At 42.5% G+C, this 139,920-nt stretch overlaps 1 protein-coding gene, 3 long non-coding RNA genes, 2 other non-coding genes and 1 pseudogene across 12 annotated transcripts, besides 15 other annotated features; 3 read left to right on the forward strand and 4 right to left on the reverse strand.

Annotated features, from left to right (window-relative positions):
* Positions 12,556-12,725: an enhancer, noted in NCBI's record as "experimental_31344 CRE fragment used in MPRA reporter constructs". NCBI's record gives its function as "activates a minimal promoter by MPRAs in K562 erythroleukemia cells, with activity observed for the introgressed 12:98839117 or rs35394561 variant allele {active_cell/tissue: K562}" and the evidence as "EXISTENCE:reporter gene assay evidence [ECO:0000049][PMID:34662402]".
* Position 12,641: a transcriptional cis regulatory region, noted in NCBI's record as "Neanderthal adaptively introgressed variant 12:98839117 (GRCh37/hg19 assembly coordinates) or rs35394561 in the experimental_31344 CRE". NCBI's record gives its function as "modulates activity of the experimental_31344 enhancer by MPRAs in K562 erythroleukemia cells {active_cell/tissue: K562}" and the evidence as "EXISTENCE:reporter gene assay evidence [ECO:0000049][PMID:34662402]".
* Positions 21,142-24,447, reverse strand: SLC9A7P1 (solute carrier family 9 member 7 pseudogene 1; annotated as a pseudogene). The gene has a single exon (NR_033801.1). The product of NR_033801.1 is annotated as a solute carrier family 9 member 7 pseudogene 1 (transcript).
* Positions 24,305-24,514: a silencer, noted in NCBI's record as "silent region_4751". NCBI's record gives its function as "represses an Ori minimal core promoter by ATAC-STARR-seq in GM12878 lymphoblastoid cells {active_cell/tissue: GM12878}" and the evidence as "EXISTENCE:reporter gene assay evidence [ECO:0000049][PMID:35858748]".
* Positions 31,031-31,404: a silencer, noted in NCBI's record as "fragment chr12:98857507-98857880 (GRCh37/hg19 assembly coordinates)". NCBI's record gives its function as "represses an EF-1alpha promoter that drives an FKBP-Casp9 reporter gene in an ReSE screen in both phorbol 12-myristate 13-acetate-treated (for megakaryocytic differentiation) and untreated K562 erythroleukemia cells {active_cell/tissue: K562 | K562(+PMA)}" and the evidence as "EXISTENCE:reporter gene assay evidence [ECO:0000049][PMID:32094911]".
* Positions 36,405-36,774: an enhancer, noted in NCBI's record as "active region_6840". NCBI's record gives its function as "activates an Ori minimal core promoter by ATAC-STARR-seq in GM12878 lymphoblastoid cells {active_cell/tissue: GM12878}" and the evidence as "EXISTENCE:reporter gene assay evidence [ECO:0000049][PMID:35858748]".
* On the reverse strand, positions 41,852-44,297 carry LOC124902994 (uncharacterized). Its single transcript, XR_007063420.1, has 2 exons — positions 44,177-44,297; positions 41,852-42,101 (listed from the first exon to the last, which is right to left on the reverse strand). It is a non-coding gene; the product is annotated as an uncharacterized LOC124902994 (long non-coding RNA).
* An 8,548-nt stretch (positions 44,298-52,845) lies between these two features.
* LINC02453 (long intergenic non-protein coding RNA 2453) lies at positions 52,846-71,157 on the reverse strand. Its single transcript, NR_038383.1, has 4 exons — positions 71,062-71,157; positions 69,885-69,914; positions 60,733-60,786; positions 52,846-54,490 (listed from the first exon to the last, which is right to left on the reverse strand). It is a non-coding gene; the product is annotated as a long intergenic non-protein coding RNA 2453 (long non-coding RNA).
* Positions 57,833-58,127: a silencer, noted in NCBI's record as "tiled region #8350; K562 Repressive non-DNase unmatched - State 7:EnhWF". NCBI's record gives its function as "represses a minimal TATA promoter and a strong SV40 promoter by Sharpr-MPRA in K562 cells {active_cell/tissue: K562}" and the evidence as "EXISTENCE:reporter gene assay evidence [ECO:0000049][PMID:27701403]".
* On the forward strand, positions 70,805-70,876 carry TRD-GTC1-1 (tRNA-Asp (anticodon GTC) 1-1). The gene has a single exon. It is a non-coding gene; the product is annotated as a tRNA-Asp (tRNA).
* Positions 70,895-71,204: an enhancer, noted in NCBI's record as "active region_6841". NCBI's record gives its function as "activates an Ori minimal core promoter by ATAC-STARR-seq in GM12878 lymphoblastoid cells {active_cell/tissue: GM12878}" and the evidence as "EXISTENCE:reporter gene assay evidence [ECO:0000049][PMID:35858748]".
* Positions 71,215-71,514: an enhancer, noted in NCBI's record as "active region_6842". NCBI's record gives its function as "activates an Ori minimal core promoter by ATAC-STARR-seq in GM12878 lymphoblastoid cells {active_cell/tissue: GM12878}" and the evidence as "EXISTENCE:reporter gene assay evidence [ECO:0000049][PMID:35858748]".
* TRW-CCA4-1 (tRNA-Trp (anticodon CCA) 4-1) lies at positions 71,554-71,625 on the forward strand. The gene has a single exon. It is a non-coding gene; the product is annotated as a tRNA-Trp (tRNA).
* Positions 75,671-76,214: an enhancer, noted in NCBI's record as "H3K27ac hESC enhancer chr12:98902147-98902690 (GRCh37/hg19 assembly coordinates)". NCBI's record gives its function as "activates a minimal SCP1, AML or CMV promoter by ChIP-STARR-seq in naive H9 embryonic stem cells {active_cell/tissue: H9 hESC(naive)}" and the evidence as "EXISTENCE:reporter gene assay evidence [ECO:0000049][PMID:30033119]".
* Positions 78,860-79,360: an enhancer, noted in NCBI's record as "H3K27ac hESC enhancer chr12:98905336-98905836 (GRCh37/hg19 assembly coordinates)". NCBI's record gives its function as "activates a minimal SCP1, AML or CMV promoter by ChIP-STARR-seq in primed H9 embryonic stem cells {active_cell/tissue: H9 hESC(primed)}" and the evidence as "EXISTENCE:reporter gene assay evidence [ECO:0000049][PMID:30033119]".
* TMPO-AS1 (TMPO antisense RNA 1) lies at positions 80,275-83,528 on the reverse strand. Its single transcript, NR_027157.1, has 2 exons — positions 83,293-83,528; positions 80,275-83,199 (listed from the first exon to the last, which is right to left on the reverse strand). It is a non-coding gene; the product is annotated as a TMPO antisense RNA 1 (long non-coding RNA).
* Positions 82,512-82,591: an enhancer, noted in NCBI's record as "active region_6843". NCBI's record gives its function as "activates an Ori minimal core promoter by ATAC-STARR-seq in GM12878 lymphoblastoid cells {active_cell/tissue: GM12878}" and the evidence as "EXISTENCE:reporter gene assay evidence [ECO:0000049][PMID:35858748]".
* Positions 82,852-83,041: an enhancer, noted in NCBI's record as "active region_6844". NCBI's record gives its function as "activates an Ori minimal core promoter by ATAC-STARR-seq in GM12878 lymphoblastoid cells {active_cell/tissue: GM12878}" and the evidence as "EXISTENCE:reporter gene assay evidence [ECO:0000049][PMID:35858748]".
* Positions 82,875-117,653, forward strand: TMPO (thymopoietin). Of its 6 annotated transcripts, NM_001032283.3 has the most exons (9): positions 82,892-83,448; positions 95,188-95,314; positions 98,982-99,140; positions 104,777-104,874; positions 111,532-111,651; positions 111,744-111,839; positions 112,253-112,363; positions 113,661-113,749; positions 114,875-117,653. In NM_001032283.3, exons 1-9 carry the CDS (start codon positions 83,170-83,172, stop codon positions 115,158-115,160), a joined length of 1,365 nt encoding a protein of 454 aa, NP_001027454.1. In that variant the 5' UTR covers positions 82,892-83,169; the 3' UTR covers positions 115,161-117,653. The 6 variants fall into 6 exon arrangements, with proteins under 6 accessions (XP_005269189.1, NP_003267.1, NP_001027454.1 ...); NM_001307975.2 differs by lacking the exon at positions 111,532-111,651; XM_005269132.5 differs by lacking the exons at positions 111,532-111,651; positions 111,744-111,839 and having other exon boundaries at positions 82,875-83,448.
* Positions 83,382-83,651: a silencer, noted in NCBI's record as "silent region_4752". NCBI's record gives its function as "represses an Ori minimal core promoter by ATAC-STARR-seq in GM12878 lymphoblastoid cells {active_cell/tissue: GM12878}" and the evidence as "EXISTENCE:reporter gene assay evidence [ECO:0000049][PMID:35858748]".
* Positions 85,705-85,764: a silencer, noted in NCBI's record as "silent region_4753". NCBI's record gives its function as "represses an Ori minimal core promoter by ATAC-STARR-seq in GM12878 lymphoblastoid cells {active_cell/tissue: GM12878}" and the evidence as "EXISTENCE:reporter gene assay evidence [ECO:0000049][PMID:35858748]".
* Positions 95,604-95,770: a silencer, noted in NCBI's record as "fragment chr12:98922080-98922246 (GRCh37/hg19 assembly coordinates)". NCBI's record gives its function as "represses an EF-1alpha promoter that drives an FKBP-Casp9 reporter gene in an ReSE screen in phorbol 12-myristate 13-acetate-treated (for megakaryocytic differentiation) K562 erythroleukemia cells {active_cell/tissue: K562(+PMA)}" and the evidence as "EXISTENCE:reporter gene assay evidence [ECO:0000049][PMID:32094911]".

A 139,920-nucleotide genomic window follows, 5' to 3' on the forward strand; every position in this document is an offset into this window, starting at 1 on the left:
TGAAACAGGTTTTTACTCTGTTGCCCAGGCTGGGGTGCAGTGATGTGATTGCAGCTCACAGTAGCCTCAACCTCCTGGGCTCAAAGTATCCTCCCACTTCAGCCCCCTGAGTAGCTGGGACTATAGATACACGCCACCATGCCCAGCTAATTTCTTAATTTTTTTCTAAAGATGGGGTCTTATTATGTTGCCCAGGCTGGTCTCAAACTTCTGGCCTCAAGCGATCCTCCTGCCTCAGCTTCCCAAAGTGCTAGGATTACAGAAGTGAGCCATCACACCCAGCCAAAAATTATTTTATTTATTTATTTATTTATTGAGATGGAGTCTTGCTCATTGCCCAGGTTAGAGTACAGTGGCATGATCTCAACTCACTGCAACCTCCACCTCCCGGGTTCAAGTGATTCTCCTGCCTCAGCCTCTCGAGTAGAGGGGGGATTACAGGAATGTGCCACCATGTTCAGCTAATTTTTTGTATTTTTAGTAGAGACAAGGTTTCACCATGTTGTCCAGCCTGGTCTCAAACTCCTGACCTCAAGTGATTCGCCCACCTCAGCCTTCCAAAGTGCTGGGATTACAGGCATGAGCTACCATGCCCGGCTTATTATTTGCTAAATCAGCAGAAGAACTAAAGCAATAGATTCTAGATCTGTGCTGTTCAATACAGGAGCCAAATGTAACTACTGAATACAGTTGACCCTTGAACAACACAGGTTTAAACTGTGCAGGTCCATCTATACACGGATTTTTTTCTGCCTCTGCCACCTCTGAGACAGCAAGACCAACCTCTCCTCTTTCTCCTCCTCCTCAGCCTCCTCAACATGAAAAGGATGAGGATGAAGACTTTTATGATGATGTACTTCCACTTATGAAGAATACATATAATCTTCTTTATAATTTTTAATAACATTTTCTTTTCTTCTTTCTCTAGCTTTTTCTATTGTAAGAATTATGGTATATAATACATATAACATACAAAATATGTGTGAATCAACAGTATGTTAACAGTAAGGCTTCTGGTTAACAGCAGGCTACTAGTAGTTAGGTTTGGGATAGTCAAAAGTTATACATGAATATTCAACTATGTGAGGGGTCAGCACCCCAGCCCCATATTGTTCAAGGGTCAACTTGAAATGTGCCTAGTCTCAAATGAGATATGGTTTAGTATGAAACAAAAAAGAAGGTGCTAAATCTCAATAATACTTTAATATTGACAACATTTGGAAATGATAATATTTTAGATATAATGGGGTAAATAAAATATATTATTGAAATTAAAGCCAAACAAGCACACTACAAAAAAAGAAAATTACAGGCCAATATTCCTGATGAACATTGTTGCAAAAATTCTCAACAAAATATTAGCAAACCAAATTTAACAACACATTACAAGAATCATTCACCATGACAAATGGGATTTATCCCTGAGATGCAAGGATGATTAAACATATGCAAATTAACAAATGTGATATTCCATATTAACAAAGTAAAGAATATATAACATATCATTTTAACAGATGCAAAAAAAAAAAGGCATTTGGCAAATTTCAACCTCTTTTATGATAAAAAAAACTCTCAGCCGATTAGATATAGAGAAAATGTACCTCAACTCAATAAAGGCCATATGGGAGAACTCATAGCTAACTAACATCATACTTAGTGGTTAGGAAACTTTTTAAAAAATAAAATAAAATAACAGTGAAAAATTGAAACCTTTTTCCTCCAAGATCAGGGACAAGAAAAGGATGCCCATTTCCACCACTTCTTTTCAACATAGTATTGGAAGTCCTAGCCAGAGCAATTAGGCAAGAAAAAGAAATAAAAGGAATCCTAATAGGAAAGGAAGAAGTGAAATTGTATCTGTTTGCTGGCAACATAATCTTATATATAGAAAATCCTAAAGATGCCATCAAAAAAGCTGTTGGAACAGATAAATGAATTTAATAAAGTTGTAAGATACAAACTCAACACACAAAAATCAGTAGTGTTTCTACACATCAATAACAAACTATCCAAAAATTAAATTAAGAAAATATTCCCATTTACAATAGCAACAGAAAAATAAAATATTTGGGCGTAAATTTAACCAAGGAGGTGGAAGACCTATATGCTGAAAACTACAAAACACTGATGAAAAAGAAATTGAAGAAAACACGAATAAATTGAAAGATACTCCATGTTCACAGATTGGAAGAATTAATATTAAAATGTCTATACTTCCCAAAGCATTCTTTAGATTCAGCGCAATCCTTATCAAAATTCCATTACATTTTCACAGAAATAGAAAAAAAAATCCTTTAAATCCATATAGAATTACAAAAGACTCTGAAAGCCAAAACAATCTTGAACAAAAAGAACCAATCTAGAGGCATCCCACTCCCTGATTTTAAAATATGTTATAAAGTGATTGTAATTAAAACAGCATGGTACTGATGTAAAAAAAGATACCTCAAACAATGGAACAGAATAGAAAGCCCAGAAATAAAACGCACACTTCATAGTCAATTGATTTTTGACAAAGTTGCCAAGAAGACACAATGGGAAAAGGACAGTCTCTTCAAGAAATGGTGTTGGAAAAACTGGATATCCACATGCAGAAGAATACAATTGGAATCTTATCTCACACTAAATACAAAAATCAACTCTAAATGAAATAAAGGCTTATATATAAGACCTGAAACTGTAAAACTACTGGAAGAAAACATAGGTGAAAATCTCCATGATATCAGTCTGGGCAATGATTTTTTTGGATATGATGCCAAAAGCACAGGTAACAAAAGGAAAAATAGACAAATGAGGTTGCACAAAATTAAAAAGCTTCTGCACTGCAAAGGAAACAATTAACAAAGTGAAGAGACAACCCATAGAGTGGGAGAAAATATTTGCAAATCATACATCTGATAAGGGGTTAAAATCCAAAATATAGAAAGAACTCAACTCAATAGCAAAGAAACCAATAATCCAATTTAAAAATGGGCAAAAGACCTGAACAGACATTTCTCAAAAGAAAACTTGAAAACAGCTAAAACGTTCATGAAAAATTGCTCAACATCATTATCATTAGGAAAATGCAAATTAAAAAATGAGATACCACCTTTTAGAGAGGCTATTACCAAAAAGCTGAAAGATAACAAGTCTTGGTGAGAAGAGAGGGAAAGGGAACCCTTGTACACTGCACGCAACCTGTAGCACATTGAACACGTTGGATTTATTACCAGTTGCAGTGGGAGAGAATGCAGGCTGTTGGGAACCATGGGGAATGTCAGCATGAAAATGACAGAAAGGACTTGCTATAGAATCTGGATTTTTGGATTCTCTCTGAATTTGGCAGTGTCAAAAAGCAGGGGCAATCTTACAATTGCATATCTCATGAAGTCTTATTTACAGGGAGGGCAGGCTAGAGCAAGGCTAGAGATTTTCTTCTGCCTGTCATCCCTGAGACAGCAAGACCAACCTCTCCTCTCCTCCTCCTCAGCCTACTCAATGTGAAGATGACAAGAATGAAGACTTTTATGATGATCCACTTCCACTTGATGAATAGTGCATATATTTTCTCTTCCTTATGAGTTTCTTTTACTTTTTTTTTTCTTTTTTGAGACAGAGTCTCGCACTATTGCCCAGCCTGGAGTGCAGTGGTGTGATCTCGGCTCACTGCAATCTCCACCTCTCAGGTTCAAGCAATTCTCCTGTCTCAGCCTCCCAAGCAGCTGGGATTACAGGCATGTGCCACCACACCCGGCTAATTTTTGTATTTTTAGTAGAGATGAGGTTTTGCCATGTTGGCCAGGCTGGTCTTGAACTCTTGACCTCAAATGATCTGCCCACCTCAGCCTCCCAAAGAACTGGGATTACAGGCATGAGCCATCACGCCCAGCCCTTATGAGTTTCTTAATAACATTTTCTTTTCTCTATCTTACTTTATTGTAAGAATGCAGTATGATATATATATATATATATATATACACACACACAAAATATGTGTGATTCAACTGTTTATGTCATCAGTAAGGCTTCTGGTAAACAGTGAGCTATTCGTAGTTAAGTTCTGGGGGAGTCAAAAGTAATTTAAAAATTTTCAATTCTCCAGGGTCAGCAACCCTAACTCCCACATTGTTCAAGGGTCGGCTGTAGACAGACCCACATCTACATCTATGTATACAAACTGGAGCTAGTTCAGGGTACAATGGCCCAGACTAGTTTGAAGCTATTTTAGGGCAAAGCCCGTAGTTTTAAGCAGAAGGACTTAAACCCATAACATATGGGGAACAGTTGATAGAATTAAAGATGCCCATTGTAAAGAAGAAAAGATTTGGTGGCAGGAGTGGAGGGTGGGGTTCCAGTGGGAGTATAAATATAATGGTCTTCATATATTTGAAAGCTATCATATAGAAGGGAAATTGGCCTTGTTCTAAATGGCATATATAAGGTAAGAACCAGAACCAATAGGTGGAAGCTTTAAGAAAGCAAATGTGGACCTTCTAATGGAGGTGGCCCCATTTAGGTCAGACCACCACTGGCAGTGTCTTCGTGCGAATAATGAACAGCAGGGATTTTGATGGAGGGTATTTGAGAATCCACAGGATGATTCATCTAGAAGACCTTTAATGTCCTTCCCAATCTTAAAATTTAATGATGCAAAGAAAGATTTAGGAGGAAACTATGAAAACATGACAACTAAATGTAATGTGGGACCAAAGGTTGGATTCTGACCACAAAAAGAACATTCGTTAGGAAAATTGAGGAACCTCAAAATTTGAATAAGGTCTATAGATTGGTTAATAATATTGTATCAGCCAGGCGCAGTGGCTCATGCCTGTAATCCTAGCACTTTGGGAGGCTGAGGCAGGTGGATCACCTGAGGTCAGGAGTTCGAGACCAGCCAGGCCAACATGGTGAAACCCTGTCTCTACTAAGACTACAAAAATTAGCTGGGAGTGGTGGTAAGAGCGTGTAATCCCAGCTACTAGGGAGGCTGAGGCAGGAGAATTGCTTGAACCCGGGAGGCAGAGGTTGCAGTGAGCTGAGATCAAGCTACTGTACTCCAGCCTGGGCGACAGACGACAGACTCTGTCTCGAAGAGACTGTCTCAAAAAAAAAAAAAGTATCAATGTTACTTACTTTCCTAGTTTTAGTAGTTATATTATGGTTATATAAGAAGTGAACATTAGGAGAAGCTGAAGGAAGAATATATGGGACTCACTGTACTATTTTTGCAACTTTTCTGTAATCATAAAATTATTACAAAATAAAAACTTTTTAAACACTATCTCTGCTATTTATTAGCATCATTGTATTGCACAAGTTGGTTAACTTCTCTGACATACAATTTCCTTATTTTTGTAGAATAAAGATAAAATTCCTGTATTGCAGAATTGTTAGAATTAAATGAAAGAATATTGCAATGCACTTTGTCAGAGTGCCTGCACATAGTGACTGTTCAATAAAGGTGATTATTACTTTAAAAAAATTAAATAACAATATCAAAAACTTTAAAAACAAGTCTATAATACCAAAGTTCTAGACAATAGTGTGTTGCCCACCTATTCCTCAGGACTAGCCTCTCTGGAATTTACCTAAAATTATTGTTTACTTATTAAGTTTATCAAATGAGCTAAGCTCATTAGTGTACAAACAGAAAACAGTTTCATGTTTCTCTGATAACCCCTTCAGAATATGATACATCACAGCATCCTTCCCCAGCTCTGGGCAATATCTTGGGCTTATCTCATAGATTTTGAAATTACTTTCAAGAATGAAAACTCATTAAACATTTCTATTAAAAACTTCAGGCCAGGCACCGTGGCTCATATGTGTATTCCCAGTGCTTTGGCAGGCCAGGGTAGGGGGATTGCTTAAGGCCAGGAGTCCAACACCAGCCTGGGCAACATAGCAAGACCCCATCACTACAAAAAACTTAAAATTAGCTTGGTATGGTGGTGCATTCTTGCAGTCCTAGCCACTCAGGAGGCTGAGGCAGAAGGATCTCTTGAGCCTAGGAGTTTGAGGTTATAGTGAGCTATGATCAGACCACTGCACTCCAGCCTGGGCAATTGAATGAGACCCTGTCCCTGAAAATAAAAGGAAAGAAAAAAAAATACTTCAATCGTGTACTCAGTGCAGTCTCAGCCTGGTGTGGTGACCTACAGCATGGGAAGGAGGAACTGTCTGCTCTTCTTCCAACTCTTTCACATGGCTCCCTCTTGCTCTGCTGTGTCTGGGCTCTCCAGGGTCCAGTCAGGGAGCAGGGGGATTAAGGGAAGAAGGGCAAATATATCTTTGTGGCAGATGCTCTTGTAATACAGTATACCATGGCCTTGCAGTAGGAGGAGCCCAGATGCTGGCTCTCTCCAATGGGAAGCATTTGTGGGGCTTTTGAAGGCTCTCTGTGGGGACCATCTGGCTGAAAAACTCCCTTCAAAGTCAGTGCACTCTCCCACTTCTCCCAGAAGTTTCTTTTTTTTTTTGAGACAGAGTCTCCTTCTGTTGCCCAGGCTGGAGTACAGTGGTGCAATCTCAGCTCACTGCAACCTCCTCCTCCCAGGTTCAAGAGATTCTCCTGCCTCAGCCTCCCGAGTAGCTGGGATTACAGACATGCGCCATCACACCCAGCTAACTTTTGTATTTTTAGTAGAGATAGGGTTTTGTCATGTTGGCCAGGCTGGTTTCAAACTCCTGACCTCAAGTGACCACCCACCTTGGCCTCCCAAAGTGCTGGGATTACAGGCATGAGCCACCATGCCCAGCCTTCTCCCAGAAGTTTCTTGCAAATTTCTCAGCTCCTGCTCAGAAGTACAGCATATAACAGCTCATTGCTGGAGTCCCTTCACCCCATAGGCAGCACTTCTGATTCAAGGCCAGCTGTTTTCCATTGTAGTGCCTCGGAAACGCATGCCCTCACCACTACAAATTCTGGCTGTGTAAACAGGTTCCACTATGACCCTCTCATTTAGGATTCCCTGGTGGTTTCAACCAACACCCACCCCCCCAAATTCCAGACTCACCAGGCAGGAAGCAAACCCTAGTTTCCATTCATTTATGTCCCTAAATGCCGGAAGACACAAACCCACTCCTTCATAATCTCTCCTCCTCCACTCTACTCCAATCCCAGGACACCACAGGAGCCCTGAACTCTCTCAAGAGTTTCCCCAGAGGAAGAGAACAGGAAATGCCATGACACTATCCCTACCCCAAGGCCACTTTCTAATCCCCTTCCTCCTTTTCAGCTGGAGGATATGACTGAGGTTGATAATCACCATACTAGTTTTGCTGTCGCTTCATAATTTCTGCATGGATATGTCTGTGCTAATATCCTATTCAGAAATCTGGGGATAATTATCACCTCTTGCTCTCAACTTTGGGGATTCAGATAAAATTTCAAGACACCATGAAAAGTCCCATTTGATATTCTGTTACACTTAAAACACACCATGACGCTTTCCATATGAGCTCTCCGCCCTCGTCAGGGCTGTCTGCAGATGACACAATGGGAAACAGAGAAGCTGTGACTATTGGCAGAGTACTGCGTCTGGGCTGCTGAGATAAGACTTTTGGAAAGATTCAAACCACAGGCTTTTGCAATAGTTACACAATCACTTCCACCCCACCCTCAAGCTGAATGTCTTCCAGAAAGCAGAACATTCTTTAGGAGGTGATTATATAACTAAAACAGAAAAGGTTGTAACTGATGTGTGGGAATATCATTTAAGGGTTTGAAAATATATCAAATCAGAATGAAACACTTAATTAGGACAGGATAGCTTTTTATAGTTAAAGGTGATGCTGTAGAGAGGGGATTTAAATCATTCTGAATTACCCAAGGACTACCTTATGGAAACTACAGGGAAGCCAGTTTGGGACTCAAAAATATGCATTCATTCATTCACTCATTCATTCACTGAGTTCCTGCAAGGCTTCAGGCTCTGAGTTGGGGCTGATGTTGACGCAATGGTTAAGATTTGTTCCCTGCCCTCAAAAGAACTCAAAGAAAATCTCCATAACAGAATAAGGTGCCACCAGAGAAGAAATCATTATTCGAAAAAGATACTTGCACACGCATGTTTATAGCAGTACAATTTACAACTGCAAAATCGTGGAACCACCCCAAATGCCCATCAATTGATGAGTGGATAAAGAAACTGTGGTATATATATATATATATATATATATATATATATATATATATATATATATATATATATATGATGGAATACTATGCAGCCATAAAAAGGAATGAATTAACAGCATTTGCAGTCACCTGGATGAGACTGGAGACTAATACTTTAAGTGAAGTAACTCGGGAATGGAAAACCAAACATCGTAAGTTCTCACCGATATGTGGGAGCTAAGCTATGAGGATGCAAAGGCATAAGAACGATACAATGGACTTTGACGACTTGTGGGAAGACAGAGAGGGGTGAGGGATAAAAGACTACCACTATGGTGCAGTGTATACTGCTTGGGTGATGGGTGCACCAAAATCACACAAATCACCCCAAAGAATTTACTCATGGCCGGGCGTGGTGGCTCACGCCTGTAACCCCAGCACTTTGGGAGGCCAAGGTAGGCAGATCACCTGGGGTCAGGAGTTTGAGACCAGCCTGGCCAACATGGTGAAACTCCGTCTCTACTAAAAATACAAAAATTAGCCAGGTGTGGTGGCGGATACCTGTAATCCCAGCTACTCAGGAGGCTGAGGCAGAAGAATCACTTGAACCCAGGAGGCAGAGGTTGCGGTGAGCCGAGACCGCACCATTGCACTCTGGCCTGGGCAACAAGAGTGAAATTCCATCTCAAAAAAAATTTAAAAAGAGAACTTAGTCACATAAGCAAATACCACCTGTATTCCAATAACTTATGGAAAATTTTTGAAAATTAAAAAAGAAAAAGAAAAAAATTTTTTTAATCATTAAAAAAACTCATTTACATATTTTTTTAAAAAATAAGTACTGAGATCCCCTAAGGATCTGCCATATATGTATCCTGGAAGACCAATGAAGAGGGAGGATTCAAGTTCAAAGAGCAGGAGAAGAGAAGCAGTGAAACAACTGATCTTTAGGGTGCCTTCTATCCTTGCAAACCTGAGGCTCTGTTTGTGCTCTGGAACGCTCAGACATAAGCCATGATGTCCTGCTGGCTATGTGCTGAAGGAGCTGACTTGGTCCGTTGGATGTTTGCTGCACAGGAGGTTTTTGCAGAGTAGGACTGGCTAGGTTAAAAAAAAAAAAAGAAAGAAAGGAAAAAAAATAGCTCTCAACTTCTAGCTCCTCCTACCTAGCTAATCCCAGAGCATCTAGCAAGTGAGACAAGAGGTAGAGAGTGGGGCTGGGCATGATGGCTCATGCCTGTAATCCCAGCACTTTGAGAGGCTGAGGCGGGTGGATCACCTGAGGTCGGAGTTCACAACCAGCCTGGCCAACATGGTGAAACCCTGTCTCTACTAAAAATACAAAAAAAATGAGCCAGGCATGGTGGTGGGTGCCTGTAATCCCAGCTACTAGGGAGACGAGGCAGGAGAATTGCTTGAACCCGGGAGGCAGAGGTTGCAGTGAGCCAAGATCGCGCCATTGCACTCCAGCCTGGGCAATAAGAGCAAAACTCAGTCTCAAAAACAAACCAACAAACAAAAAAAGGTGGAGAGTGGAAGAAAAAGGCAGATCTTACCTCCTCCTTTCCTACTTCAAGCCTCTGGGAGAACATGGGAGGAGAGGTTTATAATTAGAGATGTGATTAAAGTTTTTATTTTGATTAAATAAAATTAATTTCAGACAGGCAATAGAACCAACAGTGCATAGTCCAACATCAGAGGTGTGTTCACTAAAATGCAGAGGACAATCAGTAACAGGAGTTCCATCAAGCAGACCTCATGCAGGCAGAGGGAATTCAGGTAGCTGGTGAGGAACGGAAATGCTTAAAAATGGTCTACATGTGCTTGCACTGAAACACACAACAAGGGACAAAGATTTGTGAAATGTGTCCAACAATGCTAAATGAGACTTTTCCTGCCTCTACATTGTGACTAAGAGAGTAAGATCTGGACACATCAAGAAATCCACCTCCAGCCTAGAGCCTATATATAAGAAAGAGTGAGGACAACAAAGTTGTCAATCCGTGGTATAAAAAAACATGCTGTTGGCCGGGGGCAGTGGCTCACACCCATAGTCATGATTACAGTCCCAGCACTTTGGGAGGCCAGGCGGGTGGATCACCTCAGGTCAAGAGTTTGAGACTAGCCTAGCCAATATGGTGAAACCCCATCTCTACTAAAAATACAAAAATTAGTTGGCATGGTGGTGCATGACTGTAATCCCAGCTATTCGGGAGGCTGAGGCAGGAGGATCACTTGAACCCGGGAGGCAGAGGTTGCAGTGAGCCAAAATCGCACCACTGCACTCCAGCCTGGGCGACAAGAGTGAGACTCCATCTCAAAAAGAAAAAAAAAAAAAAGAAAAGAAAAAGGAAAACATTCTGCTGCCTTCCCAAACCATGCAGGAGGAGTCGCAAGAGAAGCAATGGTAGAGAATGGAAGCAGACAGTCCCTGCCAAAAAAAGAACACCATCTCACCATCCTCTTACCTGCCTGCTTACTAAAAGGCAGAACTGGTAGACCCAGTGAGAAAATCTGAGAGTACATTAGTTTTCTACTGCTGCCATTAAAAAATTGCCACAAATTTAGTGGCTTAAAACAACACAAATGTATATCTGTAGAACAGAAATCTAGTAGGGATCTCTAAATCTAAATCTCTAGTAGGAATCTAAAATCAAGGTGTCAGCAAACTAAGCGGACTTCTAGAAGCTCTATGGAATAATCTGTCTCCTGATCAGTTAGGTTGTTGGCAAAATTCAATTACTTGCAGTTGTGGGATTGAGATACATGTTTTCTCTTTTTTTTTTTTTTTTTTTTTTTCTCAAGACAGAGTCTCACTCTGTTGCCCAGGCTGGAGTGCAATGGCGCAATCTTGGCTCATTGCAAACTTCACCTCCTGGGTTCAAGCGAGTTTCCTGCCTCAGCCTCCCAAGTAGCTGAGATTACAGGTGCCTGCCACCTCGCCTGGCTAATTTTTGTATTTTTAGTTGAGACAGAGTTTCACTATGTTGGTCAGGCTGGTCTCGAACTCCTGCCCTCAAGGGATCCACCCGCCTTGGCCTCCCAAAGTGCTGGGATTACAGGCATGAGCCACCACACCTGGCCGAGATACATGCTTTCTTGTTGGCTGTAGCTCAGGGCCATTATCAGCTCCTAGAGGCTATTCACTGACTTGGCCTGTGGCTGTCTTCCTCCATCTTCAAGTCAGCAATGGTGGGGAACGTATTTCTCATGTCATATGTCTCTGCCCTTTTTCTGTAGTCACATCTCTCTCCCTGACTATAGCCATCTAAAAAGGTGCCCCACTTTTAAGGACACCTGTGGTGAGTTAATTAGACTGGGGCCACATAGATAATCCAGGATAATCTCCCCCACTCAAGGTCCATAACCTCAATCACATCTGCAAAGCCCCTTTTGCCAGGTAAGGTAACATATTCACAGGTTCCAGAGATCAGGGTGTGGACATCTGTGAGACACAATTATTCTGCCTACCACAGAGGACTGACCTGTGTTCCCTGGAGTTCGGGAAGTGCAGAGACTGGTGCCTGATTCTCCCCTAGAAAAGTCCAAGAGGGAGAGGCTGGCTGGCGCTGTCTATAATGAAGAAGAAAGAGAGAGCATCACACTTTCAGAGCTTAGTGAGGCAAAATGCAGAGCAGATGCTGCAGAGACCCCACCCAAGAAGGCTGCTGACCAGTGTCCAGCCAGAAAGAGGTGACGTACTGTAAACTGCTGAAGTAGGGACGAGGGCATGTCATAAGAGGGCAGCAAGAGAGGACCTCACCATATCAGGAAATTTTGCGCTATCAGAGGTCTCCAACAGAGAGTCTCCAAAGAACCCACAAAACCCCTTATTGAAAAATTATCAGTATTTGGATGTTTGCTACACAGGAGGTTTTTGGAGACTAGGACTGGCTAGGTTAAAAAATATACATATATATAGCTCTTAAATTCTAGCCCTTCCTACCTGGCTAACCCCAGAGCATCTAGCAAGTGAGGCAAGAGGTGGAGAATGGAAGAAAAAGGCAAATCTTACCTCCTCCTTTCCTACTTCAAGCCTCTGGGAGAATAAGGAAAGAAAGCCTTTTAATTAGAGATGTGATTAAAGTTTTTATTCAGATCAGGCTGAAATTTATAATAGCTGAAACTATCCTGATCCCTAATGTCCAGAAAAACAAACGGCTCTGCCTGAGACACCATCCAGGATGTTGGAATGAAGTTTATTTGAGGATTTTATTAGAAGGCAATGGTGACAAAGAATACAATGGTTTCCTGCTGGAATAGCACCTGTGATGGTTAATTTTGTTTTTTCATTGTTTTTGATTGTTTGTTTTTGAGATGGAGTTTTGGTCTTGTAGCCTAGGCTTGAATGCAATGGTGCAATCTCAGCTCACTGCAACCTCTGCCTCTCAGATTCAAGTAATTCTCCTGCCTCAGCCTCCCAAGTAGCTGGGATTACAGGCATGCACCACCACACCCGGCTAATTTTGTATTTTTAGGAGAGATGGGGTTTTATCATGTTGGCCAGGCTGGTCTCAAACTCCTGACCTCAGGTGATCCACCCACCTCATCCTCATAAAATGCTGGGATTACAGGCGTGAGTCACCGCACTCAGCCAATGTGATGGTTAATTTTTGTGTCAACATGACTGGGCCATGGAGTGCCCAGATTAAACATTACTTCTGGTGTGTCTGTGAGGATGTTTCGAGGTGAAAATAACATTTGAATTAGGCCGGGTGCGGTGGCTCACACCTGTAATCCCAGCACTTTGGGAGGCTGAGGCAGGCGGATAACCTGAGGTCAGGAATTTGGTATCAGCCTGGCCAACATGGTGAAACCCCATCTCTACTAAAATTACAAAAATTTTCCTGGCGTGCTGGTGCATGCCTGTAATCCCAGCTACTCAGGAGGGTGAGGCAGGAGAATCGATTGAACCTGGGAGGCAGAAGTTGCAGTGAGCAGAGAGAGATCGTGCCACTGCACTCCAGCCTGGGTGACAGAGCAAGACTCCGTCTCAAAAAAAAAAAAATTAAATTAGTAGGGTAGTAGGGTAGTAAAGCAGATTGCTTTGGGTGGGCTTCATCCAATCTGTTGAAGATCTTAGTAGAATAAAAAGTTGAGAAAAATAATAATAATAATTAGTTCTCTGCCTGTCTTCAAGCTGCAAAGTCAGTCTTCTCCTGCCTTTGGACTTGGACTCAGACTAGAACTTACACTACCAGTGCTCCTGGTTCTCAGGTCTTCAAACTTGGACTGGAAATACATTACCATCTCTCCTGGGTCTCCAGCTTGCTGACTGCAGATCTTGGGACTTCTCTGTCTCCATAATCATGTGAGCTAATTCTTTATAGTAAGTCTCTTGATAGAACTCCTCTTGTTCTGTTTCTCTGGAGAATGCAGACTAACACAGCACCCAAGGCCAGTACATTCAATATACTGATCACATTTGCAGTGGCTCATCTAGGGCCCTTTAAGAACAAAGATCTTCTATTCTCTATGAGCTCTATACTGTGCTTTGTTTCGCTTGATGTCAGACTCCAGCTAAGATTTTACAAGTGAGTTTAGTTCTAATAAGTAAAGAAAGGAGGAAAGCATCCCAGGAGAGAAACTTAGACATAGAAAGGAAGCAAAGCAGATAGGAATGAATAGGGCAGTTGCAGGGAAAAGAGAACAGAGCTACTTGATTGGCACAAAAGGTGGGTGTCCAGGAAGCAGGAGAAAGAAAGTTACCTAAGTAGGACAAATTCTCTAATGCTAGAAAAAAAAAAGTCTGGGCTTGTTGCAATGTATAATAGAGAACTATCAAAATTTCTGTAACTTACAGAGTTTCTGTAAGCATTGGCACATATAAGCGTTTTGTTTTGTTTAAACAAAAATAAATGATAATATCTAATAGATAACATCTTCTAATAGAAGAGAGGAGTCGGGTTGAGAACACCAGCTAGGAATCTGCTACTGAACTTCTATGCCAACTCTACCTTCTGAACAGAACTTGGGAGCTGCAATCTGACAAGTAGGAATGTACATAAGTCAACATAACAGAATATTTGAATTGAGGGCATCCCAGAAAATCTCTAGTTATTGTAAGTACACCAGACATGTGGCAATGAGATGGAATGATTTCTTAACCCTTCCTTCTCTGTCATAACATGTTGTAAGATGAAATCTCCCCCAATCCTTCTGCAATTGGTCCATTTGGAGACAAGCAGGAAATTATTAAGCAGTGGTTGCACCATTGTGAGATTTCATTCTTTCCTGGAGTTGTGTTTTATTTAGACTTCTATTTACAACTAATTTATTTCAAGCAAAACAAAAACAAACATTTTGAACAGGAATAAACTAGTTGGCTTAATTTCCTATAATGCATCACGCTCCCTACTTCATTCTTACTGCACAGTCGGGTCTCCTGGTACCAGCCACACTGAAGGTATTAGTACCTCCCAGGAAAGGCAGTATAATTCCTCTGTGGGAAGATGTTTCTCTCTCTTACACACACACACACACACACACACACACAAAACAATACAACTATTGTATGAGGCAATACAATATTTCTCCCAATTTTCTCAAAGAAATATTCCAAGCTCTTGTCTCCCATCAACCCCCAACTCCTCACCTAAGAAAATCTGAAGTGCCCTCGGGAGCCTGGGGAGAATGACTGAGAGAAAACCCCGACGTGGCTGAGCAGAAAGTAAGCAGCCCATGGGGGCTCCTGTCCCACAGACACCAGGTTTCCTCACTAACCAGTCACATCCTGGCACAGCACGTCCTGCATCCAGAGACCCTCCCCTCTCCCCTGGCTCCAGCCTTTTCTCACTTTTCACTCAGCTAATTTCACCTCCCAGAAGCTCTTCTTTGCACGGACCTGCCTATCTGTATTGCCTCTTCTCCCTTCCCAACCTCTCCCAGCCTCTGGGTGGTTGTCTCATTCCAGAAAATCTTCTGTCAATCATTCTCTTCATGCCTTTTTTTTTTTTTTTTTTTTTTGAGACAGAGTCTCGCTCTGTTGTCCAGGCCAGAGTGCAGCGATGTGATCTCAGCTCACTGCAACCTCTGCCTCTAAGGTTCAAGCGATTCCCCTGCCTCAGCCTCCCGAGTAGCTGGGACTACAGGCATGCGCCACCACACTTAGCTAATTTTTATATTTTTAGTAGAGATGGGGTTTCACCATGTTGGCCAGGCTGGTCTCAAACTCCTGACCTCAAGTGATCTGCCTGCTTCGGCCTCCCAAAGTGCTGGGATTACAGGCATGAGCCACCATGCCCAGCTCCTCATGCCATTTTTGAACTGAGACTAAACTCACTACCTCCAATTAAAAGACCTTAATCCCGACCAATATGCTCAGTAAACAGCAAATGTGGCCATCTCCCTCCTCATTGTCTAAGTGCTTGCTTTTCCTCAAGCATCAACATTCATCTATTTTTACACCCTTTTCTCAGTTTATGTTTCTATTCTTTAAATGTATTCCTTTTGTAAAACTATCATTGGAAATGTTTCTAATTATTTCTAATGACAGTAAAACATTTCTGCTGTATTATGGGCTTCAATGGGCTGGTCTAGGAGTCTTAAACACCATTTTATTGCAGTTTCTACAAGAAAATGTATTTCAAGTTCAAATAGCTGAGTTGTAAACTTTAAAAACACAAACCTTTTAAAATCAGAGAATGCTGATCAATTAGACATTCTGAGACCGTAAGACTTAAGGTAATTGCCTGTTACCAAATAAACAAGATGCATAATTACTTCTTCTTTTAATGGATCTTCTTTCATTCAACGAAGGCCTCCAACTGGTATCTAAACAGGAGTTAGAGCCAGCTGCTGACTTTACCATTGCGAAGAGAAAGCTTTAAAAATACACACAGGGACAAAGAGGAAACAAGACAAGGATGCTAAGGAAAAAGACTGCAAAGAATTTCAAATATAGGAAACAAACAATAACTACGACAGAACACAATGAACAGTGAAAAAATTCTTGAGGATTTTTAATGGAAAGTTAATTGTTATGCAAATATGCATTCACATGTTATTTTGCTTGTTTGTTTGTTTGAGACAGGGTCTTCCTCTGTCGCCCAGGCTGGAGTGCAGTGGCGCAATCTCAGCTCGTTGCCTCCCAGGCTCAAGCGATCCTCCCACTACAGCCTCCTGAGTAGCTGGGACTACAGGCGCCCACCACCACACCCAGCGAATTTTTGTTCTTTGTTTTTTGTTTATTTTAATAGAGACAGCGTTTCGCCATGTTGCCAAGGCTGGTCTCAAACTCCTGAGCTCAAGTGATCCACCCACCTCGGCCTCCCAAAGTGCTGGGATGATAGGCGTGAGCCACCACGCCTGGCAACATTTTATCATTTTTTAATTTTTATTTTTTTGCAGAGAGAGTCTCACTCTGTCGCCCAGGCTGGAGTGCAGTGGCAGGCTCACTGCAGCCTCTGCCTTCCGGGTTCGAGTGATTCTCTTGTCTCAGCCTCCCAAGTAGCTGGGATTACAGGCGTGCGTTACCACGCCCAACTAATTTTTTTCTTTTTTTTTTTGAGACGGAGTCTCGCTCTGTCACCCAGGCTGGAGTGCAGTGGCGCGATCTCGGCTCACCAAAAGCTCCGCCTCCCGGATTCATGCCATTCTCCTGCCTCAGCCTCCCAAGTAGCTGGGACTACAGGCGCCTGCCACCATGCCCTGCTAATTTTTTTGTATTTTTTAGTAGAGATGGGTTTTCACTGTGTTAGCCAGGATGGTCTCAATCTCCTGACCTCGTGATCCGCCCGCCTCGGCCTCCCAAAGTGCTAGGATTACAGGCGTGAGCCAGTGCACCCGGCCAAGCTGGGCTAGTTCTTTTAGCCTATCCTGAGTTGGGTAAGGGCACAGAATCTTTAAGTATGAATATTGTAAATTATGTAAATAAGTATGAATATTGGCAAGATGGATTTATACCTCCACATAGGCCAGTCATTGGATGCAGCTGCCCCTAGGAGGAGGGTAGAACTTTGAGTAAGGTGGTTCTCTTCAGCCACAGGCAGTTCCTGGAAACTGCCAGCTGCTGGAGAGTGTCAGCCAACTATAATCCCAGCAGCTGGAGGGGTAAGTCCTTCAGTCCTGGAGGGAGCATCTGTGTGGTGCAACAATTACCTACAGCTCTCTCCCCAGTAAAAACCTCCGACGATACATAATTTATTTATTCCCTTCTGTGTTTTCAGCAATATGCTAGGCCCTAGAGTCACCTCTCCTCTAATGGTAAGCGTCAGTTAATGAAAAGAAAGAGAGAGAAGCAAATCTAAATATTTGGTCATTTTTAATATTGAAAGTCTCATATTTTTTTTCCTTGCTTTTCTGAGATGGATGGCTCCTGTGATACCTTTTCTTTTAAAAGATATTTTTCTGATGATACAATTAATTCTCCATCCACTTCTAATAAAATAATTTACAATAAACTAGGAAAAGATATTTTCTTTTTCTTTTCTTTTTTTTTTTTAGATAGAGTCTCACTCTGTCACCCAGGCTGGAGTGCAATGGTGTGATTTCAGCTCACTGCAACCTCCACCTTCCGGATGCAAGCAATTCTCCTGCCTCAGCCTCCCAAGTAGCTGGGATTACAGATGCCCACCACCACGCCCAGCTAATTTTTGTATTTTTAATCGAGACAAGGTTTCACTATGTTGGCCAGGCTGGTCTCAAACTCCTGACTTCAGGTGATCTGCCCGCCTCAGCCTCCCAAAGTGCTGGGATTACAGGTGTGAGCCACCACACGCAGCCTGAAAAGGGGTTTCTAACAAAAACCTAAAACAAGTCTTGTTCTTTTTTTAAATTTGACTCTTTGTAGAATTTAACTCTTTTATTATGGAAATTTTCAAACATACACAAGCATAGAGAAAATAGATTAATGGCCGCTATGGACCTGTCACTCATCTTCAACAATAATCAACATTTTGCCAATCTCCAAACATTATTCTGAAGAACAAAACATTAGACCACATCTCCATAGAACTCAGAAACAACACATAATGATGCTTACTTTTATCATCAATAGTAGACATTTTCCTAGAGTTACCAGGCAACGTAAAAATACCAGAAAAAAAAGAAATAAGTATGAATATTGGCAAGGTAGATTTATACCTAGAAAATCCAGTGAATCACATAAATCTATATGGGCTAATAAAAACTTTCAGAAAGGAAACAAGATTAACATATAAAAATCTACAGCTTTTCTAAAATCAGAAAAAATCTATTTAAATATGTAATAGAAAAGAAAGCTATATGCAATTTCAATAGACCTTGGGTTACCTAGGAAAAAAAACTTACAAATATGAAAGCTGTTGCCAGGCATGGTAGCTCATGCCTGTAACCCTAGCACTTTGGGAGGCTGACATGGGCGGATCACCTGAGTCCAGGAGTTCAAGAACAGCCTGGGCAATGTAGCGAAACCCAGTCTCTACAAAAAATCAGCCAGGTGTGGTGGCACATGCCTATAGTCCCAGCTACTTGGGAGGCTGCGGTGGGAGGATCACCTGGGCCTAGGAAGTTGAGTGAGCAGAAATTGTGCCACTCCACTCCAGCCTGGGTGACAGAGTGAGACCCTGTCTCAAAAAAAAAGAAAAGAAAATTCTTGAGGATAACCATATAATTTTAATGAAGGCCATAAAAGATATTTCTAGATGAAAAGACTCAATAATATACAGATATTATGCCCCCAAATTAAATAATAAATGTAATATAATTTTATCAAAATTCCAACAGCATATTTTATAGAATTGGCAAGTTAATTTTAAAGTTCATCTATGAGTTGGGCCAAAAAAAGTTAAGATTCATTAGAGAAAGAACTTTACCAGATGTTAACTATGTTGTAAAGTCACAATAATTGAAATAGTACTGTGAAAAACAGACCAATGGATCAATACAATAGAATTTAAAAGTCCAGAAAAATATATATACACACACACACATATATGTGTCCATTTGTGTGTATGTGTGTGTGTGTGTGTGTGTGTGTGTGTGTGTAATCTTAGTATATGTTAAAGGAGACATTTAAAATCACTTGGGAAATGACAGACTAATAGAGAGTGTTGGGACAAGGAGCTATCCATTTGGAAGAAAAAAAGTAAATTAAATCCCTTTCTCAGACTGGGCACAGTGGCTCATGCCTGTGATCCCAGCACTTTCGGAGGCCAAGGGGGGCAGAATGCCTGAGGTCAGGAGTTTGAGACCAGCCTGGCCAACATGGTGAAACCCTGTCTCTACTAAAAATACAAAAAATAGCTGGGCGTGGTGGCCGGTGCCTGTAATCCCAGCTACTCAGGGACAAGAGAATCGCTTGAACAAAGGAAAGGAGGCAGAAGTTGCAGTGAGCCAAGATGGCGCCACTGCACTCCAGCCTGGGCAACAGAGTAAGACTCCATATCAAAAAAAAAAAAAAAAAAAAAAAAAAACAAATCCCTTTCTCATACCATACATAAAAATAAATTCCAGTTTGTTTGTTTGTTTGAGACAGGTTCTCACTCTGTTGCCCAGACTGGTTTCCAGTGGTATGATCTTGGCTCACTGCATCCTCTGCCTCTTGGGTTCAAGCGATCCTCCCACCTCAGCCTCCCAATCACCTAGAACTGAACTAAAGGTATGTGCCACCATGCCTGTCTCATTTTTGTATTTTTGTAGAGACAGAGTTCTGCCATGTTGCTCAGTCTGGTCTCAAACTCCTGAGCTCAAGCGATCCTCCTGCTTCAGCCTCCCAAAGTGTTGGGATTATGGGTGTAAGCCACTGTGCCCGGCCTCAATTTTATTTTATTGAACCATATGAAATTGCCACTCCTGTTTTTACAAAATGGTTGAATATCAGCAAATTCATATGGCTCAACTTAATTAAATATATATTTTCCTGATTTGCACAAATTATCAATTCAAACACAAAGTTATGACGCAGGCCGGGCATGGTGGCTCATGCCTGTAATCCTAGCACTTCGGGAGGCCAAGGCAGGTGGATCACCTGAGGTCAGCAGTTCAAGACCAGCCTGGCCAACATGGCAAAACCCCATCTCTACTAAAAATACAAAATTAGCCAGGTGTGGTGGTGGGTGCCTGCAATCCCAGCTACTAGGGAGGCTGAGGCAGGAGAATCACGTGAACCTGGGGGCGCAGAGATTGCAGCGAGCCGAGGTTGCACGACTGCACTCCAGCCCGGGCGAAAGAGCAAGACTCCATCTCAAAAAAAAAAAAAAAAAAAAAAGATGTGAAGCAATGTCTTATTTAAAAATTAACCATTAAACATGCAAATTGAGAAGATTAAATGGCTGATTTCATTATGGTAGACTAGACTGGGACACTATTTTTTCTGCCATAATAAGAAAATGCCCACATTATTGAAAGCATTTTTTAGAAATTGGGTTGCCAAAAAAATGCTATTGCTGAAGCACAGAAACATGGGGAGAAACTCAAACTTTTCCGGAGAGATCTTTCAGTATTTCAGCACTACAGGTGTGGGCGGACAGAACAGCTCATCCAGAAAGAACCCAAACTGAAAACCTAACTTTCAAATCACACCCACATGGTAGGCTGGTGAAGCAGCCTCCCCAGATAAAGGGAAAATGACCCTTCTCTGCACCGCACTCAATGGCATAAAGACACTTAGATTCTTAAACTTATAGAAGACAGGACCTTCTAGTGGGTTGAAAATACTTAACGTTCCATTGACTTCCCACTGATTCCTCATGTGGCCACTGAAATCTCATGCATTCGACAGCTCAAAGTTCAGAATTCTACCCGGTCTTGAGACTACCATCTTGTATTTCTTTGCAGTTAATTTTTTGCATAGAGATTTCTTTCCCTCTGATTTCTAGCCTGTTGCCTTGTAGGTTTCTTGCTGCCTTCTCTTCCCCAGATAATAGCATCCTACAAAATTTGGTGTTATTTCTAAACCCACAGTAGATACCTCAGTCTTACTAATTATTTCCTAGGCTGTCAGCTCATATGGTAGCCCTCAAAAGTTTAATGCTTTTTGCAGTGATACCATCATCAGTTTCTAAATACCTCCTTTCTTCAGATTAACTAAAAATTAACAGTGTAACACTATTTGCCTTTGGTTTATTTTATATTATTTTATTTATTTATTTATTTTTTGAGAGAAGTCTCACTCTTGTTCCCCACGTTTGAGTGCAGTGGCTTTATCTGGGCTCACTGCAACCTCAGCCTCCTGGGTTCAAACGATTCTCCTGCCTCTGCCTCCCAAGTAGCTGGGATTAAGGTGCTTGCCACCACGCCTGGCTAATATTTGTATTTTTTAGTAGAGACGGGGTTTCACCATGTTGGCCAGGCTGGTCTTGAACTCCTGACCTCAGATGATGCGCCGGCCTCGGCCTCCCAAAGTGCTGGGATTACAGGCGTGAGCCCCCACACCCGGTCTGGTTTTAAACATATCATAATTACTTCTTTATGGACATCTCCAGAGAAGGAACTATAATTCTTTGTTTCATGTTGAAATGTTCATGGATATATTTTCAAATCTTCAGTCTAGAAGAAACACAGGTAGCATAAAAGTCAGGAATCCTGATATGAGGTTGCAGTCACACAGCCTTCCTTGCCAGAGCCTCCACTCATATTATTTTTTCATGTTTTCTGTTCCATTTAACAACAGTTTCCCATAATCCTTGGAGGTCCTATCTCAATTGCCTTCCTTCTCAATCTTTCTTCCAGCCTGTTCTCCCCTAACTTGATATTTCTATGGTCAGCTTGACTTGCACCACTGTGTACTGAGATGCAACCTCTTGTAAGAGGAAGCCCCCCACTCAGCACCTGCCCTGCCTTGTTCAGACACTGCAGGTGAATGAATTAAGAGACCATTAAAGTATGCTATTTTTTTGTTTGTTTAACTCTGAAACAGCGCACTACTGTGTGAAAAAAAGTAGAAATAGGTCTACATTTGTCTGAATTTAGAGACACTTTTGCCTCACCATCTGCATCATGAGTTAAATTTTAAGTGTTACAATAACTTCAGACCCCAATAAAATAGAAGAGTTAATTCAATCTAGTCACTGCCCCACCTCAAGCAACATTAGGGCTTGAAGCCATCCTCACCCCATTGGGAGCCTACCCCATCGTGCCAGGGTTTGCAGGGAAAGTCAAACATTATCTTCCAGAGGAAACACTAGGCGGGTACCCTGGCTCGAAACCTTCTGGTTTCCCATTCCCACGTCCTGCTCCAGCACTTCCTCTGAGCTGCTCTTCATTCTCCAGCTGCCCTCCAGACTCGTGGAGGCAGTGTGGGAACCTGAGAAGCCATTTGCAGTCACTGTGCTGTCCCCATAGGTCAATGTGAGGTCGCCTTCAGTCAGAATAAAATCAGAGTTTCCCTCTCTCAGTGGCTCTTGGTTATCGTACACCTGGGGACTGGTCAGACATCAAGCTAGCAAGCTACACCAGGCGGGAGAGTGGTGGTTGGCGGGGAGCCGCTTTGTCTACACCAGGCAGGAGAGTGGTGGTTAGCGGGGAGCCGCTGTGTCTCCACCAGGCGGGAGAGTGGTGGTTAGCGGGGAGCCGCTGTGTGTGAGGATGGGCTTCAGGTAATTGTGATCAAAGCTGTACCACCGCCTGAATATCCATGTGCTCTCCTGTTTTGTCCAGTTTCCTCTGGCAGAATCTGGGCTGTCCCCTTGTAAGACTTGAAAGCTGTCATTGTTGGGTGGTGGATCTTGATCAGGGTCAACACCAACTCTGAAGTACTGTCGGTGGTGTTCGTTGTGGTCCTCTTTGGAGGGCTCCTTGATGCTAACTCTGATATTAAGCCATGACAACATGGGTGTCGTGCCTCCTCCAATGATCCAGATGGTGAAGAACACGATGAAAGGCGTGGTGGGGAACGTCATCTGGCGAGCATAGGATGCCGTGTCACAGATGGCCAACGCAAATGCCATTGCTCCCCTGAGGCCTGAAAACATCATCGTGTGTTGAAAATTCCAGCCAATCTTATGCCTTCTGCCCAAGCTGAGGAAGAAAGAGAGCGGGTAGATATGGGCGGCTCTGCCCAGGAAGACAGCAACAAAAGCTCCAATGATGAAAACAGGGCTGAAAACGTGCTTCTGGAAGGTAAATAGCGCCAGGATCATGCAGGAGAAGATGAAGTTCTCTGCCTCAAAGAGCTGCTTGCTTCGACTTCTTGATTCCACCGACAGATTGTTGAAGGTGTAATGAGCTTGTGTGATTCCACAGAAAAGGACAGCTACAACGCCTGTAAATCCGCAAGCTTCTGCCAAGAGAAACGTGCTCCAGGACATGAGGAAGAAGAGCGCCGTCTCCAGCAGGGGAAAGCAGTCCAGTTTGGTAAACTTGGTCACTAAAGCAGTCACAACACCAGTCACAGCTCCCATGGTAAAACAGCCACTAAATATACCTAGAAAAATGCCAACTGACTTTAAAAAGGCAGCAGCATCAAAGGCGTGAGTTGAAGTTCAGTCCTGCTGGCTGGTAGCCAACAATAGATGAGGAAAGTACAACATAACAACGTCATTTAGGATGCTCTCTCCAAACAGAAGTACATAAAGATCCATGTCTGCATGCAATTCATTGATATCACCAGCACAGTCACTGGGTCAGTGGCAGAGATGATTGCTCTAAAAAAGAGACAATGTGTGTAGTAAAATTTATCTGAGAGCTGTCTCATAATCCTCATGAGCTTCACCATACCATACCTGAGATTTCCAATACGGAAGCACGAAACAGCAGTCCCCAAGAAGGAGTGACCCAAGATTTCTAAAAAAGTGTCTCTTTAAGCTGTATCCAGCATGGAAAATAACTGGAGGCAGAAGAATGTTGAAAAATACCTATGGGTCGAATGTTACCTTCCCTAGCATGTCATTCTGCTTTACGCTGTTGATCTTGCCAGGGCTGATTTCTCTTTTCAGGGTGTATTCGAAGAATTTACCGCTGACATCCACTACTAAAGTGCTGAAGGCCTGATCTTCTTGAGTGCAATTGAGTAATTTGTCACGGCCCCTGGTGCCAGGGGTACCATACCTCAGGATCACCCCAACGATGAGCCCACAGATCATGGCCAGCCCGGTCTCATGCAGAAAGTGCACCCGGCAGTACTTGAAGAGCCATATGGTGAGGATGGCCAGCGTGAGCAGCAGGATGAAGGTGAGCAGGCTCACACTGTCTGGCCGGTGGCTCTCTTCCGCCTCCTTCTCAGTGACGAGCTCCTCCATGGCGCTGCTGTTCTCGACCGCCGCCCCAGAGGAGGAGGCCGAGGCCTCGGCCGTTACTCGAAGTCCCCTACCCAGCAGCAGCGGCAGCAGCAGCAGCAGCCGCCGCGGCGGCGCCTGGGCAACCCGACCCGGGCAGGGGAGCGCCGCGTCACCAGGCTCCGTGGTCCCGGAGCCGCCCACGCCTCCTCTGCCCGGGGACCAGCAGCACCGCCGACCTGCGCGAGTGGCCGCAGCCACCGCAGCTCCTCCTCCTACTCGCGCCGGGCCGGGACTGGGCCCAGAGCAGCGCCTCCAATTGTATTTAAAATGTAGTTTTTAGAAGAATAACCAAGGCCGGGAGCAGTGGCCCACGCCTGTAATCCTAGCACTTTGGGAGAGTGAGGGGGGTGGATCACCTGAGGTCAGGAGATCAAGACCAGCCTGGCCAACATGAGGAAACCCCCGTCTCCACTGAAAATACAAAAAAAAAAAAAAAAAAAAAAAAAAAAAATGGGAAAGGATTCCCTATTTAATAAATGGTGTTGAGAAAACTGGCTAGCCATATGTAGAAAGCTGAAACTGGATCCCTTCCTTACACCTTATACAAAAATTAATTCAAGATGGATTAAAGTCTTAAATGTTGGACCTAAAACCATAAAAACCCTAGAAGAAAACCTAGGCATTACCATTCAGGACATAGGCATGGGCAAGGACTTCATGTCTAAAACACCAAAAGCAATGGCAACAAAATCCAAAATTGACAAATGGGATCTAATTAAACTCAAGAGCTTCTGCACAGCAAAAGAAACTACCATCAGAGTGAACAGGCAACCTACAGAATGGGAGAAAATTTTCGCAACCTACTCATCTGACAAAGGGCTAATATCCAGAATCTACAATGAACTCAAACAAATTTACAAGAAAAAAACAAACAACCCCATCAAAAAGTGGGCAAAGGACATGAACAGACACTTCTCAAAAGAAGACATTTATGCAGCCAAAAAACACATGAAAAAATGCTCACCATCACTGGCCATCAGAGAAATGCAAATCAAAACCACAATGAGATACCATCTCACACCAGTTAGAATGGCCATCATTAAAAAGTCAGGAGACAACAGGTGCTGGAGAGGATGTGGAGAAATAGGAACACTTTTACACTGTTGGTGGGACTGTAAACTAGTTCAACCCTTGTGGAAGTTAGTGTGGCGATTCCTCAGGGATCTAGAACTAGAAATACCATTTGACCCAGCCATCCCATTACTGGGTATATACCCAAAGGACTATAAATCATGCTGCTATAAAGACACATGCACACATATGTTTAGTGTGGCACTATTCACAATAGCAAAGACTTGGAACCAACCCAAATGTCCAACAATGATAGACTGGATTAAGAAAATGTGGCACATATACACCATGGGATACTATGCAGCCATAAAAAATGATGAGTTCATGTCCTTTGTAGGGACATGGATGAAATTGGAAATCATCTTTCTCAGTAAACTATCACAAGAACAAAAAACCAAACACTGCATATTCTCACTCATAGGTGGGAATTGAACAATGAGAACACATGGACACAGGAAGGGGAACATCACACTCTGGGGACTGTTGTGGGGGGAGCGGAGAGGGGAGGGATAGCTTTAGGAGATATACCTAATGCTAAATGACAAGTTAATGGGTGCAGCACACCAGCATGGCACATATATACATATGTAACCTGCACATTGTGCACATGTACCCTAAAACTTAAAGTATAATAATAATAATAAAATAAAAAAATACAAAAATAAAATTTAGCCGGGCATGGTGACGGGTGCCTGTAATCCTAGCTACTCAGGAGGCCGAAGCAGGAGAATCACTTGAACCCTGGAAGCGGAGGTTGCAGTGAGCCGAGATGGCACCATTGCACTCCAGCCTGGGCAAAAAGAGCGAAACTCTGTCTCAAAAAAAAAAAAAAGAATAACAGAAAAAATGTGAGAAAATATATTTAAAACCTTGGAGGGAGAAAGCTATCTTAACAAAACAGAGAGCCAAATGCATTCACGTATGACAGAAGGTACAAAAAGTCGAGAAGTAACTGAATTATTACATAAAATATTTGCAACTGGTGTAACAAAATTTTATACCTCACTTTATTTTGTTTTTTAATTTTAGTTATGGAGATGGAGTTTTGCTCTTGTTGCCCAGGCTGGAGTGCAATGGCGCCATCTCGGCTCACTGCAACCTGCACCTCCTGGGTTCAAGTAATTCTCTTGCTTCAGCCTCCCAAGTAGCTGGGATTACAGGCACGTGCCACCACGCCCAGCTAATTTTTGTATTTTAAGTAGAGACGGGGTTTCACCATGTTGGCCAGGCTGGTCTTGAACTCCTGACCTAGGTGATCCACCTGCCTTGGCCTCCCAAAGTGCTGGGATTACAGGTGTGAACCATCGCTCCCGGCCTATTTTATTATTTATACATATTATATATATAACATTTTATCTGAATTATCTAAATTTAGCTGAATATTTTAGATATATGTTTATATAAAGAACCTATTGATCAGGCCAGGCGCATGGCACACGCCTGTAATCCCAGCACTTTGGGAGGCTGAGGCAGACAGATCACCTGAGGTCAGGAGTTCAAGACCACCTGGCCAACATGGCAAAACCCTGTCTCTACTAAAAATACAAAAAAATTAGCTGGATGTAGTGGTGAGCACCTGTAGTCCCAGCTACTCGGGAGGCTGAGGCAGGAGAATTGCTTGAACCCGGGAAGCAGAGGCTGCAGTGAGCTAAGATTGTGTCACTGCACTCCAGCCTGGGCAACAGAGCGAGACTCCGTCTTAAAGAAAAAAAAGAACATATCGATCAATAAGAAACAACCCAGTAGAAAATCTACTATTCAATTAAAAATAACCCAGTTAAAAAATGGGTAAAGCATATAAACAATTTGCAGATTTGTTTATATTTGTTTACATTGCAGATTTGACAAGATACAAATGTTCAAAACCACATATAAAATGTGAATAAAACAAATTAATAAAATGAGATATAAATCAAGTTAATAAAATCAGTGAATGAAATATGAGATATCAGTTTTTGACCATGACTTTAAATCAGAAATTGAGAAGAGTCTGCAGTTTTACCCTACCTGCAAGCTAACAACTTTTAGCCTACCACAGTTTTTGGGTTTGGTTTTGTTTTCTTTTTTGAGATGGATTCTCACTCTGTTGCCCAGCAAGGAGCGCAGTGGCATGATCTCGGCTCACTGCAACCTTTGCCCGCCTCCCAAGCTTCAAGCAATTCTCCTGACTCAGCCTCCTGAGTAGCTGGGATTATAGGCATCTGCCACCACATCCAGCTAATTTTTGTATTTTTAGTAGAGACGGGGTTTCACCATGTTGGCCAGGCTGGTCTCAAACTCCTGACCTCTGGTGATCCACCCACCTTGGCCTCCCAAAGTGCTGGGATTACAGGCGTGAGCCACCATGCCCGGCCCACAGTTTTTATGTATATTTGCTGACAGAAGATAAAACTCCTAGAAAAACAAGATGCTCTGATCAACAAATACATGTATAAAATCTGTTTGGTGCTTATGTTCCTAATTTTAAGTTAATTAATTGGCATTCTGGTATATGCAACAGTCTCTTACAAGTTTGGTTAGAATGAGTCAGTTGCCAAGATCAACTCTGAATACTAATTAACTGATAAAGTGAAATCCTTGCACCTGCAAGACCAAGAACTAAGAGGACTCAAGGTACTGTCAACCTATCTGGACAGCCTTTCCCAAAGACATCTACCTCTCTGACCCCTTGCATGCCTTCATCAAACCAAAACATTTTCAGCTGTTTCTCTCTTGCGACTATTTCCAACCTCTGTCATCATCGTAGTTATTTCCATTTCTCAGTATCTCTGTTAAAAGGTATCATCCGGGCTGGGCGCGGTGGCTCACGCCTGTAATCCCAGTACTTTGGGAGGCCAAGGCAGGTGGATCACCTGAGGTCAGGAGTCGAGATCAGCCTGGCCAACATGGTGAAACCTCATCTCTGCTAAAAATACAAAAAATTAGCCGGGTGTGATGGTGGGCACCTGTAATCCCACTACTAGGGAGGCTGAGGCAGTAGAATCGCTTGAACCCAGGATACAGAGGTTGCAGTGAGCCGAGATTGTGCCACTGCACTCCAGCCTGGGCAACAAGAGTGAAACTCCGTCTCAGCAAAAATAAAAAATAAAATGTATCATTCAAATTTGAACACAATACTGCAGATGCAATCAAAACAGCACAGAATATATGCACTGGATGCCATTTTTGTATAAATGTACCCTAAATCTGAATTTAGGGCCTTTTGCAAGCTGCTATACTTGTAGAATCCTATCAAGCTTGTATATAACTCCAACTTCCAAGTCTTTTTCACATAGGAAGGTAACACAGTAAAAGCAGATGAGAGCTTATACTGTGGATTCATACTTCCTGAGTTTGAATTCCTGCTCTGCCATGGGCTGACTGTGTAACCAAGGGCAAGTCGCTTAATCTCTCTAAGCCTTAGTTTGCTCATCTGTAAAATAGTAATGATGAGCATACCTGCCTCAAAGCGTTGTTGTAAAGATTAAGTAAATTGCCTTAATTAAAATACTCTGTACATGGCCGGGCAGGTGGCTCACGCCTGTAATCCCAGCACTTTGGGAGGCCGAGGCAGGCGGATCACAAGGTCAGGAGATCGAGACCATCCTGGCTAACATGGTGAAACCCCATCTCTACTAAAAATACAAAAAATTAGCCAGGCGTGGTGGCAGGTGCCTGTAGTCCCAGCTACTCGGGAGGCTGAGGCAGGAGAATGGCGTGAACCCAGGAGGCGCAGCTTGCAGTGAGCGGAGATTGTGCCACTGTACTCCAGCCTAGGTGACAGAGCGAGACTCCGTCTCAAAAAAAAAAAAATACTCTGTACAGGGCTGGGTGTGGTGGCTCATACCTATAATCCCAGTACTTTGTGAGGCCAAGGTGGGAGGATTGCTTGAGCCCAGGAGTTTGAGACCAGCTTGGGGAATATAGCAAGACCCCATCTTTACAAAAAAAAAAAATCCAAAAAATTAGCTGGGCATGGTGGCACATGCCTGTAGTCTCAGCTACTCGGGAGGCTGAGGTGCGAGGACTGCTTGAGTTCAAGAGGTCGAGGCTGCAGTGACCCATGTTCAGGCCACTGCACTCCAGCCTGGGTGACAGAGGAAGACCCTGTCTCAAAAATAAAATAAAACACTTGGTACAATGCTGATCATATCCCATGAATCCTAGTTGTATGGTTATATTTCATCATACTTAATCCTCCCAGGAATTCTATGGGGTATATATTACTGCATCCACTTTACAGATGAGAAATCTGAGGTTTGTAGAGTTTAAGTAGTTTGCCTGAGGTCAACTAACTGCTAAATGGCAGAGCCAGCCAAAGTTGTAACAAGACCTGCCTGACACCAAAGACCAAGTTCTTTCTCTTGTACCATTTAGGAACCCTCTTCCCCTTCCTGTGTTTCTACTTTTTTTTTTTCTGACAGAGTCTTTCAACCTCCCAGACTCAAGCGATCCTACCACCACAGCCTCTGAGTAGGTAGGACCACAGGAGCATACCACCATACCTGGCTAATTTTTGTTGTGTTTTCTGGTTTTGGGAGGTTTTTTTTGGTAGAGATAGGGTTTTGCCATGTTGCCCAGGCCAGTCTCAAACTCCTGGGCTCAAGCAATCCATCTACCTTGGCCTCTCCAAGTTCTGGGATTACAGGCATGAGCCACTGCTCCTGGTCTCTACATTTTTTAAGCTTTCACATAGCACAATACAGAGGTTAAGAACAAAAGCTCAGCCAGGCTTGGTGGCTCACGCCTGTAATCCCAGCACTTTGGGAGGCCCAGGTGGGTGGATTACCTGAACTCAGGAGTTCAAGGCCAGCCTGACCAACACGGCAAAACCCCATCTCTACTAAAAAATACAAAAATTAGCCAGGCATGGTGGCGCACACCTGTAATCCCAGCTACTAGGGAGGCCAAGGCAGGAAGAATTGCTTGAACCTGGGAGGCGGAGGTTTCAGTGAGCTAAGATCGCACTACTGCACTCCAGCCTGGGGGACAGAGCGAGACTCCATCTCACAAAAAAGAACAAAAGCTCCAGGCTGGGTGCAGTGGCTCACACCTGTAATCCCAGAACTTTGGGAGGCCGAGGCAGGAGCACTTGAGCCCAGGGGTTCTAGGGCAGCCTGGGCAGCATATGGAGACTCTATCTCTACAAAAAATTTTAAAATTTGCCAGGTATGGTGGTGTGCACCTGTAGTCCCAGCTCCCAGCTACTTGGGAGGCTGAGGTGGGACGATCTGCTTGAGCCTGAGAGGTCGAGGATATAGTGAGCCATGATCATGCCACTGCACTCCAGTCTGGGTGACAGAGCAAGACCTTTTCTCAAAAAAAGAGAGAGAGAAAAGAGTGCCAGCTCTAGGGATAGACTGCCTTGTTCGATGATCTTGAATGAACTATTTAATCTCTATTTACAAAATCTGGGACAAGTCACTTAACTTCATCAAGTCAGTTTCCCCATCTGTAAAATAAGAATTTTAATAGTAATATCGGCCGGGTGCAGTGGTTCATGCCTGTAATTCCAGCACTTTGGGAGGCTGAGGTGGGTGGCCTGAGGTCAGGAGTTCAAGACCAGCCTGGCCAACATGGTGAAACCCCATCTCTACTAAAAATTCAAAAATTAGCCAGGCATGGTGGCAGGTGCCTGTAATCCCAGCTACTCAGGAGGCTGAGACAGGAGAATTGCTTGAACCCAGGAGGCGGAGGTTGCAGTGAGCCAAGATTCTGCCACTGCCCTCCAGCCGGGGTGACAGAGCCAGAGTCCACCTCAAAAAAAAAAAAAAAAGGCATTTTAATAGCAATATCTACACTCAGGAGTTTCAGCGCTGATTAAATGAGATAACATCTAACACAGTGCCTAACCATTTGCTAGGAAACAGTAGATTTTAGCTCTATTATTCCCTCTCCATTTCACCTTGCTGGTTTCAGCCAAGTGCTTAGACTGGTCAAAGTAATTCTGAATCCCAGAAAATCCATGCAACTCCTGATGATCAAAAAATATTCTCTTTTAAGTGCTCACATATCATCTGCTTAGTAAACCATCCTAGAGTGTTTCTAGAAATTAACATTGAATTTACAAAGGTTTTTCCTACATCTAAGATAGAAGTCAGATTGTATCTAGAGTTCTTTCCCTCACTTTTATGAACTGTGACATGATCATATTGAAGAGGGAGAAATGAAGGACATTGTAACTCATTAAATGCATAAGACCCAGAAATAATAGAAAGTTGACTTCAGCTGTGATTCATCAGAGGTTCTTTGCATCAGTTCCTACCACTTTATCGCAATTCACTTCCCATATTGCTCAGCCCTATATATTTATCACTGGCAACCCACATTTGAGGCCAATGATTACAAAATGTTCTTTTGTACATCAACCCAGCTGCCAGGAGCCCACCCCCACCCCCACACTCAGCAGAGCTGGTTCAGATAACTAAGCTTTTGATATTTCAAGGCTGAAGGAAAAGGAACTCAATCCCCACATAAGTCCTGTGAGATATTTATTACTGTTCCCATTTTACTGCTGAGGAAGATGGGGCTTCTCAAGGCTATTATTCATATTTTATCCAAAGTCACAGAGTTATTAGGAATGCAGATCGCTGTTGACCTAGATCTCCCACCATGCCACTACAGGTTGAAGGAGCCACAGGCTGCAAACAGCAATGTTTTCCCAAACTGCTTATCCAGCCATGAACCACCCACAGCATTTTTGCAATATCTCCCTACCTCCTATGAAATTACTTACTTAATTTTTTTAATCAATGCACTTTTTGCTGCCTAAATAAATTTAGGGACTATTAGTCTAAACACTAGCAACTCAGAAATCACAGGTTTTATAACACCATCATGTTTATTTTGTGTAATATATTTTTAAATGGCCAGGCACAATAGCTCACGCCTGTAATCCCAGCAATTTGGGATACCAAGGCAGGAGGATCGCTTAAGGCAGGAGGATTGCTTGAGCCCAACAGTTTGAGACCAGTCTGGGCAACATAGAGAGACCCCGTCTCTACAAAAAAAAAAAAAAAAAAAATTGTTTTAATTAGCTGGGCATGGTGGTTCATGCCTGTAGTCCCAGCTACTTAAGAGACTGAGGTGGGAGGATTTCTTGAGCCTGGGAGGTTGAAACTACAGTGAGCCGTGATCTTGCCATTGCACTCCAGCCTGGGAGACAGAGTGAGACCATGTCTCAAAAATAAATAAATAAATGCATTAGATTCCTAGGGCTACCATAACAAATCATTACAAACCAAGTGGCTTAAAACAACAGAAATGTATTCTCTTACAGTTCAGGGGGCCAGAAGTCCAAAATCAAGGTGTTGATTTTCTGGAGGTTCTCAGGGAAAAATTGTCTGATGCCTTTTTCCTGGCTTCTTGGTGTTCTCGGCTTATAGGCATCATTCCAATCTCTATCTCCATAGTCACATGACCTTTTTCTCCCTGTGTGTCTTTGTGTCCAAATATCCCTCTTATTTCTTTTATAAAGATACCAGAGATCAAGATCCTTATTTAATTACATCTGCAAAGGCCCTATTTCCAAATAAGGTCACATTCTGAGGTTCGGGTTAGACATAAATTTTGAGAGGGAGATTATTCAACCCAGTATAAGTAAATGATGATTAAATCATTTGAAAGCTTATCCATGTACCACCTAAAATCATCTTGCATCTTGCCAGTGGTTTGCAAACCACACTAGAGAGATGTTAGTGAACATGACATTTCAAGGTGCTTGAGTCCCTCTCCAGTTTTAAAAGCAGCAGATTTTACAGTTAAGATGGTTGCAGTTTCTTTACTGCATTTGAACCAATATATTTTTGGTAAATCAAGAAGTTGATCCCCTAGATAGGCTCAATTCTCTGATTTTGAAAACTCAGGAAATGTTGTTTTGTTTTGTTTTTTGAGAGTTTCACTCTGTCACGCAGGCTGGAGTGCAGTGGCGCAGTCTTGGCTCACTGCAACCACTACCTCCCAGGTTCAAGCAATTCTCCTGCCTCAGCCTCCCAAAGTGTTGGGATTACAGGTGTGAGCCATTGTGCCCAGCAGAAAATGTTATTAATAATAAATTACTTCAAGTGCTATTTTAAGAAGATAGATGAACACTAGTTGATTGCATGACTCATTGTTTTCTGAGTTCAGTACATGTGCATGTACAGGTCTCTGTGGGGTTGTATTTGGGGATTTATTAAGTTTTCTCTCCATAGAGACAACCAAGGATGGTAAGGTGAATTTGCAATTTAAAGAAGCCATTAGGTAACACTGGACATTGTAAAACTCCATCTTGTGCAGCAAGGCAGGATGCCTAGGAACACTGTAAACAGGAACTCAGAGTATATTTATAGGAACCCAAAGCCCAAATGTTCAGTCCATGGAAAAAGGGTGAAGAGGAGGATTTGATTTTCAGCAGTCTTTATGAGACCTAGACCTCTGTGTGAATCACAGGTTGAGTAAACTTGGGCTTTTCCATTTGAGATAATATTCAGAAAACCTTACTCTTCTAAATGCACAGATTTCAGCTCTTTCTAAAAATCATGCACTGCATAATGGAAATTAAAGAACTCAGAAGACATTTTTATTGATCATTCTTATTTTTAATTTAGATGCTTTTTTTCTTCCCAAATATTAAACATTATCATTTATCAAGAACATAAGAAGGGAAACTGTCTTAAAAGGAAAACTATCAGATGGTGGAGATCAATCATTGTATAGGCTCCATGCAAAATAATATAAAAGATGCACAAGAGCAGATGCCGTGCTTGGAAACGACATCTCAATAAGCACATTTCCATAAACACATATGGTGTAGACTCTTTCACATACACACCACCTCAGTGTTTACTCTGAATTAAATAATTCAAGATGGTATAACCAGCTCACAGAAATATGATAAAACACTTTAAATAAACTGAGTTGTTGTCATGACAAATAGCCTACACAAAAGAAATAACAACAGTCACACTGATGAGAGGAGACGGGGTAAGTCCTAAAACTGGAAGGTCTCGTATTTGTTGGCAAAAACCAAAGTACAAGATGTTACTAACCTGTACCTTGTTTCCCCCACACAAACATATCTTAAAGAGGCAGCCCAAACTTTCATGTGTGAATGATTATTGGCCTTCAAATAGTATTCGTTACTTTATGACTCAATATCACCCAACACCATGGCCAATATAGAGAGCTTTGTAAAATTTCTCTTGCAGAACTTCCTCAGACTGACTACCCACCTTCATGTGACAATGTGTTCCTTTCCTTTTTAATCACTCCTAGGTTTTCATGATGTGCACTGACCAAATGGACAAGAAGGCTTTGGAGGGTCAAGAATGACCAACTCCAGATGAAACTGTATTGCTTTATCAGAAGCTTATTTTTCTTTTTCTTTGTTTTGTTTTGTTTTTTGGAGATGGAGTTTCATTCTTGTTGCCCAGGCTGGACTGCAATGGTGCAATCTCAGCTCACTGCAACCTCCGCTTCCCGGGTTCAAGTGATTCTCCTGACTCAGCCTCCCGAGTAGCTGGGATTACAGGCATGTGCCACCACACCCAGCTAATTTTGTATTTTTAGTAGAGACGGGGTTTCTCCATGTTGGTCAGGGTGGTCTCGAACTCCTGACCTTAGGTGATCCATCCACCTTGGCCTCCCAAAGTGCTGGGATTACAGGCGTGAGCCACCGCGCCTGGCATTGTTTTGTTTTTTTTTTTTAAACAGGGTCTCATTCTGTCACTCAGGCTGGAGAGAGGCGGCATGATCATGACTCACTGCAGCTTCAACCTTCTAGGCACAAGTGATCCTCCCACCTCAGTCTCCTGAGAAGCTGGCACTACGAGTATCCACCACCATGCCCAGCTAATTTTTTTATTTTGTTTGTAGAAACAGGGGTCTCACTATGTGGCCCAGGCTGGTCTAAAACTCCTGGACTCAAGTAATCCTCCCACCTCCGCCTTCTAAAGTGCTGGCATTATAGGTGTGAGACAACACACCTGGCCAGAAGCTTATATTTTTAACAGGAGACAGACAGCAGTCTGATATGCTTGTAGAGGGAAGGAAAGAGAGATGGTGGAGCGGAGAAAGGCCCACTGGGGGAAAAGCTGGAGAATGAGAAAGAAGCTGTGCTGGCTGGGCGCAGTGGCTCACACCTGTAATCTCAGCACTTTGGGAGGCCGAGGCAGGTGGATTGCTTAAGGCCAGGAGTTTAAGACCAACCTGGCCAAAATGGTGAAACCCCCGTCTCTACTAAAAATACAAAAATCAGCAAGACGTAGTGGTGCACACCTGTAGTCCCAGCTACTTGGGAGGCTGAGGCATGAGAGTTATTTGAACCTGGGAGGCAGAGGTTGCAGTGAGCCAAGATCATGCCACTGCACTCCAGCTGGACTCCAGCTCTAAAAAGAAAAAAGAAAAAAGAAAAAAAGAAGGAAGCTGTGCTACGGTTATTTATTCTGTCCCTCTTTCAGAAATTCAAAGTGAGGCCGGGTGCGGTAGCTCACACCTGTCATCCCAGCACTTTGGGAGGCCGAGGCAGGCAGATAGCTTGAGGTCAGGAGTTCGAGACCAGCCTGGCCAACATGGTGAAACCCCATGAAATTCCATCTCTACTAAAAATACAAAAATTAGCCAGGTGTGGCGGCATACACCTGTAATTCCAGCTACTCGGGTGGCTGAGGCAGGAAGTATCCCTTGAACCTGGGAGGAGGAGGTTGCAGTGAGCCGAAATCATGCCACTGCACTCCAGCCTGGGTGACAAAGTGAGACTCTGTCAAAAAAAAAAAGAAAGAAAGAAAGAAAGAAAGAAAGAAAGAGAGAGAGAGAGAGAGAGAGAGAGAAAGAAAGAAAGAAAGAAAGAAAGAAAGAAAGAAAGAAAGAAAAGAAAGAGAAAGAGAGAGAAAGATTCAAAGTGAGAGTCAGAGTACTAAAAACTGTATAGAATGACTGAGAGAAAGAAATCTATTTAACTTGCTTTAACGTATCCTTTCTAATACTGACTGACTGCAAAGCCCTTCTTCATATAAAAACTTTTAACATCCCAATTCTACAGAATGAGTTTTGGGGAATGTGGTAGCCAGCCTCCAAGATGACCCCCAGTGATTCTCACAGCCTAGGATTCATATCCTTGTGTGACCCCTCCCGCATTTAAGAGGGCTGACCTGTGTAATGAAAAGAATATTGCAGAAATGAGACAGTGTGATTTTTAAGGCTAGGCCATTAAAGATGTTGTGGCTTTCACCTTGCACTCTCTTGGCTTGTTCACCCTGAGAGAAGGCAGCCACCGTGTCATGAGGACACTCAAGCTGCCTGTGGAAAGACCCACATAGGGAGGAACTGAGTGAGCTCACTCTTGTGTGCCATCTTAGAACTGCATCCACCAGCCCTGGTCAAGCCTTCAGATGACTGCAGACCCAGTCAACACCTTGACTGCAATCTCATGAAAGACCCTGAGACAGACCCACCCAGCTAAGTCAGTCCTAAATTTCAAACCACAGAGACTATGTGAAATCACAAATATTTATTGTTGTTTTAAGCCACTAAGTTTGGAGGTAATTAATTATGCAGCAACAGATAACTAGTACAGGACTATTAACCTAAAGTACTTGATGTCAATCATTTTGGTTTGTCATTAAATCATCATACAGCTTTAGTATGGCATATGGTTTTACACTATTCTACTTCTCTAGGTACACTTCATTGATGTAGGGATGGACTCATATATTTTATTTTTTTTTATTTTTTTTTTGAGACGAAGTCTTGCTCTTGTCCCCTAGGCTGGAGTGCAATGGCATGATTTCGGCTCACTGCAACCTCTGCCTCCTGGGTTCAAGCAATTCTCCTGCCTCAGCACCCTGAGTAGCTGGGATTACAGGCGCCTGCCACCATGCTCAGTTAATTTTTGTATTTTTAGTAGAGACAGGGTTTTACCATGTTGGCCAGGCTGGTCTAGAACTCTTGACCTCAGGTGATCCACACACCTCGGCCTCCCAAAGTGCTGGGATTACAGGCATGAGCCACCGCGCCCGGCTGGATGGACTCCTATCTAAAGCCAATCAATCTTTGTCATTCCCTAGGATTTTTGTAACTGAAGCTGAACAAAGATTTATTTATTCTCTGTTGGTGAGGCCAGGAGATGGTGAGACTCAGGAACTGCTAGTGGCCACATTTCTTGCTATGTAAAGAAAGCTTTTCTAAGAGAAAGAAGTTAACAACACAGAGAGAGAAACAGAATTGAGAGACTGAGAAAAGAAGACCTAGCAGCACTCAAATCACCTGTTCCAATGACCTTGATACCACCTGCCACTCATCCTTCTCAGTGTGAGCCTTCCAGTAAGTCCCCTTCTTTTTGCCTAAGTTGGTTTAAGTTGGGGTTCTAGAGGGTGGGGGTGGGAGGAGGGAGAGCATCAGGAAGAATAGCTAATGGATGCTGGGGCTTAATACCTAGGTGATGTGCTGATCTGTGCAGCAAACTACCGTGGCAGACATTTACCTATGTAACAAGCGTGCACATCCTGCACATGTACCCCTGAACTTAAAAGTTGGAAGAAAAACAAAACTTGCAACAACCCCTAAAAAATAATAAGCTGGGTTTCTAAACCTTTCCTCCAAATGGGTCTTGACTGATGTATTCTCACACAACTCTATGCTTCCCCTAGCACAGCACTGATGACTGAGCTGTAATTGCTGGGTGCTTGTCTACCTGTCTACCTCTCTGTCCAGAAGACAGTGGCTTTCAGGTTCATGCATTCTGCCCATCGCTGGGGCACTCAACTGAGAGGGAAGGAAGTGGGGATGCACTCAATACACACAGGTAGGATTGCGACAACCATGTGTGTACTTCATAACCCTGAGCCCTGAACCACAGATGATTTACTCGAGCTGGGCCACAGTCTCCCTGTAGCAATTTGGGACTGAGTCATACAAAGATTGGACACTGAAACTCCTTCACACAAATAATAGCACTCTTCAGAGGATGTTATTAGCCTCTGGCTAGTAAGGGGCCCCAAGCTGTCTTCTGCGAATTCTCTAAGAACCTCTAATATTCCTCCAACAAGCTTGCAAGGTCATTTCTGCTTCCTAAAGCCAAAAGAAACTGAACTAATACACACCCCAAAATATTGTAGTTTCTGTGTGAGCAGGAACAACGTGTTCCTCATTATAGCTCCAAGGCCAGCACGGTCCCTAATCAGAACTCACTGAACACCTGATGAATGCCTGCAGCTCACTGCACTGAGTGGGAGATGCTCCTCCCACTTAGATAGGGATTTTTTTTTTTTTTAACTCTCTTGCCTTCAAGGTCCTGCGCACATCTGCCCTGGCCTTGGTCTCCCTGTGTTGTCAGCTACAGTGGCCAGTGTGTCCTCTGTAGGGTACATCACATCCCTGCTCAAGAATGCATGTTAGAGACTAGAAGTACCAGGCCTCTCATCACCTAAGAAACTTTACCCTTGACTACCTGCCCAGGGTCATCAGGCCTATCATACTGGTTTCCCTATACATCTTGTGTGTGCTGAACTAGGGCCGTAATGATAAGTCCATTTCCATTTCCAGTGTTGGGTTTTTTGTTTGTTTGTTTTTTGTTTTTGAGACAGTCTCGCTCTGTTGCCCAGGCTGGAGTGCAGTGGCATGATCTCGGCTCACTGCAACCTCCACCTCCCAGGTTCTAGCGATTCTCCTGCTTCAGCCTCCTGAGTAGCTGGAACTACAGGCACACACCACCACGCCCAGCTAATTTTTGTAGTTTTAGTAGAGACGGGGTTTCACCATGTTGGCCAGGATGGTCTCTATCTCTTGACCTTGTGATCCTCCCACCTCGGCCTCCCAAAGTGCTGGGATTACAGGCGTGAGCCACACGCCCGGCCAAGTGTTGGTTTTAAACTGGCCATGTTTCTGGGATTTTCCGACTGGCAGAGGCCACTACCTACTACTGAACTATATAGAACTTAGGAGTTTCTTGGGTTTTTCCAGTTTATAAGATGCAGGCAAAACTTGAAGGGAGGCAGGGGTTGCGGAGGGGAAGATGACCAACATCACAGGAAACATAAAAACATCATTATGATCATTATGTTTTCCTGAAACCCCAGAGAGGAGGTGAAGGGTAGGATGCAAGCATCCTTCCAGTCAGCTCTCTCCCAGAGCCCTGCATTTGATCCCATTTGGGGCATGTTCCTCTTCCCTCCCATCACAGCCTTTGCTAAGGCTGACCCGTGAAAGGCTGTACCTAGGCAGGGTGCTCTTGAGGAGAGTAATTCCGCATCAGGCTGGGAGTCAGTGACCAGGCAAGGCTGTGTGACCCAGGCAGGCCCCAGGCCCATCCCCTTCCCCAGTGCTCTCCAACCCACCTCTCCATTCTCTGCTGAGACTCTGACCTACCAAGTATCTAAGATTTATCTCCAACCTCTTCTTTTCTCCTAACTCTTTCATTTAATCTATAAACACACTCATGCTTCCCCTCATCCTTTGAGAGACAGAGAGGGAGAGAGAGAGAAAGAGAGGAGGGGAGAGGGGAAAAGAATATACTAGCCAGGCGCAGTGGCTTACGCCTATAATCCCAGCACTTTAGGAGGCCAAGGTGGGCAGATTGCTTAAGCCCATGAGTTCAAGACCAGCCTGGGCAACACGACAAAGCCCTGTCTCTACCAAAAATGTAAAAAAAAAATGAGCCTGGCATGGTGGTACGCACTAGTGGTCCCAGCTACTCAGGAGACTGAAGTGAGAGGATAGCTTGAGCCTCAAAGGTGAGATTATGGTGAGCCAAGATGGCACCACTGCATTCCTCAGCCTGGGTGACAGAGCGAGACCTGTGTCAAAAAAAAAAAAGAAAGCAAAAAGAAATGCTAGGTCAAATAGTGTTCCCCAATAATTCATGTCTACCTGGAACCTCAGAATGTGACCACATTTGGAAAGAGGGTCTTTGCTGATATAATTAAATTAAGATGAGGTCTTGGTGGGGCGCAGTGGCTCACACCTGTAATCCCAGCACTTTGGGATGCCAGGGTGGGCGGATCACCAGAGGTCAGGAGTTTGAGACCAGCCTGGCCAACATGGTGAAACCCCCATCTCTACTAAAATTACAAAAATTAGCCAGGCGTTGCAGCATATGCCTGTAATCCCAGCTACTTGGGAGGCTGAGGCAGGAGAATCACTTGAACCCAGGAGGCGGAGGTTGCAGTGAGCCGAGATCATGCCACTGCACGCCAGCCTGAGTGACAGAGACTCCATCTCAAAAAAAAAAAAAAAAAGATGAGATCCTATTAGATTAGGATGAGTCCTCATCTAATGACTGGTGTCCTTATAAGAGAAAACAGAGACCCAGAAGAGACACACAGGAAGAACACCCTGTGATGATGGAGGCAGAGATTGGAGGGATGTGGCTACAAGCCAAGGAACACCAACAATTGCCAGCAACCACCAGAAACTAGGAAGAGGCAAGGAAGGGTACTCCCGTAGGGCCTTCAGAGGGAGCACAGCCATATTGACACTCTGATTTCAGATAGCCTCCAGAACAATGTGAACAGAAACAAAAACATTTGTGTTGTTTTCAAGGCACCAGTTTGTGGTAATTTGTTACGGTAGCCCTAAGAAATGAATATACTTTCCATTTTGTTATTTTCTTTCTGCTCATCTGAATTTCCTAATTTTTCTACATTGAACATGGATTATTCGGATAACAAAAGCTTAAAAATTCCAAGCTCTTCCTTGATTCTGCATCCCCTTGCTCCTTCCCTGGATGGTCCAGCTTCCCTCGCAGGCTGAGTGTAGTCAATGTCTTACTTGCTCTCCTCCCAAACAGGCCTCTGCTCGGTGCAGTCTGGCTTCTACCCCCACGACCCCAAGAACCTGCTCCACCAAACATTGCCACTGGCCTCCATACTACTAAATCTCCCAATGTGTAACCCTTCTTACTGACCATCTCTACCACGTTTGTCAAATTCTCTTGCCTCCTTAAAAAGCTCTCCTCCTAATGATGCACACCATGGAGTATTCACAGCAATTAAAAACTGTGAGTTGGGGCTAGGCGCGGTGGCTCACACCTGTAATCCCAGCATTTTGGGAGGCCGAGGTGGGTGGATTTCTTGAGCCAGGACTTCAAGACCAGCCTGAGCAACATGGTGAAACACATCTCTACAGAAAAATTAAAAAATTAGCCAGGCATGGTGGTAAGTGCCTATAATCCCAGCTACCCGAGAGGCTGAGGTAGGAGAATCGCTTGAGCCAGGGAAGTGGAGGCTTCAGGTGGATACTCCAGCCTGGGCAACAGATTGAGACCCTGTCTCAAAAAAAAAAAAAAAAACAAAAAAAAAAGGAAAGAAAAAAAATAGAAGGAAAGAAAAAGAAACCTCAATGAAATTTTCCAACAGGGACCTACACTATAAATACAGACACTAGGCAATTGTCTTATTCCACTTTAGGTTCCCAATAAGGCTACACACTTAAGAACTGCAGGAATATTTAAAATAATTGAATTATTTCAATCTCAAACCATTTCATTTTATAGTATCAAAGCCATAGAACTCTATGTAAAATCAGTAGATTTATTCAGAACACTTTATTATTTCAACAAGAAAAACTGAAAGATTGTGTTTTTACATTTCCAGGAATTTGAAGTGGGAAAAATCTTAAACTTTAAGGACATTGTTTTAATATGATTTCTTGCAATTGATATTTATAATAATAAATTTTTTTCACCTTCCTCATTATTAAAACTTTAGAAACAATGAACATAAACCTTTAGAAATCAAAATGTTATTAAGGTTTTGTTTACACGAGCAGGTCTTGAGTTTCTAGAAAAAAAAAACAGAAAACAAAAAAAAAACCTGAATGAACAAATCAACAGGTCTATTCAAGAAAAACACATCACCTTTTTTTCTATCTAAAAAGTTCATTCCTAGATTATCTCCGTGGCTTAAATCCTGATATTATACAGATTTCAGCAGCTTGTAAGTTTCCTCTGATCCTCCCTTTATATAAGCTTTCCTATGATTTCCCATCAAGTTTTTCAATTTGTTTTAAAACCACAGACACACACACACACACACACACACACACACACACACACACACACACACACACACACACACACAATTGCACATCCTCCTCTCCCAGGGCTCTCCTAATAATCTGATTTTCTGATTTATTTTTCTTGTTCTTTTTTTTTTTTTTTTTTTTGAGCCAGAGTCTGGCTCTGTCACCCAGGCTGAAGTGCAGTGGTGCACTCTTGGCTGACTGCAGCCTCTGCCTCCCAGGCTCAAGTGATCCTCACACGTCAGCCTCCCAAGTCGCTGGGACTCCAGGCACATGCCACCAAGCCCAGCTAATATTTGTAGTTTTTGTAGAGACGGGGTTTAACCACATTGCCCAGGCTGAAATCTGATTTATTTTCAAGGAGATTGGCACCTCTCAGGGAATCTTCATTTTCTCTCTGTGCTTCATTGTCCAGGAATGCCAAGCATTCTCTCTCGTAGATTACACTAGACAGGCCTGTCTTCCTGGCAGCAACAGCACGCTCCAGGCTGAAGCAACTGCAGAAACTGCGAAGAAAAACAGCACCCCCATCTCCCCTCCCTCAGGGACTATATGAGACTTAACTAAATTTGTAATCTGACTAGGATCCAAATTTTTACCCTAGAGCAAACCAACAGCTCCAGGCCAAGAGCCTAAGATTCTTCTGTCCTAGGAATGACCCACTAAGTGAGTTAAAACCTACCAATCTAAGCTAACCTAAACTAGGAGCTGGCCCTAAACAGCATTTACTCTTCCTCCAATGACTTCATCTCTTCTGATAAAATTAATCAGAGGTTCAACTGAGTTATAACTCTACTCTTTTAAATATGCTTCTTAAATTTCCCATTGGCAATAATACACTAATGATTAATTGAATGCTATTGTATTATAGCAATTAGATTTATATCCTGGGATTATTTGATATTAAAAAATATTGATCAATCCTGATTATGTGGATTGAAAAATTAATCCTATAAGTAAACAGCATATAAATAGTATATAACATAATATATACATATATATAAATAATATATGTCCTTATAGTATAAAAGTTAGAAATACAGACAAAAAGAAATGGGGGACAGTCCCATATTTTCTTATAATCCAGAATGTACATTTGTAGCATTCCTAGGCATATGTAGCAAGCTGATATATAAAATGTTAACTAGGCCACGTACAGTGGCTTACGCCTGTAATCCCAGCACTTTGGGAGGCTGAGGCAGGCAGATCACCTGAGGTCAGGAGTTTGAGACCGGACTGGCCAACATGGCGAAACCTCGTCTCTACTAAAAATACAAAAATTAGCCAGGCATGGTGGTTTGTGCCTGTAATTCCAGCTACTCAGGAGATTGAGGCAGGAGAGTCGCTTGAACCTGGGAGGCAGAGGTTGCAGTGAGCCAAGATTACACCATTGCACTCCAGCCTGGGTGACAACAGCGAAATTCCATCTCAAAAAAAAAAAAAAATTAACTGCTTTGGTTTCTAAGACTATGGTTGCCTTACCCCTCACCAGCTCCCCCCACTTCCCCACCCCAGAGAAGAAACTATTCTAAAGTGTTAGGACTTTCAGTGACTAAGAAACCACTTAAGTCAATTGTGATTATCTGGAAGCAACTAAGTGTCATTTTCTGTATCAGAATGAATGGGCAGGAGATGGACTCTGGACGTAGAAATATGGGGAAAGAAATCACAAATTGAGGCCGGGTGCAGTGGCTCACACCTGTAATCCCAGCACTTTGGGAGGCCAAGGCGGGTGGATCACTTGAAGTCAAGAGTTCGACACCAATCTGGCCAACACGATGAAACCCTGTCTCTACTAAAAATACAAAAATTAGCCAAGCGTGGTGGTGCGCACCTGTAATCCCAGCTACTCAGGAGGCTGATGCAGGAGAATTGCTTGAACCAGGAGGCAGAGGTTGCAGTGAGCCGAGATCATGCCATTGCACTCCAGCCTGGGTGACAGAGCGAGACTTTGTCTCAAAAAAAAAAGAAAGAAAGAGAAAGAGAGAAAGGAAAGAAAGGAAAATAAATCACAAATTGAGTTTTAGAAAATAATTAAGTTACATTTCTAGCACACTGATATGGTTTGGCTCTGTGTTCCCACCCAAATCTCATGTCAAATTGTAATCCCCACATGTCAGGGGAGGGACCTGGTGGGAGGTGATTGGATCATGGGATTGGTTTCCCCCGTGCTGTTCTCATGATAGTGAGTGAGTTCTCACGAGATCTGATGGTTTTAAAAGTGTTTGGCAGTTTCCCACTTGCTCTCTCTCTCTCCTGCTGCTATGTAAGACGTGCCTTACTTCCCCTTTGCCTTCCACCATGAATGTAAGTTTCCTGAGGCCTCCCTAGCCATGCAGAACTGTGAGTCAACTAAACCTCTTTCCTTTTTAAATTACCCAGGCTCAGGTAGTTCTTTATAGCAGTGTGAAAATGGACTAACACACCCATTTTTTGTCCTTGACACATCATACCCACTACCCACGTGCACACACACAAGCATGCACACACATACACATATGACTTTGCATATTTGTAAGCAAAAATGGAATCATACCATACGTGCTGTTCTATAACCTGCCTTTCTCATGTAATAACATACCAAGCTTTCAATGCCAGGCTGAAATAGGCTCAATCACCCTCACCCCATCAGGTTATGGGAGATTGCATTTTCCAAAGAAGCCTCAACAATATCTTCTATCCCATACATTCTTCGGCAATGTGACCTTGTCACTCTCCTCTCAAGAAGTGGAGTCTAATTCACCTACCCTCAAATTTGGTTTGGTTTTAGTGACTCCCTTATACCAATAGATGGTGATAAAAGTGACTACATTGTGATTTCTTTTTCTTTTTTTCTTAGAGACAGGGTCTCACTCTGTTGCCCAGGCTGGAGTGCAACGGTGCAATCATAGCTCACTGCAGACTCGAACTCCTGAGCTCAAGAGATCCTCCTGTTTCGGCATCCCAAAGTGCTAGGATTACAGGCATGAGACACTGCATGCAGCCAAGAACATATGTTGACCTAAAACTGGCATTCTGTGATTGTAATGGAAAACAGATAAAGCAGGAGGAAGATGTAGGAAGATGGTGAGTATGAGAGAGGCATTTATAAATTATCAGAATATTAGTACTAATCCTTCTTGGCTTTTTTAAACCAGAAAAGGGAGCTCTGAATTTAATTCCCAAACTGTAATTTCTGGGACAAAAACTACCTAATGTACTATAATGGTTACATTTTATATCATCAGCTTTGATTGTCCTACATAAACACCAGTAACAATACCAATAAGAAGATCAATAATAATAGTAATATAAGTTTGTAATCAGTGACTTATTCACCATACGCCAAGCACTAGGTTAAGTGCTTTATGCTTTATCTCATTTAATTTTTTTTTTTTTACACGGGGTCTCTATCACCCAGGCTAGAGTGCGGTGGCACAACCATTCCTCACTGAAGCTTCGAACTCATGGCCTCAAGTGATCCTCCTGCCTCAGCCTCCCAAGTAACTGGGACTACAGGTGCATGCCACCACACCCAGCTAATTTTTTTATTTTTTGTAGATACATGGTCACACCATGTTGCTCAGACTGGTCTTAAACTCCTGGACTCAACGGATCCACCTGCCTTGATCTCCCAAAGTGCTGAGATTACAGATGTGAGCCACCGTGCCTGGCCTATCTCATTTAATCTTAACAGCACCCCTGTGATGTAGCCACTATTATCATACATATTTTACAAATGATGAAACAGGCTTACGAAGGTAGAGAAGTTACCCAGAATGACTCAGGTGGGAAGCTATGGGGCTGGACTTGAACTAAGGTATACCTGACTCCATGCTCTTAAGCCTGTTTGTTACTCAATTTGACATGTGTTCTATTCACAGATGCTGTATTAGTCTGTTCCATTCTCACATTGCTATAAAGAACTACCTGATCACCCACTACCCACACGCACTTTGGGAGGCCAAGGTGGGAGGATCGCTTGAGCCCAGGAGTTCAAGACCAGCCTGGGCAACATAGCGCAACCCCATCTCTACAAAAAATACAAAAATTAGCAGGGCATGATGATGCATGCCTGTAGTCCCAATTACTCAGGAGGCTGAGGCAAGATGATCGCGTGAGCCCTGGAGGTAGAGGCTGTAGTGTGCCAAGATCTCATCACTGCACTCCAGCCTGGGCGACAGAGTGAGACCCTATCTCAAAAAAAAAAAAGAACTGAGACTGGGTAATTTATGAAGAAAGAGGTTTAATTGACTCATAGTTCCACAGGCTGTATGGAAGCATGACTAGACCTCAGGAAACTTACAATCACGGCAGGTGAAGGGGAAGGAAGCACATCTTACTATGGCAGAGGAGAGAGAGAGAGAAAAGGGGGAAGTGCTACACACTTTTAAACCATCAAATCTTGTGAGAACTCACCCACTATGATGAGAATAGCAAGGGGGGAAACTGCCCCCATGATCCAATCAGCTCCCAACAGGTCCCTCCCCCAACATTGGGAATTACAATTCAAGATGAGATTTGGGTGAGGGCATAGAGCCAAATCATATCAGCATCTTTTGCTCAGAATTCCCATGTCTGGGGAATTCTCCACATTATAAGTCTCACCATCAAAGGTGGAAATCAGAAACTGGACTTCTCAGCCCTTCTTGCAGCTGGCATGCTGACTTGTGGCACAAGCCTTACTACCCAGATACACCCATATGAAGATTCAATTTGCAGAAGAACAGTATGAGAAAACAGGCAGTGCACAGAACCCATGCTTCCAGGGAGCGCTCCAGTGGAGGTGCCATTCCCATGAAGGTCTTCACAGCAGACAGCAGTGGAGGGGAGGGTGTTCTAACAGGGTCTTCAGTGACAGACACTGTAATGAAATCTTTGCTGTATCCACCAAGTCATTTGTTTCTGACTGTCAAGCTGCCAAGCCTAATTCTGGCCCTCCCAGAGTTTCTGTGAGCTTTAAGTTAGACCTCAATAAATTGTATTTCTCTCTTTTTTTTTTTTTTTTTTTTTTGATGTGGAGTCTCACTCTGTCACCCAGGCTGGAGTCCAGTGGCGCGATCTCGGCTCACTGCAAGCTCCTCCTCCTGGGTTCAAGCAACTCTCCTGCCTCAGCCTCCCGAGTAGCTGGGACTACAGGCACGCACCACCACGCCTGGCTAATTTTTTGTATTTTTAGTAGAGATGGGATTTCACCGTGTTAGCCAGGATGGCCTTGATCTCCTGACCTCCTGATCCGCCCACCTCAGCCTCTCAAAGTGCTGGGATTACAGGCGTGAGTCACTGCACCCGGCCTATTTCTGCTTTAACTAGCCAAAGTTTTGTTACATGGGACTAATAACCTGACTGGCACAATCTCTTCAAAACTCAGGAACTAATATTTCAAGCAGAAGTACAGAGATCTGTTTGTTCTGTTTTTCACAAGCTACAATCAATTTCATTATTAATGATTTGTTTTAAATGCACACACTTTTTCTAAGTGGGTGAGTCTTCTAATAATTCATCAAAAGTAGCAGGACTAGCTAAACTCGTCAGCTACATAGAGAGGTCTGCTGACTTTTCCCCCAACTGAGAAGCATTTCTTTCATGAGTAGAAATCCCAAAACACTTCAAATATACATTTTACCCTTTGGATATATTTTCTTTCTTTGCTTCCTTTGCTATTAATATTAATGTAATATATCTGGTTCTAACTGTGAATTTAATCAAATTCTTATTCTTTTGTCTTCACTTTATTCCTAAGGCCAAACTCTGAAACTTTTGCTAATTCCTGTCAGATATTTCATTCTCATAAAATGTCATCCTCGTCATCTCTCCTACTGATGGATTAAATGACATTACATAATTGTGAGGCATTTAGAACACTTTTTAAAATCTTATTTTTCCTACTGGTTGTCCACTGATCAACAGTCTGCCATGTTACATGCGGTATCCTTACATGAGGAACATGGCAGACAGAGTTGGTTGCCTTCTTGACAGCCATTTCCCATTATTTCTTGCTCAAAGAGCTTCAACTTGTGCAGGCATAGGCAGAAATATGCTCTTCCCCCAGCCCCAGCTAATTAATCCTGATGGTTTCCCTTTCCTTTTGCTGTGATTTAGGGTAGGCATCAGGTAGGTATATAAATTTGCCCAATCACTCTGGTCTAACTTTAAAACAATTTATGGTCCTCATAAAATAAGACGAATGCATGAAGAAGAGCGTCTGTACTCTCTTTTTCCTAATTTAGACATCATGCACGGATGTGATGTTTGCAGTTGCAGCAGGCATTTTGTAACCATGAAGAATTAAAAAATAAAAATAAAAAATAAAAATATAATGCCAGGCGCAGTGGCTCACAGCTGTAATCCCAGCACTTTGGGAGGCCGAGGCGGGCAGATCACGAGGTCAGAAGTTTGAGACCAGCCTGGCCACCATGGTGAAACCGCGTCTCTACTAAAAATACAAAAATTAGCCAGGCGTGGTGGCATGCACCTATAAGCCCAGCTACTGAGGGGGCTGAGGTGGAAGAATCACTTGAACCCGGGAGGCGGAGGTTGCAGAGAGCCGAGATCGCACCACTGCACTCCAGCCTGGGCAACAGAGTGAGACTCTATCTCAAAAAAAAATAAAATAAAATAAAACTAAGTGTTGAGGATGTGATGGTCAGGAGAGCAGCCAGTAGAAGTCAGTGATTCACATAACTTCACCTGCAAGCCATGGAAAAATCTCAGCAATCTAAGGCAAGACACTGCCTTCAATCCCAGCTGCTGACAGCACCAAAACAGGAAACTCTCAAGATTTTGCCTTCAGCCCATGTGTCTGCCTTCAACTGCCTCTGTTGAATAATGGTTTTTCTTTTCTGCTTTCCTTCTCACACAAGTGCCTCTCATTGGCAAACTCCAACTTGGAATCAAATGAAGGAGGGGATTCTGTCACATGTAACTACAGGTTTCTCTTCTTTAATGCAGAGCGGACTCTAGAAGGGATAATGGAGAGGTATAGCTGGACAACAGACAATCCAGCACAATGAAAGTGAAATGATGCCTTCAAAATTTTGAGGGCTAATAACTTCCAACTAGAATTATATTCTCAGCTAAGCTATCAATCAAGTATAAACATAAAATTGAATCCAGGCATGGTGGCTCACACCTGTCATCCTAGCTGCTTGGGAGGCTGCGGCAGGAGGATCCCTTGAGCCTAGGAGCTCAAGGTTACCATAAACTATGATCACATCACTGCATCCCATCCTGGGTGACAGAGCAAGACCCTATCTCTAAAAATAAAAATATAAAGGTTTTTTTTGGCTGGGCACAGTGGCCCACACCTGTAATCCCAGCACTTTGGGAGGCCAAGGTGGGCAGATTGCCTGAGGTCAGGAGTTCAAAACCAGCCTGGCCAACATGGCGAAACCCAGTCTCTACTAAAAATACAAAAAAAATTAGCCAGGCGTGGTGGTGGGTGACTGTAATCCCAATTACTTGGGAGGCTGAGGCAGGAGAATCACTTGAACCCAGGAGGTGGAGGTTGCAGTGAGCCAAGATCGCACCACTGCATTCCAGCCAGGTGGCAGAGTGAGACTCCGTCTCAAAAAAAAAAAAAAACAGAAAAAGAAAAAAAAAAGTTTTTTAGACATAAAAGGTCTGAAAAAGTTAACTTCCGTGTACCCATTCTCAAGAAATTTCAAGAAGATTGACTCCACCAGAATAAGACGAAAGCAAGAGAGAGTGTGAATTAAGAGTAAAGAGGAAGAAATGAGATGCAAGAAAGAAGCAATCCAACACGAGAGAAATAAAAAGGGTCCTCAGGAGGATGATAAAAAGAGGTCCTTGAATGACAGCTATGTGTCAGATGCAGAGGACAGTCAATCCAGATGGGAGCAATGTGACACAAGATGCAGACATCACAGGAGCCATCTCGAAGATACCCTTTGCCATTGGACCATCTTTTTGAGGCCTGGTGAATCTGACCTAGATTTTGTCTGTGCTTGGCACATCTTGACTATGTACCAATGGAGTTTCTGCTCTCCTCACCATGACAAGCAGAATTCTAAAATGACCTCCATAATCTCCACCCCCTAGTTATGAGTAGGTTTATGTCACCTTGCATGACACAAAGTTTTGTAGATGTAATTAAGGCGACTAATCAGTTGACTTTAAGACAAAGGATTATCCTGGTAAACCTGACTTAATCACATGAGCCCTTTAAAGGCATTTTAAGAGCATTTTCTCTGGCTGGTAGCAGAAGAGAAAGCCAGAGAGATTCTAAGCACAAGGGAGACTCAACATAAGGGAGACTCATCATAAGGAAGAGTCTCCAATGCTGAGTGGAGGGGGCCACCTGAGAGCAGCCTCTACGAGCTGGCAGCAGTCCCCACTGACAGCCAGAAAGAAAGTGAAGGCCAGGCACAGTGGCTCACGCCTGTAATCCCAATACTTTGGGAGGCCAAGCGGGCAGATCACTTGAGGTCAGGAGTTCAAGACCAGCCTGGCCAACATGGTGAAACCCCGTCTCTACTGAAAATACAAAAATTAGCCAGGCATGTTGGCAGATGCCTGTAATCCCAAGTACTTGGGAGGCTAAGGCAGGAGAATCGCTTGAACCCAGGAGGTGGAGGTTGCTGTGAGCCCAGACTGTGCCATTGCACTCCAGCCTGGGCAACAGAGAGAAACTCTGTTAAAAAAGAAAGAAAGAAAGAAAGAGAGAGAGAGAGGGAGGGAGGGAGGGAGGGAGGGGGAAGGGGAGGGGAGGGGAGGGGAGGAGAGGAGAGGAGGAGCCTCCAGTGCTGCACCTGCAAGGAAATGAACTCTGCTAACAACTTGAGCTACCTTGGAAATGAATCTTTCCCTAGGGGAGCCTCCAGAGGAGGAGGCAGCCAACCAATGTCTTGATTTCAGCCTAATGAGACCTTGAGGAGAGGAACCAGCTAAAATGTGCCAGGCTCCTCACCTGTAAAAACTATGAGACAATAAACGTATGTTGTTTTAAGCTGCTGCATTGGTGATAATTTATTATGTGGCAATAGAAGACTAACACACCCACCATGACCTGCTGTCTTCACGAACTGAGGAAATTCACCTTACCCCATAGAAGGGGTTTGCTTTGATTTCTTCTTGAAAGTAGGTAAGAAACCATGGCGAGCTTGGGAGCTGCAGATAGAGAGTCTCCCACTTCTTGACTATGTTTCCGCAGATATCCATTACCTGACCCAAACTGCAGCCCTGCCAGATGTCCCAGCTGTGATATATCCTGTGTTTCCCAGAACTCACTCTTGACCCTGACCGCAGACTTCCCAAAAGGAGCTCTTGCATTCTCTCAGGAACGCTGCCACTGAACGTGACCCAGAGCTTATCTTTTGAGAGCCTGCTGCAATGGTTGGGCTTGCCACTCAGTTGTCAAAAATAAGCAATATAAGGCCAGGAGCCATGGCTCACACCTGTAATCCTAGCACTTTGGGAGGCTGAGGCAGGCAGATCACTTGAGTCCAGGAGTTCAAGACTAGCCTGGGCAACGTGGCGCAACCCTGTCTCTACCAAAAAAGAAAATACAAAAATTAGCCGGGCATGACGGTGCATGCCTGTAGTCCCAGCTAATTGAGGAGCTGAGGTGGGAGGACTGCTGAAGCCTGGGAGGTCAAGGCTGCAGTGAGATGTGACTGTGCCACTACACTCCAGCCTGAGCAACAGATCAAGACTCTCAAAATAACAACAACAAAGATATTTTTTGTTCTCATCAAATACAAAAAATAAACAATCTAATATTTAAGGATACATATAGGTGGTAAAACTATAAAGCAAAGCAAGAAATAATTATCAAAAAATCAGGATAGTGGTTATCTCTTGAGGAGGAAGAAGAAGATGATGATTAAAGTAGAGCACGCAGAGGATTTTCAAGTCACTGGCAAAGTTTTACATGTTCATCTGGATAACAGGTACACAGGTGTTCATTTTACCATTATTCTATAAACTCTCTGTATTTTTATACAGTCTTCTGTGGTATTATGCTTAACACATAAATGCTTAATAAAAGATAGCGTTATTATAAATTGAGGAAATGCAAGACATGAAACTACAAATTAAAATTCCATCCGGCCGGGCGCAGTGGCTCATGCCTATAATCCCAGCACTTTGGGAGGCCGAGGCAGGCGGATCACGAGGTCAAGAGATCGAGACCATCCTGGCCAACATGGTGAAACCCCATCTCTAGTAAAAATACCAAAAAAAAAAAAAAATTAGCCAGGCGTGGTGGCAGGCGCCTGTAATCCCAGCTACTTGGGAGGCTGAGGCAGGAGAATCGCTTGAACCCGGGAGGCGGAGGTTGTAGTGAGCCGAGATCATGCCACTGCACTCCAGCTTGGGCAAAAAGAGCAAAACTCTGTCTCAACAACAACAAAAAAATAAAATAAAATTCCATCCTGACTGCTTTGTCCTTGAGTTTCTTTCCTTAGAATTTACTAGAGTGTTAAAAGTTTCATAGGAAATAGTCTCTGAATATCAGGAACACTTTAGAGTTTCCACCAGTGGGGAAAAGATGAGCTATTCAATAAACAATATTAGATTTTATTCATATCTCAAATCTTACACCAAAATAAATTTCAGATAGATCAAGACTTACATGTGAAAAAAATGAAAACTTGAAAGTAAGACAAGAAAATATGGGAGAATTATTTTACAATCTGGGAAAGCCTTTCTAAGCATGATGCAAAATATAGATGCAATAAAACGAAAGAAGCTAAATATAAATACATGTTTTAAATTCTGCTTAGTAACAACACCAGAAACAAACTCAAAAGGCATGAAAAGCTTGGAACAACTATTTGTATTCCTATGGATTGATAAGAAAAAGACCAGTAATTCACTGAAAAAAAAAAAATGGGCAGAGGATATGAACAGACAGTTCTTAGAAATTTCAAATGGCTTTTAAACATATGAAAGTATGCTCTATCTTTCCATAATAAAGAAAATGCAAATTTAAAATACCAGATTGGCACAGATAAAAATTTTGATAACACCATGTGGGTGAAGGTTAGAGAAACAGATGCTCTCACATATTGCTGGTGGGAGTGTAAACTGGCTCAACCCCTGCGGAGAACAACTTGACGATATCTATCAAAATCTAAAGCGCATGTTTTGGCAGGCGCCATGAGTTGTGTACCCCAAAATCATTGCTCCATACTCCTTGTTAATAGAATCCATTTGTTCAAGTGGCAATGTGCCAAGCCCCAAGAAACGAATTTATGTGCAGATGCATTCATATTCATTAAGCACTTACTGGGTGCTGGGCACTGTTCTGGGCTCTGGGGATGCAACAGAGAAGGAAGCAGAACAACCTCCCCCCGCCTTCATGACAATCCTGCACCCACTGATGAAGATACCAGAGCAAAATGGCAATAGTGGTATTTTGATGTGTATTTCAGATAATAAATGACCACCATATAATTTTTCATCAAAACTCACACACTTTTGAGATTGAATGCAATGCTATTAAAAAATATACTAGGGCCAGGCACGGTGGCTCACGCCTGTAATCCCATCACTGTGGGAGGCCGAGCCAGGGCGTCACTTGAGGTCAGGAGTTTGATACCAGACTGGCCAACATGGCGAAACCCCGTGTCTACTAAAAATACAAAAATTTGCCAGGCATGGTGGTGCGTGCCTGTAATACCAGCTACTCAGGAGGCTGAGGCAGGAGAATCACTTGAACCCAGGAGGTGGAGATTGCAGTGAGCTGAGATCACGCCACTGCACTCCAATCTGGGTGACAGAGCGAGACTCTGTCTCAAAAAAAAAAAAAAAAAAAAAAATGCTAGGACAAGAGGTACAAACTGGCCTTGTCCCAAGCAAACTGGGAAATATGGTTACCTGTAATCCTAAAACATTGATGATGTCAACACTGCCTCAGTTGCTATGATGCCCTTCAATTCTAAAATGACTCCATCACGAAAGTGAAGAAAATCAGAACCCAAACTAGCTCTAGAGAAAAGATACTCAACCTCTTTAATAATGAGGAAAATATAGAAACAAATCAATAATAAGATGCCTTGGAAGGATTTGAAAGACAGGAATGATAGGTTCAGAATGGTTTCAAAACTTGTCCAACTTTTCTAACATGGTGATATCTGTGTAAAAAAAAAAAAAAACTTGTCCAGCTTTGATTTGAAATTGTAATGCAGTCTTCTGGATGTATCTCCTGAAATAGAAATGATGAAAACATCATTGTTGAATTGAGGAAAAATGGTGTTATACTAACAAATTTCAGCTCTTACACCCAGCACAGAAAACTAGAATAAAAAAAAAAAAAAACTAATATTAGAATCATTATTCATACCCTTTTGCCTGGCAGTCAGTTTCCCAGCCTCTGTGTGGCCCAATAGTGGTTAATGAAACAGGAAAACAACTGTCAGGATTTCCCTGGAAAGGCTTTCTCCCAGTAAAAAGGGACATTCAAAAGTATAGTGTGCTGGAGCTGCCTCTTCCCTCATGTTCCAGCCTTGAAACTGGCCATGATGGCTGCAGCAGCTACTTTGCAGACATGAAGTGACAATCATGAAAAGAAATGTCCTTTTGCTAAAGGTAGCAGAGAAGAAAGACCCAGAACAAGAAGAGAGTACTCAAAGCCTATGATGGCCTTGTTGAGCTGCCAGACCAACCCCAACATCACTCAAGAGAATTGTTGTGAGTTAGAAATGGGAGAGAAGTTGGGCATGTGTTTCATGCCTATAATTCCAGCACTTTGGGAGGCCGAGGCAGGCAGATCACTTGAGGCCAGGAGTTCGACACCAGTCTGGCCAACCTAGTGAAACCCTGTCTCTACTAAAAAATACAAAACTTACCCGGGCATGGTGGCATGCCTATAATCCCAGCTACTCTGGAGGCTGAGGCAGAAGAACTGCTTGAAGCCGAGAGGCAGAGGTTGCAACAAGCTGGGATCACGCCATTGCACTCCAGCCTGGGTGACAGAAAGAAGCTTGTCTCAAAAAAAAAAAAAAAAAGAAAGAAAAGAGAAGAAAAAATGGGAGAAAGACTTTCCTCTCCATACCTTATACCTCCTGGTATCTGGTACTTTTTGAACTTTGTTCTGTGTGCATGAATTGCCTATTCAAATAAAACTGTAATGCCTGAGGTTTTTTTGTTTGTTTGTTTGTTGTTGTTTTTTTTTGAGATGGAGTTTCACTCTTGTTGCCCAGGCTAGAGTGCAATGGTGTGATCTCGGCTCACTGCAACCTCTACCTCCCAGGTTCAAGCAATTCTCCTGCCTCAGCCTCCCGAGCTGGGATTACAGGCGCATGCCACCATGCCAGGCTAATTTTGTATTTTTAGTAGAGATGGGGTTTCACCATGTTGGCCAGGCTGCTCTCGAACTCCTGACCTCAGGTGATCTACCCGCCTCAGCCTCCCAAAGTGCTGGGATTGCAGGCATGGGCCACCACGCCTGAGATCTTATCAATCAAGTATTTAAACCAAAAATATTTTACATCTACATTTTTTTAGTGGAAATACAATTTTAAAAAGCACAGTTTAGCCAGGTGCAGTGGCTCACACCTGCAATCCCAGCACTTTGGAAGGCTGAGGCAGGCAGATCACCTGAGGTCTGGAGTTCAAAACCAGTCTGGCCAACATGGCGAAATCCTGTCTCTACTAAAAATACAAAAAAAAAGAAAAAAAAAATCAGCCAGGCATGGTGGCGGACGCCTGTAATCCCAGCTACTCGGGAGGCTGAAGCAGGGAGAAATGCTTGAACCCGGGAGGTGGAGGTTGCAGTGAGCCGAGATCGTGGCACTATACTCCAGCCTGGGTGACAGAGTGAGACTCGGGCTCAAAAAAAAAAAAAAAAGGCACAGTTTGAGGGTGGGGGCTCGCACATGTAATCCCAGAACTTTAGAAGGCTGAGGAGGGAGGATCTCCTAAGCCCAAGAGACCAGGCTGGGCAACAAAGTGAGATCTCATCTCTATAAAAACCAAACAAAACAGTCTGGTGAAAAATGCGATAGAATGAAGTATATTATAGACAAAAGGGACCTTCAGTATCAACTCTCACATATTGATTGTCGATGAAGAAAAGAGTCAAACTCTGTAAAATATTTGAAGAGACTTATTCTGAGCCAAATATGAGTGACCATGGCCAGTGACACAGCCCCAGGAAATCCTGAGAACGTGTGCTCAAAGTGGTCGGACTACAGCTTTTTATTACACATTTTAGAGAGACAGAAGACATCAAAAAATACATGTAAGATGTACATTGGTTCAGTGAGGGTGGATGGGGCGCTTCTACATCATGAGTGAATTCAAAGATTTTCTGATTGGGAGTTAGTTGAAAGAGTTTATCTAAAGACCTGAAATTTATAGAAGGGAGTGCCTGAATTAAGATAAGGGGTTGCGAAAACCAAGGTTCTTGTTATGCAGATAAAGCCTCCAGGTAGCAGGCTTCAGAAAGAACACATTGTAATTATTTCTGGGTCTCACTCCATCACCCAGGCTGGAGTGCAGTGGTGCAATCTCAGCTAACTGCAGCCTCAACCTCCCAGGCTCAAGCCATCCTCGCACCTCTCAGCCTCTGGAGTAGCTGGGATTACAGATGCGCGCCACTACGTCCTGGTAATTTTTGTATTTTTAGTAGAGACAGGGTTTCACCGTGTTGCCCAGACTTATCTCGAACTCCTGGGCTCAAGCAACCCACCTGCCTCGGCTTCCCAAAGTGCTGGGATTACAGGAGTGGGCCACAGCACCAGGTCAGATTGTAAAACTTTTAATTTTTATTTATTTTTTTTATTTTATTTTATTTTATTTTATTTTTTGAGACGAAGTTTCGCTCTTGTTGCCCAGGCTGGAGTGCAATGGTGTGATCTCGGCTCACTGCAACCTCCACCTCCCAGGTTCAAGTAATTCTCCTGCCTCAGCCTCCCAAGTAGCTAGGATTACAGGCGCCCACACCCCCACCCCATGCCTGGCTAATTTTTGTATTAGCCAGAGATGGGGTTTCACCATGTTGGCCTGGCTGGTCTCGAACTCCTGACCTTCAGGTGATTCACCTGCCTTGGCCTCCCAAAGTGCTGGGATTATAGGCGTGAGTCACCATGCCCAGCCAAAAATTTTATTTTTTACCTTTTTAAGGTGCAAGACTCTCAGTAAATTCTCTCCTGGTTAAGGAAAAATATCTGGAAAGGGAAGGGGATTCTCTACTGAAAGTAGATTTTCCCCACAAGAGACACCTTTGCAGGGCCATTTCAAAATGTGTCAAAAATATATATATATTTTTTGGGGTAAACTACTTCAATTTACTTCAGGGCCTGCTGTCTGTCATGTTGGTATCTTACTGCTACAAAAAGCCTTCTTTGTCAGACTTATGTTAATGCTGGTCAGATGTGCCTGAATCCCAAAGGGACTCTGTCCCAAAGGGAGGAGAGTATAATGAGGCTTGTCTGACCACCTGTTCCCATCATGACATGAACTAGCGTTTCAGGTAACTTTGGAATGCCCCTGGACAAGGAGGCATCCATTCAACTGATTGGGGAGCTTAGAATTTTATTTTTGGTCTACATGGTAAAGCTTAAAGTTGCGGAAATCATTATCCTCAGTCAAGCTAAAGCCTAGGTATCCAGACCTCTCTTTCACCTAATTTATTTGCAATTAATCCAAAGTTCTAGGCCAGGCACAGTGACTCACACCTGTAAACCCAGTCCTTTGGGAGGCGGAAGCATGGAGGATCACCCGAGGCCAGGAATTCAAGGCTGCAGTGAGCTAAGATTGCACCACTGCTCTCCCGCCTGGGTGACAGAGCAAGACCCTGTCTCTAAAAGAAATTTTTAAAACAAATAACAAAGTACTGGTTTATGCTGTATTTATAAAACAACATATGTAGTAAGATTTTCTTAGTTTTAGAACCCAGAAAGCTGTGCCAAATGCTTTGAGAGTTGACTTATTTCCTATTAGGTTTTTTAAATACTTGCAGTCCAGATACTGCTTTTAATTTTTTAAAAAACAGTATCCATACTTACAGGCTCTGATTAAGTTTCAAAGACTAAGCCTGCCATGCTTGTCGGTGTGTGATTCCTTCCTCTAAGATTCCAGACATTCCCGTCTCCAGGCATCACTGTGTCGGGGGAGCGCTGTGTGAAAATGGCTGTGATCTTTGTGCGGTTTGTCCGGTTATACCTCACTGGGACACCAGAGGGCGCAAGGAGGGCCAGCACTTGTTTTTCTTTAAATCTCGAATCAAAGTCCATGCAGAGAACAACAAAAGACCCGGAACACAGGGGCCTTGAGACAAAGGGACTCAGGGGAAAAGGCTGCACGCCCTGTTTTACTGAAGTGGAATTTGCTTCTTCACCCTCCTCACCTCCTCACCTCCTCCCCACCTTAAGGAACTAGAAATAAACAACTTAAGCTGCAAAATAATGAAATCTGGCTAACAAGGAAAACCAAACTAGAATACATTACTCAACATGTCATAGGCTAAGAGGACTATCACAAATGTACATTTGAGCTATTTGCTTTGCCTAATATTAATAACTTTAAAGAAAATTTTATTGTTTGCTTTTCTGAGTTCAATATATGCACATAGTAGAAAATTTAGAAAAGGTGGAATAGCAAAAAGAACAGCGATCATCAACACACTCTTAACCCAGATATAACTACTTTTAATATCTTCAGCTACTTCTTTCCAGATGTTTTCTTCTTTCTTTCTTCCTTTTTTTTTTTTTTTTTTTTGAGACGGAGTCTCACTCTGTCCCCATGCTGGAGTATAATGGCGCGATCTAGGCTCACTGCAACCTCCGCCTCCCAGATTCAAGTGATTCTCCTGCCTCAGCCTCCCGAGTAGCTAGGATTATAGGCACCCACCACCACGCCCAGCTAATTTTTGTATTTTTAGTAGAGACGGGGTTTCACTCTGTTGGCCAGCCTGGTCTCGAACTCCTGACCTCAAGTGGTCCTCCCGCCTCAGCCTCCCAAAGTGCTGGGATTACAGGCATGAGCCACCGCACCCAGCCACCAGACGTTTCCAGTACTTACAAATGCATAGAAAAAAAATGGGATTCTGCGTGCTATTTTGTGCTGGTTCTCTTCTTATTTTCTAGATCACTAACTTCATTTTATTGATAAATTCTGATAATAAAACTTTGCTAATCATATGAGTTAATCACAGGTAGGAGAATAAGAAATTTCAAAAGCTACAGGCAGCTTTTTTCCCAAAATAGCAGCAACTTGAATGCCAGACCTGAGTCATGCATTTGAAGCAGAAGTTTTTCTGTTGCTTTGTGTTTAGAAAACACGGAAAGACTAAAGAAAAGGCCTGTCGCAGTGGCTCACACCTGTAATCCCAGCACTTTGGAAGTCCAAGGCGGATCACAAGGTCAGGAATTTGAGACCAGCCTGGTCAACATGGTGAAACCCTATCCCTATTAAAAATACAAAAATTAGCCAGGCATGGTGGCCCGCACCTGTAGTCCCAGCTAATCGGGCAGCTGAGGCATGAAAATTGCTTGAACTTGGGAGGCGCAGGTTGCAGTGAGCCAAGGTCACACCACTGCACTCCAGCCTGGGTGACAGAGTGAGACGGGTCTCAAAAAAAAAAAAAAAATCCAAAGAAAAGAAGTAGAAACTGTTCCATCCCACCCCAAACAGGCTGAATAATTTGTCCTTCTGGGTAGCCTGAGGACTGAATGCCAAAGGGCCAGGGGGTGTGGGTCACCAGGACCCTTTGTTCCTCACACTGGGGCTAGTGTTTGCCTCAAAGCTAGACAGATCAGTAAAGCTATTAACCGGGATAGGTCAGCAGGTGGTCAGTAGGGCAGGAAAAAAGTCAGGAAAACGGAGGTCACTGATCTCCTGTTGGGTTGGGGCCAATGTTGGCAGGCAGGTTCCTTAAAGGACAGGAAGCTTAGGCCAGCCCAGGAACAGATAACTCTAAGGAAAGTGATGGCAAGATCTGAGGCCCTGAAAACCTCTGAGGGACACCTAATCACTAAGCCCACAGATTCCTTAATTTACAGCAACAGATAAAGGTGATGTTCTCGGCCACAGGAATTTAGTTAAATCACTGGAGCTGTCTGGCCTCAGTTTCCTTATCTGTATAACGAAAGGATCAAGAAGATAGGTAAGGTTCCTGTCAGTTCCTCAAAGATTGTGATGTTTAATTCTCCCCAGTCATGCATTATAATGAAAGGTGAAGACATTTCCTGCCCCCTGCCACTCCAGTCCCCTAAGCAGCAGCCCCTCCACCATATACTCTTTCCCGCATTGCCACTTTTCCCAAATTGCCACATGCTCTGAGCCTTTGTATTAATGTTTCTCTGTTCCCTAAGTGCTGGAAAACATTTCCCCCATTCTTTTTCTAAGTTCATCATCATTCTTTGGTGGCCCAGCTAAAAATAGGTCTTTCTTTGACCACTCCAGCCCTTCCCTCTCTGTAATCCCGTAGTATTCTGCACATACCTCCATCACTTTCTACCTCTGTAGCCTTCATCTTCCAGTGCCTCAGTTTCCTCACTGTAAAAAGGAGAAAATTATTATAGCAAACTCATAGGATTTAAATAAGGATTAAATGGTATTAAATAAAATGTATAGTAAGTCATTGGTTTGAACTGAGTTCCTACACTAGGCCCAACAGACAAACCAAAATAGAGTCACTCATGCTGGAGTTCCACACCACTAAGCTGAAAATAAGTTGTTTATCTGACCTTCCAAGAAATCAGGAGGGGGCGGAGCATGGTGGCTCACACCTGTAATCTCAGCACTTTGGGACGCCAAGGCAGGTGCTGAGCTTGAGATCAGGAGTTCAAGACCAACCTGGGCAACATGGAGAGCCCCCACCCCCCAACACCACCACCATCCCTCTACAAAAAATACAAAATATTAGTGGCATAGTGACGCGTGCCTCTGATCCCAGCTACTCCAGAGGCTGAGGTGAGAAGACCGGTTCAGGCAGGGATTGCAATGAGCTGTGATCACCCCAGCCTGGGTGACAGGGCAAGACCCTGTCTCAAAAAAAGGAGAGAAAAAAAAGAGAGAAAGAAATCAGCAGCGAGATATAATAGTCAAATCCCCAAGCAGGTCAGTTTTCGCTGGAATGATAAGAAGGTCCACTCTGCTTTAACCTTTAAACGGAAAGTAACTTTAAAGCACCAATCCACTTTGTGTTTTCTGTTTCTGCTTTGCTCAACCCTTTTTTGTCTATAAAGCCAACCTTGGCCAGGCAAGGTGGCTTATGCCTGTAATCCCTGCATTTTGGGAGGCCAAAGCAGGTGGATCACCTGAGGTCAGGAGTTTGAGACCAGCCTGGCCAACATGGTGAAACCCCGTCTCTACTAAAACTACAAAAAATTAGTTGGGCATGGTGGTGGGCACCTGTAATCCCAGCTACTCAAGAGGCTCAGGCAGGAGAATCTCTTGAACCTGGGAGGCAGAAGTTGCAGTGGGCTGAGGTTGTGCCACTGCACTCCAGCCTGGGCACCAAGAGCGGAACTCTGTCTCAAAAATAAAATAAAAGCCAAACTCTTCTGTTCAGCTCATTGAAATACTCATTCTATTTTATGGAATGAGATGTTGCCTGATTTTAGAATCACAAATGGAAGCCAATTAAGATCTTTAAATCTGTTATAACTTTGTCCTTGGACAATGGTTAATATTATATAAGGCACTTGAAGCCTAAGGCATAGCAGGCTCTCCATCAGCATGAGCTATGCCTCCACCATAGCACTTACCAAATTGTATTGTAACTATCAGTTAAAAGTCCACCTCCCTCAAGAAATTTGAGTTCCTTGAGGGCAAGAAGTGAGTCTTACTAATTTTTTGTGCCCAATGCCTATCTCCATGCTTGGCACAAAAGATAAATCAATAAAGATTTATTTTTTTAAATAAGGAGGGAAAGAAAAGACTAAGTGTTAGTCGAGCTGAAGGGAGACAGACTTTTGCCTCTCAGTTTTTTGTTTTTTGCTTTTTTTTTGAGACAGAGCCTCGCTCTGTCGCCCAGGCTGGAGTGCAGTGGCGTGATCTCGGCTTACTGTAACCTACGCCTCCAGGGTCCCAGTTCAAGCAATTCTCCAGTAGCTGGGATTACAAGTACATGCCACCATGCCCAGATAATTTTTGTATTTTTAGTAGAGACAGGGTTTCACCATATTGGCCAACCTGGTCTTGAATTCCTGACCTCGAGGTCCACCCACCTCCTCTCAGTTTTAACTTTAAATTATTATTTAAATAAATTAGAGGCTGGGCCCAGTGGCTCATGCCTATAATCCCAGCACTTTGGGAGGCCAAGGCAGGCAGATGATTTGAGGTCAGGAGTTTGAGACCAGCCTGACCAACATGGTGAAACCCCGTCTCTACTAAAAATACAAAAAACTTAGCCGGTCGTGGTGGTGCACACCTGTAATCCCAACTACTCAGGAGACTGAGGCAGAAGAATCACTTGAACCCAGGAGGTAGAGGATGCAGAGCCGATACGGCGCCAGTGCACTCCAGTTTGGGCAACAGAGTAAGACTCTGTCTCAAAAAATAATAAATAAATAAATAAATAAATAAATAAAGACTGGGGAATAGTGAAGTATGAGCATCCCGAATATCTTCCCCACCCCTCACTTTAATAATTTAAACATGTATCCATCTAATTTGCCTTCCAGGCCCAAATCAAAAACATTCACCTTTCAATTTTAATGTTTATGGACAGTAAGTTCTTGTAATTTCCCATAATCTATTAAACTCAAATTTCCAAAATTTGGGTAGTTTCCAGTTTTTGACTATTATAAATACAGCCATTATAAACATAAGTGTGCAGGGTTTTTTGTGGACATATGTCTTCATTTCTCTCAGGTCAATATCTACGAGCAGTGTTGCTGGATCTTAGGATAAATGTATGTTTGTTTGTTTGTTTGTTTGTTTGGAGACAGTGTCTGGCTCTGTCACCTAGGCTAGAGTGCAATGGCTCAATCTCAGCTCGCTGCAATCTTTGCCTCCCGGGCTTAAGCAATTCTCCCACCTCAGCCTCTTGAGTAGCCCAGACCACAGGCACATGCCACCACACCTGGTAATTTTTGTATTTTTTGTAAAGATGAGGGGGGTCTTACCATATTGCCCAGGCTGGTCTCGAACTCCTGGACTCAAATGATCCTCTTGCCTCAGCTTCCCAAAGTGCTGGGATTGCATGTTCGAGCCACTGTGCCCAGCCTACATCTTAATTATGGTCAAAATTCATAGACTAGTACCCTTAAAAAGAGTAAATTTTACCCTCATAAATTATACCTCAATAAACCCTAAAAATAGTAAATAAGTAAGTGGAGACAGACAGACAGACAGACAGACAGACAGAAATAAGAGGCACTCCCCCAAAAGTTCTCAACACAGCCTGGAAGGCCCTGCATTGTCCTACTCCCATCAGCCTTTTCAGCCTCATCTCCCCATGATGCTGCTCACCCTCTGCTCCTCTCTAGTCACTTCTGCCTTCTTTCACACCCTCTACTCACCACATTTCCTCTGTTCCTACAACCTTAGCACATCCAGTTCCATCTACCTAAGAAGCTCTTTCCTTTGCTCTTCCCCATTATCTTAGTAACTGTCACAGTTGTAATTTTACTTTTTTTGGTTTGTGTGTTTTGGAGACGTAGTCTCGCTCTGACGCCCAGGCTGGAATGCAGTGGCACGATCTCTGCTCACGGCAACCTCCCCCTCCCAGGTTCAAGCAATTCTCCTGCCTCAGCCTCCCAAGTAGCTGGGAGTGCCCACCACCATGCCCCGCTAATTTTTTGTATTTTGGTAGAGACGGGGTTTCACCGTGTTGCCCAGGCTGGTCTCGGATTCCTAAGTTCAGGCAATCCGCCTACCTCGGCCTCCCAAAGTGCTAGGATTACAGGTGTGAGCCACTGCACACGGCCTGTAATTTTACTTTTTTATTTTTGTTATTCTTTTACTAGTGTTATGTGTCTCCTCCACTGAAATAAAAGCTCCTTGAGACCAGGGTCTTTGTTCATCACTGTATCTCCAGAACCTAGTACTGTGTTTTACCTACACAATGAGTGTTCAACCATTATATTCAACTGACTACTTCATGTCTCAACCTTAACATGTCCAAAACTGAAATGTTGATCATCCCCCTGCTCCCACCAGGGTCATTACTCCACATGCAGGGCTGCCATAGTGCACAATTCCAAGGAGTGCCATCCACAGCACAGTCTATGGATGGCATCTTGCCTCTGTTAAAGTGAACTAAATATGGCCAGAGAAGGACTCCGTACTTCCATATTTGAGTCCTTATGGACAACCATAAGCTAACTTAATGGGTAGACAAGATTGAAAACCTAATTTAGAAGTATACGACTCTAACAATAGCTGAGTCTTGGCCAATCACAGCAGCCATACTTCAACCACTCATACACTGCTGAGTGTTCAAACTGTGTTTAAATAAGGCAAACGCCAACCTGTAACCAATCCAGCTGTTTCTGTACTTCACTTCCGATTTCTGTACCTCACTTCCCTTTTTTTGCCTGTAATTTGTTCTGACTACCAGGCATCCCTGGAGTCTCTCTGAATTTGCTGTGATTCTGGGGGCTGCCCGATTCGCGAATAGTTTATTGCTCAGATAAACTACTTTACATTTATTTATTTATTTATTAAGATGGAGTCTTGCTCTGTCGCCCAGGCTGGAGTGCAGTGGCTTGATCTCTGCTCACTGAAACCTCCACCTCTCGGGTTCAAGCGATTCTCCTGCCTCGGCCTCCCAAGTAGCTGGGATTACCGGCACGCGCCACCATGCCCGGCTAATTTTTGTATTTTTAGTAGAGACGGGGTTTCACCATGTTGGCCAGACTGGTCTCAAACTCCTGACCTCAGGTGATCCTCCCACCTCGGCCTCCCAAAGTGCTGGAATTACAGGCGTGAGCCACTGCTCCTGGCCAAATTCCTTTACATTTAATTCAGCTGAAGTTTTTATTTTAACAACTTCTTCCCAGTTATGCCCTTCACATGACTGCCAATATGAATGGTGCCCTCTGGAGTTGTGCATTACTCTTCTCAACCTCAGTGATGGCAACTCCATCCTTCCAGTTGCTCAGGCCAAAAATTCTGGAGGCATCCTTGACTCCTCTTTTTAACTCATATCTCACATTTACTCTACCAAGAAATTCTATTGACTCAACCTTCAAAATACATAGCACTTGGGGCCAGGCACAGTGGCTCAGGCCTGTAATTCTAGCACTTTGGGAGGCCAAGGTAGGAGGACCCCTTGAGCCCAGAAGTTCGAGACCAGCCTGGGCAACATTATGAAACAGTCTACAAAAAACACAAAAATTAGCTGGGCGTGGTGGCATGCACCTGTGGTCTCAGTTACTCAGGAGGCTGAGGTGGGAGGATCTCTTGAGCCCAGGAAGTTGAGGCTGCAGTGAGCCCTGATTGCGCCACTACACTCCAGCCAGGGTGACAGAGTGAGATCCTGTCTCAAAAAAATAAACAAAGTACATCAGCGCCTCTCACCTTCTCCATCACTTTCACTGTAGCCTGAACCACCCACCAACATCTCCCATATGGATTATTGCAATAGACTTCATAGTTCTTGTTTCTGCTCTTGCCCTCCTACAAACTACTCTCAATCCAGTAGCCAAAGATCCTTTTTTTTTCTTGAGACAGTCTCACTCTGTTGCCCAGGCTTAAGTGCAGAGCTATGATCATAGCTCACTGCAGCCTCGAACTCCTGAGCTCGAGTGATCCTCCCACCTCAGCTCCCCAAGTAGCTGTGACTACAGGTGTGAGCCACAACACCCAGTTAATTTTTTTTAATTTTTAGTAGAGATGGGGTCTTGCTATGTTGCCCAGCCAAAGACCCTTTAAAACATAAATCTGACCATATCACTACTCTGTTCAAAACCCTGCAGTTCTCAGGAAGTTAGAGAGGAATGATACTTACCAGAGGCTAGGAAAGGGCAAGGTGAAGGAGATGAAGACAGGTTAGTTAATGGGTATAAACATACAATCTGATAGCAAGAATAAATTCTAGGTCAGGCACGGTGGCTCATGCCTACAATCTCAGTACTTTGGGAGGTGGAGGCGAGTGGATCACCTGAGGTCAGGAGTTAGAGACCAGTCTGGCCAACATGGTGAAACACCGTCTCTACTAAAAATACAAAAATTAGCCAAGTGTGGTGGTGCGTGCCTGTAATCCCAGGTACTAGTGGGGGCTGAGGCTTGAATCCGGGAAGCGGAGATTGCAATGAGCCAAGATCAAGCCACTGCACTGCAGCCTGGGCAACAGAGCGAGACTCTGTCTCAAAAAAAAAAAAAAAGAAAAGAATAAATTCTAGTGTTGAATAGCACAGTAGGGTGACTACAGTTAACAATACTTTATTGTATATTTCAAAATAGCTATAAGAGAGGATTTGAAATATTCCCAGCACAAAGAAATAATAAATGTTGCAGGTGACGGATATGCTGAATGTCCTGATTTAATCATTACACATTGTATGCATGTATTAAAATATCACATGCACTCCATAAATATGTATAATTACTATGTATCAATTTTCTTAATGTTAAAAAAATCCAACAACCCTGAAGTGGGTCCCCGTTTCCCTAATTATAAAAGCCAAAGTCTTTCCAATGACCTCTAAGGCCCTCAGGCCTCCCAGACAGCTGCATGACTACATCTCTTACTTCCTTCAACTATGTTCAAATTATACCTTTGGCCAGGCGCGGTGGCTCATGCCTGTAATCCCAGCACTTTGAGAGACCGAGGTGGGTAGATTACTTGAGGCCAGGAGTTCGATACTAGCCTGGCCAACATGGTGAAACCCCATCTCTACCAAAAATTAGCCGGGTGTGGTGGCACAGCTACTCAGGAGGCTGTGGCACAGCTACTCAGGAGGCTGTGGCACAAGATCGCTTGAACCCGGGAGGCCAAGGTTGCAGTGAGCCAAGTTCTCACCACTGCCCTCCAGCCTGGGTGACAGAGCAAAACTCCCTCTCATGAGGCTTACCTTGACCTATTTAACTTGCTACTCTCCAAACCCCCTTACTCTGCTATTTTTATTTCTGCTCTTATAACTGTCTGACATACTTATGTATGATGTTTGTATCCATTTATCGTATTCATTGTTTATTATCTGTATTTCTTCTGTAGGATAAAAGATCTAGAAGAACAAGATGTATTTATGAGAACCTCCCCATGCATCTAAAAGAATGTCTGGCACGTTGCAGGTTCAATAAGTTAATGAATAACTACAGTGTCTGCCAAGTAATTAAAGATTAGCAAATATTAATATAGGAACAAGGGTGACACATATGTTGATACTAGTTATAAAGTTTTTCTCTCCATAGCATGTACTTATTTGTTAATATACATGTATATGGAACTGTGCAGGTAGGGTGAAAACTGGTTTTTGCAGTCAGAGCTTGGGTGATTCCTGGCCTTTCACCACCTCCTATCTGTGTGATCCTGCAGAAGATTCCCAAATAGGAATAAAAACACTTGTCCCATTGACCTAACAGGTTGTTGAGAAAATAAAATGAATGTGAATCATTTAGCAAGCTGAGATATGCAGCATAGTTCTTTAGGAAGAGCAGGATTTGAAACTTTGAATAACACTCATTGTCATCATGCCATTTATTCCCGAAGAGAGTTCCATGCCCTCTGTACTGCCAGTCAGATTTTAACCTTTATTTTTGCCCAGTGCTGACAGGGAGGAACCTCTGAGCTCCCTCACCCTGTTCAGGTTAATTGCCCTCTCTTTTCCTTTCCATTTTCGGATGATGGACAGCAAGTGCTGCGTTCCCTGCTCCCTGATCTCACTGACTCAGACTGCCTCTTACTTTCACCAGGGATGAAAAAGGAGCAGTAACAACACGTGTGTGAGCACTGGCATAGCTTTACGAGAGCTTCAGTGGAAAGGATGTCTCTTCTAAAGGAAGAGATGAAGCTGCTTTTCCCGAGAGTGCAGAACACGGGGCAAACAGTTGATTCAGGAGAACTGGGTTCACTGCCCCATAGCTCTACGAACTGAGAGACTTGGGGAAGTCCCTTCGATTTTACTAGGAAAAGGACGTCATCATAGCTATCACAGTGCCCTTTGGCCCTGGCAAAAGTTTTTGGAGGATCAAAGTGGAAGGAGGCTCCCACACACTGAGAGTTTGTATTGAGGCTTTCGGTGTAGTTAAGAGTGAAACAGGGGCCGGGCGCGGTGGCTCACGCCTGTAATCCCAGCACTTTGGGAGGCCGAGGCGGGTGAATCACCTGAGGTCAGGAGTTCTAGATCAGCCTGACCAACATGGTGAAACTGTCTCTACTAGAAATACAAAATTAGCTGGCTGTGGTGGCACATGCCTGTAATCCAGCTACTTGGGAGACTGAGGCAGGAGAATCGCTTGAACTCGGGAGGCAGACGTTGCAGTGAGCCAAGATTGTGCCATTGCACTCCAACCTGGGCAACAAGAGCAAAACTGCGTCTCAAAAAAAGAAAAGAGAGAGAGAGTGAAAAAGGGCTGAGCGCGGCCGCTTGAGGCCGAGGCGGGTGGATCACTTGAGGTCAGGAGTTTGAGACCAGCCTGACTAACATGGTGAAACCCCCGACTCTACTAAAAATACAAAAGGGAGTGGTGGCGTGCGCCTGTAGTTCCAGCTACTCGGGAGGCTAAGGCAGAGGAATCGCCCGAACCCAGAAGGCGGAGGTTGCAGTGAGCCGAGAGCGTGCCACTGCACTCCTGCCTGGGCGACAGAGCAAGACTCCGTCTCAAATAATAATAATAATAATGAGAGCAAAAAAGAAAGAAAAGCCAAAACAAGCCTCAGAAACTGCCATTTGTTTAATATCTGCATTAAAAAAATTATCCCTTCCATCAGATGAAAAATACCTTATAATTTATGATGGATAATACATTAATTCGTAGCACACTAGAAACAAGGGATTCCTTAAGACACATATGTGGGGTTTTTGTTGTTGTTGTTGTTGTTGTTGTTATTTTTATTATCTTTAAGGATAATTTGTTGGGTAGGGGTCAGTGAGTTGGGAGTCCTGATTGGTTGGGTCGGAGACGAGACACGTAAGTTTAAGTTCTATAATGAAACGCTTTCAATCATGTCAGTTTATCTGTGCCTATAAACACACTCCTTTAGAGAAAATCAAAAGTTTATAGCCAGGCGCGGTGGCTCACGCCTGTAATCCCAGCACTTTGGGAGGCCGAGGTGGGTGGATCACCTTAGGTCAGGAGTTCGAGACCAGCCTGACCAACGTGGTGAATTACCATCTCTACTAGAAACACAAATTGAACGGGCGTGTTTGTGGGCACCTGTAATCCCAGCTACTCGGGAGGCTGAGACAGGAGAATCGCTTGAACCCGGGGGACGGAGGTGGTAGTGAGCCAAGATCGCACCACTGCACTCCAGCCTGGGCAACAAGAGTGAAACTCCGTCTCAAAAAAAAAAGTTTACATATAAGGCTCTCTTAGTATCCCTGGGAAGAGGGTTCATCCTGTCTATGAACGGGTTTAGGATGACACAAATTATCAAATTATCCGATTAGTGCACTTTCCTAACCCATATGTTTAATCAGTGGCACATCCTGGTTTTGAATTATTTAAACGCATTATTATTTAGCCATTCACATACTTACGTTTGTCACTTCCAGTTAAACTGTAGCCACCTACAGAGAGCGAAACAGAAGTCGGCTGATAAAATTTTGATAAAATTTCATTTGCCCGCAGCTGGTCATTTCATTGGGCGCTTTTGTGTTACAAAAGTGTGTGAATTGGCCGGGCGCGGTGGCTCACGCCTGTAAATCCCAGCACTTTGGGAGGCCGAGGCAGGTGGATCACTAAAGGTCACGAGTTCGAGACCAGTCTGGCCAACATGGTGAACCCTCCCCCCCCCCACACACACACACACACCCCGCGTCTCTAGTAAAATACAAAAATTAGCCAGGCATGGTGGTGCGCGCCTGTAATCCCAGCCACTCGAGAGGCTGAGGCGGGAGAATCACTTGAGCCTTGGAGGTGGAGGTTGTAGTGAGCCCAGATCGCAACACTGCACTCCAGCCTAGGGGACAGAGCGAGACTTCCTCTCAAAAAAAAAAGACTTATGAATTGTTTGAAGAGGCACGAGACCGTGGCAACCCTAACTGTCCCCGACATCTGGCAGCCATATGCTATCCTTGAACTTGAACTTCAGAGTGAAAGTATAAATTTGTAAGGGGAAGGCTCAGCCGCAAGTCACATACCAGTGGTCAGTTAAAAAAAAAAAACTCAGGACGGCAACCTAAATCATTTAGAACGCGTCAAGAGCCTCGGAAAAACTATTTTCACACACTTCTCTAGCACTAACATGGGAAGCGCGTTTCCTTCACATATTCCACACCTTTTATTCTTCCCACCAACATCAAGAATACAAAGCGCCCAGAGAGGACAATAAGCCTAAGCAGCGGCTCCAAGAGACCGGACTTTCGTACTTCCCGGGGGCAGGCGGAAGGTTACGGAGCGCTGGAAGGATCTTACTGCTCCTTGAAGGGCTGTCTGAGAAAATACACAGCCTAACGACTCCTCGTTAGTATAGTGGTTAGTATCCCCGCCTGTCACGCGGGAGACCGGGGTTCAATTCCCCGACGGGGAGGTGTGTAGCTGCACTTTTTTGGCGACAGTTATTATTTTCTGTATCATTCAATGACAGGACACTGCTGTTAAACATAATATGCTAAACCAGCTCCCTTAAGTGCACAACCCTGTCTTCAAAATGGTGACTTTTAACCTTAATGCCCACCATGAAGTGAAAGCCTCCCCTGAGAGAAAATGCCTTACATTGTTTGCAGGAAGGGAGGAAAGGGAAAAAGAAAACGCTCTGAAGGCCTCTGCCCTTGCCTCCAGCCGCCATCTTGCGAAGGCCTGCGCCGGCTTAGTGGCGCCCCGCCAGATTACAACTCGAGGTCGCGAACTCAGCGCGCGGAACCTGTTGGGGGAGGGGAGAGAGGGCGGAGTCTCGCGACTAACGGGGCGGGGGCAGGGCGGGTAAGAACGGAAATCATTTGGTAAAGAAAAGGAAGGGCCAATTTCCTTTGATCCTGGAGACCCGACTAAACGGGAAGCCCCGTTCTCCCGCTTCCGCTGGTTACGTCCCAGCCTTGGTTAGAGGACTAGCAGTCAGGAAAGTTTGGACGCTGAAGGAATCGGTCTCCTGGTCCGACAGATACTGGGTGGAGGGGCAGAGAGTAAATGGAAGAGAAAGACTGGTACCCCTGGAAGAAACGCCATTTACTGGTGTCCTAAGAAACTGCGCGAGCCACAGCCCAGCAGGACCTCGTGGCGCAACGGTAGCGCGTCTGACTCCAGATCAGAAGGCTGCGTGTTCGAATCACGTCGGGGTCAAACTTTTTTTTTTTCCTCCTGTATTTTAAACTACCGACTACTAGAAGCCGAGGTGTATTCCTGCCGCCAATTTTCTTGAATGTTAGAATTAAGTTTTCCTCTTTCAGGTATTATGATACTAATCCTTGGTTTGCAGGAAGATATGATTTACTCTATATCGAAGAGCCTCAAGGCTGATGTTTTTATCATTTGGCCTTTTAAAGTGAGTTTTTTTGTCACTTAACATGCATAATGTGTAAAGAGGTGGACTATTACTGCTGTGCATTAGTGGGTGTATCAGTCCACTAGTCTATCACAGGAAGTGTACAATATACTGTACAAGCTGTTTTTTCCAAACAGTTTTAGGCTGTTTGCCTTTTGAAAGAGAGTACAATAGTGTACAATTTCTAATTTTGAATATTATGCTAATCAAGTGTCTTAGCCCTTACCATGTGCCAACACTGTGAACAACCTCACAATGTGTGACTATTATCCCACTTTTACAAATGTGGCTGTGGCTCACAGGGTTAGTGACCTGCCAAGGGTCACCCAAGATTCTGAACCAGGTGAGGGACTCTGGATCCCTCTTTATAAATACTTTATAATAAAGGTGGAAACAAACAGTTGAAAGAATGTGTGACTGCCAGGCTCAGTGGCTTACACCTGTAATCCTAGCACTTTGGAAGGCCAAAGTGGGTGGATCACGAGGTCAGGAGTTCAAGACCAGCCTGACCAACATGGTGAAACCCCATTTCTACTGAAAATACAAAAATTAGCTGGGCATGGTGGGGTGCACCTGTAATCCCAGCTACTCCGGAGGCTGAGGCAGAAGAATTGATTGAACCCGGGAGGCGGAGGTTGCAGTGAGCCTGGGTGACCAAGCAAGACTCCTTCTGGAGGTGGGTGGCGGGGAGGAATGTGGGAAAAGCTGTTGGACTGGGCGCCTTTTATGTTTTCACCGATTATGCGAGTGATGACTAGTCACCACTTTTGACTATTAATCTCTTTAATAGCAGGAAGCAAAGCTTGCTCGTTCACATTTGCAAGCTCCAGGACTCTTAGTACTAAATAGTGCCCTACACGTAAGTGTCAAATATTTGTTGAACAGAAAATGAATAGCAAGACTATGAGAAATTAATAGTTTTAGATTTTGATGATATGTTTTGTAAAATTCCTGAGGTTTTCTGCTTAGTATTTTGAAAATACCAAACACTAATTTCTTTTGATTCAACCTAATGTAGCAGTATACCTGGAAATTATATTTGCACATGGTGTGGTTTGTTCTTCCCTCTCCTGTTTGGATTAAAATTAGATCATCCATTTCAACGGGTATTTATGGACTGTCAACTCTGATGAGCCTGATACTGTGCTAAGTACTAAGGATGAGGATACACTGAGTAAAAATGGGTTTTTTTGAGCATCAGGAGACAGATATGTTAAGCCACCAAACGCCATAATGTGTTGGGGTAAGTTCATGTTACTTGGTAAGAACCATGAAAGTAACATGAACAGAGTGGTATGGGGGTGCTAAAACAGTGGACAGTAACTCCACATTGGGTTGTATGAGGCTATAACAAGGTGATACAACCTCTCCATCTACATCACAAAAATATGGTTTTGTCCAAATGAGTTAACATGATTGGTCCAAGCTACGATATATGCAGTATATGCAAATGATGCCAGAGGGAAGAAATGGCTTCTGTTATGGGCTGAATTTTTTTTTTTTTTTTTTTTTTGAGATGGAGTCTCACCCTGTCGCCCAAGCTGGAATGCAGTGGCAACCTCCGCCTCCCAGGTTCAAACGATTCAGCCTCCCAAGTAGCTGGGATTACAAGTGCACCCCACTACACCCAGCTATTTTTTTGTTTGTTTGTTTGTTATCTTTAGTAGAGACAAGGTTTCACCATGTTGGCCAGGCTGGTCTTGAACTCCTGACCTCATGATCCACCTGCGTCAGCCTCCCAAAGTGCTGGGATTACAGGCGTGAGCCACCACACCCAGTTTATGGGCTGAATTTCATCTCCCCAACATTCATATGTTGAAGCCCTCACTCCTAGTACCTCAGAATGATCGTAAGACCTGATTAAGTACGCTAGGTGCAGTGGCTCACGCCTGTAATCCCAGCACTTTGGGAGGCCAAGGCAGGTGGATCACAAGATCAGGAGTTGGAGACCAGCCTTGCCAACATGGTGAAACCCTGTCTCTACTGGAAATAGAAAAATTAGCTGGGCGCGGTGGCGGGTGCCTATAATTCCAGCTACTCGGGAGGCTGAGGCAGGAGAATTGCTTGAACCCGGGAGGCAGAGGTTGCAGTGAGCCGAGATCGCACCACTGCACTCTAGCCTAGGTGACAGAGCAAGACTCTCTTTTAAAAAAAAAAAAAAAAAGACATTATTAAGTAAAAATGAGGCCATTAGGGTGGGCCCTAATCCAGTCTGACTGGTGTCATATTTATAAGAGGAAATTTGGACACACAGACACCAAGGATGTGTGCACACAGGGGAAAGGCCATGTGAGGATACAGCAAGAGAGTAGCCATCTACAAGCCAAGGTCTAGGAAGAAGCCAACCCTGCTGGCCTCTTGATCTTAGACTTCTAGCCTCAAGATCTCTGAGAAAATAAATATCTGTTTACTTTTATTATGGTAGCCCTGGCAAACGAATACAGCTTCCGTCAAGAACTACTAGTTCTGCAGAATGGCTGGAGAGGTAAATAGGCGTCAGCATACAGGATCAGTGTGCCATTCCAACTAATTTAGATTTTATTCTGAGGGCAATGCAGAACTATAATTCATGACTAAGACAATCCAGCCAGCTTCACAAAGACTAAAAAATGGCCAAGAACTGTTCCTGGACCACCATCCTGGGAATAAGTTAGAAATGCAAATTTTCAGGCCTCACCTCAGACCTACAGTCTCAGAAAATTGGGTGTGGGGCACAGCAACAAACCTTCCAGCCGTTTTGATGCAAGCTAAAGTTTGAGGACCTCCGGCCTATAAAGCAAGGCAAGACTAGACGTCCTACTTACCCCACAGGTTAAAAGGATCAAATAAGATAAAATACATCAAAATGTTTTTGAAGCTGTTATACATGTCATTATTAATACTGTTATGGCTCTAAAACTGTCACTTCCCAGGTCCCAGATTCTTTCCCAAGGCTGGACATCTGTAGTTTTTTAGAATGCTCCATCTGATGACTTTCTATAACTTTGAAATGACTGCAAATCCAACACTTTTTAACTTAATCTTCTATACTCATGATATAGGGATGATATACGGAAAGAGTTTTATAGGAAAGGTGGAAACAAAGAGCTATCAAGAGCTATGAAGTGTCAGGATTTGAACTGAAACATGGACCTGTCTAGAAAAGACAGCTCTGTGGATTTGTTCTATTTCACTAAGAAATGTCTATTCATGTATTCTTGCAAGAGGACTTATCCACTACTATAGAATGCTCTGAGCATTTATTTCACCTGTTTAATAGCCTTGCTTTCTTTTCTGAGAGTATTTTAGTTACTTAAGTCCTGTGAAAGAAAAATCTCGGTGTTACTGGGGTCCCAATCCAGACCACAAGAGAGGGTTCTTGAACCTCACACAAGAAAGAATTCAAGGCGAGTCCATAAAATGAAAGCAAGTTTATTAGGTAAAGGAATAAAGAATGGCTACTCCATAGGCAGAGCAGCCCAGAGGGCTGCTGATTGCCCATTTTTGTGGTTATTTCTTCATTATATGCTAAACAAGGGGTGGATTATTCATGCCTCCCCTTTTTAGACCATATAGGGTAACCTCCTGACATTGCCATGGCATTTGTAAACTGTCATGGTGCTGGTGGGAGTGTAGCAGTGAGGACAACCAGAGGTCACTCTCATCGCCATCTTGGTTTTGGTGGGTTTTGGCAGGCTACTGCAACCTGTTTCACCAGCAAGGTCTTTATGACCTGTGTCTTTTTTTTTTTTTTTTTTTTTTTTTTTGAGACAGAGTCTCACTCTCGCCCAGGCTGGAGTGCAGTGGTGCAATCTCAGCTCACTGCAACCTCCACCTCCCAGGTTCAAGCAATTCTTCTGCCTCAGCCTCCTGAGTAGCTGGGACTACAGGCACGCGCCACCACGCCCAGCTAATTTTTGTATTTTTAGTAGAGACAGGGTTTCACCATGTTGGTCAGGCTGGTCTCGAACTCCTGACCTCGTGATCCACCTGCCTTGGCCTCCCAAAGTGCTGGGATTACAGGCGTGAGCCACCGTGCCCGGCCTATGACCTGTATCTTCTGCCGACCTCCTATCTCGTCTTGTGACTTAAAATGCCTTAACTGTCTGGGAATGCAGCCCAGTAGGTCTTTTCTTTTTTTTTTTTTTTTTTTTTTGAGACGGAGTTTTGCTCGTTGTCCAGGCTGGACTGCAATGGCGCGATCTTGGCTCACTACAACCTCCGCCTCCCGGGTTCAAGCGATTCTTCTGCCTCAGCCTCCTGAGTAGCTGGGATTACAGGCATGTGCCACCACGCCCAGCTAATTTTGTATTTTTAGTAGAGACAGGGTTTCTCCATGTTGATCAGGCTGGTCTCAAACTCCCGACCTCAGGTGATCCACCCACCTTGGCCTCCCAAAGTGCTGGGATTACAGGCATGGGCCACCGTGCACGGCCTTACCCACCCTTTTTTCAACATGGAGGTGCTGTGATTCAAACCCCTCTAACATCAGGACCCCAAAAATGACTAAGCCAAAGGGAAAGTCAAGCTGGGAACTGCTTAGGGCAAACCTGCCTCCCATTCTACTCCTAAAAAAAAAGATAGCTACTAAGATAAAAAAGCTATATATACCTCCCTCACAATTTGACCACAAAGAAATTCCTTGTGGACAAAGGACAGATAGAGATTTAAAAAGTCATCCCTCTGCTCATATGAGATAAATGCATATCTGATTGCCCTTTTGTTTCCCTAAGCCAGACTAACATAAGTGACTATTCCTGTAAATAGTGTATTCAGTGAAAGGCTAATCAGCAACTCAAAAGAATGCAACCATTGGTCTTTTATCTACCTATGACCTGGAACACCCCGGAGCCCCCCAACCCCCACTTGTATTAATAGCTGTCCCGCCTTTCTGGATGGGACCATTGTACATCTTAAACATATTGATTGATGTCTCATGTCTCCCTAAAATGTATAAAACCAAGCTGTGCCACACAACCTTGGGCACATGTCGTCAGGACCTCCTGAGGCTGTGTCATGGGTGTGTCCTTAACCTTGGCAAAATAAACTTTCTAAATTGATTGAGACCTGTCTCCGATTCTCTTGGTTTACAGAGCGATGTATTCTGGACGAACTAATAAAATTGAGCTTTTGGACACGCAGAATTGAAATGCAGACCTGAATTCTGATAAGCCAAATGGTTCTCCAACTTAGCACTCTCACTTAAAAAGAAAAATATGGTTTTAAAATCATATGTGTTCATTGTGGAAATCTAGGGAAATACAGACATATAAATAAAAAGAAAATAAGAATCACCTGTGCCTCACTATCCAAGAGAAAGTACTCCACTTTGATGTATATTATTTTTTTTCTTTTCTTTTCTTTTTTTTTTTTTTTTTTTTGCCTCCCCAATAGCTGGGAGTACAGGAGCACACCAGCATGCCAGCTAATTTTTTTTTTTTCTTTTTTTTTGAGACTGAGTTCCGCTCTTGCCCAGGCTGGAGTGCAATGGCGAGATCTTGGCTCACTGCAACCTCCGCCTCCCAGGTTCAGGTGATTCTTCTGCCTCAGCCTCCCAAGTAGCTGGGGATTACAGGTGCCCACCACCACACCTGGATAATTACTGTATTTTTAGTAGAGACAGGGTTTCGCCACGTTGGCCAGGCTGGTCTTGAACCCCTGACCTTGGGTGATCCGCCCGCCTCGGCCTCCCAAAGTGCTGGGATTACAGACGTGAGCCACCGTGCCCGGCCCCACCTAATTTTTGGTTATTTTTAGTAGAGACTGGGGTCTCCCTATGTTGCCCAGGCTGGTCTCAAACTCCTGAGCTCAAGGGATCCTCCCACCTCAGCCTTCCAAAGTACTGGGATTATAGGTGACAGCCACCAAGCCAGCCTCATATTCTTAAATGTCAAAACATGATTTTTTACTACTGTGCATTATTTTGTCATATGGATATATCATAAACAACCAATTCCTTACTATTGGAGATAGAGATTTTTTATTTTTTTCACCATTATAAATGAAGCAATAAATACCTTTATAAATGAATTCCACATTTGATTTTATCTTTAGAATAAATTATCAGAAATGGCTTAAGGGAGCTAAACTTTTTTTTTTTTTGAGAGACCGAGTCTCGTTCTGTTGCCCAGGCTGGAGTGCAATGGTGCCATCTCAGCTCACTGCAACCTCCGCCTCCCGGGTTCAAGGGATTCTCCCACCTCAGCCTCCCAAGTAGCTGGGATTACAGGCGCATGCCACCAGGCACGGCTAACTTTTGTATTTTCAGTAGAGAGGGGCTTCCACCATGTTGGTCAGGCTGGTCTCGAACTCCTGATGTGATCTGCCCGCCTTGGCCTCCCCAAGTGCTGGGATTACCGGTGTGAGCCACCGCTCCTGGCCCCTCTTATTATTTTTTTTTAAGATGGAGTCTTGATCGGTCGCCCAGGCTGGAGTGCAGTGGCACGATCTCGGCTCACTGCAACCTCTGCCTCCCGGGTTCAAGCGATTCTCCTACCTCAGCCTCCCTAGTAGCTGAGATTACAGGCGCCCACCACAAGGCCCAGCTAATTTTTTAATTTCTTGGCCAGGCTGAGCTCGAACTCATGACTTCAAGTGATCCGCCCACCCCAGCCTCCCAAAGTGCTGGAATTACAGGCATGAGCCACGACGCCCGGCCGAGAACTAAACATTTTTTAAGGTTTTTAGCTTCTTACTATTTTACATCACTTAAAGTGCAACTTACCCTCCTGTTTGAGGTGACACCCTTAAATTCACAACCAATCCTCCGCAAAATGGGATAATGAAAAACAAAGCCAGCTGTATGTTAATAATATTAAGAACTTCAAAAAAAGAATGGAGGCAGTTATCCAGGTGATTTTTGTTTGTTTGTTTGTTTTGAGATGGAGTTTCGCTCGTGTTGCCCAGGCTGGAATGCAATTGCACGATCTCGGTTCACCACAACCTCCGCCTCCCGGGTTCAAGTGATTCTCCTGCCTCAGCCTCCCGTGTAGCTTGGATTACAGGCATGCGCCACCACGCCAGGCTAATTTTGTATTTTTAGTAGAGACGGGGTTTCTCCACATGGTCTCAAATTCCCGACCTCAGGTGATCTGCCTGCCTCAGCCTCCCAAAGTGCTGGGATTACAGGCGTGAGCCACCGGGCCCACCTCCAGATGATTTTTTTTTAAGTTATGGGAAAGTTTTCTGATTTAAAAAAAAAAAAAATTGCATCAGGCCAGACGCAGTGGCTCATGCCTGTAATCCCAGCAATTTGGGAGGCTGAGGCGGGTGGATTGCCTGAGGTCAGGAGTTTGAGACCAGCCTGGTCAACATGGTGAAACTCTTGTCTCTACTATATTACAAAAAAATTAGCTGGGCGTGGCAGCAGGCGCCTGTAATCCCAGCTACTTGGGAGGCTGAGGCAGAAGAATTGCTTGAACCTGGGAGGCAGAGGTTACAGTGGGCTGAGATTGTGCTACTGCACTCCAGGCTCGGCAACAGAGGGAGACTCCATTTCCAAAAAAAAAAAAAAAAAAATTTGCATCCACCAGGCACAGTGGCTCATGCCTGTAATCCCAGAACTTTGGGAGGCTGAGGCGGGTGGATCACCTGAGGTCAGGAGTTCAAGACCAGCCTGGTCAACATGGTGAAACCCAGTCTCTACTAAAATACAAACAAATTAGATGAGTGTATTAGCAGGCGCCTGTAGTCCCAGCTACTCTGGAGGCTGGGGCAAGGAGAATTGCTTGAACCTGGGAGGCGGAGGTTGCAGTGAGCCGAGACTACGTCACTGCACTCCAGCCTAGTCTCTGTTGGACATTCTGACCACAGTCAGAATATTAAGACTTCTAAAAACTCTCATTTCCCTGTGAAATTTTCTGAATTAAAATTACTTTTATCTACCAATGACCTGGAACACCCCGAGCCCCCCAACCCCCACTTTTATTAATAGTTGTCCCGCCTTTCTGGAAGGGACCAATCTACATCTTACACATATTGATTTTAGAGACAGGGTCTCACTCTGTCACCCAGGCTGGAATGCAGTGACAGGATTATGGCTCACTGCAGCCTCAACCTCCCAGGCTCAAGTGATCCTCCCACCTCAGTCTCCCTAGTAGCTAGAACTACAGGTGGGCACCATGGCTAAATTTTGTATTTTTTTGTAGAGAGGGGGTTTTACTGTTTTGCCCAGGCTAGTCTTGAACTCCTAAGCTCAAGGGATCCGCCTGTCTCAGCCTCCCAAAGTGTTGGGATTACAGGCGTGAGCCACAGTGCTCAGCCTTTGTGTTTTTTGTGTCACATTGATCAAATATTTTAAAAATTATCTTTTATGTTGAAACAAGTATTAAGGAGATGATGGAAAGAGTCAATTCCTTGAGAAGGGTGAGAGCCAGAGTACAAGTGGTGGAATTTCCTTCTGACAGGACACATCTTTCACTGAAAAGAAAAATGCAAGAGAAAATGAATGCAAATTGGAAAGTCTGACGTTGAAGCATTCCTCATAGGTGGTTTTTATTTTTTGAAGTTGAGGCAAGGTCACCAGCTAAAAATGAGAGGTAGGGAAAAAGGATGTGAAATTTGAGGAGATGTGAACGTATGAATGGTTAACCCAGAGACTGGAATAGCATTGCCAGCCAGTGTTGAGTGCTCCTGAGAGGACTGAGGTCATGAATTAAAACCAGTTAGCTTGTTATATGACTGACTTTTCTCCAGCAGCTTTTGCTGTTTGGATGTAAGCAATGAGAAAGTTCAGCTGGAGCATGGTTTAGTCCAAGCAAGGCTGAGATTCTTTCAAGCAAAAAAGGAGACATTGAGATCAGAGAGTTGAAAATGTTTGTAAAAGAGTGATGAAAAGGACTGATCAGGGAATTTAAGTCAGGTGAGTTGCAAAATTATTACATGATGGCAGAAGCAGAAGAGTTGAGTTTTTTTAAGTGTTGGGGTTAATAGCGTGGAGGTCTTAATTAGGTAAGTGAGAGTACCATAAATTAGCTGGGAAAAAAAGGCTAGTGATTGACAATTGGGAAGCTTGAAACTGAGATTTCAACTGATGACAAGGTTCAGAATCTGACTGATACCGAAGTGGTTAAGACGCAAGAGAGGAACAAATTGTTGGAGATGAAGAGGTCAGAGGTCTAAGAGGCCAAGTGTTGGTGTTGCATGGGTCACCTACAAGCATGCTGAATTCAGATAGAATGTAGACAAGAGGGATGGTGAGGAAAACCTACGGCAAGCAGCTCTATAATTTCTGGAAAGTGACCAGGAGGCTCGTGGATGATGGCAGGAAGGAGAGTAGAAAGTGATTTAGCCAGAAGATATGAACTTCAAATATTTTTGAAGCAGAAAAGAGCAGAAATGGTTTGGAAGTAGCAATCAGGACCAAAGAGACCACCCAAACTCAATAGCCCAACCTCTTAGCCTTAGGGTACGCAGAATCTGAAAAGTGTAATCTCAATTTTGGAGCTCTACAGCAGTAAATCTGCAAGTAACCACCTGTAGCTAATGTCCAGGGATTAAAAAAAAGATAATGAAAATGTTTTTGCCCAGGAAACATTAATTTCAGGCGTATCTAGAATGCAGTTCTTGCATTATACGTACTGGGTTACCAGTCATTGCAAAGTCATGGTCCTTTGCCTCTCAGCTCAGTTCCCCTTCTGAAGATAAAAACATTTGCCTATGTGTCCAGGGAAGCTGTGAGGACAAAAAACCAAGCAACTTTTACAAGGGATCATAAAAACCTACCTAACAACTTGCTAATTAAAACCTGATTTTTAATTTGCATTATTGAGCTTAATACCATTGCTTAAATGTATGTGAATACTGAGATTTTTATAAAGGAATTAGTTACCTCTAGGAAAATAATTATCACTAAAAGAAATAATATCGCAATTTGAATAAAAGTAAGTCGCTTAAATCATAGGAAACATTTTTAGTGAAGGCGTTTGTTTTAAATGTATTCTAACCTAGCAATGTAGAAAGCAGGCAAACATTTAAAAAAAATTTAACCAGTTTCTAAAACATAGTTTGGAGCTCAGATTCTGGGGAAATGATTAACACACCCTACATCCAAGGTCTCCTTTCCTTTCTAGAAAGAAAGCATCTTTAAACATACATATTCATCAGAAATACAAATATTTGTCATCAGTGATACTAATTTCCAGGCAAACATTTTAATTGCAGTCAATGTATTAGATTCTACCAGGTTTTAATTTGGATCGGTAATACGGGTTTGATTAGGGTTCTAGGCCTAATTATAGGTCACTAGTCTTCCTTTAGGATTATGCACCATCTGTTATTTTAAATTGACCATTGAGGGGGTTCCCAAGGGTTCTCCTTCGTTTTGTTATCAAACGTTAGGTTTAGGATTCTTGCGGGTGGTGGGATCCAAAGCCAGAGACGGTTTCAACAAAAATGCAAGCGCGAATTTGTCTTGCGTCTGAACGCACTGTTCAAATTAAACAATTTAGACATGCCCCAACTATGACACTAAGAAGTGAATGGTATAGTACACTTTTGTCACAAATTCAAGGGTAATTTAAGTGCCCGATTGTAGAGGTCTGGCTTCCCCTGGGTTTCTGGAACAAAAGAAGCGTTCGCGAGGAGAGGGGTAACTCCCCGCCCTCCCCCTCCCAAAGTAAATCAAATCAAGGAATATGAGTGCCTGCAGACAAGCCTCGCTTCTTTTCTTCCCCTTCAGGGCTAGCGTTTGGGGAAGGCAAGGCTGCGGCTACTCTTGGAGCTTCAGTGTCCCGGGAGGAAGAAAGGCCCAGCCAAGGGTCCTCACACTGGCGTGGAATTCGGCGCGTTCGTAGGCGATCGACCCCAGAGACGAAAGCTGCTTCTCAAGCTGGGGGAGGGAGAGGAAACGGCGCACAAAAGCAGTACGACCTGTCCCTTATCGGCGTCTAAGGGGAAGGGTGGAGAAAACGAAAACAGAAGCGGGCCGGGAGCCTCGGCTCCCGCCCCAGCGCCTTTTAAACTGCGTTTCTACCTCCTCTCGCTCAGCGCGGCGGCTAATGGAACCCGCGCGAGCCGTCTCGCCAATCACCGCCGCGCTTCCTCCCGTCGCCCGCCAATGGCGGCGCGCGTTCTTGGGGCGTGGGCGAAGCAGGCTGCTCGCCTCCTGCCTGTAGTGTGTGGGCTGGGGTTGGTGCGAGCTTCCAGCTTGGCCGCAGTTGGTTCGTAGTTCGGCTCTGGGGTCTTTTGTGTCCGGGTCTGGCTTGGCTTTGTGTCCGCGAGTTTTTGTTCCGCTCCGCAGCGCTCTTCCCGGGCAGGAGCCGTGAGGCTCGGAGGCGGCAGCGCGGTCCCCGGCCAGGAGCAAGCGCGCCGGCGTGAGCGGCGGCGGCAAAGGCTGTGGGGAGGGGGCTTCGCAGATCCCCGAGATGCCGGAGTTCCTGGAAGACCCCTCGGTCCTGACAAAAGACAAGTTGAAGAGTGAGTTGGTCGCCAACAATGTGACGCTGCCGGCCGGGGAGCAGCGCAAAGACGTGTACGTCCAGCTCTACCTGCAGCACCTCACGGCTCGCAACCGGCCGCCGCTCCCCGCCGGCACCAACAGCAAGGGGCCCCCGGACTTCTCCAGTGACGAAGAGCGCGAGCCCACCCCGGTCCTCGGCTCTGGGGCCGCCGCCGCGGGCCGGAGCCGAGCAGCCGTCGGCAGGGTAAGGACGCGGGGCCGGGGCTACAAAGGCGGGCGTTTGGCGGTTGCCGCGCGCGCTCGCCGCCGTTTGCAGCCCCTCCCTCCCGGGCGCCCCCTCGGGCCTCCCAGGTGCGGGGCTGTCCCTGCGCCCCCTCGCGTCGCCCCTTCCCCGCGGGGCTGCAGGCGCCGGAGCGGAGAGGCCAGAAGTTGGGGCCGCGGGGTTCGCGTTCTTTGACGTGTGGGTCTGGGAGGTGTGGAGTTGCGTTGGCGGCGGTTGTTTTGCACGCAGTCGACGCCGCTTCCCTGGACCACCAGCCGCCTGCAGCGGGCGTTTAGACGGGGACTTCCGTGCCCTTTCGAAAGCTCTGGAGGGGTGGCCCCAAAATGCTATAGGTTAAGTTCGAGCGTTTTCCCGCTTTATTAACTGAAATGACTCGCAGCAGAGTCTCAGAGCGCTCCCTGGAGGGCAACTGATGACACTCTAATTTCTAACCAAAATTTGAAATGAGGAAATTCCCGCCTTTTTATACTTTTGCGTGTGGAGGGCTTTTTGAACCGTTTATGTTTTCTAGTTTGTTTTAATTTTTCCCAGCAACAGGCCATCTTTTGGCGGAACAGGTTCATGCCGAATTAAAAGGAGCATTTTAAACTATATTTTTAGGCGCCTATTATAATTTTTTAGTTTTTATTTATTTATTTTTTTAGATGGAGTGTCGCACTTGTTGCCCAGGCTGGAGTGCAATGGCGAGATCTCGGCTCACCGCAACCTCCACCTCCCGGGTTCAAGCGATTCTCCTGCCTCAGCCTCCCGAGTAGCTGGGATTACAGGCATGCGCCGCCACGCCCGGCTGATTTGTGTATTTTTTAGTAGAGACGGGGTTTCTCCAAGTTGGTCAGGCTGGTCTCGAACTCCTGACCTCAGGTGGTCCTCCCGCCTCGGCCTCACAAAGTGCTGGGATAACAGGCGTGAGCCACCGGGCCCGGCCCTGCAAACAAATATTTGAAAATTGCAGTTTGGATTGCGTTTTCCCCACATATTGGTAAATTTTGCTTGAGGAAACGAAAGACTTAGGATTCAGGAAAAATTTATTTCATGACATTCTGGTGCATCAGTATTGCAATTTGGAATGTCTGATCCTGGTTAAATCTCAAATCGGCTCCAGCAAAGCATGTTTTGTTTCAGAATAGTTTGCTTTTTTACCTGTGGATTTTAATATGCTTTTTGTGGGTTTGCTTATGCCTGCCGAGTTACCAGGCTTCAAATCGTAATAGGATGAAGCTAAAACTAGTAATTGGTGTAACATAAAATGCCTTGTAAGAGACAGTGAATGTGGTGTTTGGAGTTGTTGGGAATGATCACTAGTTTAAACCGAAATTATTCCTTCCTTCAAATTTTACTTTAGTTTTTAAGGAACCTGTCTAATGTGTTTTCCCGGCTACTCAGGCAGAAATGAAAGACAAATGTAATAGACACATGTAAATTTAATTGAAAATCTTATTCTCGGCTTCAGAGAAGTTGAAAGTTTTACCAAACGTCTTCAGTCCGGTGTCTGGCACATAGTAGTGCCAAATATTTGTACAATAAATAAAAGACCAATCACACCTTATTGTTTAAACATCTTGTTTTGCGGAAAGCTTCTTTAATTTCTTAATAAACAAATTTACTTTTGAAATAAAAGCGTACCCGCTTACCCGTTATGTTTCCCTGCTCTGAAAAAGAAGGTAGTATTTAAACTCTTTAAGTAGAGTTGGTTGAGGCCGGGCGCGGTGGCTCACGCCTGTAAGCCCCGCACTTTGGGAGGCCCAGGCGGGTGGATCACCTGAGGTCAGGAGTTCTAGACCAGCCTGGCCCATATGGTGAAACCCCGTTTCTACTAAAGAAAAAAAATACAAAAATTAGCCGTGCCTGGTGGCGGCGGCCGAGGCAGGAGAATCGCTTGAACCCGGGAGGCGGAGGTTGCAGTGAGCCGAGATCGCGCCATCGCACTCCAGCCTGGGGGACAAGAGCGAGACTTCGTCTCAAAAAAAAAAAAAAAAAAAAGTTGTTTGAAAATAATATTTAAATCAGCACACTTTATAAAAAACCTAATTTTCTATAGAACCCTTCATTGGTCCTCTGTGCAAAAGTATTAAACCGTGAAGTTTTTGGTTGTATGTTTATAATAGAATTACTGGTTATTATTTTTAGGCGGGATCTCGCTTTGTTGCCCAGGCCGGAGTGCAGGGATGTGATCATAGCTTACTGCAGCCTCAAACTCTTTGGCTCACGAGAGCCTCCTGCCTCAGCTTCCCTGAGTAGCAAGGGCAACGGGGCATGCACCGCTACACCCGGCTAATTTTCTAATCTTTTTTTTTTTTTTTTTTTTTTTTGGTACACAGGCTTTCTGTGTTGTCCAGGCTGGTCTAGAACTCTTGGCCTCAAGCAATCCTGCCTCAGCCTTGGTTCCTATTTATTTTGAGGATGATTTCTTTTACACAGAAACAACCATCTCAGTTTTAATGTTTTCCTATCAGCCACTTGGTAAAAGAGAGTTTATGTCCCCATCTACCTTGTGTTCTTTTGGGGGGTAAGAAGACCTAAATGTAAAAATTTTTTAATTAAGATTATCCAGCAATTTTGAGTTCCTACCAAGTGTTCTTAACTACTGGGTTTAAAACTTTGGGGATTTAAAAATGAATTGTGTTTATTTACTTGTCTGTCCAACTCATATGTTAATTGAAGTTGGTTAGCATCATGTAAATAAGTTTTGAGTAAAATGAAGGGTTTTTTTTTTTTGAGACGAGTCTTGCTCTGTCGCCCAGTCTGGGGTGCGGTGGCGCGATCTTGGCTCACTGCAAGCTCTGCCTCGTGGGTTCATGCCATTTTCCTGCCTCCGCCTCCCGAGTAGCTGGGACTACAGGCGCCCGCCACCACCCCCCAGCTAATTTTTTGTATTTTTAGTAGAGATGGGGTTTCACCGTGTTAGCCAGGATGGCCTCGATCTCCTGACCTCGTGATCCTCCCGTCTCGGCTTCTCAAAGTGCTGGGATTACAGGCGTGAGCCACCGCGCCCAGCCAAAATGAAGTAATTTTTGTTGTTGTTATTTTGTTTTGTTTGTTTTGTTCTGAGACGGAGTCTCCATTGCCCAGGTTGGAGTGCAATGGCCCGATTTCATCTCTGCCTCCTGGGTTCAAATGATTCTCCTGCCTCGACCTCCCGAGTAGCTGGGATTACAGGCGTATACTACTATACCCGGCTAATTTTTGTATTTTTAGTAGAGAAGGGGTTTCGCCATGTTGGCCAGGCTGGTCTGGAACACCTGACCTCAGGTGATCTGTCCCCCTGGGCTTTCCAAAGTGCTGGGAATGCAAGGATGAGCGACGGCACCCAGCCCAGAAGTCATGTTTTTTAGAGTACCTAGTAGGTCTATTGGCATGGTAATTAAGCTCTTTACGTTTCATTTAATTATTTCATCCATATAAAGAAAACTTACTTCATAATTACAGGTTTAAATGTCTTCTACCTGGAGTATTTAAAACTCAAGAGGTGTTTACCCTTGACTGAGCTTAATAGCCATGCCAACAACTTGAAGAAAAATATTGGTAGTCAGCGTCATTTTCTGTTTTAAAGTACGTTAAGTACAAGTGAGTTATAATTAGGAGTCTGTTCGATGTTTTTATCAGCCATAGGAAAAAATAATTTTAAGTTTACAGGAAAAGAAATTTATAATAATTTATGTGTAAAATTATTCATGTCAATTCCTCTTATATGTACTATATTTTACGTTTTGGTCATTTTTAGCCCCATATAAAAATAATACCAGGTCATATTTCTTTTTTTTTCTTTCTTTCTTTTTTTCTTTTTCTTTTTTTGAGATGGAGTCTTGCTCTGTCACGCAGCCTAGAGTGCAGTGGCGTGATGTCAGCTCACTGCAACCTCTGCCTCCCGGGTTCAAGCGATTCTCCTGCCTCAGCCTCCCAAGTAGCTGGGATTACAGGTGCCCACCACTGCGCCCGGCTAATTTTTGTATTTTTAGTGGAGACGGGGTTTCACCATCTTGGCCAGGCTGGTCTCAAACTCCTGACCTCAGTTGATCCACCCGCCTGAGCCTCCCAAAGTGCTGGGATTACAGGCATGAGCCACCGCGCCCGGCCAACCATATTTTTCCCTTCCTTCCTTCCTTCCTTCCTTCCTTCCTTCCTTCTGTGTGTGTGAGAGATGGAGTCTCACTCTGTCACCCAGGCTGGAGTGCAGTGGCATGATCTCGGCTCACTGCAACCTCTGCCTCCCAAATTCAAGCAATTCTCCTACCTCAGCCTCCTGAGTAGCTGGTATTACTTACAGGCACACACCACTACTCCTGGTTAATTTTTGTATTTTTAGTAGAGACAAGGTTTCACCATGTTGGTCAGGCTGGTCTCGAACTCCTGACCTCGTGATCCACCTGCCTCGGCCTCCCAAAGTGCTGGAATTACAGGAGTGAGCCACCTCACCCGGCCAATACCAGGTCTTATTTCTTTTTTCCTTTTTTTTTTTGAAACGGAGTCTCAGTCTGTCATCCCAGCTGGAGTGCAGTGGTGCAATCTCGGCTCCCTGCAAGCTCTGCCTAGCTGAGACTACAGGTGCCCGCCACCACGCCTGGCTAATTTTATGTATTTTTAGTAAAGACTGTTAGCCAGGATGGTCTCTATCTCCTGATCTGGTGATCTGCCCGCCTCGGCCTCCCAGAGTTCTGGAATTACAGGCATGAGCCACCGCTCCCGGCCTCCAGGTCATATTTCTTAAAGAATATTTATAATCTTCTGCATAATGGAGTGGTAAAAAGGAATAAAAGAATATTTATTTATATTATAGGAGAAAGCCAAATTATGTTTGAGAGTTGCAGATAAGGGAGATTTTTAACATTTTAAGACAAATCAAGCATTAATGTGGATTTGGCCAAGATTAACTATTTGCATGCATATACCTTCTATTTAATCATGGGTTTATGAGGAATTTTTTTTTTTTTTTTTTTTTTTTTGAGACGGAGTGTCGCTCTGTCACCCAGGCTGGACTGCAGTGGCGTGATCTCCACTCACTGCAAGCTCTGCCTCCTGGGTTCACGCCATTCTCCTGCCTCAGCCTCCCGATTAGCTGGGGCTACGTGGTGGCACCTGCCACCACCCCCGGCTAATTTTTTTGTATTTTTAGTAGAGACGGAGTTTCACTGTGTTAGCCAGGATGGTCTGGATCTCCTGATCTTCTGATCCTCCCGCCTCAGCCTCCCAGAGTGCTGGGATTACAGACGTGAGCCACCGTGCCCAGCCTATGGGGAACATTTTTAATTAAATAAGAAATTGTTTCATTTCAGCTTCTACCATAGTCTCTTGGATTCACTTGGTATAATGTGACAAAACTTTGCATGTTAAAAGTTTTGTTTTTATTTTGTTTTCTTATTTCTAAGCTTTTTATTTTATGTATCTTGCTACCAATATTTTTAGGTGTTGAAACTACCTAGATTGTGGACACAAAAATAAACATTTACAGAGTTGGCAGTCTGCCTTTTTGTTTTAAGAGGCAGAGCCTGAAGGTGTAGCTATTTGGATCTAGTGGAGCATAATATTCTTGAATGATCTGTTCTGGTGAATTATGAGTGTGTGTTTGAGAAGGAGTCTTGCGCTGTCATCCAGGCTGGAGTGCAGTGGCGCGATCTCGGCTCACTGCAACCTCCACCTCCCGGGTTCAAGTGATTCTCCTGCCTCAGCCTCCTGAGGAGCTGGGATTACAAGCGTGCACCACCATGCCCAGCTAATTTTTTTATTTTTAGTAGAGACAGTTTCACCATGTTGGTCAGGCCGGTCTCAAACTCCTTCCTGACTTTGTGATCTGCCCCCCTTAGCCTCCTAAAGTACTGGGATTACAGGCGTGAGCCACCACGCCTGTCTGTGTGTTTGTTTGTTTTTTTAAGAGATAGGGTCTCGCTCTGTCCCTCAGACTGTAGTGCAGTGGTATGATCATAGCTCACTGCAGCCTCAAACTCCTGGGCTCAAGCCTCTGGAATAGCTGGGACTACAGGTGTGTGCCACCATGCCTAGCTGATTTTTAAAATTTTTATAGAGATAGTCTCACTATGTTGACCAGGCTGGTCTTGAATTCCTGGCCTCAAGGGATCCTCCTGCTTAGGCCTCCCAAAGCGTTGGGATTGTAGGTGTGAGCTGCTGCTCCTGGCCAAATTATGAATTCTCAATAGGAAATATTTGAAGACCTGGAAAAGAACATAAAAGCATGCTACCAATAGGAAATGTTAATTAAATCACAAATTTACCACCACTGTATAATAAGGTGTTAAGTTTACAGACTTGTGAATAATAGAGTTATAGATTCAAATTCCAGGTCTGCCACTTATTCATATGACACTGAACAGTGTCTTAATCTAAGATCCTCTATTTTCACCTGAAATAGAGGAATAACCTAATAGCTACTTAATCAGATTGAGGAGTACATGCCATTGCATATGTGAAGTGTCTAGTGCTTAGTAATTAATAGCCATTAAATGATTTCTGAATTTTTGTCTTTAATGTCAGGGCAATATAGTGCAATGTTACTAAAATATAATTTTGGGAAACGAATAAGGTAGATAAGTGAAAGTGACATGTATATCATAGCATGCAGATTTCCTGAGTTAGTGAAGAGCATGCTTGAACCTCAGTTTTCTGAGTTGTCAGATGGGGATATTAGCATTTTATTCCATAGATTTTTAGGACTCTGTAAGTTAATGCAAAGACACTTGGAACACAACTCAGTACGTAATACATAATAAGTGCCCACTAGAATATATTGTTATGGTTCAACATCTTTATACTAGAGGTAGAGATTAAAGGAATTAGAGAAGCTCATCGGTGATATCATAGAGCTGTTGGGTTTTGAAGTTGAAAAATACGTTAGAGATCATCGGGTAGCATAGTAGGTACTATTTTTGAGTGAAACTCTTAAGTGATCTACTTAAAGGAACAAAGCTTTCTGGAGGCAGAATTTAATGCAACTGATGCTTCCTTTTTCCTGACTGAAACTGCTAATCATGTACAGCACACTGTCTCCTAATTTTTTATCCTTATTAAATCTGAGATTTATAAAATGACATCACTTTTCTGGAACTTTTTTCCTGACAGATTAAAAACCACATGTTTGACTGTGTGCAGTGGCTCACACCTGTAATCCCAGCACTTTGGGAGGCCGAGGCAGGTGGATCACCTGAGGTCAGGAATTCGAGACCAGCCTGGCCAACATGGTGAAATCCTGTCTCTTCTAAAAATACAAAAATTAGTTAGTCGGGTATGGTGTTGCGCGCTTGTAATTTCAGCTGCTTGGGAGGCTGAGGCAGGAGAATCTCTTGAACCTGGGAGATGGAGGGCATGCCACTGCACTCTAGCCTGGGCAACAGAGTGAGACTCCATCTCAAAAAAAAAAAAATCACGTTTTTGGTTTTAATTTATCTGACTTACCTTATGTAGATTTGTTGGTCACTTATTTAAGATATCTTTGTTCAGCTGATGTTTTTCATTATGTTTGAAGGAAATATAATTGATTTTCTTTCTTTCTTTTTTTTCTTTAGGCGAAGTCTGGCCTTATCACCCAGGCTGGAGTGCAGTGGCGCAATCTTGGCTCGCTGCAATCTCCGCCTCCCCAATTCAAGTGATTCTCCAGCCTCAGCCTGCCGAGTAGCTAGGACTATAGGCGTGTGCCATCACACCTGGCTAATTTTTGTATTTTTAGTAGAGATGGGGTTTCACCGTGTTGGCCAGGCTGGTCTCAAACTCCTGACCTCAACGGGAGATCCTCCCTCCTCGGCCTCCCAAAGTGCTAGAATTACAGACATGAGCCACTGCCGAGAATTGGTTTTTACTTAGATTTGATAGGCCTGTTATTTCTAATAAGAAATGGATTTTCAAAAATAAATTACTTTTTCCTTCCCCAGATTTGACAAAACATTTATCAGGGGGCTATTCCTGTATCAGTCTTTTTAGAAATGTTTAGATGCTTGGAATAAGAATATGAGGATGATAGTGCGTCTGCTTTCTGTTGCTTGCCTCAATGCTGCATCCAGATCACCTGGGCTACACAATTACAAACAGATTATCTGGCCCAAGGTGAAGAATCAGAAATGGGTAAGACCTTTCCAAATAGAGGTAACAAGAGTTAAGATTTTGGGCTGGGTGCTGTGGCTCACGCCTGTAATCCCAGCACTTTGGAAGGCTGAGGTGGGCAAATCACGAGCTCAGGAGTTTGAGACTAGCCTGGCCAAAATGGTGAAACCCTGTCTCTACTGAAAGTACAAAAATTAGCTGGGCGTGGTGGCATGCACCTGTAGTCCCAGATACTCAGGAGGCTGAGGCAGGAGAGTTGCTTGAACCTGGGAGGCAGAAGGTTGCAGCAAGGCAAGATGGCGCTACTGCACTCCAGCCTGGGCGAGAGAGTTAAGAGACTCCACCTTGAAAAAGAAAAAAAAAAAAGAGTTAAGATTTTTTTTGAGACAGAGTCTTGCTCTATCGCCCAGGCTGGAGGGCAGTGGCATGATGTCGACTCACTGCAACCTCCGCCTCCCAGATTCAAGCAATTCTCCTGCCTCAGCTTCCCAGGTAGCTGGGATTACAGGCATGTGCCACCACACCCGGCTAATTTTTGCATTTTTAAAAGAGACGGGGTTTCACCGTGTTGGCCATGCTGGTCTCGAACTCCTGACTTCAAGTGATCCACCCACCTTGGTCTCCCAAAGTGCTGGGATTACAGGCATGAGCCACTGCACCTGGCCCAAAGAGATTTCTTGAAAACCTCTCAGGCGGGTTTGAAAAGTTGGAATTTCCTGGATGTTTTATTGATAGTAAATTTGAACATTCTCGTGGTAGTGGGGATTATGTACAAATAATTTGAACCTGATTGATTGTTTTTCCATGTTTTATTTTTATTTTAAGCATTATTTAGTTTTTCTGTACTACCTGACTGCACTTTTTGGAAAATTTGAGTAAGTCAGTAACATAGGATTAAGTTTGTTTGATTAAATCTTTTCTTGAAAGAAATAAGTCTTAGAACTCTTAGACCCTAGGCAACTATTTGGATATTATGGTGTGGGTTGCTTCCAGATATGAGCCTGACAGTTCTAGGTCAGTGCAATGTATGTGAATTAAAGCCTGCTAAAAGTACTCTCACTGTAACTCTCCACAGCCGTCTATTTAAGATTTCTCGTAAGTTGACATAATTGTTCTTATGAGCAGCTATTTTTTTGGTGAAGGTTTTTTGGCTTCTGATTATAGAATGATTAGCCATTAGCAGCTTTTTAAAAAGAATTTCTCATATCTTGCTTTATTTGAAGTATTTCAGGCCAGGTTCCATGGCTCACGCCCGTAATCCTAGGACTTTGGGAGGCTCAGGCGGGCATAACATTTGGGGTCAGGAGTTCAAGACCAGCCTGGCCAACATGCTGAAACCCCGTCTCTACTAAAAATACAAAAATTAGCCGGGCGTGGTGGTGCACACCTGTAATCCCAGCTACTCAGGAGGCTGAGGCAGGAGAATCACTTGGACCTTGGATGCAGAGGTTGCAGTGAGCCAAGATTGCGCCACTGCACTCCAGCCTGGATAAGAGTGAGGCACAGTCTCAAAAAAAAAAAAAAAAAAGATTTGATTTGAGCCTGACAATTCTAGGTCAGAACATTTTTATTGTTAAAAACAGTAATTCCAGTACATAGTCAAATCATGACTGATTTTTCCCCCTAATATTATTGGAAAGTGAGCATTCCATACAACTTGATAATTTTAGCCTTTTTCGTAAAATTTACTTTGATGTTGCCATTGTTTAATTAGCCATTTTTTTGTTCAGTACTCTGATGTTTTTTCTGTGATCACTGAGGCATTTGTCAGGCTGTTTGCCACAGCCTTAAAAGGTATCCGTACTTTTGCTTCCTTTTTATTTGTTCAACCTTGGAAATTTATAGTTTTTCCAGTAAATACTGCCTTTGTAGAAATTAATTTTAAAACTTTCAAATTTTCCCTCAAAGTTTGTTTCAAGTTATTTTGACTATTTTTAGTAAACTGGTGGTACAGAAGTTAATCTGGTGACTAAACTGTGTCACAGGTGATAATTTAACCATGAAGTCTGTCAGATTTCCTTCCTAAGTCATAAACTAGCTACTAAAATAACTGTGTTACAAGGAGTTTACAGTCCTGTCTCCTATCCTTGGGGTGGAGATTGGTTCCAGGACCCGGCCATGGATATCAAACTCTGGGGATGCTTTAGTAAGTCCCTTAATATAAAGTGGTGTAGTAACCTACACACATCCTCCCTTATACTTCAGATCATCTCTAGATTACTTATAACGCCTAATACAATGTAAGTGCTATGTAAATAGTTGTTATACTGTATTTTTGTTAGTGTTTTTATTGTCGTATTGTCTTTTTTTTCCCCAAGTATTTTTGATCTGTGGTTGGTTGAATTCACATATGTAGAACCCAACTGTATTCATTTGGGAGAATGGAGAGCCAACTGTATTCATTTGGCCTTCTTAAGTTCTCATATGCTGTTTAAAGAAAATCATTTCTGGCCGGGCGCAGTGGCTCATGCCTGTAATCCCAGCACTTTGGGAGGCTGAGGTGGGCAGATAACGAGGTCAAGAGATCGAGACCATTCTGGCCAACATGTTGAAACCCCGTCTCTACTAAAAGTACAAAAATTAGCTGGGCGTGGTGGCGCACACCTGTACTCTCAGCTACTCGGGAGGCTGAGGCAGGAGAATCGCTTGAACCCGGGAGTCGGAGGTTGCAGTGAGCCAAGATTGCACCGCTGCGCTCCAGCCTGGCAACAGAGCGAGACTCCACCTCCAAAAAAAAAAGAAAAAGAAAAGAAAATCATTTCTATATATGTATCTAAGTGTAAGCCTGTATGGTAAAGTCTTAAACTTTCCTGGATTAATTTAAATTTTTAAGGATTATCAAAAAGTTAGTAAGTAGCATTCATGATCATTTAGATGAAAAATGTTAAGCCCAGTCTGGCTTTACTTTCCATGGTTCATGCTGATCTGTTTCCGTTGCCATTGGAGTTATATGCTTTAAGAAATGAAATATAATTTTTGGTTATTTAGGCTGTGTGCAGTGGTTTACAACTGTAATCCTAACACTTTGGGAGGCCAAGGTGGGCTGATCACTTGAGTCCAGGAGTTTGAGACCAGCCTGGGCAACATGGCAAAAACCCCATCTCTACAAAAAAAAAAAAAAACAAAAAAAAAAAACCACAGGCAAAAAGCCAAGGGTGGTGGTGCGCACCTGTAGTCCCAGCTATTTGGGAGACTGAGGTGGGAGGATCGCTTCAGCCTGGGAGGTGGGGGTTGCAGTGAACTGAGATGGAGCCACTGTACTCCAGCCCGGGTGACATAGCTAGACCCTGTATCATTAAAAAAAAAAAAAAAAAGGTTATTTAAAAGAAAATGTTACCCAAAGTCAGTTTTACTTTTAGTTGCTCTTTTGCATTTTTGATGCCATTACTATCTCTTTTAGATAGGTAATCCAAAATGGACTATTTTAACAACAATGTCTTTAAGTTACTTGCTTGGCTGTGCGGTTTGTATGATTACAGTTCAACTTAGAAAGTGTTCTCCAATAATGAGTTGCTCTTAATTTAATGGAATTGCTAAGGCCTAATATTACTATAAACCAATTTGGTAGTGAGTTTGCATGTTTATGTTATACAGGTTATTATCTAGTAAGTGAACACTTTAATTCATATGGAAATGATTACTGGACTTTGTTTACAGAAAGCCACAAAAAAAACTGATAAACCCAGACAAGAAGATAAAGATGATCTAGATGTAACAGAGCTCACTAATGAAGATCTTTTGGATCAGCTTGTGAAATACGGAGTGAATCCTGGTCCTATTGTGGGTAAGTTGATAAAATTTCAAATACAGTATCTTTTCTCTGAAGCAGGACCCCAAATTATTTTCTCCTTTTTGTTTAGCAGTTTAGGTTCCAAGGACTGGTTTGTCATTAATCATTTGTTATCAGCAGAACCTGTGTTTCTTTGACTGTAAATGAGTGAAATAAAATGAGAGGATTGAATTAGATAATCTCCAAAATTACCTCTATTGTTGAGATTGTTTTATATGGTGCTTATATCGTACTTTTTTTTTTTTTTTTTGGTTTTGTTTTGTTTTTTGTTTTTTTGAGACGGAGTCTTGCTCTGTCGCCCAGGCTGTAGTGCAGTGACGCGATCTCGGCTCCCTGCAAGCTCTGCCTCCCGGGTTCATGCCATTCTCCTGCCTCAGCCTCCTGAGTAGCTGGGACTACAGGCGCCCGCTGCCACGCCTGGCTAATTTTTTGTATTTTTCAGTAGAGATGGGATTTCACCGTGTTAGCAAGGATGGTCTCGATCTTCTGACCTTGTGATCCGCCTGCCTCGGCCTCCCAAAGTGCTGGGATTACAGGTGTGAGCCACCGTGCCTGGCCACTTATATCGTACTTCTGCTGAGACGTGGGTCTTGTATGACAATTGAGGAAAATCTGAGGTAACATAGCTGGGCAAATTTGCCCAAATAAATGAGTTAATGGCCGGGCGCAGTAGCTCACACCTGTAATCCCAACACTTTGGGAGGCCAAGATGGGAGGATTGCTTGTGCCCAGGAGTTGAAGAACAGCATGAGCAACATAGGGAGATCCCATCTCTGCAGAAAATTTTAAAATTAGCAGGGTGTGGTGTCACAAATCTATTGTCCCAGCTACTTAGGAGGCTGAGGCAGGAGGATTGCTTGAGATGGTGGGGGGAAGTCAAAGTTGCAGTGAGCCGTGATGGCTACTGTACTTCAGCCAGGGGCAGTGGAGCAAGACCCTGTCTCAAAAAAAATAAATAAATAAGGGAAAAAGAAAAAGTGAGTTAGTGACAGACTTCTTCTTAATGAAGTTATTAAATTCCTAGCCTAGTACCCTATTTTTTTTTTTTTTTTGAGACGGGGTTTCGCTCTTGTTGCCCAGGCTAGAGTACAATGGTGTGATCTTGGCTCACTGCAACCTCTGCCTCCCAGGTTCAAGCAGTTCTCCAGCCTCAGCTTCCCGAATAGCTGGGATTACAGGCACCTGCCACCATGCCCGGCTAATTTTTATATTTTTAGTAGAGATGGGGTTTTGCCATGTTGGCCAGGCTGGTCTGAAACTCCCGACCTCAGGTGATCCCACCCACCTCAGGCTCCCAAAGTGCTGGGATTACAGGTGTGAGCCACCGCGCTGAGCCCCTTTTTCATTTATCATTAAAAGTACCCTTTTGAAAGTCCTATCTTGATTGGAATTGAGGAATTATACCCTTAAAAAACAAAAACCTAGGACTAAATACACTGGATTTCCATCGTTGGATTACTTTTAGGTGATGAAGATTTTGCAGTGTTGATTATGCCTTAGTTTTGGAGGGTCTTAGCAATAACCTCAAGATGAGAAAATTCCATTTTATTATTATTTTTTTTTTTGACAAGGTCTTTGCTCTGTTGTCCACGCTGGAGTGCAGTGGCACAGTCATGGCTTACTGCAGCCTCAGCTTAGGCTCAAGCAGTCCCACCTCAGCCTCTCAAGTAGCTGGGAACACAGGCACGTGCCACCATTCCCGGCTAATTTTTGTAGTTTTTGTAGGGATGGGGGCACACTATATTGCCCAGGGTGGTCTTGAACTCCTGGGCTCAAGCAGTCCTCCCACTTAGGCCTCCCTAAGTCCTAGGATTACAGGCATGAGTCACTGCATCTGGTCTTGATCTTCTAAGTTACCTAAAATTGTGGACGCTAGAGATTTGGTAGGTTTTGCTATAGGTATAGTTGCAAATAAAGATTTAGAATATTTTGTTTTAATGTATAAGCTGCTTCCAAATAATCATAAGCTTATTCATATACAAGTACCAACAGATATATAACACTTTTAAAAAATGTTTTTGTTTAAAGTTCTAAAAGGCCTGGGCATGGTAGTTCATGCCTGTAATCCCAACACTTTGGGAGGCCAAGGTGGTGGAATTGCTTGAGTTCAGGAGTTGAAGAGCAGCCTGGACAACATAGTGAAACCTTGTCTCTATTTAAAAAAAAAAAAGTAGCCAGGCATGTAGTGCACACTTGTAGTCCTAGCTACTCAGGAGGCAAAGGTGGGAGGATTGCTTAAGCCCACAAGTTCAGGGTTGCAGTGAGCTATGATCGCACCACTGCAGTGCAGCCTGGGCAACAGAGCAAGACCTTGTCTCAAAAAAAAAAAAAGAAATTCCAAAAGGGAGACACTGAAAAATGTGTGTTATAATATCAGCCTACATTAAATTATATGTTGATGTATGACCTGTTCATCTTAAGGCTATTTATATAACATTTCTGGACACATGTTGCTTCTAAAAAATATCCATTATCATTTTGCTCATCTTACCAGGAGTTAAGGAAAGATAATACAGTTAATGTAAAACAAAATCTATTTTGGTTTTAAACTGTCACTGATGTTCAAATGTATTAAGAATTTGTAATCAATTTTGCTTTGTGATATGTGTTTTCCATAAAAGGTCATTTTAACTGCAAAGTTGTTATATTTAAATCTGATTTATAGAACTTTTCTTTTCCCCATAACTGAATACAGGCATATTAATGTCTTAGAGTTGTGGAAATTTAATCATAGTTATTTTTCATAGAGGTACAATCCGCTTACATGTGATTTTTCTACCTTGGCAAGTACTATTACGTAGTAGTAGAGAAAATAAATGCAAGACTTCAGTCAAAAATAGTCATACATGGCTTTTCAGTAGATGGTCTATAGAAAGGCCTGTATTAACCTACTATGTATTTCATGCTATTAAAAGAAATGTCATTTCCCAAAAAACCACCTGTTGTAAAAAGAGTGCATTATATAGTTGTGTGGAATGCAATGGTGCGATATCAGCTCACCGCAACCTCCATCTCCTGGGTTCAGTTCTCCTGCCTCAGCTTCCTGAGTGGCTGGGATTACAGGCGCCCACCACCAGGCCCAGCTAATTTTTTGTATTTGTGGTAGAGACTGGGTTTCACCATGTTGGTCAGGCTTGTCTTGAACTGCTGACCTTAGGTGATCCACCCGCCTTGGCCTCTGGAGGTGCTGGGATTACAGGCATCAGCCACCACGTCCTTTTTTTTTTTTTTTTTTTTTTTAAGACAGCATCTTACTTCCTCTCCCAGCTGGACAGTGGTGCGATCTCAGCTCACTGCAACCTCTGCCTTCCAATTTCAAGTGATTCTCCTGTCTCAGCCTCCCAAGTAGCTGGGATCACAGGCGTGTGCCACCATGCCCGGCTAATTTTTGTATTTTTAGTAGAGATAGTTTCCCTGTGTTGGCCAGGCTGGTCTCGAACTCCTGACCTCAAGTAATGTACCCGCCTCAGCCTCCCAAAGTGGTGGGTTTACAGTCGTGAGCCACTATGTCTGGCCGCATTATATGGTATTTTTTTTTTTAAGAACTTGAGTTTAGAAAAATAAAGGGTGAAAATAGCTTAAAATGTTGCTGAAGATAGTGTCTGAGCTGCATCCTAAATGAAACAATACAGGTACTAAAGCAAGTTCTGCCTTAATCCAGGAACAACCAGGAAGCTATATGAGAAAAAGCTTTTGAAACTGAGGGAACAAGGAACAGAATCAAGATCTTCTACTCCTCTGCCAACAATTTCTTCTTCAGCAGAAAATACAAGGCAGAATGGAAGTAATGATTCTGACAGATACAGTGACAATGAAGAAGGTAAAATTTTAAATGATGTTAATCAAATGTATGGAATTTTTTCACACTCAAAATTCAGTGACCATGAAGAAAGTAAAATTTAAAACAATATTGGCAAGATACACAAATTTTATTCGTGTCATTAGAGTAATTCTGTAATTTGATTTAAATACTTTTTATTGAAAATTCTAAGAAGCAACATAGTACAAATTCATAATTTTCCATCACCTGAAATTGCAAGTTAACTTTGTCTTTTTTGCTACAAATCTCATTTTTCTGAGAGAATAAAGTATTACAAGTAAAGGCAAAGTTTCTCGTACTTACCTGTACCTATCACCTCCACAGAAGTAACTACTATTATTAATTCAATGCCTGTCTTTCAAGTTTTATATTTCACATACACATCTGTCTAATACATGGTATTATTTTATACTTTAAGAATAAAAAATTTATATAAACAGTATGCTAAATCTTATCACTTGCTTTTTCTTACTCCATTATTTTTGAAATCTAATCCTGTTAATTACATATCTGTTTATTCTTCATAATTAATACATAGTGGTAGCATTTAAATATGGCATATTTTCTCTGTTCTCTATTGATAGGCATTTAAATTGTTCGCAGTTTTTGTTAATCTGACCTCAGGGCAACTTTAAAGCAAATATTTTGACTATATTTTTAGTAGACTGTATAGTATCTTAAAATTTGATCATGATGTTTAAATATTTTTTAAGGATAGTATGTGAAATAAATGTCCTTTAAAAATTATAAATACAACTTGATTTTTGTAAACTTTTAATTAATATGACTTGTGATTATTTATTTTGATCCAGATTGTTTATATCTCAATAAGCTTTGTCTACCAGGGCAAATCTGGCAGATTAGTTCAGAATATGAAATTATAGTCTTTTCCTTTGACAGCACTATTTTTAGCAAAGAGGCAAAGAATAAAATCAGCTCAAACACAGGTAATGCTTAAACTTCCTGCCTCTTTTGCCTCTACAGGAAAGAAGAAAGAACACAAGAAAGTGAAGTCCACTAGGGATATTGTTCCTTTTTCTGAACTTGGAACTACTCCCTCTGGTGGTGGATTTTTTCAGGGTATTTCTTTTCCTGAAATCTCCACCCGTCCTCCTTTGGGCAGTACCGAACTACAGGCAGCTAAGAAAGTACATACTTCTAAGGGAGACCTACCTAGGGAGCCTCTTGTTGCCACAAACTTGCCTGGCAGGGGACAGTTGCAGAAGTTAGCCTCTGAAAGGAATTTGTTTATTTCATGCAAGTCTAGCCATGATAGGTGTTTAGAGAAAAGTTCTTCGTCATCTTCTCAGCCTGAACACAGTGCCATGTTGGTCTCTACTGCAGCTTCTCCTTCACTGATTAAAGAAACCACCACTGGTTACTATAAAGACATAGTAGAAAATATTTGCGGTAGAGAGAAAAGTGGAATTCAACCATTATGTCCTGAGAGGTCCCATATTTCAGATCAATCGCCTCTCTCCAGTAAAAGGAAAGCACTAGAAGAGTCTGAGAGCTCACAACTAATTTCTCCGCCACTTGCCCAGGCAATCAGAGATTATGTCAATTCTCTGTTGGTCCAGGGTGGGGTAGGTAGTTTGCCTGGAACTTCTAACTCTATGCCCCCACTGGATGTAGAAAACATACAGAAGAGAATTGATCAGTCTAAGTTTCAAGAAACTGAATTCCTGTCTCCTCCAAGAAAAGTCCCTAGACTGAGTGAGAAGTCAGTGGAGGAAAGGGATTCAGGTTCCTTTGTGGCATTTCAGAACATACCTGGATCCGAACTGATGTCTTCTTTTGCCAAAACTGTTGTCTCTCATTCACTCACTACCTTAGGTCTAGAAGTGGCTAAGCAATCACAGCATGATAAAATAGATGCCTCAGAACTATCTTTTCCCTTCCATGAATCTATTTTAAAAGTAATTGAAGAAGAATGGCAGCAAGTTGACAGGCAGCTGCCTTCACTGGCATGCAAATATCCAGTTTCTTCCAGGGAGGCAACACAGATATTATCAGTTCCAAAAGTAGATGATGAAATCCTAGGGTTTATTTCTGAAGCCACTCCACTAGGAGGTATTCAAGCAGCCTCCACTGAGTCTTGCAATCAGCAGTTGGACTTAGCACTCTGTAGAGCATATGAAGCTGCAGCATCAGCATTGCAGATTGCAACTCACACTGCCTTTGTAGCTAAGGCTATGCAGGCAGACATTAGTCAAGCTGCACAGATTCTTAGCTCAGATCCTAGTCGTACCCACCAAGCGCTTGGGATTCTGAGCAAAACATATGATGCAGCCTCATATATTTGTGAAGCTGCATTTGATGAAGTGAAGATGGCTGCCCATACCATGGGAAATGCCACTGTAGGTCGTCGATACCTCTGGCTGAAGGATTGCAAAATTAATTTAGCTTCTAAGAATAAGCTGGCTTCCACTCCCTTTAAAGGTGGAACATTATTTGGAGGAGAAGTATGCAAAGTAATTAAAAAGCGTGGAAATAAACACTAGTAAAATTAAGGACAAAAAGACATCTATCTTATCTTTCAGGTACTTTATGCCAACATTTTCTTTTCTGTTAAGGTTGTTTTAGTTTCCAGATAGGGCTAATTACAAAATGTTAAGCTTCTACCCATCAAATTACAGTATAAAAGTAATTGCCTGTGTAGAACTACTTGTCTTTTCTAAAGATTTGCGTAGATAGGAAGCCTGGTACAAACAATTTAACGCTTTCTAGATCACATATTAGTCTCTAAGTTGTTTTCTGTTTCCTGCTTTACTTATGTTTTTACAATTCTCCAAAACTAAGAAAATTCTAATTAGGATATAAGGAGTATTTACTGTTCAATAGAATAATATGCATCCTCCTTTATACCTAGGACAGAATTAAACATTTGTTACACATTCAGAACAGTGATGTTGTTCTTTTTGATACTTTTATCTCAGTATCTTTTCACGTTCCATAACTTGTCCATATTTTTGCTCATATTTTCTTACTTTTCTTTGTTATTTATTCATGTCTGCAACATCAATCATAGTAGTCTAGATCAATGCAACTCAAAGCACCAGTCTACAAACTGTTACTTATCCACAGGCAAGATAAGCATGCACAAGAATTTAAATCTAGAGATACTTTTTAGGTCAATGACAGGATTTGATTTTTTAGCAAAATTTTATTAATAGCTAAAGCAATGTATTGATTTACACTCTGATGCAAGTAATTTATCTCTTCATTGACTGGTAGCAACCAATTCATGGACCAGTACCATGGACCACACTTTGAGAAACACTTCTTTGGATAATAATAGATATCCTGGGATAGTGCATGTTCACCATCTATTTTGTCAGATAATGGGGCCTTTTAAAAAATAATACTTTGCTTTCATGATATATTGTATTTTGTGGAAAGTTAAGTTTAGCAATATAGACTCTAAAAGCAAATTAAATTTTTTTAAGCCATAAGAAATTATACTATATCCCAGTATCTGTATGTCTGTATAAAGCAGTGTATTATCATGTTTTCATTTCTGTGATTGTAAGTTAAGAGTCTTAACTGCAGAGGTATTGTGGAAAGTAGTAGCCTTAAGCATAATAAAATATGGTCTCTTGGGTACTCCCTCTGGCCATTACCACATTCTTAGATTATATGTGTCCATCTTTGCAGCTTTCTGAGAGTAATTTTATTTGTTGTCTTCTGAAATGTACATGTATACATGTACCTACTGAGTGCTATGTGATTTTTAAAAATGTATTACTGTAGAATGCTTCTGCAAATTCAATAAAGTTGTTAAATTTGAACAGTGTTGTGTGGTCTCCAGAAACATGTTGTTCTGTGTGCTTTATTCTTGGAGTTGCAACAAGTTAAATATTTGTATATGAACACCCCTTTTCCATTTCATCATTGAAACTCACTTTGACATTTCAGTGGTATAATTGAAAATATTCTGATTATGGTATGGTTTTTCTTCTGTTTGAGGACCATGTTTTTATTGACTGTTGGAATCTAAATTTATAAGAGGAATTAATCTGTAACCAGATACCTTATTCGTTTAACCGATTTCTATTCCACTACTAATGGTTTTTTTTACTTTGTGCTTTCTAGTTCTTAGATTCTGAGTTAACAAAGCATAAAATAGATTTTATATTGCTGGGGGTTGTACCAAACATAGATACATTGACAGATCCATTGATAGAAGTGTTGGGAGATGGACTTGAAATCTTAGTCCTAAATAAAGACTGAACTGTTTAAACTAACTTGATAAAAATCACTGTTCGTTTTTGGGAACCTGCAAGTATTAAATAGATTCTGTACTAACTAGTATTAACACTGGAAAGTTAGCAAGACACATATAGATGTCTTGACCACTTTTTCACACAAGTTCAGAGTTCATGTAAAACTTTAGAATTGACTTCCTTTCTGTCTCTTCAGTAAGAAAGTAATCTAACTTAAATTTTTGGTAGTAGAAGTTTTAGAAATAACAACTGACTAATTTTGCTATACCATGATAAATGTCTACAAAAAGGGATTTTTTTTTTTTTGAAATGAAGTTTCGCTCTTGTCCCCAAAGCTGGAGTGCAATGGTGTGATCTCAGCTCGCTGCAACCTCCGCCTCCCAGGTTCAAGCAATTCTCCTGCCTTAGCCTCCTGAGTAGCTGGGATTACAGGTGTCTGCCACCAACCCTGGCTAATGTTTGTATTTTTAGTAGAGACGGGGTTTCACCATGTTGGCCAGGATGGTCTTAAGCTGACCTCAGGTGATCCGCCCACCTCGGCCTTCCAAAGTGCTGGGATTACAAGCGTGAGCCACCATGCCCTGCCAGGGATGTTAACTAAAATCAGTCTTTTCAAAACCTAGATCTTCAAATGATGATGAATTTAAGACTAGGAGACTGGAATATTGAAGCCTATTAAAAAATACATATCCTTGCGTTGTTAGGTTAATAACTATCATGGTGACAAGTGTATAAGTATTGGCTTCTTTTCAAAGAAATGTTATTTTTATTATAAGGACTGGGACGAGAAGTGACCTGTGATTGGTCGTATTTTTCTGTGAACAAGATTCCTTCTTTACCTGAGTTGTACCTAGGTTTTTTATAACTACATCAAAAAAGCTTTTATATTGTACTTATTAATGTTATGGCAGTTACTTATAGAAGCTTGGTACTATATGGATTTTTTTCATTTTTAAACTTTCCCTTCTATGTTCCAAATTTTAATTTAGTAAGTCAACCTTTGCTGTACAGTAGTAGTATACTGTATGGACAAAACAATGGTAACAATTGTGTTATTTTAAATGGCCTTTTTCCACATCTAAATTGTTCTTACTGAAAAGCTTTCGTGGGAGCATTTTGAACTCACTTCATGTTCAAAGCTATGAGTCCCAGATAAAGGAAAGGAGAATAGGTAGGAAGAAGTGGTTGTCAGATGAAAGGGTAAGGGAGATAAGCAAAAATGGGATAAATAATGAAACAGTTTTCAAGACAAATTGCAGTTAAACAATTTTGGACTAGTGAGGTATTACCAGTAGACTTGTTTTTCACCTTTTAATGTGCCTAAAACCAGGGTTCCCGATTAATATTAGGATAACATCATCATTTATTGAGTGTTTCAGAGAGTAATGGTTTCTCCAATGTTATTTCCAGACTCTAAAATAGAGCTCAAGCTTGAGAAGAGAGAACCACTAAAGGGCAGAGCAAAGACTCCAGTAACACTCAAGCAAAGAAGAGTTGAGCACAATCAGGTATCTTTAGTTTTATTACCACCGTGTACAGGTATAAATAACCTCCTGACAACACTAATCCATGTTTTAGCCTTTAATGGTTGACACCCAGATTCCAGCACGCTCAATAAACTTAATTCTGTTGTTAAATGATACTAAAAATCTAAACTTTGTGGGTTTTGTCAGTAGTGTAGCCTGTGATTACAGCAAAAGCAAATTTTTAATGTCTCATTTGTGTTTGAGTCTGTGCTAGATGTAGTTCAAAGCCAGTTATATGGTGTTTTGAAAGAAATATTTTAAAAGGTGGAAATATCTAGACACTTTTGATACAATTTCTTTAAAAGGCAATGGAAGGGTTTTATATTTGTGTCTTTGTCTCTAGATTTCTGACTTTGATTTTATGTTTGCCTGTCTTGTCTTCTGCGATTCTTTCCTAAACTCAGAAGCTAGTCTGGTCCTAAGACTACAGTTTTCTTTCCTTATTTCAGATGAAAATTTACCTTTTCTATTGTGGGAGAGGCGTTTCAGTTTTTCAAAAGGGAAATGTAGGAAACTAAGGAGAAAATAAGCATAGGTATAAATGAACAGAGAACAAATTATTGACTAACCTAGTATTGTTTACAGAGAACAAATTATTGACTAACCTAGTATTGTTTACAGAGAACAAATTATTGACTAATGCAGCATTGATTTGGCTGATGCTTTATAAGACAGCTATTCCTAGAGTCATTTTCCTTACCCCTGCTATGTCTAGCTGGATGATTTGTCTAGTTGGTTATCTTTTCCATCTCCTATTTGTCACTTTGTGTGTTTGTTTGTGACGGAGTTTTGCTCTTGTCACCCGGGCTGGAGTGCAGTGGCGTGATCCCATCTCATTGCAACCTCCACCCTGCTGGGCTCAAGCGATTCTCCTGCCTCAGCCTCCCAAGTAGCTGGGATTACAGGCACATGCCACCACGCTCAGCTAATTTTTGTATTTTTAGTAGAGACGGGGTTTCACCGTGTTGGCCAGGCTGGTCTCAAACTCCTGACCTCAGGTGATCCACCTGCATTGGCCTCCGAAAGTGCTGGGATTACAGGTGTGAGCCACCGCGCCCAGCCTGTTTGTCGTTTTAAAATCAAATCCTTAGAGGAATTATTCTTGATTCCTTAAGGCAAGTCAGTCTCTCTCTTCATTTGATGTAGTTGATAAGTTGAATTTCAGAACGATTTGTTAGAAATGAGCTTTGTGACAAGAACATACAGAGCATTGAATGAATGAAGACTTTGTTAACATAGAACCAAATACTGGAATACATGTTTTATTGCCCTTTTATGTAGTAGTCCTAACAAATAGCTTCAGGAGCATGCTGAAGAATAAGGAAATAGGCCGGGCGCGGTGGCTCACGCCTGTAATCCCAGCACTTTGGGAGGCCGAGGCGGGCGGATCACCTGAGGTCCGGAGTTCGAGACGAGCCTGACCAACATGGAGAAACCCTGTCTCTACTAAAAATACAAAATTAGCCAGGCATGGTGGTGCATGCCTGTAATCCTAGCTACTCCGGAGGCTGAGGCAGGAGAATCGCTTGAACCTTGGAGGCGGAGGTTGCTGTGAGCCGAGATCGCGCCATTGCACTCTAGCCTGGGCAACAAGAGCGAAACTCTGTCTCAAAAATAAATAAATAAATAAATAAATAATAAAGATGGTCTAAGGGATAATTGAGTTGGAGGAATCTAAACTGAGGAGCAGAATAAATAGTCAAAGGAGTGTAGGTTTAGATGACAGGCAGAATTAGACAGTGGCTTTATTGCAGAAAATTTAAAACATGTAGAAGAGTGGAGGGAAGAGTTTAATGACCCTCCAGTCATAGATGTGCCACAGTTGTCAGTGTTTTACCAGTTTGGTTTCATCACCCCACACCCTCCAGCTTTTTAAATTACTTTTTTTTTTTTTTTTTTTGAGACAGAATCTCACTCTGTCGCCCAGGTTGGAGTGCAGTGGCACAATCTCGGCTCACTTGCAACCTCCGCCTCCTGGGTTCAAGCAGTTCTCCTGCTTCAGCCTCCTGAGTAGCTGGGATTACAGGTTCCCGCCACCATGCCCAGCTAGTTTTTGAATTCTTAGTAGAGACCAGGTTTCACCATGTTGGCCAAGCTGGTCTCGAACTCCTGACCTCAGGTGATCCACCCGCCTTGGCCTCCCAGATTGCTGGGATTACAGGCATGAGCTACCGCACCTGGCAATAAATTGCTTTTGATTTTTTTTATTTTGCTTTTTCCTGGAGTATATTAAAGCAGTCTTTGACATAGTGTTTCACACATTAAAAAGTCAGCATTTTAGCATATATCTCTGAAAGATAAGTGCTATTCCAGTGACAATGCCAATATCACACCTAATAAAATTAATAATTTATTTGTATCTAATTCATGTTTAAATTTCTCTAGTTTCAGAAATGTTTCGTTTATGATTATGTTGTTCAAATCAGGATCCAGACAGGATCCACATATCCGGTTTGATTTTTGGTTGTTTTACTCTCTCAAGTCTGTAGCTGTTACCACTGTAACTTTTTCTCTTCCCTCCATTTATTTGGTGAAGAAACCAGGTCATTACAGAATTTCCCAACATTCTGGATTTGTTAGGTTGCTTCTTTATGTCATTTAATTAGCTTCTCTATACGCTGCATTTTCTGTAGAGTGGGTTAGATCTGTAGTGAGGCTATGCAGTAGACCTTTCTGTGATAGAAATTTTTCATACCTGTGCTATCCGTTACAGTAGCCACTAGCTATTGAATACTTCGATGGTGACTAGTGAGGCTGAGAAACTCTGTTTTGCTTTGTTGTTGTTGTTGTTTTTGTTTTTGTTTGTTTGTTTTTTGAGATGGAGTTTCATTCTTTTTGCCAAGGTTGGTGTGATCTCAGCTCCCCACAACCTCTGCCTCCCAAGTTCAAGCGATTCTCCTGCCTCAGCCTCCTGAGTAGCTGGGATTACAGGCATGTGCCACCACGCCCGGCTAATTTTGTATTTTTAGTAGAGACGGGGTTTCTCCGTGTTGGTCAGGCAGGTCTCGAACTCCCGACCTCAGGTGATCCACCCGCCTCAGCCTCCCAAAATGCTGGGATTACAGGCGTGAGCCACTGCGCCTGGCGGAAACTATGTTTTAATTTTAATTTAAATTAAATTTCAATGACCATATGTGGCTAGTGGCCTACCATATTGGACGGCACAGATCCAGAGGGTTGGTCAGATCCATGTCCAGTTTCTTTCACAAGAATACTTAAATGATATAGCGGCCTTCCTGTTACATCGTTTTAGGAGGTATAGAATGTCTTTCTGGCGATGCTAAAATTAGTAATTGATTTAGATTTTGAAAGATTAATCCATCTGTTATAAAGATCCACATTGTCCTTTCATTTAATGGTTCTAACAGCCATTGTCATATGATTATTGCCTAGGTCTATTATTTTGAGGTTTTTTTTATGTATTGAATTTATGATCAGTTACAGTCATCATTCTTTTTTGATGTTCACATTGTGCCATCTGTAGCCATTAGGAATTACTAAGTTGGTTCCTGTATTTTTTAATTCCTTCCCCCATTTATCTTTGATAGTTTCTTGTTTTCTGGAATAGTAAGACGTCCCAGGCTCATGTATACTTCCTGCGTCATGCCTGGAATCAGCCATGTTTCTAAGGAACCGTGATCCTTTTAATAGATAATACTATTTGGAAGCAACAATTTGGATGCTGACATGTTCATTCCTACTGGTTGTCATTGTTTCTGGGTCTTTTCAGTAGGTAGTGCTAGGTAAATCATGAATTAATGGTGATATTTCAAATTTATAAATACAGGCTAATTTTGGGTTATGTTATACTTGTATCATTTTTATCTTATGCTGAATATCTTGGTTCTTCAAATGATGTTGTTACTTATGTAAGTATCACAACATATATGTGTTTCTAAATAATACAGTATTACTACTAACAATAAGACTGTTAAATGCAATTTGGGCTTTTGTTTTCCTTGTCTTTAGGACATATCCCACTAGAATGTAATGTCAAAACACTGTGCTTAAAGTCACTTGAAAGAATTTTTTTGTGTCATACAGCCACCAACTTAATAGTTAGGTTTTTTTGTTCTCTAATGCTAGGATTGCTTTTTCTTTTATTATTTTTTAATTGTGTTGAGAGTATAATGTAGTTTTATGTAGGCAAAATAAGGTAGAGTCAGAATTTTGGCTTCTGTCCTTTTCCCTTCCATCTACAGATAAGCATTTTTATTGTTTTGATTTATATTTTGTTTCTTTTTAAAAATATAAGTAAATATATAGATTTTTATATGCTCCCCTTTTACATAAAATGCAGCCTGCTTTGTACATTTCCATTTTTAACCTAAACCTAGAGATCACTCCATATCGGAACGTAGCCATCTTCCTCATTGCTTTGTACAACTGCATTTTATGTGTTGCATTTTATGGATGTACTGTAATTTATTTAACCACTCTCCATTTGGTGAATATTTGAGTTGTTTTCAGCTGTATGTTGCTATGAATAATGCCAGGATGAACCATGGAGCAGCATTTTGCATGTGTCACTGCATATTTTTTGCCAGTTTATCTTGGGGAAGCGTACCAGTAAAATTGCTAGGTAATTTCACCATTACATTTCTCTGCATATGAGTTGAAGCATTTTGCATTCCCACCAGCAGTGTTTGAAAGTACTGTTCTCAAATGGAGGAATATGAGGCTTTTTTGTTTTGTTTTGTTTTTTAATAAAGTTAGTACGAGTAACCATATTGGTCATGTTTTACTTAAATTGATAGGCCTTCAAGATGGCTTTTAGTTATCTCAGGAGCTTTAGAAATTATCTATTCCCAGACCTGGAGAGATTCTGATTTAATTGGTTATGGTAGTTGGGGGCATTTGCTTTTTTTTTTTTTTTTAAAGCTCTCCTTGATGGTACTGTGCCACAAGGATTGAGAATCTCAGATTATAAAACTACCTTTCCGTCTATTCAAATAGTTGGTAATTTGACTATTAAAAACCACTTACTCTGGCCAGGTGCAGTGGCTCACACCTGTAATCCCCGCACTTTGGGAGGCCCAGGTGGGTGGATCACCTGAGGTCAGGAGACCAGCCTGGCCAACATGGCAAAACCCTGTCTCTACTGAAAATACAAAAAAATCAGCCAAGTGTGCTGGTGCGTGCCTGTAATCCCAGCTACTCAGGAGGGTGAGGCAGGAGAATCACTTGAACCTCGCAGGTGGAGGTTGCGGTGAGTGGAGATTGCACCACTGTACTCCAGCCTGGGCAACAGAGCGAGATTCTGTCTCAAAAAAATAAATAAAATAAAAATTAAAAAGCAGTTACTCTGTGTATGTCTGTAATTTGTTTACAAGTTTCTCTTTTGACAATAATTTTGCATTCAGCAAATACTTCCTAATTGATAGGATGAGGAACCCAGAGATTCAGATTGTGACTTAAAACTCTTATAATATCAATTCCAAATATAGATAAATACAAAACCATGATTTATGAGACTATGTCTGTAACTTGTGGGGTTTTGGTAGTATTACATCCAGCCATTTAGGCATATTTATTGGATGACCACTCCTGTCACAGGATTAAAGTTTAAAAAAAAAATCTGTCTTTAATAGACATTGACTTGGACCTAAAACCATCAGTAATCTAGGTTAAATATTGGCGTGAAAGCAAAAGTGACAACAGAAGGACACTCTACTATAATACTGATCATTGATGGATGTTCTGTAGTTAAAAGAATTTAAAAGAATCATCTGGTAATAGCGACTTCAAAACTGAAAACCTTAAACTACTTGGAATGCGGAATTTCGGGCCCTACAGCTACAGAATCAGAATCTGCATTTAACAGAAGCTTCAAGTGATTGATAGGCACATTACAATTTAAGAAGAACTGATCTAATGGGTTTTAAACCAGTATGTAAGAAATGCTGGATTCTTTAAAAATGATCAGTGGAACATAGAAATTAATCTGAGACTGAGAATTAATCTGAGGCAGCTGTTTTCTGTCTTTCTGTAGTGACATGGATAGCATTGAGATTTGAAAGTGACGTTAGGCTTGCATATTCATTAAAGAGTGACCACAGGGTTTTTGTGGCTACCTAATTTTGTATCTGTTTCCAAGAAAAATTTGACACCTGAGAATTTTTTAGTTCAAATAAGCTATATGTGGGATTATAATTTAAACTGATTCTACTAAAATGATTATAACCATATGAAAATAATAATGTTTATGCTAACAATTACAAAAGTTTGTATTTTTGTTTTAAAAGGAAACTGACTTATAATAGATGACTTTTTTCTAAGTCATGATCAGTCTGCTTTTTGTTTAGACAGAGATGTAGCTCCAATACTAGAGCCAAATAGCACACAGTGAGTCAAAAAGGGAACTGGTGATAGTTGATGTGCTTTTTTTCCCATAATGTTTATAATTTGTGAGCTACTATAGGTGGATTCTTTAGTGTATTTTAGCACTTTTTAAGTGTTTCCTGATGCCTAAATATCAGTTCAATTAATACATTTAGGAATATTTTGAGGACATAGCCTTGTTTGTAAATGCTGGCATTTGGAGACTTCTATTTCATGGCTTCTCAGTGTGCCAGTATGGCCGTTATTAAAGTATTTGATGTTAGAATATGACTTTTTAATGTGTTGATGCTTGAATAGAGCTATTCTCAAGCTGGAATAACTGAGACTGAATGGACAAGTGGATCTTCAAAAGGCGGACCTCTGCAGGCATTAACTAGGGAATCTACAAGAGGGTCAAGAAGAACTCCAAGGAAAAGGGTGATGCAAGGCTTATTCCTTGGGTTTTCAGATTTGTAGGGTTTTAGTATTATTTTATATTTATTGTTTTTGTTTTGTTTTCAAACTAACAGGTGGAAACTTCAGAACATTTTCGTATAGATGGTCCAGTAATTTCAGAGAGTACTCCCATAGCTGAAACTATAATGGCTTCAAGCAACGAATCCTTAGTAAATATGTTTCATAAACTATACAAGTGGTATTCTTTGTAAATTACCCTTTAATTGGAAATGGGGAGGTGGTGAATTTTGGCAAATCTCAAATTTACATGTTTTTTTTTTTTAACAATTTTAAACTGATTTTCCCCATATAGTTCTGAATTTTAGAATTTTCCTATAATATCCAATTTATGTAAAGAAATCTAATTCATTGTACAAGAAAGTATAAGGATATTTTTTGTTAAAATATTTGAAGAATGAGGCTTCATATGTGAGGCACTAAGTTGTGTTTGTAGGCTGTGTTGCTTAAATCTTTACTAAGGGAAAATTTCTAATATTACAGAGATAAAATATCTTTCTTTTCTTTTTAAGTGTCTGTGTTATGTTTGGATAATTCTGAGTCTGAATAATTTGAATCTTGGCAGGTTGTCAATAGGGTGACTGGAAATTTCAAGCATGCATCTCCTATTCTGCCAATCACTGAATTCTCAGACATACCCAGAAGAGCACCAAAGAAACCATTGACAAGAGCTGAAGTAAATGAATACAATTTAGATCGATGCTATCATTGATCTTTCAAAGAGGAAATATAAATATTTGTTTGTTTTTTTTTTTTTTTTTTGGAGTGGGAGGGAGCAGAGCTTTCTTTATTGGGTGGTGTGTGTAAATATGCATAAATTATTTTAAGGACACTTTTATTAGTGAAAACAGAAATTAACTAATATAGTTTGACATGCTAATACTATCCTCTTGCCACTGTATCCCTCTTAAGTTCCAGTTTTCAAGGGAGTGGTCATTTCTGTTCTGCTTATAATATGTTCTGTTTGTCATGGATGCAAGTTTGAAAGTGCTGCTGGGCTATGAGGGAGGCTACACTTTCTTTTGTTGACGGGTCAAATAAGAGACTTTAACATAACTTCATGTGGTGCTGGAATGGGTTAACTCCTGTGTAATTAAGCTTGAAAGTACTAACTGCATGGTGCATTTTAATTTGAATGAATCTTTACAAAAGGAGCCGAAACATTTATTATTTTGTTCTGGACATAAAGGTAAACAGTAAAACAAGCTAAACATTATATTTTTTTTAATTTGGGCATATTGCATTGACTATAATTTTAAAACATATAGTAAAGTTTGCTAAAGGTTCATGTTAAGTATCTTCTGTATTTTATCTTTTACTACAGAATTCTTAATAAATGAAGAAACAGTATACTTTTTTTTTTTTGAAACGGAGTCTTGCTCTGTTGCCCAGGCTGGAGTGCAGTGGCACGGTCTCAGCTCACTGCAACCTCCGCCTCCTGGGTTCAAGCGATTCTCCTGCCTCAGCCTCCTGAGTAGCTGGGATTACGGGTGCCCGCCACCACGCCCAGCTAATTTTTGTATTTTTAGTAGAGATGGGATTTCACTATGTTGGTCAGGCTGGTCTCGAACTCCTGACCTCAGGTGATCCACCCGCCTCAGCCTCCCAAAGTGCTGGGATTACAGGCGTGAGCCACCGTACCCGGCCCAACAATATACTCTTAATAGTAAAAAACAAAATCAATGAGGGAATTAGCATTGCCATGTTAGATTACTGAATTTTTTCCCCCCAGTTATTTAAATGTGTGGCAGTTTTTCACTCCAATAACCACATATATAAGGTATCTTCAAGAAATTTGAAGAGAGCCTTGGAAGCATGTGGATACCTAAATAATAATTTAGAAATGGCAGCTGTAAAATCTATGATAGATTTAAAGGCATTTTGTTCTCTAAAACTTACTATTTATGTTTTAATTATTGCATGTTTACACTAAATTTTAACTTGTGGTTGTTTGTTTGTCTGTTTCTTATTAGGTGGGAGAAAAAACAGAGGAAAGAAGAGTAGAAAGGGATATTCTTAAGGAAATGTTCCCCTATGAAGCATCTACACCAACAGGAATTAGGTATTCAGATACATTTAAACAAGTACTAGTGTATTCTAGTAGGGAATCTTTATTTTTAATTCTTCATCACAAAGTTACTGTACTTCTGCTCAGAATTAAGCTGTTTTTTTGGAGCCAGGTACAATGGTACATGCCTGTAGTCCCAGCTACTCAAGAGACTAAGGCAGGTGGATTGCTTAAGCCCAGGAGTTCGAGACCAGTCTGGGCAACATAATGAGACTCTGTCTACCCACCGACTTTTAAATAAATAAGTGAACGAACTGTTCTTTTGGGAGCAGTTTAATTCCCCTAAGCCCACCAGTAAATATTCTTGAAAGTTGAATGAGTTTCAAAATTGCGATTGGTAAATGGAGGATTTTAAATAAATCACTTACTTACTACTTAAATTCATATGTTAAAATCTAAACGAAAATCTAGTGAGAAATAGTTTTTCCCCCCTAAGTTTCTCTTTTCTAATTGAAAAGGCTGTGTTTATGTATCTTAATTTTTAACTGAAAGAAACACAGCCAAAACTGTTTTGTTTTTCCTCTTTACTCCTAAACATGAGCTTTGAAGAGCCTTTAAGAAGGCAGGTTTAGTGACTATTTATCAGTGTTCTGAATATTCTTTTCTAATAAAGGATGCATCGAACTTTTTTTTTTTTTTTGAGACGGAGTTTTGCTCTGTTGCCCAGGCTGGAGTACAGTGGCGTGATCTCGGCTCACTACAACCTCCACCTCCTGGGTTCAAGCGATTCTCCTGCCTCAGCCTCCTGAGTAGCTGGGATTACAGGCACCCACCATCATGCCCGGCTAATTTTTGTATTTTTGTAGAGACAGAGTTTCACCATGTTGGCCAGGCTAGTCTTGAACTCCTGACCTCAGGTGATCTGCCCGCCTTGGCCTCCCAAAGTGCTGGGATTGCAGGCGCGAGCCACCATGCCCAGCCCATCTAACTTTTAAAATAGAAAATATGTAGAAGTTTTAAATAGGTTGACTGACCTCACTGCTTTATATGTATCAATTTTCTACTGTTACCTCAGGGAATGTGCTTGGAATTAGGAGTGGCAATGACATTTTATGTTATTTCTCTAAATCATGCCTTTATCTAAAATTATTTTTCTTTTCCTCCTTTCACTCCCAACAGTGCTAGTTGCCGCAGACCAATCAAAGGGGCTGCAGGCCGGCCATTAGAACTCAGTGATTTCAGGATGGAGGAGTCTTTTTCATCTAAATATGTTCCTAAGTATGTTCCCTTGGCAGATGTCAAGTCAGAAAAGACAAAAAAGGGACGCTCCATTCCCGTATGGATAAAAATTTTGCTGTTTGTTGTTGTGGCAGTTTTTTTGTTTTTGGTCTATCAAGCTATGGAAACCAACCAAGTAAATCCCTTCTCTAATTTTCTTCATGTTGACCCTAGAAAATCCAACTGAATGGTATCTCTTTGGCACGTTCAACTTGGTCTCCTATTTTCAATAACTGTTGAAAAACATTTGTGTACACTTGTTGACTCCAAGAACTAAAAATAATGTGATTTCGCCTCAATAAATGTAGTATTTCATTGAAAAGCAAACAAAATATATATAAATGGACTTCATTAAAATGTTTTTGAACTTTGGACTAGTAGGAGATCACTTTGTGCCATATGAATAATCTTTTTTAGCTCTGGAACTTTTTGTAGGCTTTATTTTTTTAATGTGGGCATCTTATTTCATTTTTGAAAAAATGTATATGTTTTTTGTGTATTTGGGAAACGAAGGGTGAAACATGGTAGTATAATGTGAAGCTACACATTTAAATACTTAGAATTCTTACAGAAAAGATTTTAAGAATTATTCTCTGCTGAATAAAAACTGCAAATATGTGAAACATAATGAAATTCAGTAAGAGGAAAAGTAACTTGGTTGTACTTTTTGTAACTGCAACAAAGTTTGATGGTGTTTATGAGGAAAAGTACAGCAATAATCTCTTCTGTAACCTTTATTAATAGTAATGTTGTTGTAGCCCTATCATACTCACTTTTTAAGACACAGTATCATGAAAGTCCTATTTCAGTAAGACCCATTTACATACAGTAGATTTTTAGCAGAGATCTTTTAGTGTAACATACATATTTTAGAGAATTGTTGGCTAGCTGTACATGTTTTGAAAAGCTGTTTAGCTAGCTATAAGGCTATAATTGGAAATTTGTATTTTTTATTTACAGCAAAACATTTATTCAGTCATCCAGTTTGCTACCAAAATATGTTTTAGATAAGTGTGTGTATGTTTGTTTAGAAGTTAGAAATTGTAAACACTGGTCTTATGTTTCATTTGGATTCATTATTGCATTGTCTTGTTACCAGAAACAAATTTTGCCGAGCTTTTTTTGCCCTATATTTCCCAGCATAATTTGATTAGAAAGTACAAAAAGGGCCAGGCGCGGTGGCTTACGCCTGTAATCCCAGCACTTTGGGAGGCCAGGGCGGGTGGATCACGAGGTCAAGAGATCAAGACCATCCTGGCCAACATGGTGAAACCCCGTCTCTACTAAAAATACAAAAAAATTAGCTGGGCGTGATGATGTGCGCCTGTAGTCCTGTCTACTAGGGAGACTGAGGCAGGAGAATCGTTTGAACCCAGGAGGCAGAGGTTGCAGTGAGCAGAGATTACGTCACTGCACTGTAGCCTGGCGACAGAGCAAGACTCCATCTCAAAAAAAATAAAAAAGTACAAAAAGTACTTGCTTTTATATTACATCATAAGCAGTAGTTAATAAAGTTGTATACTCTTAAGAGGTGGGCATTATGATTATTTTTTATTTTTTTATTTTTTATGAGATGGAGTCTCACTCTTGTCACCCAGACTGTAGTGCAGTGGCACGATCTGGGCTCGATGCAACCTCTGCCTCCCAGGTTCAAGCAATTTTCCTGCCTCGGCAGAGACGGGGTTTCACCATGTTGGCCAGGCTGGTCTCGAACCCCTGACCTCAAGTGATCAGCCCACCTCAGCTTCCCAAAGTGCTGGGATTACAGGTGTGATCCACTGCACCCGGCCGGCATTATGATTTTGTGTACTCTTGAAATGGTTATCTTTGTGGATGATTTTTTTTTTTAAGCTGAAACTTACCTCATGAATAACTTGATTAAAGTAGTAGGTGATTAAAATTTCAATAGAATCAAATGAGACAAAAATTTTAAACTGACTCATTTGAGTTTCAACTTTACAGTCATTGACCATAAAGCACACTAAAAATGTAAGTTATTTTTAAATACATCTGAAATAAAAATACTTACTAAAAAGGAAGAAGCCGAAGATGTATATTTAGACCAGCACACAATTTTGATTTCAATTAGCCTTATTCTAATATTTAGCTTTTAGATCTTTCATACACATTTTCACGTACTTTGCAATTGAGACCAGAAAGACTTGTAGGTCTTTCTGCAGAATGAGTGGGTCCTTGCAAAGTGAGTGGGAAACTTACTCCTAGATCAGAAATGTTTGCCTCTCTGAGTAAAATGTTTCTTTCAGATGAGCCATAGAGGGGGCACCTTTTACTCAACTTTTCTTTGTTTTGAAACTTTGTTTCCCATACTGTTTTCAGCCTTTTGTTTATAATTAGAAATTGTGAGAAGCTTCATTTAGTGTTTAAAAATGTGGGGAGATAAATCAGACTTAACATGTATGTAAGATCAATTCACTTAAAAGTATGGTCCAAATAGCAAAAATAGGACCAGGTGAAACATGTAGTCATTTTTTAAAAACATGTACTTGGTCTTTTGTGTGTGTCTGTTTTATTCCATTAGAATAAATGTGTCCTTGATGTAAATGCAAAGCATTTCTTCCTGATTAAATTGTAGATGTAGACTTTACAATATAATTCAATAATAAAAAGTAATTAACCTCTAGTTTTGTCGTTGCAATAAATGGTTTTCAGATAGCACAAACTGTGATTTCTGGATAACATTTCTTATGTGATATTTATGGATTATTGTGTTTTATTTCAGTCTGTTCATATGTTTTACTTCTTATTGTAATCGGGTTCTCGTTTATTCAAAGGTAAGCAATGTGTAGCTACTGTACTCACAGAATGACATTAAGCGCTCCAAGGCACCTCTCCCACACCTAGTTCCTTTTTCCCACCACTTTTACTGTCTTTAGTATTTACCTATGACCCTTATGATTGTTAGTCTTGCTTTGAGACTAAGCCCGTGTCACTGTGATACGTCATGGAGCTGTGCTCACAAGATGAAAGTGCCATTATGTCTTCCTCATTCATGTGTCCCCAGAGGTGATTTGACTTAAATTAGTGTTTCTCAAGGTAGTATAGACACCATAATTAATTATAAGGCAAATCGCATCAAAGGCTTAAAACAACAAGTTTTATTGCATGCTTACCATGTGCTAGGTACTTTTCTATGTGCTTAATATGTATTGATTCACTCAATCCTCACGATAATCCTATGGAGTAGGCATTTTCGTAATATCATTACAAATGAGGAAACTGATGGTTAGAGGTGTTAGGAAGCTTCTTCATGTTTGCACACAGCTGAGAAGTGATGGCTCTGGTTGCATATAATATGGCAGAGGGAACCTAAAACAAACAATTCTCTGTTTACATGCTTTAAACCAGTTCTGTGTTCAGCCCTGCTCCTTTCACAACTTTGGTGGTGCCTTCTGAGTTTCAAACCTCTGAAGCGTTCTTTTGGGTAAAGTAGCTCACTCCTAGTTTTTCTTGTTTTTGTTTTTGTTTTCTTTGAGACAAGGTCTCACTTAATCTTTCTCTGTGGCTATTTAAATCTTCTGGCCAGGTATGGTGGCTCACACCTACAATTCTAGAACTTTGGGAGGCCGAGGCAGGCAGATCACCTGAGGTCAGGAGTTCAAGAGCAGCCTGGCCAACATGGCAAGACAATTTTTAGTCTCTACTAAAAATACAAAAATTAGCCAGGTGTGGTGGTGGGTGCCTGCAATCCCAGCTACTCGGTAGGCTGAGGCAGAAGAATGACCCGAACCTGGGAGGCAGAGGTAACACTCCAGCCTGGGTGACAGAGTGAGACTCCATTTCAAAACAACAACAGTAATAATAAATTTAAGCCTTATTTAATTTTGCTAATTTTTCTGTTTCTTAATCTTTTTTTTTTTTTTTTTTTTTTGACAGAGTCTTGCTCTGTCGCCCAGGCTGGAGTGCAGTGGCGCCATCTTGGCTCACTGCAACCTCTGCCTCCAGGGTTCAAGTGATTCTCCTGTCTCAGCTTCCCGAGTAGCTGGTACTACAGGTGCGCCGCCATGCCCAGCTAATTTTTGTATTTTTAGTAGAGACGGGGTTTCGCCATGTTGGGCAGGCTGGTCTTGAACTCCTGACCTCAAGTGATCCTCCCAAAGTGCTGGGATTACAGGCGTGAGCCACCACCCCTGGCCTAATTTGTTTTTGTTTGTTTTTTTTTTATCTTCCAGGCAGCTTTTTGAAGTATCTTTTGCTATCTCACTCTACCTCTTTGTCATTGTGTTAAACCCTTTTTTATTCCCTTATCAGTATTCAAGTCTCAGTAGAAATAGGCTGTAAGCATGTGGTCAGCCTGTCACCTTGAATTGATGGTCACTGAGAGCTTTTCGGGATTCACATATCCTTTCCACCAAAGATTTGGGGAGAAAGTAGAGGAGCAGACATAGGGTTTGAGTGCAAGGGGTCTCCATGTGTTTTGTTAAGTTCTCCTAATTATGGAATCATTAGTTGAATCGACAACATTTATACTATATTTACAGTGTTTTTAAATGGATTGAAATTTATTAGTTACCAAATTTTGCCACTTAATGCAACAGACATTTGATACTTTCTCTGTGGTGAATAACAATGTGTAGTTGACGGTGCTTGGGTGCAGTTTTAGAATTTTCTGTGAACTTGAGGCACTCTTTGGGGAAGTTGTTTTTTTTAAAAGCATCTGACGCTGGGTGTGGTAGCTCATGCCTGTAATCCCAGCACTTTGGGAAGCCGAGATGGGTGGGTCACCTGAGGTCAGGAGTTTCAAGACCAGCCTGGCCAACATGGCGAAACCTTGTCTACTAAAAGTACAAAATTAGCTGGGGGTAGTGGTGCACCCCTGCAGCCCCAGCTACTCAGGAGACTGAGGCGGGAGAATCGCTTGAACCTGGGAAGTGGAGGTTGCAGTGAGCCGAGATCGTGCCATTGCACTCTAGTCTGGGTGACGAGCAAAACTCTGTCCCAAAAATAATAACGGGCTGGGCACGTTGGCTCACGCCTGTAATTCCAGCACTTGGGGAGGCCGAGACGCGGAGCACCTGAGGTCAGGAGTTTGAGACCAGCCTGACCAATATGATGAAACCCCACCTCTACTAAAAATACAAAAATTAGGCGGGCATGGTGGCATGTGCCTGTAATCCCAGCTACCCAGGAGGCTGAGACAGGAGAATCGCTTGGACCCGAGAGGTGGAGGTTTTAGTGAGCCGAGATCTTGCCATTGCACTCCAGCCTGGGCACAATCTAGCCTGGGCAACAAAGGCGAAACTCCCATCTTAAAAAATAATAAAAATAAAATTGAAACATATTGTCTATTCTAGTAACTAATAGCCATATAGGTTTATTAGCAATTTAAATATTGCTATTGTTCATTGTATTGAGAGAAACTAATGACCTTATAGTCAAATAACTAAAAATTTGCTTATTTTGGAATAAATAAAAGCTAAGTATGAAAATTCAGTCCTGACAATAGACCACTAATGACTTTATTGTCCAGAAATTGACACATTGGTCTTGTGACAGTGAATACATTTTCCTTCCTTTTGGAGGAAGGGGATGTAAGCTTTTAGGAGCTATAAATGCATTTCCAACTTACGTTTATGATGAGTTTATTGGCACATATACCCCATCATAAGTTGAGCATCTCTACATGTCACATCATGATGGACCCAACAGACAATGTTGAATGGAGCAAGCCTGGGAAAAAGTAGGGCATTGTTCCATTCAGAATTCCTAATGTAGAAAAGCAAAAATAGTCCATGGCGATAGAAGTCAGAATACTACATACCTTTAGGGAGGAGTGGCTATTAACTGAGTATGAGAGATTCTTGCAAGGTGATAGAAATGTTTGTGTCTTGGCCAGGCGTTGTGGCTTTTGCCTGTATTCCCAGCTCCTGGGAGGCCAAGGCAGGAGGATCACTTAAGCCCAGGAATACAAAACCAGCCTGGTTAACATAATGAGACCCTATTTCTTTTGTTTTTCTTCAGGAAATACGTAGGTGTGGTGGCTCATGCCTATAGTCCCACCTACTCAGGAGATGACCCTATCTTTAAAAAAAAAAAAAAAATTTATCCAAACTGAAGCAGAGAGAGGAAAAGGCTAAAAAGCACCTCAACAAAGCCTCAGTAACCTGTGTGTGAGACAATATCTAGCAGTCTTTTTTTTCTTTTTGAGACGGAGTTTTCGCTCTTGTCGCCCAGGCTGGAGTGCAATGGCGCGATCTCGGCTCACCGCAACCTCCGCCTCCTGGGTTCAAGCGATTCTCCTGCCTCAGCCTCCCGAATAACTGGGATTACAGGCATGCGCCTCCACGCCCGGCTAATTTTGCATTTTTAGTAGAGGCGGGGTTTCTCCATGTTGGTCAGGCTGGTCTCAAGAACTCCTGACCTCAGGTGATCCGCCCGCCTCGGCCTCCCAAAGTGCTAGGATTACAGGCGTGAGCCACCGCGCCGGGCCAATATCTAGCAGTCTTTCATAGATGTAATGGTAATACCAGGGGATGAGAGAGTGCAGGGGGAAAAATAATTTCTTAAGAAATGGCTGAAAATTTACTAAGTTCCCAGAAACTATATAAGCCCAAGTATGGGAAGTTCAAGTGACCCCAAAACAAAGTCAAACCAAGGCAACTGTGGCCGGGCGCGGTGGCTCATGCCTGTAATCCCAGCACTTTGGGAGGCCGAGGCGGGCGGTTCAGGAGATCAAGAGATTGAGACCATCCTGGCTAACACGGTGAAACCCCGTCTCTACTAAAAATACAAAAAGAAATTAGCCAGACGTGGTGGTGCATGCCTGTAGTCCCAGCTACTCTGGAGGCTGAGGCAGGAGAATGGCGTGAACCCCGGGAGGCAGAGCTTGCAGTGAGCCGAGATCGCGCCACTGCACTCCAGCCTGGGCGACAGAGTGAGACTCCGTCTCAAAAAAAAAAAAAAAAAAAAAACAAGGCAACTTTAGTGAAGCTATTGCGTACCAGTTTATGATAAAGGGTGGGGGAAGAAAAACAATGAAAGACAACTTAGCAACTGGAGAAAACTGTACACATGACATGGGTAATCAGCAATTAGTTACTACTACTCATTAGTAATAGTGCAAGTCAGACAGTAATGAAACATCTTTAAAGTGATGAAAGAAATATCAGTGTAGATACCCAGCAAAAATATCCTTCAAAATAAAGGTATCTTCAGATTAAACTACAAATGGAAAAGAATACTAGATTAAAACTGGAATTACACAAAGGAATGAAGAGTGCCAGAAATGGTAAATTTATGGCTAAAGACTTTATTGTTTTTCTTTAAAAAGTAGTTTACTGTTCAATACAAAATTGTAGTCATGTATTGTGGGATGTGAAATGTAAAATGTATGTCAATAAAGATAAAAAATGAATATTGTTATCACGTTCTTATATGTAGATTAATATTATTTGAAGATAGACTGTAATAGGTTAAAGATGCATATTGTAAACCCTAAGGTAGCCATTAATAACAAAACAGAGGTATAGCTAGTAAACTAATGGAGTACATAAAATGTAACACTAAGAAAAAGACTCAATCCAAAAGAAAATGGGAAAAGAGGAAAAAACACTGGAGGGTTGGGAAAAGTAGAAAACAAGTAATAAGATGGTAGTCTTAAATCCAACTACAGATGCTCCTTGATTTACATTGGGTTTATCCAGATGTTACACCATCATAAGTCAAGGAGTATACTGAACTTGTGTTGCTTTAGCAGCATCATAAAATCGAAAAATGGTAAATCGAACTTTTTTTTTTTGAGACGGATGTTGCTCTGTCGCCAGGCTGGAGTGCAGTGGCTCAATCTCTGCTCACTGCAAGCTCCGCCTCCAGGGTTCAAGCGATTCTGCCTCAGCCTCCCAAGTAGCTGGGACTACAGGCATGCGCCACTACGCCCAGCTAGTTTTTTGTGTTTTAGTAGAGACGGGGTTTCACCATGTTGGCCAGGATGGTCTGGATATCCTGACCTCGTGATCTGTCCGCCTCAGACTCCCAAAGTGGTTGGATTACAGGCATGAGCCACCGCGCCCTGCCTGGAACTATCTTAAATTAGGGACTGTCTGTATATCATTGTATTAGAAGTGATTTAAGAAAGTTTATGAATTTGTGTTGGGCCACATGCAGCCGTGGGCTGCGGGTTGGACAACTTTGGTCTAAATTAAAAGGTGGATACTGTCGGATTGGATTTTTAAAAGTAAGATCCAACTATATGCTGTCTACAAGAAACATTTAAAATATTGAGTTACAGGTTTAAAATGAATGAAAGAGTACACCATGAAAAAAACTATAATAAATCCAGAATGGTTACATTAATATCAAAGTAGACTTTAGGAAAAGGACTATTACTGTAGATTTTTAAAAAGACATTCAGGCTGGGCACGGTGGCTCACGCCTGGAATCCCAGCACTTTGGGAGGCCGAGGCGGCAGATTACAAGGTCGGGAGATAGAGACCGTCCTGGCTAACACGGTGAAACCCCGTCTCTACTAAAAATACAAAAAAATTAGCCGGGCGTGGTGGCGGGCGCCTGTAGTCCCAGCTACTCGAGAGGCTGATGCAGGAGAATGACGTGAACCCGGGAGGCAGAGCTTGCAGTGAGCTGCGATCGTGCCACTGCTCTCCAGCCTGGGCGACAGAGCGAGACTCCGTCTCAAAAAATAAAATAAGAATAAAAAGACATTCATAAAGGGTCAGTATTAAAAAGACAAAGTCCTAAATGTGTATGCACTCAGTAACAAAACTTCCAAATACATGAAGCAAAACGTGACAGAATCAAAAGGAGAAATAGACAAATACCAAAGTCTAGTTGGAGATTTCAACACTCTTCTTTCAGTAGCTGGTATAACAAAAATTCAGCAAGTTTATAAAAGACATTAACAGTACCTTCAACTAATTTGACCTAATTGACATTTATAGAATGCTACATCCAATGACAGCAGAATACACATTCTTCTCAAGGGCACATGGAGCATTCATAAAGATATAATTTTTGTTGGGTAATAAGTCTCAATAAAGTCTCAAAAAAATTGAAACAAACTATACTTCCTCATCAGGATAGAATTAAAAGTCAATAACAAAAGCATATCTGGAAAATCCTCAAATATTTCAAGTTAAATACCATAATTAAATCCATGGGCCAAAGAAATCACAAGGGAAAGTATTTTGAACCAAATGATAACTCAAATAATCATGCAAATTTAATATAATCACATGTATCTGCATACACAGAGAATATATTTCCATTATATAGATCTGACAAAGAACTTGTATTCAGAATATATAAAGAAAACCTAAAGAATTGGTCAAGCATGGTGGCTCACACCTGTAATCCCACCACTTTGGGAGGCCGAGGCGGGCAGATCACGAGGTCAGGAGTTTCAGACCAGCCTGGCCAATATGGTGAAACCCTGTCTCTACTAAAAATAAAAAATTAGCCAAGTGTGGTGGTGCGCGCCTATAGTCCCAGCTACTTGGGAGGCTGAGGCAGAAGAATCACTTGAACCCGTGAGGCAGAGGTTGCAGTGGGCCGAGATTGCACCACTGCACTCCAGCCTGGGTGACAGAGCAAGACTCCATCTCAGAAAAAACTAAAAAGAAAGCCAAAAGAATTGAGGGTTTCAGTAGATATTTAACAAAATATAGGAATGGCTAGTAACCACTGGTGCAACATTATTAGTATTCAGAGGAATGCAAATTAAAATTACAATGGACTACATACCCATTGGAATGCCTAAAATTAAAAAGCTTGACAACAAAATATTGATGAGGATGTGGAGAAGCTGGAACTCATACATTGCTGGTGGGAGTGTAAAACATTTGAAAAACAGTTTGGCAATTGTTGTATATTGTTAAGCATACACTTACCATAAGATGCAATAATTCCACTCCTAAGTATTTTCTGAAGAGAAGTGGAAACGTGTCTACAAATCTTTTATTCATAATAGCAAAAAACTAGAAATAACCCAAATATCTAACAAAGGACAGTGGTTAAATTCTAGTATATGCATTCAGTCAGATTTAACAAAGAAGTATTGATACACACAACAACATATGTGAATCTCAAAAACGCTGAGTAAAAGAAGCAAGGTATGCCGGGCGTGGTGGCTCATGCCTGTAATTCCAGCACTTTGGGAGTCCGAGGTGGGCCAATCACCTGAGGTCAGGAGTTTGAGACCAGCCTGGCCAACATGGTGAAACCCTGTCTACTAAAAATACAAAAATTAGCTGGGCATGGTGGTGCGTGCCTCTAATTCCATCTATCTGGGGGGCTGAGGCAGGAGAATCACTTGAACTTGGGAGGCTCTAAGATTGCAGTGAGCCAAGATCGTGCCACTGCACTACAGCCTGGATGAGAGAGCGAGACTCTGTCTCAGAAAAAAAAAAAAGAATAAAAAGGGGCTGGACACAGTGGTTCACGCCTGTAACCCCAGCACTTTAGAAGGCTGAGGCAGGAGGATTGCCTAAACCCAGGATTTCAAGACCAGCCTGGTCAACATAGTGAAACCTCATTTCTATTTTAAAAATATATACTTTTAAAATATATAACATTATACAGACAGATAGAGATAGATAGATAGATAGATAGATAGATAGATAGATAGATAGATAGATAGATAATTTTTTCTTTTGAGACAGAGTCTCACTCTGTTACCCAGACTGGAGTGCAGTGGCACGATCTCAGTTCACTGTAACCTCCTCTTCCCAGGTTCAAGTGATTCTCTTGCCTCAGCCTCCCGAGTAGCTGGGATTACAGACATATGTCACCACGCCCAGCTAATTTTTGTATTTTTTAGGAGAGACGGGGTTTTGCCATTTTGGCCAGGCTGGTCTTGAACTCCTGACCTCAGGTGATCCGCCTGCCTATGATAACAATGCCTTCTTATGGATACCTCTTGAAGGATGTGTCTGAGAATGTTTTACAATTAACCTCCTTTTTTTTTTTTTTTTTGAGACAGAGTCTTGCTCTGTTGCCAGGCTGGAGTGTAGTGGTGCGATCTCGGCTCACTGCAACCTCCGCCTCCCAAGTTCAAGTGATTCTCCTGCCTCAGCCTCCTGAGTAGTGGGACTACAGGCACGCACCACCACGCCCAGCTGCTAATTTTTGCATTTTTAGCAGAGACGGGGTTTCACCATGTTGGCCAGGATGGTCTCAATCTCTTGACCTTGTGATCCACCCACCTCTGCCTCCCAAAGTGCTGGGATTACAGGCATGAGCCACCGCGCCTGGCCTTAACTTTCTTTAAATAAGTAGGAGAAATACTCTAAAATAATGATAAAAAGTACAGTAAACACATAAACCAGTAACACTCATTTATTATCATTATCAAATATTAAGTACTGTACATGATTTTGTTATACTTTTGTATGACTGGCCACACAGTAAGTTTGTGTGACCAGAAATATGTGAGTACTGAATTGTGCTACATTATGATGGCTACAGTGTCACTAGGCAGTAAGAATTTTTCAGCCTCTTTATAATCTTATGGGACCACTGTTGTATATGCAGTTCATCATCGACAAAAACGTCGTTAAGCAGTACATGACTATAAAAAGAAAGCCTGGAAAGAACGCCTCCTGGGTTCATGTCATTACTCACAGATGACATGATCGTATATGCAAAAAAGCTGAAAGAATCTATAGAAGAACTATTATAATTAATAGGTTTAATTAGCAAGGGCTCTAAATATAAGATTATTACACTAAAACCAGTTGTGTTGCTGTGTCAACAAGAAACAAATAGAAAATGAAATTTTGAAAAGTATCACTTATAACACCAAAATATATCAAAAAACATTAAATCTAACGATGTCAAAGACCTTTGCACTAGAAACTACAAACCACTGAGAAAAAAATAAAGAAAAAATAAATACCACATTTATAGATTGGAAGAGTTAATGTTGTAAAGATCTTATTTCTTCCCAAATTGATCTACAAATTTAATATAATCCCAATCAAAATTCCAGCAGATTTTTGGTGTGGAAAGTGATACAACATTTTGACTTAGTTGATTCTAAAATTTAGATGGCAATGCAAAGACCAAAGAATAGCTAAGGCAAACCTAAAGAAGAACAAACCTGTAAAATGACACTGACTGCTTGATAGCATGCCCTATTATAAAGCTGTGGCAATTCAGACAGTGTGGTTTTGTTCCAACAATAGACAAACAGGCCAATGGAACACAACAAAGAGTCCACAGACAGGCTGAAGGGTCACCTGATAGATGACAAAGTCAACACTGCTGTGTAGTGGAGAAAGGCCGGTCTTTTTGGGATGGGCCAATTGAATATCCCTATGGAAAAACATTAAACTTGATCCCTACCTCACAATCATTTAAAAGTTACTTTTATTTTTTATTTATTTATTTCTTTTTGAGATGGAGTCTTGCTCTGTCACCCAGGCTGGAGTGCAATGGCATAATCTCGGCTCACTGCAACCTCCGCCTCCTGGGTTCAAGTGATTCTCCTGCCTCAGCCTCCCGAGTAGCTGGGATTACAGGTGTCTGCCACCACACCTGGCTAAGTTTTGTTTTTAGTAGATATGGAGTTTCACCATGTTGGCCAGGCTGGTCTCGAACTCCTGACCTCAGGTGATATCCCCAATGTCGGCCTCCTGAAGTACTGGGATTACAGGCGTGAGCCACCACGCCCAGCCTAAAAGTTACTTTTAAAAAAAGTTAGTTTCAGTTGTATTATCCTTAAAATTGGAAAGGTAAAGCAATACATATTTTAGAAGAGAGCATAGGAGAAGAATATTTTCATAAACTTTGAGTAGGTAAAACTTTCTTAAATGTTTTTGAAAGGCAGTAATCATAATTAAAACAATTCATACATGGGACTGTAGTAAAATTAAAAACTTCTGTTCACCAAAAGACATCACCGAAAGAGTGGAAAGGCAAACCAAAGAGTGGGAGAAAATATTTGCTGTACATGGGTCTGATAAAGCAGTCATATCAAAAATATATAAAGAACTTCTACAAACTGATCTAAAAAAAAAACTAATATAAAAGTGATCCAAAACTGAGGGCTTTCACAAAACTGGATGCCTAAATGTGCGATAAATATTCAAAACATATAAAGAACTTCTACCAATAGGCTGGGCATAATGGCTCATGCCTGTAATCCCAGTTCTTTGAGAAGGCAGAGGCAGGAGGATCACTTGAGCCCAGAAGTTTGAGACCAGCCTGGGTAACATACTGAGACCCCCACCTGTATTTAAAAACAAACAAACAAACAAAAAATTCCAACAAATAAACGAAGAGACAACCTTTTGCCAACAATGGGCAAAAGTCTTTAACAAGCAGTTCACACATAGCTAATAAACATTAAAAAGCGTATGGCATGACTGGTAATTAACCACAGAGAGATATCATTACACACCCATCAGCCTGCTAAAAATTAAATCATGCAATAGCAAAAGAGTATGTGGGGCCAGGAACAGTGGCTCACACCTGTAATCCCAGTACTTTGGGCAGCTGAGGCGGGTGGATCATTTGAGGTCAGGAGTTCGAGACCAGCATGGCCAACATGCTGAAACCCCACCTGTACTAAAAATACCCAAAAAATTAGCCGGATGCTGTGGCAGGTGCCTGTAGTTCCAGCTACTCGGGAGGCTGAGGCAGGAGAATCACTTGAACCTGGGAGGTGGAGATTGCAGTGAGCCAAGATCACACCACTGCACTCCAGCCTGGGCAAAAGAGCGAGACTCCATCTCAAAAAAAAAAAAAAAAAAAAAAAAAAAAATTAGCTTGGTGTCGTGGCACGCACCTGTAATCCCAGCTACTGAGGCAGGAGAATTCTTGAACCTGGGAGGTGGAGGTTGCAGTGAGCCGAGATCATGCCACTGCACTCCAGCATGGGCCACAAAGTGAGACTCCATCTCAAAAAACAATAAACAAACAAAAAAACAAAAGAGCATGTGGAATAATGGAATAATAATAATAAGCAATTAAGCAATTGCAGGCATGAGCCACCGTTCCTGGCCCCACATACTCTTTTGCTATTGCATGATTTAATTTTTAGCCGGCTGATGGGTGTGTAATGATATCTCTCTGTGGTTTACTTACCAGTCATGCCATACACTTTTTAATGTTTATTAGCTATGTGTGAACTGCTTGTTAAAGACTTTTGTCCTTTTTTGGCAAAATATTGTCTCTTCATTTATTTGTTGGAATTTTTTTTTTTTTTAAATACAGATGGGGGTCTCAGTATGTTGCCCAGGCTGATCTCAAACTTTTGGGCTCAAGTGATCCTTGGGGGATACCCAGGTGCACTGGTGGAAGTATAAATTGGAACAACTCTGAAAAGCGGTTTGACATATCTATTCAGCATAGTGTATCCAACAATTGAGTAATACCATGATTAGATATACACCCTAGGTAAATTTTGTTTTTTTTTTTTAACAGTCTTGCTCTTTTGCCCAGACTGGAGTGCAGTGGTGCCATTTCGGCTTATTGCAACCTCCACTTCCCAGGTTCAAGCAATTCTCCTACCTCACCCTCTCAAATAGCTGAGACTACAGGCACACCACCACCACACCTAGCTAATTTTTTGTATTTTTAGTAGAGACAGGGTTTCGCCATGTTGGCCAGGCTAGTCTCGAATTCCTGGACTCAAGTGATCGGCCTGCCTCGGCCTCCCGAAGTGCTGGGATTACAGGCATGAGCCACCGCGCATGGCCTCTAGGTAAACTCTTACACCTGCAGACCAGAACACATGTAAAGAAAATTTATAGCAGTACTGTTCATAGTTACCAAAAGCCAGAAATATAATATATGTAATGTGTGAATTACTGCTACACAGCATGGATGAATTTCATGATGTTCAGTAATATATGCAAGTTAAAAGTATTACATGATATGATTTAAATTCAAGTTGAAAAATAGGTAAAATTATATTGTTTGAGGATGCATAATTAAGTGTTAAAACTATAAAGAGAAGAAAATAATTACCAAAAAAATCAGACTGCTGATAACCTGTGGAAAGGAGGGAATTGTAATCAGGAAAGGATGCAGGAGAAAGGGAAGGAACTGGGGAGTGTTGTGTTTCTTGATCAGGGTGGTGGTTAAATAGGTGTTGCTTCATGGTCACGAAATTGTATACTTAATTAGCTGGGCATGGTGGCACACACCTGTAGTCCCAGCTACTTGAGAGGCTGAGGTTGAAGGATCACTTGAACCCAGCAGTGCAGTGAGCTGAGATCGCACCACCTCACTCCAGCCTAGGCAAGAGTGAGACCCTGTCTCCAAAACAACAACAAAAAAAAGTGAGTTGTGTCTTAGCTGAATAGCAAAAACAATCTTGAAGAAGAGCAAAGTTGGAGGTTTCACACTTTCTGATTTTGTTTTATTAGTAGTATTTTTTTATCTTTTATCTTTTTTTTTTGAGATAGAGTCTCTCTCTGTCTCCCAGGCTGGAGTGCAGTGGTGCGATCTTGGCTCACTGCAACCTATGCCTCCTGGGTTCAAGCGATTCTCCTGCCTCAGCCTCCTGAGTAGCTGGGACTACAGGGCATGCGCCACCATGCCCAGCTAATTTTTTTTTTTTTTTTTGAGACAAAGTCTCACTCTGTTGCCCAGTCTGGAGTGCAATGGGGCAATCTTTGCTCACTGCAACCTCTGCCTCCCAGGTTCAAGTGATTCTCCTGCCTCAGCCTCCCAAGTAGCTGGGATTACAGGTGCCCACCATCACACACAGCTAATTTTTGTATTTTTAGTAGAGATGGGGTTTCATCATGTTGGTCAGGCCAGTCTCAAACTTCTGACCTCAGGTGATCCACCAGCCTTGGCCTCCCAAAGTGCTGGGATTACAGGCATGAGCCACCATGCCTGGACACACTTTCTGATTTTAAAACATACCACAAAGCTATAGTAGTCAAAACAGTGTGGTACTGGCATAAAGACAGACATATAAACCAATGGAATAGAATAGAGGGCCCAGAAATAAACCCTAGCATATATGGTCAAGTAATTTTCATTAAGCGTGCCAAGACTGCTCATGGGGAAAGAACAGTCTCTTCAACTAATGGTGTTGGGAAACTGGATATCCATATGTAAAAGAATGAAGGTAGACTCTTTCCTTCAACCATGTATAAAATTTAATTCAAATAGATTAAGGAGGCCAGGCAAGGTGGCTCATGCCTGTAATCACAGGGCTTTGGGAGGCTGAGACAGAAAGATCTCTTGAGCCCAGGAGTTCAAGACCAGCTTGGGCAACGTAGTGAAACCCCATCTCTACAAAAAATAAAGAAAATTAGCCAGGCCTGGTGACATGTGTCTGTAGTCACAGCTATTCGGGATGTTGAAGTGGGAAGATCGAGTGATCACATCTAGGAGGTCAAGGCTGCACTCCAGCCTCCATGACAGAGCAAGACCCTCTCTCAAAAAAAAAAAAAAAAAAAAGATTAAGGACCTAAACATAACACTAAAATAATAAAACTATTAGAAGAAACCATAAGGGAAAAGCATCATGACATTGAATTTGGCAATGTTTTTTTCATATGGCACCAAAAGCATAGGCAACAAAAGCTAAAATATGCAAATGGAGCTACATGAAACTTAAAAACATCTGTGCATCAAAAGACAATCTATGGAATGGGAGATACATATCCAGAATATATAAAGAACTCCTGCAATTCAACAACAAAAAATCCAAATAACCTAATTTTAAAATAGGCCAAAGACATGAATAAACATTTCTCTGAAGAAAACAGACAAAGAGGCCGGGCGTGGTGGCTCATGCCTGTAATCCCAGCACTTTGGGAGGTCAAGGTGGGCGGATAACCTGAGGTCGGGAGTTCGAGACCAGCCTGACTAACATGGAGAAACCCCGTCTCTACTAAAAATACAAAATTAGCCGGCCATGGTGGCGCATGCCAGTAATCCCAGCTACTCAGGAGGCTGAGGCAGGAGAATCGCTTGAACCTGGGAGGTGGAGGTTGCAGTGAGCTGAGATCGCGCCATTGCACTCTGGCCTGGGCAACAAGAGCAAAACACCATCTCAAAAAAAAAAAAAGGGCCAATAAGCATATGAAAATCATCATTAATCATTAGAGAAATGCAAATCAAAATACAAGGAGATATCACCTCATACCTATTAGGACTATTGAAAAAACAGAAAATAACAAGTATTGGCAAGGATGTGAGAAATTGGAAGCCTTGTGCACTGCCGGTGGGAATGTAAAATGGCATAGCCATTATGGAAAACAGTATGGAGGTTTCTAAAAAAATTAAAAATGGTATTGCCATATGATCCAGCAAACACACTTCTGGGTGTATATCCAAAAGAATTTAAATCAGGCCGGGCGCAACGGTTCAGGCCTGTAATCCCAGCACTTTGGGAGGCCAAGGTGAGCAGATCGCGAGGTCAGGAGATTGAGACCATCCTGGTTAACACGGTGAAACTCCGTCTCTACTAAAAATACAAAAAAAAAAAATTAGCCTGGTGTGGTGGTGGGCGCCTGTAGTCCCGGCTGAGTCAGGAGAATGGCGTGAACCCGGGAGGCAGAGCTTGCAGTGAGCCGAGATCACGCCACTGCACTCCAGACTGGGCGACAGAGCAAGACTCCTTCCTTCCCTCCTTCCCTCCTTCCCTTCTTCCTTCCTTCCCTCTCTTCTTTCTGACGGAGTCTTGCTCTGTCTCTCAGGCTGGAGTGCAGCGGTGCAATCTTGGCTCACTGCAACCTCTGCCTCCTGGGTTCAAGTGATTCTCCTGTCTCAGCCTCCTGAGTAGCTGGGATTACAAGTGCGCACAATCACACCCAGCTAATTTTTGTATTTTTAGTAGAGACCGGGTTTCACCATGTTGACCAGGCTGGTCTTGAACTCCTGACCTCAGGTGATCTGCCGGTCTTGGCCTCCCAAAGAGCTGGGATTATAGGCATAAGCCACCAGGCTAGGCTCTGGATATCTTTAATTAATGGAATGAAGACTGCCACCATCAGATAACAGAACATGTGGAATTTTTTCTTTGATTAAGGGACCAGAAGATATTCAATTGAGGTTTATTCAGGTATGTTTTAAGGTATCATAACAGTGACAGTTTTTTGTTTTGTTTTGTTTTTTTGGAAATGGCCTGTTGCTATGTTGCCTAAGATGGATCTCAAGCTCCTGGCCTCAAGTGATCCTCCTGCCTAAGCCTTCTAAGTATCTGGGATTACTGGCATGAGCCACCACCTTCAGTTCCTTAAGGCTATTTAAAGTAGACATAATAGCCAGGTACGGTGGCTCACACCTGTAATCCCAGCAGTTTGGAGGCTGAGGTGGGTGGATCACCTGCGTTCAGGAGTTCAAGACCAGCCTGGCCAACATGGCGAAACCCCAACTCTATTAAAAATGCAAAAATTAGCAGGGTGTGGTGGTGTGTGCCTGAAGTCCCAGCTACTTTGAAGGCTGAGGCAGGAGAATCGCTTGAACCTGGGAGGCGGAGGTTGCAGTGAGCCAAGATTGCACCACTGCACTCCAGCCTGAGCAACAGAGTGCGATTCCATCTCAAAAAAATAAATAAATAAAAACAAAATAGATGTAATAGGGCTGGGTTCAGTGGTGTGTATCTGTAGCCCCAGCTACTCAGCAGGCTGAGGCCAAAGGATCCCTTGAGTCCAGGAGTTTGAGGCTGCAGTGTGCTATGATCACACCTGTGAATAGCTCTACTGCACTCCAGGCCTGGGCAATACAGTGAAACCCTGTCTCAAAAAAAAGTCAAAACAATTTTTTAAATAAAGTAGATATAACAGAAAAACATTATATATATGGTATTATAACTAAATGTTTTCTTATAGATTGTTTTGTTTTTATAAATAAGTCACTTTTGGGCTATTGTGCATTTTTACCATACCAAAGAGAATGTCTGATAGTAGTCCCAAAGTATTTGCTTATTATTGTCTGGTACTCCTTTATTAGTCAAGAATGTTGCTGACATTTTTACTTGGGTAATTTCTAACTTCCCAATATTCTACAAATAGAATTTTAGTTTTGTGTGCAGAGATCTTTCTACAGTATTTTCATACTATACTACCCTGTATTAGGTAGCTTCGAATTGAGGAAAAATTTGCAGATGAATTCGTAATATTCCTGATCTTTTTCTCATTACAAACTATGTAAATTTTACGGTAAAATTTTGAAGCAACCAAAAGTAACTATTTTTATACTGCAGTGTCAACTGCTGTAGTAAATTCTAATCCAGCTAAAACATGGACAGTGAGAACCCCAAACATTTCGCACAATAAGAATTAATAAGCAGGCTTTAGTTAGGCCGTTTACTTCAGGATTTAAAAAATAATACGTAGTCATATGGCCACAAACTGGTATTCCAGCCATTGAGTTTATGATTTTACAAAAAGAGTACACTAGATGTCGCTGTGAAACTCAGTGTAGTTTGTAATCGTTCTGCTATAGGAGAGCTCTGTGAAGTAGTCTGTCATTTGTTATTAATATGTGAGTTGCTGGCTGGGTGAGGTGGCTCGCGCCTGTAATCCCAGCACTTTAGGAGGCTGAGGTGGGCGGATCGCTTGAGCTCAAGAGTTGGAGATCAGCCTGGGCAAAAGCGTGAAACCATGTCTTAAAAAAAAAAAAAAAAAAAAAAAATTGTAGGCCGGGTGCAGTGGCTCACACCTGTAATCCCAGCACTTTGGGAGGCTGAGGCGGGTGGGATTGCCTGAGGTCAGGAGTTCGAGACCAGCCTGGCCAACATGGTGAAACCTTGTCTCTACCACAAGTACAAAAATTAGCTGGGTGTGGCGGCCGGCGCCTGTAATCTCAGCTACTCGGGAGACTGAGGGAGGAGAATCGCTTGAACACAGGAGGTGGAGGTTGCAGTGAGCTGAGATGGCGCCATTGCACTCCAGCCTGGGCGACAGAGTGACACTCCGTCTCAAAAAAACAAAACAAAACAAAAAGTGAATTGCTGTTAGTTTTGGTCTTCTTTTATTATTACTTTTTTATTTTTTTTTATTTTGAGACGGAGTCTTGCTCTGTCACCCAGGCGGAGACTGCAGTGGTGCGATCTCGGCTCACTGCAACCTCTGCCATCCAGGTTCAAGCGATTCTCCTGCTTCAGCCTCCTGAGTAGCTGGGATTACAGGCGTGAGCCATCTCGCCCAGCCGACAAAATATTTAAAAATTAGCCAGGTGTAGTGGCGTGTACCTGTAGTCCCAGCTACTCGGGAGACTGAGGCAGGAGGACCCCTTGAGGCCAGGAGGTCAAGGCTGCAGGGAGCTGTGATTATACCACTGCACTCCAGCCTGGGTGACAGAGTGAGACCCTGTCTCAAAAAAAGAAAAAGAAAAAAGAAACAATGAAAAGTCTCCCTTTCACCTCTGACCCCCACTCTCCAGTTCCCCACCCCATAGGCAACCAATGTTATTAGTTTTTGTGTGTGTATCTTTCCAGAGATATCACATGCACACACACACACACACACACACACACACACACACACACACACACACACAATTTTACTCTTCTCTTTCATAGGTGGTGTCATAATCTACCTACTATTTAATACCTTTAATGTTTCATTTAACAATGTTTGGAATCTTTTGACGTCAGTACAAAAGGTTTCATTTTATTTATTTATATTTATTAGCAGTTTCATAGTGTTCCATGTGTGGCTGTAGCATAATTTATTTAACCCTATTGATCGATTACTGCATTGTTTCCCATCTGTTGTAGTTATAAGTAATGCTACAATGAATCATCTTGTACCCATATCATTTTGCACATGTGCTGTAATTGTAAGAATAGTTCCCCAAAATGAAATAAATGGACCAAAGAGTCTATGAGTTTTTTCTTTTAAGAGATAGGGTCTTGGCCAGGCGTGGTGGCTCACATCTGTAATTCCAGCACTTTGGGAGGCCGAGGTGGGTGGATCGCTTGAGCCCAAGAGTTTGAGACCAGCCTGGGAAAAATGGCGAAAACTCGTCGCTATAAAAAAAAAAAATACAAAAATTAGCCGGGCATGGTTGCATGTACCTGTGCTCCCAGCTACTTTGGAGGCTGAGGTGGGAGGATCACTTCAGCCCAGGAGGCAGAGGCTGCAGTGAGCCATGATGGCGCCACTGTACTTCAGCCTGGGTGGCAGAGTGAGACTCTGTCTCAGAAAGAGAGGGAAAGAGAGAAAGAGATGAAGTCTCACTACGTTGCCCAGGTGATCTTCCCACCTCAGCCTCTGGAGTAGCTGGAACCCCAAGAAAACACCACCGTGGCTGGCTTGTGATTTTTGATAGACAGATGTTGTCTGCATAATATGCCTTGACAGCCAGGATGCTCTTACTGTCACTTTCTCTGCCCTCTCAACTTATAGGGGTGCGCACGTGTGTGTGTTGTTGTTATAAACAAAAATATCTATAACCATGTAAAGTTGTTGATGTAGTTTGGCTGTGTCCCCACCCAAATCTCATCTTGAATTGTAGCTCCCACAATTCCCACCTGTCGTGGGAGGGACCCAGTGGGAGGTAATTGAATCCTGGGGTTGGGTCTTTCCCATGCTGTTCTTGTAAGTTTCATGAGATCTAATGGTTTTATTTATTTATTTATTTATTTATTTATTTATTTATTTAGACAGAGTCTTGCTCTGTCACCCAGGCTAGAGTGCAATGGCGTGATCTTGGCTCACTGCAACCTCCACCTCCCCAGTTCAAGCAATTCTCCTGCCTCAGCCTCCCGAGTAGCTGGGACTACAGGCGCCCACCACCACGCCTGGCTAATTTTTGTATTTTTAGTACAGACAGAGTTTCACCATGTTGGCCGGGATGGTCTCAATCACTTGACCTCATGATCCGCCCACCTCAGCCTCCCAAAGTGCTGGGATTACAGGCGTGAGCCACCGTGCCTGGCGGAGATCTAATGGTTTTATAAGGGGGAGTTTCCTTGCACAAGTTCTCTTTTGTCTGCCACCATGTAAGACATGCCTTTCGCCTTCCACCATGATTGTGAGGCCTCCCCAGCCATGTGGAACTGTGAGTCCATTAAACCTCTTTTTCTTTATAAATTACCCAGCCTCAGGTATGTCTTTATCAGCATTGCGAAAACAGATTAATACAGTTGTTTAATCCTAAATGGGGCTGGAGCCAGCTGTATTATTTTAGATTATGAGGTTTTAAAATTCTGGTTCTTCTCATTTTTATCTGTTATCTATCCCTCCTTTTAGCTGCCAGCTGACTCGGTATCTAATAGCCTCTCCTTTGATCCCTATTAATTTTTATCTTCTAACCTTTTGGTGGTTCAAAATGCTGATCTCCAAGCTTACTAGGTTTCAGCCAAGAAAAGATCAAACTGTACTCACTAACATTATGATTTATTTCTCAAACTAGAGATCAGAATTCTACTTTTGTTTCAAATTTGTAATCTGAGTTATTCACAGTCTGTTTTTTTTTTTTTTGAGAGGGAGTCTTGCTCTGTCGCCCCAGCTGGAGTGCAGTGGCACAATCTCGGCTCACTGCAACCTCCGCCTCCTGGGTTCAAGCGATTCTCCTGCCTCAGCCTCCCGAGTAGCTGGGATTACAGGTGCCCACCAAAATGCCCGGCTAATTTTTGTATTTTAGTAGAGACGAGGTTTCACCATGTTGGTCAGGCTGGTCCCAACCTCCTGACCTCGTGATCCGCCTGCCTCAGCCTCCCAAAGTGCTGGGATTACAGTCGTGAGCCACTGTGCCCTGCCTATTCACAGTCTTTGTATGTGTTTTCTTCCCAGTGAGGCTTTAATTTTTCTTTTTTTTTTGAGATGGAGTTTCGCTGTTGTTGCCCAGGCTGGAGTGCAATAGCATGATCTTGGCTCACTGCAACCTCTGCCTCCCAGGTTCAAGCAATTCTCCTGCCTCAGCCTCCCGAGTAGCTGGGATTACAGGCATGCACCACCACGCCTGGCTAATTTTGTATTTTTAGTAGAGATGGGGTTTCTCCATGTTGAGGCTGGTCTCGAACTCCTGATCTCAGGTGATCCACCCGCCTCAGCCTCCCAAAGTGCTGGGATTACAGGCTTGAGCCACCGTGCCCAGCTGCTTTAATGTTGTTTTGTTAATTAACCATATAAATCTTGATGTAAGAGGACTTTAACAAAGCTGAACATAAAGAATTGAGTTTATGTATGCATTAAATCCATCAAGTGAGCATTCAAATGTTCTCTCTATAGTATGTTATTTCAGGGTCTAAATGTGTTGCTACAATAGATTGCTTTCAAACAGAACTCCTATATTGCTGTGCTGGTTAAGCTATTGTTTCTCCGCTCCAAACCCACTCCTCTATAGTTTCTGACAGTTGGGCTGAGACAATGCAAAAGACTATTATAGGCTCACCTGAACAGGGGGTAGTAAAGGAGATTGGACGGCAGGAGGAGGATGGGACTTGGCTGCTGCTCCTGTCCCACCTCTTCACATCACTTCTTCCTCCCTTCACTCTGGCAGCAACAGTTGGTTTGTACCCAGCTTTTTTTTTTTTTTTTTTTTAGACAGAGTCTAGCTCCATTGCCCGGGCTGGAGTGCAGTGGTGCGATCTTGGCTCACTGCAACCTCTGCTTCCCGGATTCAAGAGATTATCCTGCCTCAGCCTCCCGGGTAGCTGGGATTACAGGTGCCCGCCACCATGCCTGGCTAATTTTTGTATTTTTAGTAGGGATGGGGTTTCACTGTGTTGGCCAGGTTGGTCTCGAACTCCTGACCTCGTGATCTGCCCGCATTGGCCTCCTAAAGTGCTGGGATTAAAAGCATGAGCCACCAGGCCTGGCCTTTTTTTTTTTTTTTTTTTTTTTTTTTTTTTTTGAGACAGGGTCTCACTCTGTCACCCAGGTTGGAGTGCAGTGGCGCAATCTCAGCTCACCACACAGCCTCTGCCTCCCAGGTTCAAGGGATTCTCCTGCCTCAGCCACCAGAGTAGGTGGAATTATAGGCACATGACACCATGACTGACTAACTTTTTTTTTTTTTTTTTTGAGACGGAGTTTGGCTCTTGTTGCCCAGACTGGAGTGCAAGGGGTGCACGACCTCAGCTCACTGCAACCTCCACCTCCCAGGTTGAAGCGATTCTCCTGCCTCAACCTCCCAAGTAGCTGGGATTACAGGCATGTGCCACCATGCCCAGCTAATTTTGTATTTTTAATAGAGACGTGGTCATGTTCCCCAGGCTGGTCTCAAACTCCTGACCTCAGGTTATCTACCAGCCTCGGCCTCCCAAAATGCTGGGATTACAGGCATGAGCCACTGCACCCGGCCTATGCCATTAGATCTTAATAGAAGGGAGAAGGTTGAAATTGTGGTGTCTTGAAATAGCCCAGCTGGTAAACAACTAGAAGAGTTTTGTGATACAGCCAGTATGTTTGGGTTATTTTTACACTAGATAACCTGGAAAGTACTTTGATATGAGCAAAAATGTTAAAAGGATATTTTGGCTAGCATACCCAGTTTTTCTAGCATTTCCAGAATCAGCCTCATTGAGTTCCTTTGGAGACAAGCTCTAGCCAGGCAGTGCCTTCTCAGAGGTTTGGGTCCTAGTTCCACAGGGAACTGCCCGCTGCTAAATTCTAACTCCAACCTCTTCCCTTTGTGCCTCCACCACTAGGGGTGGTAGCTCTTTCTGCAGTTATTATGTGTGCAGACTCAGTCTTCTCTCGGTGCCTTTAAACTTCTCCAGTGCCCATTTAATCTATTCCCATAGGCAACACTGTTAAAATAATGGTGTGGTTTATTTTTTTTCCTGATAGAATGATTATAGTCACAGTTTTATCAAGGAAAAGAGCATAAAATGCTCTACTTAACTATATACAGTGTATTTTTAATTAATACCTTGTTCGGAAAAATTATAATTGTGTTTTTCCCATTGTCTCACTCAATAACACAACAACAATAAACACAGCAGACTTTTGTGACCAAATGTGGAGGATTTCTCCCCACCAAGAAACAAGCAATCAATTCTGCAGCAGACACCAGCTGAATGTCCTCTAATTCAATTCCAACATCATTTACCT

This window comes from Homo sapiens, chromosome 12 (genome assembly GCF_000001405.40).
Source record: "Homo sapiens chromosome 12, GRCh38.p14 Primary Assembly".
Lineage (NCBI taxonomy): Eukaryota > Metazoa > Chordata > Mammalia > Primates > Hominidae > Homo > Homo sapiens.

Excerpts from the sequence above, each read along its gene's own strand:
- TMPO (NM_003276.2), top strand. The coding sequence starts at position 83,170 with ATGCCGGAGTTCCTGGAAGACCCCTCGGTCCTGACAAAAGACAAGTTG. Across the intron at positions 83,449-95,187 it reads GCCGAGCAGCCGTCGGCAGG|AAAGCCACAAAAAAAACTGA; the intron begins GTAAGGACGCGG and ends CTTTGTTTACAG. Across the intron at positions 95,315-98,981 it reads GAATCCTGGTCCTATTGTGG|GAACAACCAGGAAGCTATAT; the intron begins GTAAGTTGATAA and ends GCCTTAATCCAG.